Source organism: Talpa occidentalis, unplaced genomic scaffold (assembly GCF_014898055.3).
Source record: "Talpa occidentalis isolate TD23 unplaced genomic scaffold, MPIMG_talOcc4v2.1 talOcc4.7, whole genome shotgun sequence".
Taxonomy (NCBI): Eukaryota; Metazoa; Chordata; class Mammalia; order Eulipotyphla; family Talpidae; genus Talpa; species Talpa occidentalis.
The window spans coordinates 618,255-725,436 of record NW_023605083.1 but is presented as its reverse complement, the minus strand read 5'-3'; the positions used below and the strand labels follow the sequence as shown (position 1 = coordinate 725,436).

The 107,182-nt window shown below is 71.6% G+C and overlaps 7 protein-coding genes across 7 annotated transcripts; 4 read left to right on the top strand and 3 right to left on the bottom strand.

The window, feature by feature from the left end:
* The first annotated feature begins 4,852 nt into the window (after positions 1-4,852).
* On the top strand, positions 4,853-34,131 carry CAMSAP1 (calmodulin regulated spectrin associated protein 1). The gene is made up of 19 exons (XM_037495453.2): positions 4,853-5,037; positions 8,671-8,948; positions 15,083-15,345; positions 15,891-16,052; positions 17,804-17,884; positions 18,619-18,651; positions 20,447-20,588; positions 23,043-23,182; positions 23,266-23,362; positions 24,407-24,584; positions 25,730-25,821; positions 26,081-26,165; positions 26,591-28,934; positions 29,364-29,500; positions 29,642-29,850; positions 30,038-30,140; positions 30,510-30,625; positions 30,749-30,867; positions 32,734-34,131. Exons 1-19 carry the CDS (start codon positions 4,853-4,855, stop codon positions 33,034-33,036), a joined length of 5,067 nt encoding a protein of 1,688 aa, XP_037351350.1. The 3' UTR covers positions 33,037-34,131.
* Positions 34,132-36,089: 1,958 nt separating this feature from the next.
* Positions 36,090-54,775, bottom strand: KCNT1 (potassium sodium-activated channel subfamily T member 1). Its single transcript, XM_037492279.1, has 31 exons — positions 54,622-54,775; positions 52,319-52,361; positions 50,450-50,529; positions 50,139-50,238; positions 49,791-49,847; positions 49,271-49,319; positions 49,115-49,174; positions 48,910-48,984; positions 48,764-48,847; positions 48,281-48,375; positions 47,759-47,939; positions 47,326-47,490; positions 47,084-47,220; positions 46,446-46,509; positions 46,218-46,330; positions 45,881-46,006; positions 45,216-45,365; positions 44,795-45,024; positions 44,491-44,725; positions 43,972-44,077; positions 43,420-43,592; positions 42,962-43,033; positions 42,746-42,880; positions 42,553-42,664; positions 41,512-41,613; positions 41,294-41,377; positions 40,632-40,760; positions 39,576-39,891; positions 38,325-38,387; positions 36,300-36,384; positions 36,090-36,207 (listed from the first exon to the last, which is right to left on the bottom strand). The coding sequence occupies exons 1-31, from the start codon at positions 54,773-54,775 to the stop codon at positions 36,090-36,092; spliced, it is 3,693 nt and encodes a 1,230-aa protein (XP_037348176.1).
* A 10,673-nt stretch (positions 54,776-65,448) lies between these two features.
* SOHLH1 (spermatogenesis and oogenesis specific basic helix-loop-helix 1) lies at positions 65,449-70,531 on the top strand. Its single transcript, XM_054689529.1, has 8 exons — positions 65,449-65,541; positions 68,608-68,738; positions 68,867-69,011; positions 69,137-69,225; positions 69,410-69,507; positions 69,811-69,940; positions 70,194-70,309; positions 70,374-70,531. Exons 1-8 carry the CDS (start codon positions 65,449-65,451, stop codon positions 70,529-70,531), a joined length of 960 nt encoding a protein of 319 aa, XP_054545504.1.
* A 9,564-nt stretch (positions 70,532-80,095) lies between these two features.
* On the bottom strand, positions 80,096-81,679 carry LCN9 (lipocalin 9). The gene is made up of 6 exons (XM_054689525.1): positions 81,566-81,679; positions 81,189-81,325; positions 80,990-81,063; positions 80,748-80,858; positions 80,358-80,422; positions 80,096-80,269 (listed from the first exon to the last, which is right to left on the bottom strand). Exons 1-6 carry the CDS (start codon positions 81,677-81,679, stop codon positions 80,096-80,098), a joined length of 675 nt encoding a protein of 224 aa, XP_054545500.1.
* Positions 81,680-83,250: 1,571 nt separating this feature from the next.
* Positions 83,251-88,598, top strand: GLT6D1 (glycosyltransferase 6 domain containing 1). The gene is made up of 5 exons (XM_037495444.1): positions 83,251-83,277; positions 83,720-83,797; positions 84,231-84,272; positions 87,057-87,194; positions 87,914-88,598. Exons 2-5 carry the CDS (start codon positions 83,724-83,726, stop codon positions 88,596-88,598), a joined length of 939 nt encoding a protein of 312 aa, XP_037351341.1. The 5' UTR covers positions 83,251-83,277; positions 83,720-83,723.
* A 3,417-nt stretch (positions 88,599-92,015) lies between these two features.
* PAEP (progestagen associated endometrial protein) lies at positions 92,016-93,046 on the bottom strand (the record flags this gene model as incomplete). The annotated part of the gene is made up of 4 exons (XM_054689513.1): positions 92,957-93,046; positions 92,541-92,680; positions 92,358-92,431; positions 92,016-92,095 (listed from the first exon to the last, which is right to left on the bottom strand). Coding segments are annotated over exons 1-4 (384 nt in total), but the record flags the coding sequence as incomplete, so codon positions are not given.
* Positions 93,045-103,095, top strand: LOC129144903 (pseudouridylate synthase TRUB2, mitochondrial-like). The gene is made up of 5 exons (XM_054689512.1): positions 93,045-93,254; positions 100,119-100,198; positions 101,230-101,289; positions 101,820-101,967; positions 102,691-103,095. Exons 1-5 carry the CDS (start codon positions 93,045-93,047, stop codon positions 103,093-103,095), a joined length of 903 nt encoding a protein of 300 aa, XP_054545487.1.
* Positions 103,096-107,182: the final 4,087 nt, after the last annotated feature.

The window sequence follows — 107,182 nt, the reverse complement described above, 5'->3', positions numbered from 1 at the left end:
GGCTCCTGCATGCTCCGTCCGCAGGGACCTGAGGTGGAAAGGGGGAGCACGGGGTGCAGAACGGGCCCGAGGGAGACTCGACAGCTCATCCAGGAGGATCCGGGAGAGGCGAGGCTGCTCTCACGGGGGGCTCGTGCGACGTTCTGGCCCCCGCCCCGGGCTGCAGGCTTCCCGCCGGCCTCTGCCCCAGCCTCTGCTCCCTGCAGGGCCCAGAGTTGTTGCCCAGACACCCACTGGGTTTTCCTGGCCTGCGGAACCTCCCAAACCCCTGCCCTTCCCAGCACCTCCTCACCCTGCCCCGCCTGGCCATCTGGGAGGGGCTCGGTCTTCAGAGCGCCTGGGGAGGGGCTCTGGGCTCAGCGAGGGCCGAGAGCAGCCCCCTGGGGGAGACAGACAACCTGAACTCAGTGACCAGACGCCCCCCAGAGAGAAGCCCAGCCTGGGGGCCCCCCCGCCAGTGTTTCGCATGTTAGAAGTGTCATCAGGCTGGTGTCATCCCAACGCCTCGCCAGAGACAGACAGACAGCAGGGCCGGAGTCGGGGGCACTTAGGGGATTACACAGGTGAGTGAGGCCTGCAGGGTGGCCGACTTAGGACAAGACTCAGAGAGCCCCCTCCCCCACCCCCGTGGATGCAGCGCTTTGGGGAGCAGCAGGGGCCAGCCACCCGTGCCTCCCAAACTGGGTCCACCGCCCTCGGTCTCGGCTGTGGGCTCGCAGCCGCCCAGGACTCCATTCCAGCCCTTCCTGGCCCAGGTCCAGGGGCAGCGCTGCCCACCCAGGGCACCCTCCGGTGACCCGGCGGGATCCACACCTGTCTGCACTGGTAACTGGCCCACTGTCAACGGCAGGGCCTCAAGGAAACCCATGTTCTGGAGCCAGCCTGTCGCTCAAGGTCCAAGGGGCAGCCCCGTCTCCAGAGACCTGACCAGCCCTCAGTGACCAGCCCGCCGAGCGCAGACCCGGCAGCGCCTTGCAAGCTGTTCCCTGACAGCCTGACAGCAGGTCCAGAGCTGACCCTGCCGTGCTGGGAAGACTGAAGAGGGGTCTGCCCTGTGCATGCGCAGATGCCGAGGTAAACTCATGCAGATGCCACAGAACCAGGCCGCGGCACCCCCAAGAGACTGACAAAGCTCCAGCGACTGAGCCCCGAGAATGGAGATCACCTGATGGCAAAGTCAGAGTCATCGTCCTAAAGAAACGGTGAAATGCAAGAGAGCGCAGGCCACCGAGGGGAACCAGAGAAAGTGCACGAGCAAAACCGGGAGCTTGAAAAGGAAACAGAAACCAAAAACAGGAGCCAAACCGAAGTCCTAGGCCTGAAAAACACGAGGCCGGAACAGAAAACGCAATAGGGAGCTTCGGCAACAGATTCGGCCCTGCAGGGGGTCGGTAAACTCAGCACTGGGTCATTTGTGAGGAGCCAGTTAAAGGAACAAACAGGAGAGGAAGGCTGAAAAGAGAACGGGACGTGGATTGAGAGACCGTGGAGACAGCGGCATCTGGGCCTCCCTGGGGGCGCAGGGGTTAAAGTCTCAGCGCTGTTGGGCTGTCGCTGGCCACTGCGGCCTGCGTCCATCTGCGCGCCCCAGCTCGCGTGCGCAGAAATAAATACAGCTTTAAAATAAAAAAGAAAGATCGACTGAAGGAAGATGACCCTGAAACATACCCTTGTCAAATGCTAGACGTCAAGGACAGGACCAAGTCAGAAAGCAGCAAGAAGAAAATGACTCGTCACCTATGAGGAACCCCGCAGGGCTGTGGATTGCTCTGTGGAAGCCTTGTGGGCCTGGAGGGGTGGGGGGACTCCTTCAAAATGCTGAGAGGGAAAAACTGCCAGCCAACAACCCTGCACGCAGCGAGATGGGTCTTCAGAATGATGGACGGATGAAGACCAAGTGTTTTTTTTTAAAGATTTATTTATGCACACAGGAGCTGGGGTACGGGCCAGCCGTGCGGGGGTGACAGGACTCACCAGAGACAGTGCGGAGCAGAACGGGAGGATTGACTGAGAATCACTGCTGAGGGGAGCAGCGGGCGAGTCAGGAGAGTCTGCTGCGCCGCGTGGGTAGCTCCCTGGCCGGGAACGAACATGTGCTGCAGAGGCGGCCACAGCTCCACAGCGCCGCGCTCAACCCCCTGCGCCACCAGGGAGGCCCTGAAGACCGACTGTGACACCCGCGGAGGGCGGGCGTCTCCATGAGCCCTGCTTCCACGCTGCTGCGGGGAGACGGTCGAGGGCAATGGGAAGAGACACGAAAGCCTGCCCTGGCGCGCGGCGGGGAGAGGCGAGGACGCAGTCCAGAGGAGACCCCCGGGACGGCTCACGGGAGCTCGCGCGGGCGGCCGCCCCAGGGGCCGCGCTGCCGCGCTGTGAAGAGCCGCGCCCGCGCCGGGTGTCCGTGGGGGCGGCCTGCGAGCAGGTGAGCGCGTGCGGCGGCGTGAAGTACAGCGGAGAAGTAAAATCGCGGAGCTCTTGTGTGGAGGCTCAGCTGGAGCGAGACGGTGATGCGCACGTCTCTGCGGAGAGAGGAGCCGGCCCCGCCGCTGCAAAGTGAACCAAAAACCCACAGAGGAAGGCAGCGAGGGCGGGGAACGGAGCAAAGAAACACGACACAACAAGCCGTCCACAAGACGGCCTCCTCGGCCTCCTCGCCGGCACCTCAGCCCCGGGCGGCGCCGTCCTCCCTTCAGACGCGGGGTGGCCGCGCACACGCAGCCCGGCGAGGACGCCCCGACAGCACATTGCCGGCCGGCGGCTGCCGGGCTGTGGACACGCCGCGGCGGGACACGGGAGGGCGGGGAAGGCCTCGCGCGTGGTGAGCACAGGGAGAGGGAGAGGCACCCCTCATGCGGGGGGAAATAAACGCGGGGTCAGCACTGGTCACAAAGGGCCTCCCTGGTGGCACAAGGGGTTAAAGGCGCAACCTATGAAGCCATCCGCAGCTTCTGCAGCACGAGTTCCATTCCCGGCCAGGGAGTCACCCACAGGGCGCAGCAGACTCTCCTGTCTCCCCGCTGCTCCCCTCAGCAGTGCACTTCGGTCCGTCTGCCTGTTCTGCTCCCCACTCTGGCTCTGGTGAGTCCTCTCACCCCCCGCACCTCTGGCCTGCACCCCAGCTCTTGTGTGCATAAAGAAATACATCTTTTTTTTTTTTTTTTAAATAGGATTGGTCACATGAAAGGGCCGATGTAGTAATGAGCGCGTCGGTTGACCGAGAGGACGTGGCGGGAAGCAGGCCCTCGGCGCAGCACACCCGAGGAGCTGAGACAAGTGCTGACAGAACCACAAGAGGAAAACAGGCCCCCGTGATAGTGGGGGCTTCGCTACCCGCCCTCAGCTCGTGGCCGGGTCGCCCAGAGAGGACCCTGCAGACCCAGGACGCCGAAGACAGGCGGGAACATCCTGCCCGACGGGGTTTCCCGGGAGGTTAGCAGCTGGGCCACAAGCCTGAACACGTTCAGGAAGATTTCAGTCATGTCGAGTGTTTGTTCTGCCTGTAATGCCGGGAGACGAAATCAGTATCGGGGGAAACTAGACAATTCACAAATACGTGGAAATGAAACCCTCCCTCCTCCCCTCCGTCCTGTGCGCGGTGCGCCACGCAAGCGTCGTGAGCCCCTGCCACTGCCACCGGGAGCGGAGCCGCCGCCCAGCTCTGCGCGGGAGGCTTAAGTTTTTTTTTTTAAAAAAGATTTATTTATGGGGCCTCCCCGGTGGCGCAGCGGTTGAGCGCTGGTTTGCGAAGCTGCCCACAGCTTCTGCAGCGCCGGTTCGATCCCCGGCTGCTCCCCGGCCACCGGAGGAGGGTCCCACATGGCCCGCAGACCTCTCCTGCCGCCCGCTGCTCCCCTCAGCAGTGTCCTTCGGTTCTTCTGCCTGCTCTGCTCCCCGCTCTGGCTCTGGTGAATTCTCTCGCCCTCCTGCGCTTCTGACTGTGCCCAGTGCTTGGATAAATAAATCTTTAAAAAAAAAAAAAGATTTATTTCTGCATACAAGAGCTGGGGTGCAGGCCAGAGGTGGGTGTGTGTGTTTAGAGGAGCCACCAGAGACAGAGCGGGGAGCAGAACAGGTGCATCCACTGAGATCCACTGCTGAGGGGAGCGGCGGGGAGACAGGAGAGGTCTGCCGCGTCATGGGGGTCACTCCCTGCCCGGGGATTGAACTTGTGCTGCGGAGGCGGATAGCTTGATAGCACCGTCTTTAATCCCTGCTCCCCCAGGGAGGCCCGGGAGGCTTAAGCCTTGACAGCACCAATGAGAATCTAGGAAGCCGCTTTGAGCTTGGGGCGCTCGCGGCTGCGGCGGTGGTAGCCAAATGCCAGGGGCGCGAGGCTTTGGGTTTGCCACACCACGGGGGTGCACCTGTGAGCTCAGGCCACACGAGGCAGATGGAGCGCTGGGGGCCTAAGAGCGCTGTATCAAGAGCAGATTCCCCAAGGCCCGGTGCCCACTTAGCTCTGAGGAAGGTTCTTATCCGTGGCATTAAAGAAGATGCTGAAGAGTATCTGGAAGACGATTTTGCGCCGTGGGCAACGCTGGAGTGATTGAAATGGCGGCGGCGGGAAGAGGGCTTTGCTTCCATAACCTGTGAGGTCCACAGCTCTGTGGACAAGAGCGCTGCGAATGGCCACAATGGTGAAGTAAGGCAAGCCCCCTGAGCAGGGGGTGCCACCGCTTCACCCAGCAGAGGTCGGCGTGGTCTTGGAAACACTGGTGGTGAGCGTGGAGGTGGTTCTGGTGGCGAGGACAGCTCTGGTCACGGAGGAAACCCCGGCGGTTGAGCTGGCTTTGGTGGCAGCCGTGGTGGGGGTGGACATGGCCGCAGTGGGGGTGGCCGCAGCGGGTCGGTGATGATGGTGGTCGTGGAGGAGGCGGCGCTGGTTGCTGTGGCAGGAGCAGAGGCCGTGGCAGTGCCGGGCAGGGTTCCGGAAGCCCTGGCTGTCCAGCTACAACATGGGGGCGGCAGCGTGGGCAGTTGTAGTGGAGGCAATTTTGTTGCTGGTGGACTCTGCGATGATTTTGGCAGTTACAAGAAGCAATCTTCAGCTTCGGGACCCATGAAAGGAGGAAACTTTATTTATTTATTTATTTTTAAATGAGAGGTTTTTTTTTTTTTTTAAAGATTTCTTTATTTATTTATGTATACAAGCACTGGGCACAGTCAGAAGCGCGGGAGGGTGAGAGAATTCACCAGAGCCAGAGCGGGGAGCAGAGCAGGCAGAAGGACCGAAGGACACTGCTGAGGGGAGCAGCGGGCGGCAGGAGAGGTCTGCGCGCCTTGTGGGACCCTCACCTGGTGGCCGGGGAGCAGCCGGGGATCAAACCGGCGCTGCAGAGACCGCGGGCAGCTTTGCAACCCAGCGCTCAAAGGCTGCCACTGGGGAGGCCTGAAAGGAGGAAACTTTAGAGGCGCAAGCTCTGGCCCCTATGGTGGCGGAGGCCAGTACCCTGCCAAACCGTGGCACCAAGGTGGCTGTGGAGGCTCCAGCAGCAGCAGTAGTGAGGGCAGCAGCAGGTTTGAATTAATGCCAGGGAGCAGAGCTTAGCAGCCGAGGAGAGTCAGAAGTGAGGGGGAAGCTACAGGTCACAACAGATTTGCTAATGGAGCCGCGCAGGGGTGGCAGGGCCCACCTGCTACAGAGACATGTTGTAGACAATATTCGTGTGTGGGGGCAAAACACTCAAGGGCTGTATTTGTGGCTAATTATATAACAGGTTATTTTAGCTTCTGCCCTGTGGAAAGTGTAAAGCATCCCGACAGAGGGCTTTAATGTAGATCTTATTTTGCACCCATGCTGCTGATCGTTAAATTTAATAGTCTGATTGTGACGCTGAAAAAATGTGCCTTAAAGGAAAAATTTATACCTGAACAGTCTGGCCAAGAAGAAATCAAAAGGGAAATCAGAAAATATATTGAAACAAAGTAAAACAAATACAACAAAACAAAACTTGAGAAATGCAGCCAAAGCAGTTCTAAAAAGGAAGGTTATAGGGCCTCCCTGGTGGCACAGGGCTAGTTAAAGTCTCAGCACTACCAAGCTACGGCCGGCCACTGAGGCCTGGATTCCATCCCTGGCCAGAGAGCTGACCCAAAGGGAGCAACAGACCTCTGCTGTCTCCCTGCTGCTCCCCTCAACAGTGGGTTTCAGTGGATCCACCTGTCTCTGTCTCTGGGGAGTCCTCTCACCGCCCCCCATTACCTCTGGCCACACCCAGTTCTTGTATGCATAAATAACAAATCTTTTTTTTTTTTTTTTTATAGAGGCATGGTTATTTATTTGTTTGTTTGTTTGTTTGTTCTGTTTATACATGCACTGGGTACAGTCTGAAGCGCGGGAGGGTGAGAGAATTCACCAGAGCCAGAGCGGGGAGCAGAGCAGGCAGAAGGACCGAAGGACACTGCTGAGGGGAGCAGCGGGCGGCAGGAGAGGTCTGCGCGCCATGCGGGACCCTCCTCCGGCGGCCGGGGAGCAGCCGGGGATCGAACTGGCGCCGCAGAGGCCGTGGGGAGCTTCGCAACCCAGCGCTCAACCACTGCGCCCCCGGGGAGGCCCATAACAAATCTTTTTGAAAAAGAGTGGGAAGGTTATAGAGAAAAACAGCTAATTAAGGGAAAAAAACTCAATCTAGCTTACTATCTGAAAAAAATAGAAAAGAACAAAAAATTCTAAAGCTAGCAGAAGGAAGATTATGTAAAAAAGAGGAAAATAAATGAAACAGGATAAAAAAACAATAGAAAAATTTTAACAAAGCTACGATTTGTATTTTTAGAGATAAACTAAATTGAAAAGTCTTTTTGCTATACTTCCCTAGGAGAAAACGAGAAAAAAAAAGAAATTAATATTTTGGATGAGAGAGGAGGTAATACAACAGATACCACGGAAACAAAACAGATGCTAAGAAACTATTTCCCAACAAACAGACCAACCTGGAAGAAGTCGATTGAATTCCTAGAAATACACGGCACACCAGGACAGGCTCATGGAGAAAAAGAAAAACTTGAAGAGGCCAGTGATGACTAAGGGAACCAAGGGGGGCATCAAAAACTCTTCCCATGTAGGAAAGCCCAGTACCAGACGGTTTCCCAGGAACTTCCCAAACACCCAAGGGAGAAGCACGCCAGGCCTTCTCAAGCGCATCCGAGGAACGGACGGGGGAGGGGACGCCGAGACATTCGATGGGGCAAGGGCAGCGCAGGGAGGGCAACTGCAATTCAGGGCCTTGGTGAGCGCAGGGGCCGGGGTGCCCGCCAACCCGGCAAGCTGACTCCCACAGCACCTGAGGACCACGGACCCCGGCCACGCGGGACGGACCTCGGGGTGCAAGGATGATGCCACAGATACGTACTTTACTTTATGACTATTTTTAACGGTTTATGGGCGCATAGGAGAACCGGGGTGCAGGCCAGAGGCGTGGGGGTGAGAGGACTCCCCAGAGACAGAGAGGGGGCGGAACAGGCAGCCTGACTGAAACCCACGGCTGAGGGGAGGGGGGAGTCAGGCGCGGCCCGCCGCGCCCCGTGGGTGTCCCCCGGCCGCCGAGGCCCGGCAAGAGCAGCTCCTCATGTGCGCCACGCACAGGCGCGCGGGCGCGGGCGGCGGGCGCGGAAACCCACCTCACCGCGGCAGCCGCCGCACGACACGCCTGCGCGCGCTGCCGGCCCCGGCGGGCGCGGAATCACGTCACGGGGCCGCCACCCTGCGCGAGGGCTGCAGGCAGGAGGCCCCGCACGCGACCGCGGGCCGCCCCGGGACAGGCCCGCCCCACCGGGCGCCTCCGGGACGCGCGCCCCGACCCCCTCCGGACCCCCCCCCACCCCCTCAGGATGACACGCCCTCCGCCCGAAGCGGGGCCTCCGCGGGGCCCCCGGCCCGCGCCCGCGCCCCGCGCGGCTCCTCGGGCTGGCCGGGGCGGGCGGGCGGCGCCGGGCGGGGACCCCGGGGTGTCCCCGGGCCCTCAGCGCGCTCCGGGGCCCGCGCCCCGGCGGGGCGGCCCGCCCCTCCCTCGCCCCGAGTCTCGCCGGGGCCAGCGCGGGGGTCCCCGCGGCCGGGGGGCCGGGCTGGCCCCGGGGGGGCGGCGCCGGCGCTGCCCTCCGCGGCCGGAGCGCGAGCGCCCCCCGGGCCCGTCTCCCCGCGGGCGCCGAGCGAGGCCGGGGCGCCCCGACCCTGCGGCGCCAGCCCCGCCCCCGGCCGCCCCGCTCGGCTCCCCGGGCCCGGGGGCGGCCCCGCGGCTCGGGTGGGGTCGCGGGCCCTCGGGGGCGCCGCGTCTCGGGGCGGGCGGCGCGGCCGGCGCGGGGTGAGGCCGCCGCAGACAAAGGGCCGCGCGGGAGCCGCCGGGACGCGCGCCCGGGGCCGCGGAAAGGGGCGGGGCGGCGGCCCGCGCGCACGGCGCCTGCGCGAGGGGGCGGGGCCGGCGCGGGCGGGGCGGCGGCCCGGCGCACTGCGCCTGCGGACGGGGCGGGGCGGGCGCGGCGCGGGGCGGGGCGAGCGCGGCGCGGGGCGGGGCGGCGGCCTCGGCGCAGTGCGCCTGCGCGGGGCCCGGCCGTGCGCGCGCTCCCGCCGTTGGCCGAGCCTCGCCGCCGCCGCCCCCTCGCCGCCGCCCGGGCCCGCCGCCCCCGCCCCGCCCCGCCCCCGCCCCGCCGCCGCCGCCGCCGCCGCCCGGGATGCAGCAGCCGCCGGCGCGGCCCCGGCGGCGGCTCTGAGGAGAGGCCGGCGCGAGCGCGGCCGGGCGGGGCGGCCTCCGCGGGGCCTCGCGCCCGGGCCTCGCCCGCCGGGACCCGCCGGCGCCGGAGGTGGTCGCGGCCCCCGCGCGGGCGGCCCGGGCCGCGGAGGATGGAGGCCGCGCCCGACGGCGCCGCGGACGTCGCGCCCCCGGCCCGCTACGACCCGGCCCGCGCCAAGATCGCCGCCAACCTGCAGTGGCTGTGCGCCAAGGCCTACGGCAGAGGTGCGCGGGCCGGGCCGGGCGGGGCCGGGGGCGCGGGGGGCCGGGGGCGCGGGGGTCCGGGGCGCGGGGGTCCGGGGCGGGGGGCGGCCGGGGGCGCGGGGGCGCGGGGGTCCGGGGACGCGGGGTCCGGGGGCGCGGGGGTCCGGGGCCGGGGGGCGGCCGGGGGCGTGGGGGTCCGGGGTCCGGGGCGCGGGAGTCCGGGGGCGCGGGGGTCCGGGGGCGCGGGGTCCGGGGCGGGGGGACGGCCGGGGGCGCGGGGGTCCGGGGCGGGGGGCGGCCGGGGCGCGCGGGGTCCGGGGGTCCGGGGCGGGGGGCGCGGGGGGCCGGCGCCGGGCCGGCCTTTGTGCGCGCCCGGCGCTGGGGCCCGGCTCCCCGGACGTCGCCCGCCCGCGCCCGGCCGCGGGGTCAGCCCAGGCCCGGGGACCCCGGGGCGCCGGGGCTGCTCCGAGCGCGGGCGGCGGCCGCGGCTCTCCCGGCGGCCCGCCCCTCCGCGCCTCCTGTGCTGCGGGCGGCGGCGCCGAGGGGGTCGCCCGCCGGCGAGGCCGGTGCCCGGGAGGCGGCCGGGGCGCCCCGTGGACGGGGCCGGCAGCCGCGGGGACGGGTGCAGCCTCGGCGCGCGCGGCGGGGCGCTCGGGGTCTGTCCGTGCACCGGCGGCATTGGGGGCCCGCGGGAGCGGCCTCGCCCCGGGACGGGCGGCGGCGGCCCCGCGGCCTCGGGCTCCGGGTGCTCGACCGCTGTCCCGCCCCGGCGGCCTGGCGCGCCTCCAGCCCCTGCCGGGCGCCTGCCCCTGGGCACAGGCCGCGCCGCGCCGCGGCGGCTGCAGGAGCTCGGGCCGGAGCGCCTGGGCCCGGAGACGCCGCGGTTCCCAGGGCCGCTCGCCGGAGCCGCCCCGGCCTCCCCGGCCGGCAGCAGAGCGCGAGTCCGCTCCGGCGCGGCTGCTGGTGCCGGCCAGCCCCCGCTTGCAGCGCCGGGTCGCCCCCAGCGCGGGTGACTCATCCCGTAGTGAGCCAGAAGCTGGCGGAGGCCCGAGCCGCTGAGGGCCCTGCCCGGCGCCCGCCGCCCCGCGCTTGGGTGCGCCCTGGAGGCCGACCCCGGCTGGAGGGCTGCGCCTCTCGACCCGTTGGCCTGGGGTGTCGTCTCCCCTGACTGCTACGGGCTGCGCGAGCCGATTCGATTCGGATGCCGGGAGGGCAGCGCCTGTGCGCCCGCCTGGGTCACTGCGTGGCGGGGAGAGTCCCGAGCGCGCGTGGTCCGGAGGCCCAGCTCCCCCAGCGCTCTGCTTCTCTCTGGGGCATCGCCGGGGCCTCCCAGGGAGCGGTCAGTGCAGGAGCCCCACCCTGGCCGCCGGGGGCTTGTCCTGGAAGTCCACTCCAGGGTGTGGTGGCCGAGGTCCCTCCAGTAACTGGTCACCCGTCAGACGGTTGTTCAGGAGGCTGAGTCCAGCCTCCCGGCGCCGCTCCCTTCTGTCTGGAAAAGGAAACCTGCAGGTCCCCAGCTAGTGCTCGGGGAGCCTTCTTGTTTCGTGTTTGCCTGTGGGGACGGCTGGTCCCCCGGGCCGTGGTCTGCAGTCTCGGGGAGGCGGGAGGCCGGGCCTGCAGCGCTGGAGGCTGCCCCGACTTTCTCTCTGGAGCCGCAGCCGAGAACTGTGGACCGACTTGTGCTGTATCTTTAGATTTTGCCCCCTCTTTTGGGTAAGTCTTGGTCATCTGAATTGGGGCCTCCCTAATTTGTGCCCTAAAGAGGTGCTTGGTTAGGGGAGGTGGCACCTCTTGTTTTCCGGGCAGCTCCGAGACCATCTTCTCGAGGGGCGCGTGGGCGGCACAGAGCCCCGTCCTCCCAAGTGTCCCCGGGAGGAGCACGCTGGCTTGGCTGGAACGGCCCCTGACGACCAGAGGGTGGGGGGGCTGAGGGCGCCGACCCCAGCTCCCTTACGGCTGGGGCTTGGGGCCGCAGACAGCGTTGGAGGGTGCAGGCGCGTAGCTGTGTGGCTCTGCTGGTGGTCTCTCCGCGAGGACCCTGGACGCCAAGTCGGGGCCCGCCGTGGAGTGGCGTTGCCCAAGATGGGCGGAGCGCGGGCCCCCAAGGTCAGCACAGGCTGGACGGACAGCGACAGGCCTGTCCCGCCGCCGCCGTCCCGTGCGCCCCGCAGGGTGACGGGTTGCTGGTCTGGAAGCGGTGCTGGGGAGCACCTGGGGGCGGGGGGCCCGTTGGCGCAGAGGCCCTTCCCCAGGCCGCGAGGCCTCCTTGTCTTCTCGCCGTCTCGTGTGGCGTTTCCTGCTGCGGGAGCAGCCCTGCGCCCCCCCAGGTGTTAACGGGGTGTTCTCCACTGGAGCTGCCTGTCAGGTCCCTGTAATGGCCCTGCTTGGGCGGCGGGTGTGGTCTAGGGGGCCTCTCCGCAGTGCGGGGGGTGGTGCTGGCAAGGCGGAGGGCGTCCTGCTGGTCCCTGGAGCCTGGCCTTGCCTCTGCGCGGGGCCCTGCTCCTCCGTCGGCCGCTCTGCTCACCGCTTGCAGGGGGGACGCGCCTTTGGGGAGGCGGGTGGCTCGGGCTTCCCGCCTGCTCCGGGCACTCGCAGGCGTGTTCCCCGCTGCAGGTGCTCAGCTTGCTGTGCGCGCGGCCGCCGTGCCCCTCAGAGGGCAGCCCCTTCCTGGGGTGGCCTCTTTCCCGCCCTGGGCTCGGGCTTCTCCTGCCGCTGGGCCTCGGCTCGGCTGGTCAGTGCCTCGCCCCCAGCAGTGAGGCCGGCGGCGTCTGGCCCCACCCCGGAGGTGGACCCCGGCCTGCCCCGGCTCCATCAGAACCACCTGGGGCTGTGGGCCGGCCGGGCGGGCTGGAGGGCTGGGCTGTGGGTCACCCCTGGGAGGGGTGCGTGTCGGCCCCTTGGGGCAACAGGCTTTGAAGAAGCCCCAACAGCAGAAAGGGGGTGTCTGCCTGGATCCCTCTGCCGGGTGGCGGAGGCTGTTTCAGCGCCGGGTGGCCAGTGTGGAAGGGGGTCTCGGGGTCGGCCGCCTCGGTGCATCCAGCCAACCCGGATGCGCTTCCTGATGGGCCTGCGAGGTTTTGAGGGGGGCTGGTGTGGGATAGAGGCTGTGGTCAGCCGGAAGGGGGGTGCATGGGGTGGCTGTGACGAGAGCACCCGCCTGGTGGCTGGCAGGCGGCGGAAATGGGTTTATTCCCTGCTCCAAGTGCAGGTCCTGGCGGCGGTCAGCGGCGTCCCGGAAGCAGGCGGCGGGGCTGGGCGGGAGCCGCAGGGCGGCACCCTCGCTGGCGTGTCGGTGTCGCTGTCCGCACGGCTCTCTCCTGGGCCTCCCTCCCTGCTCCTGCCTGTCGGCTGCTCTGTTGTCAGGTGGGAGGCGCTGGGTCCCCAGAGCACCCGCCTGTGCGGCCCAGCGGGTACGGGGAGCAGCCCCCAGGGAGTCTGGGGTGCCCTGTTCCAGAGCGAGGGGGTGAGGTGGTGGTTTGGTAGGGTGGGGGCGCTAGGCAAGAAAGGATGCTGAGTGCTGCCTCTTGGGGTACCTTCAGTGGCCGATTGGCAAATTGGGGTTCTGTGTGTGGGAAGCGGGGAGCCATTAAAGGTTTCCGAGGTGGAGGAGCGGCCTCTAACCCAGAGGAGCGTGGCTGGCGGCCGGTGGTGCGGCCGGTGGTGCTGGCAGCGCCGCCCCTCACCCCCGCGCCACCTCAGGCCCCTCAGGCTGCGGCTCTTTCTGCGTGGCGGGCCCTGGAGCGCGCCCGTCGGGTGCGAGCCATGAGCTGATCGGTGCTGAAAGGCCCCGCCAGCCGCAGGGTTGAAAAGCAATCCAGTCGGGCTTGGGGTGGGGCTCCCCGGGAGAGGACGTGAGCCAGGGTCAGCGCGCCGGGAGGAAAGAGGGGGTCGCCCTTTCCTGGTGGAGAAGCGTCCAGCTGCCGCCTCCCCCCAGGATGCCCCCCTGCGAGGGGCCCCAGAGGCCCGGCCTGGCACCTCCAAGACCTGTTGTTGTCGCCCAGCCTCACGCGGAGCCGTGAACGCTGGGTGTCCCTGCCACCGCCTCTGGGGACCAGTGGGGACCGTCCCTGCTGGCCGGCGCGGTCCGGACTCCGGGTGAGATCCGTCGCCGACGCGATCCGCGTGAGGCAGCCGCCGCCTGTGGCCCCAGTGAGCCCCCCGCCCCCGTGTCAGCCCCAGCGTGGCTGTTCCGGGCCCGAGGCCTCCCGCGGGGGGCGGGGGGGGGGAGGAGAGCCACGGAGGGCGCCCTGTGCCGCCGGGCCCGGCCTTCACCCGCGCAGCCCGTGGCCCTGGGTTTGGCCTTTAGCGGTCGGCTCTCAGCTGCCGTCCCGCGCGGCGGCCCTCCCGTGGGGCTTCCCCGCCCCGCCTGCCGTCCGCCCGCCGCGGGGACCGGTTGGCACGCAGCGCAGGCTGCTGAGGTGCGCCTCGCTCCCCAGTGGTCCCCGCGGGTCGCTGGTCCGGGGAGGTTCCCAGCACGTGCCCGCCGGCAGCGGGGCTGGAGGCGCCTTCTCGGGCCGGCTGCGTGGGCCTGGGCCGCGTGCTTCCCGCGGGGCAGGCATGCGGGCTCGCTGGTCCCCGCCACCCCAGGCGGCTGCCGGGCTCCCGTTGTTGCCTCCGAGCCGCGGAGAGGCCAGCTGTCCACGGGCGGCCGGCGCCTCTGGACTTGAGGTGTTCTTCAGCCCTCTGGCCCACGGAAAGGCCAGGGCATCATTTTGAGAGAAAGGGGTGTTGACACGGAGTTGGGGGAGCCCTCCAGCTGGCGGGGGCGCCACCACCTGGCAGAGCCATTGGTGACGGGGGGGGGGCAGATGTGGGTCCTGGCGCCCCAAGGCCCTGTGCCCTGCACCCCCCTCCTGCAGTGTGTCTTTGGCTCTCGCTCCCCGGCGGGCCCCTCCGCGGTGACTGCCAAGCCGCGGCTTCCTCTCCCGGTCATTCCCGGCGTGGCGCCTGCGGGCGGGGCACCCTGGCCTGCCTGCCCCTGCGGCTCGCCTGGGCCCGGGCTGGCGCACGTGCTGCTGCTGGCAGATGGGGTGCGCCTTCCGCTGGCGCGCGGACCCCACTCTCCGTGAGCCAGGTGCTGGGGGTCCCCGCGGGGACCCGGCTCCTCGTCCCTCTTGCGGCTCTTCAGGCCCCGTCGGGCCTCCGCGCCGCTGTGCTGGCCCTTCCCTCAGCCTCCAGGCGCCGGCGGTGATGGGTTCTGGTGGGTTCCGGCCCATGCCCGGCCCTGTGGGGCGCGGTCTCCCCCCTGGTTTCTCTGCCCGCCCCCGTGGGCCCGGCTCCCGGGCTCTCGGCTGCCCTGGGCCTCGTGGCGCTCGCACGGCCCCACCGCCACCGTGGAGGCGCCGCCGTTGGCTGCCGGGTCTGGAGGAGCCTCAGACCCCCCGGGCTCGGCCTGCCCTCGTCGGTGCCGGTGCCCAGTGGATGCCTGGCAGGGCCCCCTCCACCTGCGCCCGCCGCCCACCTCCCCCACCCCTCCCCGTCCAGCCCTGCCCAGGCGGCTGGTCCTGCCTCCCCCACCCCCGCCACCCTGCATCGCCTGTGCGGCCTCCCCGACAGCAGAGGGGCTCCCGTCGCCTCGCTGCACTCGCTCTCCGTGCTCGCTGCCTCCCGACCCCCCCCCCCCGCCCCCGCTCAGCCGTGACCGCGCCCCTTTCCTGCTCTGGACCCTCGGAGCCCAGCGCGCCCCGTGCCGCCCCCACTTTCTTTCTGCCTTCTCTTCCCACTCACGGCACCGGCGCTATATCTGGGTGACAGATGCCGGGCTCCCGTCCCACCCCCTCCCGTGCGCTGGGGCTCCTGTCCCCACTTCCCTCCTGTCCCCACCCCTCCCGCACGCGGGGGCTCCCATCCCACCCCCCACCCCGGTGCCCTGGGGCTCCCGTCCCACCCCCTCCCGTGCGCTGGCCTCGCGACCTGGCTTGTGTGCACCCGAGGCCCCAGGCGCGTCAGGGCGGCCCAGTGTGGCTGCCTCGTCTGTGGGGCCTGGTGCTGGGTCCTTGTCGTCTTCCACCTGGCGCGCTCGCCCCGGAGCCAGTGCCAGGGGCATCGCCGTCCCCATGGGCTCGCCCGGCGGGTGGCGACCTGCTCCTGTGGCCTGGCGGTTGTGTGCCTCAGCTGGGCCGGCCTGCCCTGCTCACGCCATCTCCCTGGTGCAGATAACATCCCCGAGGACCTCCGGGACCCCTTCTACGTGGACCAGTATGAGCAGGAGCACATCAAGCCGCCGGTCATCAAGCTGCTGCTGTCCGGGGAGCTGTACTGCCGCGTCTGCAGCCTCATCCTGAAGGGGGACCAGGCGGCTGCCCTGCAGGGCCACCAGTCCGTCATCCAGGCCCTGTCCCGGAAGGGCATCTACGTGATGGAGAGCGACGATACCCCCGTCACGGACCCCGACCTCAGCCAGGCGCCCATCAAGATGGTGAGTGCGCCCTGCCCTGCGGCAGGCTGCTCTCCGGGCACCGGCCCAGGGCGTCGGGAGTGCGGACGTGGGCTGGGTCCAACGACGCGGCGCCTGGCCTGCTCTGCCCTCGAGCAGGGCCGGGAGGTGTCGGCAAGGATGCCGAGGTTGTGCTGGTGGCCTGCGAGCCCCCCTCGGCGTGGCCCGTTGTGCTCTGTGGCCTGCAGGCCCTTCCCTCGTCTCTGGGCCGGCTCTGGCCCAAGCCCTTCGGCGCCCCCCTCGGGCTGTTCGCTGGCTCTGGGGCTCGTGTAGGGTGGGGGCTGGGCGCTCCTGGGGCTCCAGTGAGTGGGCGCGAGGTGCAGACCTGTGGGTGTGCTTGGCCTTGGGCTATCTGTGTCCCTTCCTTTCCCACTGCTGCGGGGGGCACCCCCAGAATCTCAGGGTCACAGAAGGAGGAGGTAGAGGCCTCCCTGTTAGCACTGGGTCAGGGTCACCTCAGCTGGGATGACGGCAGTGGCGGAGCCTGTGGGGGCGCGTTGGCCATGCTGACCAGACTCCGTCCGCAGAGCGCCCACATGGCGATGGTGGACGCCCTCATGATGGCCTACACCGTGGAGATGATCAGCATCGAGAAGGTGGTGGCCAGCGTCAAGCGCTTCTCCACCTTCAGCGCCTCCAAGGAGCTCCCCTATGACCTGGAGGACGCCATGGTGTTCTGGGTCAACAAGGTGGGTCTGGGCCCGCCTGCGGCCGTGGTGCTCTGGGTCAGCGAGGTGGGGGGGCCTACCCGATGGGTTGAGCCGGCCCGCGGGCCTCAGGGGGCCTGACGCCAAGGGGGAAGTGCTCGATGCCGTGCGGTGTGTGGAGACGGCTCTTCTAGGTGGCGTGTGACCGTGTGTGGGGTTACCTCGGCAAGACCTTGTTGCTAAGCCTCCTCGTTTGCAAAAAAGGAGCTCAGTTCAGGAGACGTTGCTCAAGCGGCATAGGAAGCCGGGCACGCAGCGGCTCCAGGCGACCCTGTACTCGCAGGCAGGACTCCATACCCTCGCGGCGCGCGCCTGCGTCCTCAGGGGCGGAGGAGGGGAGGCTGCGGGGTGGGGCGGGCTGGACCAGTCAGGGGCCTCCTCGGGGCTCACCCTGTGGTGTGTGGTGCCTCCAGGTGCAGTGTGCGAGCGCCCATCTCCACCTGCAGCCGGGTGGGGGCGCCCAGGACCCGGGGACCTCGGGTCCGGCGCCCAGCTGCCCGCCCCCGGGGCCGTTCTTGCCTGCACTCCTCGGTGTGGCTCCTCCGGGCAGCGTGGCTTCCGACACCCCGCGTCTCCAGGCACTGCTGAGTGGGGGTGCAGCGCAGGAGCCCCTCGCCCGCACGGTTTCCCTGAAGGATTTTCCACCTGGTTTCCTGCTCTGACTTCCGGGGGCTGGAGGGTGACTGGCCCGGGGCCAGGGTGCGCTTCTGTCTGAGTCCTCAGGTTCTGTCCCGGGTGGGGTCCTGCCCCTGCGGCCTGCAGTGCCTCCTGCAGGTGCTTCTGCCGGCTGGATCGCCGCCGGGGCCTGCCTTCCTGGGAAAGGCTCTGTCTTGCTTCCACTGCCGGGCCCGGCGGCAGCCTGGCTCTGGGCTGCTTTCTCCGTCTCGTGGGGCCTGCTGGCCAGTGGCCGGCCAGCCTGCCCTCCTCTCCCGCCCGGCATCCTCCTGGGGCTCCGCGCCCGTTCCCTTCAGTGTCTGCATCATCACACGCGCCACGTGAGCCCGTAGGCCTCTTTCCCTCAAGGCCGCTGGCCGCCTCAGGCGGGTGGGTACCTGGGGTGGCCTCCCGGGCACGCCACGAGTCTGGTTCCGGATTTACCTGCTCTTTCCCTGGGCTCTGAGCACTCCCGAGGCTCCTCGGGCCACAGGGGACGCCTGTGGGCTGCTCTGCTGTGCGGGGTCAGGCCTGGGGCCTCCCTCCGGGGGTTTGGCCTCAAGGGCGCATTTCTCTGGGGTGCTGTTCTGTAGCCCGTTACCTTCTTCCAGCTGAGTTGACGTTTCTGGGGAGAGCTCAGTGGCCGGCAGTCGTGTGGCTGATAGGGGCGTGCGGGCCTGTCGGGCTGGAGCCCCGTCAACGGTGCTCTCTGCGGTCAGCGCCGCAGCCCAGTCAGGCAGGCTCTGGACGGGCACTTCAGCCAGACCTTCTTGGGGCTGACTTTGCTGGTGGGGGGCAGGCCTGGTTAGGGAGCAGGCCTGTGGAGGGCGCAGTCCTGGCGAGGCCTCTGAGGCGGCCATGTGGGTGCTTGGACGCTCAGAGCGTGTCCTGGCGCGGTGGCCGACCGTGGTCTCGCATGTAATCCCGGCTGTGGGGGCCAGGCGTGTCTCGTGGGTGGTCGGAACACACAGGCCTGCTTCTGGGAGTCTCTGAGGAGGGGGCGCCCCGGGGCCAGGAGAGACGGCACCCACGCGGCGCCGGGGGAGCTGCCTTCCTAACGCACTTTTCTCCCGCTTCAGGTAAATCTAAAGATGAGAGAGATCACAGAGAAGGAAGCTAAGTTAAAACAGCAGTTGTGGGAAAGCCCCGCTCACCAAAAGGTAAAGGGCAAATCGAACCTCCCCGCGGTGCACCGAGTCAGCCCTGCCCGGCTCTGAGCCGCCGCGTCCGTGTCTGCTGCCCGGCTGCTCTGTGTGTTGTACTCACCGAAGAGCGTGAGCTGCGGGCCCCGGGCGGCGGGCCCGCGTGTCTGGGGCGCGCGTGGCGGCAGGTGGGGTGGCCTGTGCTGACCTGGAGTTGAGTGGGAGGCAGGGGGAGCTTGGTGCGAGGGGCCGTCCCCAGGAGTTGGCTTTCAGCAGCCACGTGAGGACGAGGCCCCGCTGCGGCCCGCGCGTCCCGGCCCGTGGGGACATGGGGGCGAAGGGCACGTGTGATGGGACGATGCGTCCAGCAGGGCTCTTCCTGCCCTCGTCTGGGGCTCCCTTCCCTTCAGCAAGCCGTGTCCGGGGACCCCGTCCCGATGCCTGGCCCGGCGAGGCGCCTTCCCGCTCGGGCTCGGGGGCTCTGTGTGCCGTGGGCCCCACCCTGCCCGCGCCGCCTGGTCCTCCGGCCGGCGGCCCCCCGTCCTCAGGCTTCCTCCGGGGCACGGAGGCCCCTGCCCCTTCCCGGGTCGTGGCTGCCGCCGCCTGGGGCGCCCCGCCCGCAGAGGCGAGCGCTGGGAGGGTCTGGCTTCTTGGGACCCCTCCGCGCACACGCTGTGTGGACGCGGCGGTGCGTGTCCGCCGGACCTGCCGTGCTGACTCCTCTCCTGCTTCCTTCCCTCGCTTCCGGGCAGTCTCCCTCCAAGTGGTACTGGAAGTTAGTGCCTGTAAGTGCGTGCGCCGGCCACCCTGCGCCCTCACCGCCCCTGGCACGTGCTCGCTCCCGTCCCCGCGCCCTCGGCCTGCCTGCCGGCCGCTCGCTCCTCCACGCGCGACAACCTGGCTCTGGCCGCGCAGCCCCGGGCGCCCCCTTCCCTGGCCACGCACGGCTGCGCCCTACCCCGTGGATGAGCCACAGGCGGGTCCCGTGGCCCCCTCCCGACGCCCACTGCTGTGTGAGGAGAGCGTCCGTGTGAGGGGCGGGTCCGTACCACCCTCTGCCTCACGCCTCCTGCCGTGAGCCCCCCTCTCGGGTGGTGACGCGGAAGCGTCGCCTGAGGACAGACTCGGGTGCAGGGTGGCCGGCCCCTGCGTGGCCCTGTGGGGAAGCGTCAGCCTTGGCGCGTCTCCCGGGCAGGCCGGAGGCCGCGGTCTGGCTCCAGGTCAGCCGCACACACCGGGGGCCGCCAGCGCCAGAGCCAGCTTGTCGCGCCCATCCCGCCACCTCATCCTGGCCCCGCGCCCCCAGCCGGTCTCTGGGGCACGCACTGGGCCAGGGCTCCCCGGGACGTGCCTGTCAGCAGTCGCTGGCTGAGCTGGCCAAGGGCCCTGCCCTGTCACGGGGAGGGCACAGGGCACATGTCTCCTTTGCCGTCTGGCTCGGGCACGCAGAGACCTGCGAGGGCGGGCTTAGCGACCGAGCGAGGCCGGGGGAGCAGCGGCCCATGACGCCCAGCCTCGGGAGAGGCGGACTTGGGACGCTGGCGGGAGCGCCTGTCCCCAGCCTGCCTGGAGCCTCCCCGCCCGGCACAGGCAGGAGTGGTCCTGGTGGGCCGGCCTGAGCGGAGGCTCAGAGGCTCCCCACCCTCGGCCTAGAGACTGGCGCCTGGACTGGGAGGACGGTCAGCCCCGGCCGGCGTCCAGGCGCTCAGCGTCTGCCGCAGCAGCTGCCCCGTGCTTCCCGCATGCCGCAGCGTCCCCGTGCTCGTGTCTGTGTGGCCTGGCCGCGCCGCCTGGGCCTGTGCATGCCGCCTGCAGCCGCCGGCGCCTCCCATGCCCGTCTGAGGAGTGAGGGGCGTTCTGTGCTGGACACCGGCCGCCCACCTGTGGCCGCCAGAGGTGCTGCGTCGGGGGGTCCTCTCCGCTCACTCTTAGCCGTCTGCAGCCGTCCGCCTCGGTGCGCTCGCTCCCAGCAGCCTGGCTCCTGGACGCCTCCGCGTCCCGGTGGTGCTGCGAGCTTGCTGCAGCACTGACCTTCTGCACTACTGACCTCCGTACCTGTGTCCGCGCTGCCCGCGTGGGTCCGTTCGGAGATCTGCTGCACTTGGGAGGGCCCAGGCCCTGCCCTCCTCGCGGCCTGTGCTTGGGACATGGGCAGGTGCTGCAGACCAGCCCTCGTCCAGCTCAGCCCTGGAGCTTCTTACGCCGCCTCTTCACACTCTCACACTTCTGGCCACGGTTGATGGCCGCATAGTGGACATGGCGGCCCCTCAGGCCTACCATGTGCCTAGCAGCCACGGGTTGGCTTGTTTCTCCCTGTGGGGGGCTGCCTCTCTCCCCTTCCTTGTGCCAGTAGAGTGGGGAGGCCTGGGATCCCTGCAGCTGAGCGCTGTTCCCAGGGTACCTGTGAGTGCCAGCATCCTTGGTCTTCACCTACACGTGCCAGACGTGTGTGCGGGTGCTCGGAGCTTTTCCGCGCGGCTGCCGTTGCTCACAACTGTCCGGCGGGCAGGAGCCAGCCTGGGTGACAGCCTGCCGGTGCCACCACACGTGAGGGTTCAGAGGCCTCTTCTTGTCTCCCAGGTGCGCTACCGCCGGGAGCACCTGTCTGCCCGGCAGCCGCCCCACTTCCCGCTGCTGGAGGACCTCATGCGGGACGGCAGCGATGGGGCCGCGCTCCTGGCCGTGGTCCACTACTACTGCCCGGAGCAGATGAAGCTGGACGGTGAGTGCAACACGGCGCAGAGGCCTCAATCTCTGGGTATTGGCAGGGGAGGGTGCTAGGGCGGGAGTGGGCACTCGGCCTGCAGAGGCCCGATGAGGAGGCTGGACGGCAAGTGTCTGGGGGACACGATCACGCAGCGGTGACTTAGCTGCAGCGATGAGGCCCCGGGCTGCAGCTGATGGGGCCTCCAGAGCGGGCTTGGGGTGTGGAAACCACCTGGGCATGCCCCACTCCTGCCCTCAGCCCTTAGCGGCTCCTTTGCATTTGGTGTGGCGGCCTGGTGCCCAGGTCCCGAACTCACGGCCCAAGGCTGGAGCTGCCGGGTCTGGGGGCCGCCACAGAGCCCCACCGAGTGTGCTGCAGAGCCACCGCTCAGGCACATGGGCCAGCAGGTGGCGCTGCACCAGAAGCCCACCTGGTGGGCGCTCCCTTGGCACTCCTGGGCTTGGCGTGGGGTGGGACAGGGCTGACTGGGCCCGGGGGAGCAGCCGGGTGTGTGGGCGCAGTTGTGGGCTTGGCCCACAGGCACGGAGGCCTGGGTTGTGTGGGCGCCCACTGGGGAGGCCGAGGTAGACGTGCAAGCCTAGTGAGGACGGGGCCAGGGCCTTGGGGCTTTGCAGGGTGGGGCAAAGGCCTCACCCCAAGGTGGGCACCAATGGCCCCAGAGGCTGTGGAGGACCCACCTCCCAGGGCTGGCACCACGAGGCCATGACAGGCAGGGCCGGAGCACATGCGGCGCGGTGGGGGCACGAGAGGGGCTGGGAGACCAGGCATGGCCCCTGCTCGGCGGTCTTTTGCGCCCCCAGCCTCTGTCTGTCTGCATCCTCTGCGTCCCGCTGTCTGCTTCTTGGCCTCCCAGTCATGGGCCGGGTCAGCACCTCCTTTCGTCGTGTCCAGCCTCCTCGCCTGTCCTGGGGCTGGAGGCGGGAAGCACTGGGGTAGGGTGTCGTGGGTTGCGGGCACTCGGGCCCCGGTGGCTGGCCGGTACGGCTCTGGAGGCTGTGGCGCCAGCGTGGACACACCCCAGCCGGGAGGGCGAGCAGCCCGTGGCTTCTGGGGATGCTGGTGGGCAGGGGGTGGGGAGGGGGACCGAGCAGAGCAGGTGCTGGCAGCAGGTGCAGATAAGCCCCCTGAAGCTGGGAGCCCCGGCCGGAGCCCCAGAGGCCTGGGGCCAGAGACACGCTTTAAGTGACTCACAGCAGACGCGTAGCTTGTCCCGCTTCCCGTGTGTGCCCTGCCAGGGCGGGGACTCTGTGGCTCTGTCCACGGGCATCTCCCGCCTCCGGAGCACTGGGGCAGGCTGGGGTCCGCAGGTGCTGCTCTGGGCAGGGCGAGCATGGTAGCGTGGCCACACACTAGGCTGGGCGGGCGAGGCTTGGGCCTCCAGTGCCTCTGGCGTGGCCAGAGGGTGGTGCTGGGGCCTCCTGCCTCTTCCTCCAGCCGGTGCCTGCCCAGGTCAGGGGACCTGGCCACAGATTCCCCTGGGGTGATCAGGTGCTCTGGACCCTGAGCAGCAGCCCTCCCACCCCTCCAGGAACCGTGAGCAGGAGAGCGATGGCGGCCCAGCCAGAGAAACAGGTCGGTCCGTTCCCAGGGCCTCAGGAGGCACTGGAGGGGACGAGCAGGTCTGCGGAGCAGCGGTGCCTCCCCACCCCTCAGGGGATGCTGAGCCTGGCACTGTGGCCTCAGGCCTGGAGGGCCGGGGGAGACGCCCCCCCCCCACCCCCGCGACCATGAGACTGGCACCCCCGCTCCTGGCTGCACGGAGCTGACGTGCCCCGCTCGCAGCAGGGAAGGTCGCTTTCTGCAGAAGCCGGCCAGGTTCACCGTCCTCCGTGAGACGGGGCTCCTTGCCCTGCTGCACGCTCAACTCCCGGCACCCTCCTGAGATTGGGCAGCCCCCAGGAGGCCGAGAAGCCAGGACAGTGTGCAGGTGTGGGGGGCGGGCGCGCTGGGGCGGGCGAGGACGGGATGTCCGCTGAGAGAGCCCCTCGGCAGAGACCCAGGGTCAAAGCGCCCACGGCAAGGCGGGGCCAGCGCCTGGGAACAGAGCACCGGGCGTTGACACCTGAGAACTTCCCGAGCCCTCCGGGACGGGACACAAGCCCCAGGGGCGACGCCCGCCTCTGCCAGCGGTGGGTCCGCGGGGACAGGCGAGGGAGGAGGTCCTCTCCGCCTGCTCCCCACCAGGCTCTGGTTCCGGCTGGCACCCCTGGGCTCAGTGGCTGCGACCACACAGCCGCCGGTGCTTGGAGCCGCTTCCCACCTGCCCTCCCACCCTCCGCCGGTCTGAGTTGGCAGCCTGACGAGGACAGGCCGTCACAGGACGTCCCGTGCCGCCGCCTCGAGAGCTTCCTTTCTATATTTAAATGGCGCTTGTGACACGTCGCACTCGGCCCTGCTGCGCCCGCGGGCCCGGAGGCGGCGGCCCGTAACCGGCCGGTCTGTCCACAGACATCTGCTTGAAGGAGGCCATGTCCACGGCCGAGCGCCTGTGCAACATCCGGCTGCTGCGGGAGTTCTCAGACGAGTACCTGAACAGGTGCTTCTACCTCGCCTTGGAAGACGTGCTGTACGCCCCCCTCGTCCTGAAGGTAACAGGGTGCGGCCAGCCCCCCTGCTCGCCGCCCCGCGGGGTCAGCCCCTCACCTGCGCCCTCGGTTTCCTTTCCTCGTAGCCGAACATCATGGTTTTCATTGCCGAGCTGTTCTGGTGGTTTGAGAACATCAAGCCAGATTTTGTCCAACCCAGGGATGTCCAGGAGCTGAAAGACGGTGAGTGCGCCCCCCGGCCTCCCGGCAGCACACAGCCCGTCCAGGCCTGGCCGGTGTCCGGCTGCAGCTCTGCCAGGGCGGCTCCCCCACTCCAGGCCACCCGTCCTGTGGTCAGCGTCTGGGACCAGCAGGTGTCACTTGGAGGGCCGGCCCCCCCAGTGGGTCTGTGGCCCTCTCCCGCCTTCCCTGCGCAGGGTGGGTCCCGGCCAGCAGGCACGGCTTGGGGGCCCCTGGTGCCCCTGTGTGCTCTGCCGGCCTTTAGCTGGGCCTGAGGGCAGGCGGCGGTACTGCTGAGCAGAGTTGGCCTCTGGGGCCCACAGAGCGGCCTGGTCTCCTGCAGCAGAGGCTTCCCTGTGTCCCAGCCCCGGAGGGCGCCCTCTGCCGCCGAGTCCCGGGAGCTCGGGGACTGGAGGCCAGGACGCGGCAGTGCCCAGCACGCGCACCAGCCCCTCCCCGCCCTCGTCGCTGGCTCTCAGAGAAGCCTGGGTGTGGGCCGCCTCCTGTCTGCAGCTGCCTGTTGCCCTTCACGCTCTCGCAGCCGCTGCGTCCCCTGCCATCACCCTGTGCCCGGCCTGCGTGGGCTTCGCTGCCCTGCTACTGTGTCCTGTGGCCAGCTGGTCAGCGAGGGGCCAGCTCTGGCACTTGCTGTCCCCAGTGCCTCCCGTCACAGACCAGTGCAGGGAAGGGCCGCCTCGCAGATAGGCCTCTCCTTGTCTAAACCTGCCCCACGGGCTGCACCTGGGGCCCACGACCAGACCTGCCTGCAGCTGAGGCCCTGCCTCCTGGGGGGACGTCCCCTTGTTTGCCTCGAGATCCCTTGACAGTCCCAGCCTGGCTCAGGCGGGGCCCGTGTGAGCCTTGGGGCTCGTGCGGTGTAGACTGTCTCTGGTGGGGTGTGTTTGTGCTTCTTGAAATCATTTTTTGGGGGAAGTTTCGTTCTGGGTGAATGTGGTGTTATTCGTGCCGGGGAACGCCCTTTTTTTGTGAAGACGCCGCTTGGTGACGTGTAAACGCTCACACGCTGCGCCGCCGCCCTTCCTGCAGCTAAAGTCGCGCCGCACCCGAGGGGTAGCCGGCCTCCCGTGCCCATCTCCAACGCCACCAAGCGCAGCTTCCTGGGGGTGCCCGCTGCGCCGAGCCCTACCGACGTGCCGTCCCCCGCCCCGCTGCAGCCCGATGGGGGGCCCCGGCACCCCCTGCACCCCGAGGAGCCTGAGCATCTGTGAGTCAGGGGCGGGCGGCCAGGGGCAGAGGAGCAGGAGCGCGTGTCTTAAAACGGGTTTTCGTTGTCTGGGCCTGCTCCAGGTGGCCGTCTCGGGGTTGGTGGCTCCCAGAATTTGGGGAGAGGAGGAAGGAGCTCTCCCCGGGGTGGGGGCGGGGAGCCCCACGCTCTGGCAGGCACAGGCATGTGAGCCAGGCCAGCTCCGCCCGCATGCGCCAGCTGCTGTGAGCCGGGGGCGTCGGGCGGGACCCTCGCTCCAGTTTGACGCTGAGGGGCGCGCAGACACAGGGTGGTGCTGAGGGATGCGTCCACAGGAGGCAGTGAGATCTGGGCAGTGCCCAGCAGGGGCCGGCATGTCCCGGGCTCGAGCTGACGGGGAGGCCAGCGCGGGCTGGCTGAGGGCGTGGGAGCCGGTGCCTGCCCTCTGCCTGCAGACCAGCTGTGTGGGGACGTGCAGGTCGGGGCGTGCCCCCCACTGCCATGACAGTGCCCCTCAGCCTTAACGCAGGAGCACCTGCCCGGCACCTCCCACTTTGGGCCACCAGCACCAGCCTGACCGCTCCCACGCGGGGCTGGACGCTGGGCTCATTGCCTTGTTGCATGGTCCTCTCTCTCCCGGGCCGGCCCAGGGCTCCTGGCGCCCTGCCCTCACGCCGCGCTCCTGCCCGGCTGCCTTCCCTCCCACCTGGCCTCTGTCGGTGTCCTTTGCCCCCTCGGGGCTGGCTCTGGGAGCCCCTGGCTCTGGGTCCCCGAGGCCTGCGGTGCGAGTGGCCGCCCCGCGAGCTGTCTGTGGGGTCTCCCCACGGCTGGACTGCGCAGCACCAGCCAGTAGGATGCTCTGCTGTCTGTAGGCCCGGCGAGGTGCTGACCACACCGCCAAGGCCTGGCGCAGGCGGGGGCAGCTCTGGAGGTCGGACTGCTGCTGCCGGCACTGCTCGTGCATCTGGCTGTGGGCTGACGGGTCAGCGTGTGCCCAGTGGCAGGTTGGGGATGCTTTGGGCACGTTTGATGTTCTTTGTGCCGGCTCCCAAGGCCTCCATGGACCTCGCGTGGCGGGTGTGGGGCCACAGGGGCCTCTGGTTTCCTCTGTGTCTGCTTCTGGCCTCGGAGGTGGTGACTGAGCTCTCCCTCTCTCTTGCGTGCAGCGGGAAAGCGGCGTCTGCCTTCAGCGCCTCGCACCCCTTGCTCCCGCTGCGGCAGAAGCAGCAGAAGGTGGTGCAGGCGGAGGAGCCCCCAGGTGAGATGGCCCTGCCCTTGCGTGGCCCTGAGGCCCTTCCGAGCCCGGCCTGGCTGCGCGGGCACTGGGCGGGATGAGAGTGCGGGGGTTTCGACCTCCCGGCTCGCAGGCGAGAGCGGCCTGGGAAGTTGTGGGTGAGGTGCCGCTGGCTGTGGCATCTCCACGCTCAGCTCTGGCTGACACCCCAGAGCTGTTCGCTGCTCCTCCCTGCGGGCCGTGTCACACCAGCCACGTGCTGAGCCCCCCGCTCCCACTGCAGACCAGCGGCTCCGCTCCAGCTCCTTGACCCGCGTCGACGGCCAGCCTCGAGGGGCCGTGGCTGCGTGGCCAGAGAAGAGGGGCAGGTGAGTGTCGGTCTCGGTGTCCCCGGCCTGCCCTCCCCACGCCCTTCACAGCAGCGCAGCACAGCCTGGGGGGCGTGTCTCCCGTGGGCTGGGAGCTCGGGCGGGGGGAGGCCTCACGTTGGGCAGTGAGCGGCTCTGCCGTGGGGACTGGAGCCACTTTCACGCAGTGAGTTTCTGGCTGCAACTTTTAATTAGTTTTTAAAAAGTTTCAGCTTGGACTCTGGCCTGGTGGTGGTCACAAATCAAATGACTTTGGGGACCCAAGTGACTTACAGGGACCATAAGGGGGCCCTGGGCCCATGGTATCTGGGCCTGCTTGCCCGAGGCCCTCCTGGCCCTCCTACCCGGGCTGTGTCCTCCCGTTCCCCTGTGCGGGCAGGCGGGTCCCGTGAGCTGCGCCCCAGCGGGCCTCTCCCGTGTCGCAGGCCCGTGTCTCAGCCGGCGCCGTTTGCCCTCCATCACGCCGCCAGCTGCGACATGGACCCCGGCTCTGGCGACAGCGTCAGCTTGGCCCGCTCCATCAGCAAGGACAGCCTGGCATCCAGCGTCGTGACTCTGACCCCTCAGAACCAGCCGCATCCCCCGGCCCAGAAGGTCGACGGCCGGAGCCTCCTGAACAACGTGGACATCGAGGACGAGGACGAGGAGCTGGTGGCATTCGTCGGGGCAGACGGGTCACCCCCTAGTGGTGACCCGGGCCTGGCACCAGGGGCCAGGGTGCCCCCGAGGCTGGCCGACACTCTCGACAGGAAGCCTGACAGTTTCTTTCTGGAGCCACTGATGCCAGCCGTGCTGCGGCCGGCCAAGGAGAAGCAGGCCGTCTCCAAGGAGGACGAGCGCGGGGAGGGGAGGCCGAGGGGCTTCGCGTCCAGGAGGCCCAGCGAGGGCCCCCAGTCGCTGGTGCGGAAGCGGGTGCCCAGCAGCCAGGGCAGCCGCGACCCCAGCAGGACTTGCGCCCCTGTCGGCGGTGCGGAGCCGCCCGTGGTCTCCAGCCCCACGCCTGCCGCGGTGGGGGATGCCTGCCTGGGGCCTCTGGCCGGCGGTGGTTCCGACCCGCTGTCTCAGGGACCGTCTGCTGACGGCTTCTTTCTGCACGTCGCCGGGACCGGTGAGGATGCGGGGGGCCAGTTCCAGGGAGGCTGCGTCAGGAGCCCCCGCCCCCGCGACCTGGGGCCCTGGGCCGGCCTGCAGCTGTGCCCCACAGCGGAGGAGGTGGGCATTGAGGAGGTGGGGCCCGGCCTCACGGGAGAGGACCACGCCGCAGTGGTCGCCCGGTACCTGGGCGAGGAGGAGTCAGCCAAGCTGCAGGAGGACATGAAGGTGAGGGAGCATGAGGACAAGGACGACGCCAGCGGCCGCTCCAGCCCCTGCCTGAGCTCGCTCTCCCAGGTCAGCAGCATCTCCATGGCCAGCGGCAGCGTGAAGATGACCAGCTTCGCGGAGAGGAAGCTGCAGCGGCTCAACAGCTGCGAGACTAAGTCCAGCAGCAGCAGCTCCCAGAAGACCACGCCCGACGCCTCGGAAAGCTGCCCTGCCCCCCTGACCACGTGGAAGCAGCGGCGGGAGCAGAGCCCGGGCCGGCAGGGCAGGGAGCACGCCAGCCTGCTGGCCTCGGAGCTGGCGCAGCTGCACATGCAGCTGGAGGAGAAGCGGCGCGCCATCGAGGCGCAGAAGAAGAAGGTGGAGGCGCTGTCTGCCCGGCAGCGGCTGCAGCTGGGGAAGGCGGCCTTCTTGCACGTGGTCAAGAAGGGGCGGGCCGACGTGGTCCCCCAGCCGCTCCGGCCTGAGCACCTGGCCCGGGAGTACTCCCAGCACAACGGGGAGGACCGGGAGGGGCCCCTGTCCAAGATGGAGGGCTTTCTCGTCAAGGAGGAGGGGCGGGCAGCCCTGGGGGAGGCCGAGCCTGGGGACCGGGAGGGCCCGGCCCTGGGGCAGCAGCACAGGCCGAGAGACCCCAGCCTGCACGAGCTGGAGAAGAGCAAAGCGCTGTCAGCGGTGCTGCTGGAGGACGGTGTGGGCGAGGGCCTGGGCGTGGGCGAGTGCGACCTGTCCATCGAGAAGCTGAACGAGACCATCAGCACGCTGCAGCAGGCCATCCTGCGTATCTCCCAGCAGCAGGAGCAGCTGCTCATGACGTCCCCCTCGGGCCCCGTGCCTGGCCCCAAGGGCGGCCCCCAGGACCAGAGAGCCAAGGCACCCGCTCACTTTGCTGAGCCGCTGTCCCCCACGGGGGTGACTGGTCCCCGCAAGGCCCCACGCCCGGCTCAGGGCAGGAATTCCCGGTCGGGCAGGCCGGCCGAGCTGAAGGTCCCCAAGGACAGGCAGCAGGGCTCCCCCCGCAGCAAGACCCCGACCCCCAGTATTGAGGGCTCCCCCCATGGGCGGCCTCTGCTCCCTGGCACCCACCCTCGCACACCCTCCGAGCTGGGCGGCGGGCCGGCCCCTGGGGATGACCCCCCCGAGAAGCGCTTCCTGGAGAGCTGCAGGCTCCGCGACGAGAACAACCAGCGGGCGCCGCCCCCCAGCAGGGACACCAACATCCTGTCTGAGCAGGCAGGCCTCAGGGATGTGCTGGGTGGTGGCCAGAGCGAGGTGGGGATGGAGGGCGCCCCCACGGACGGGCCCCCGAGGAGCAAGGCCAGCCTCATCGAAGTGGACCTCTCGGACCTGAAGGCCCCGGACGAGGATGTGGGGCCTGGGGGCCGGGACAGCGTGGCGGAGCTGGCGAGCGAGGGCGAGCAGAAGCCGGGCGTTGGCTTCTTCTTCAAGGTAGGCCCACACTATGGCTGCCGGGGTGCTGCCGGGCCTGCCCACAGCGCTGGCGCCCCTGGGGGACCCCCACCCCATCCTGCTCCACGTGAGGACACCAGATCATGGCGCCTCCTGCCCCCTCCCAGTGGCCCCTGCCCAGCCCCACGGCATCTGGGTGGAGAGAGAGACTCGAAGACAGACTGTGTCTTCTGGGGGTACGGGGACGCCTCATTTCCTTCAGAGGGTCCAGGGCAGACGCGAGAAGATGGTCACTCGGGGGGGCGAGGGCATCGTTGGGGGCACGCGGACAGGAGGGGCTGGGGGGAGCCATCTGTACTTCAGTTTCCATAGGGACACGTTTACCCGTGGGTTACAAGCACGTCCGATGGCGGTGCGGGCCTTGGAGGGCGCCGCGCCCCGTAACGGCTCCTTCCATCTGCTTTGTAGGACGAGCAGAAAGCAGAAGACGAGCTGGCCAAGAAGCGGGCGGCCTTCCTGCTCAAGCAGCAGCGCAAGGCCGAGGAGGCCCGCCTGCGCAAGCAGCAGCTGGAGGCGGAGGTGGAGCTCAAGAGGGACGAGGCCCGGTACGTGGCACTGCCCCCATGGGGACGGCCGGCACTGCCCATGTCTGTGCTGGGCTCTGCCCACGCCCTGGGCGGGCGCCTCCCCGCAACCCCGGCACCTGTGGGGCCACGGGCCGAGGCGCTGACCTGCCGCCATCGCAGGCGCAAGGCGGAGGAAGACCGGATCCGGAAGGAGGAGGAGAAGGCGCGGCGGGAGCTCATCAAGCAGGAGTACCTGCGCCGGAAGCAGCAGCAGATCCTGGAGGAGCAGGGGCTGGGGAAGCCCAAGGCCAAGCCCAGGAAGCCGCGCCCCAAGTCCGTGCACCGGGAGGAGTCCTGCAGCGACTCGGGCACCAAGTGCTCCTCCACCCGTGAGCACCGCCCGTGCCCTGGCAGCTGTGGGCTGGCCTGGGCAGCACCGGCCCTGTCTAACGGCGGGCTCTGGGGTTGTTCCCTGGGGGTCCTGTGTCCCCATGGCGGGGCGGGAGGAGGCAGAGGCCGCGCCGTGGAGGCCCCAGCTGAGGCGCACACGCCTGACAGGCTCCTCTTGCCTTGCAGCTGATAACCTGAGCCGTGCCCAGTCTGGCTCCAGCCTGTCCTTGGCCTCCGCGGGTACCACAGAGCCCGAGAGCGTCCACTCGGGGGGCACGCCTTCCCAGCGGTGAGGAGCGGGCGCTTGTGGGGAGGACGGGCCTTTCAGGTTAAGAGCCGGGATAAAGCGGGTTCACACCCAGCCCTCTTGCTGCTGGTGGGGGCCCCACTGCTGTGTCCAGCCCGTGCCCGCGGGACCAGAGAGCTGCTCCCGGGGGCTCCTCGTCTGGGCCGCCCTAGTGTGGGCTGTGGCAGGCAGGCCTCGCCGGTCTGTCCCCACCCGGGGCCGAGGCTGTCCTGTGGGGAGCAGGCCCCACGCCCCCGCACCGCTGGCGCCTGTTCTGTGTGGGTCCTGCTGGCCGTGGCCAGTGGGGTCCAGGCCGCCTGCGTGCCCATCCACCGCCTGCGTGCCCATCCACCACCCGCCTCTGCCGCGCAGGGTGGAGTCCCTGGAGGCCCTGCCTGCGCTGAGCCGCAACCCCAGCAGGAGCACCGACCGGGACTGGGAGACGGCATCCGCCGCGTCCTCGCTCGCCTCGGTGGCCGAGTACACAGGTGACGGCTCTCTCGAGGCCGCAGGCGCGTGTCCGCGTGGGGGGACGTGCGCCTGCGCGCCCAGCCCCGGGGCCCGGGGTCTCTTGACTGGGTTTTCATAGCTGGTCGCCGGCCCGCCCGCAGGCCCCCGGCTCTTCAAGGAGCCCAGCAGCAAGTCCAACAAGCCCATCATCCACAACGCCATCGCCCACTGCTGCCTGGCCGGGAAGGTGAACGAGCCCCACAAGAACTCCATCCTGGAGGCAGGTGGCAGCGCGGGCGGGCGGGGCGCAGGTTGGGCTGGGGCGGTGGGCTGCCGCGGGGAGCGGGGAGGAGATGGAGCCCGCAGTAGCTGAGGGCAGTGTGCCCACGCGGAGGGGACAGCAGGGCCGGGCAGGCCGGGCTTGGCAGGGGCTGAGGGTCGGCGCGAGGGGGGCCAGGGGCCAGGAAGGTCTGGGCAGTGCCGGTGGTCTAGCTTTGGTCACTTGGAGGGGGTGGGATGGTGGCCTCTGTGGTAGGGGACTGGTGGCAGCTGGGCGTGAGCGAAGGTTGGGACGGCAGCCTCACCACACTCTGGGGGGCGCTGGGGACGGGGGCGGCTGCCGGCGGCATCTGAGCGAGAGGCGAGGTCCGGCTGCGAGGGGCAGGGCTTCCAGCTCTCGGCCGCACTGATGCGGCTGCTCCGTCTGGCCGCGGGTGGAGAGCTGCCTGGTCCCCCCAGAGCCAGGTCACCAGGGCAGGCAGTGGCCCCTTTTGCCGGCCTCCTGGCTGGGGGTCACGCGCACTCAGGGCGAGGGGAAGGGGCGGGTGGGTGTCGGGTCTGCAGGGCCAGAGTCTGTCCCTGGCTGGTCAGGAGGGGCTTCGCGAAGGGTCGAAGCACAGCTCTGGATGCGGGACGGGGAAGGCTTGGACTGGGGAAGGAGGTGCGCCCGGGGGGAGCCGGGCGTGACAAGGGGGGGGCCCGTGAATTTGAGCTGGGGGGGGGGAACGGCGCATGGGAGCCCCTATCCCAGAGCGGGGCAGGCGGCTGGGCTCCATGCGAGGCTGGTGTCGGCTGAGCCGGGTGGAGATGAGGGGGAGGAAGGCCTTGGAGGAGCTGGGGCCCAGGGCCGAGCTGCAGGCGCGGGAGCGGGGTTGTCTGAGGAGGGGCGCGGGCCCGGAAAGGCTTCTGCATGGCGGGGCGGGCCCTGGTGTCGCGGGCCAGGTCTGGGGAGGAGGGCGGTACCAGCGTGCCCACCCGGGCCATCTGCCCTGGGTCCGGGGCCCCTCCCCAGGAGGGGACCTTTTAAAGCCCACGTGGGGCTCAGTGCCACAGGCGGGACCTGGGGCGGTGGCCACGGGGACAGGCAGAGACCAGCGCCTGGGCTCTTGTTGGGTGCTGGTCACGTAGTGGCCCCGTGGCGGTGGCCCCTGGTGTGGGGACAGCGGAGCCAGGTGCTTGGGCTGACGCAGCAGCAGCCGTGCCCCCGCTGTCACGCGGGCCCTGCAGCCCGGGCTGCCCAGGCCGGTGTCCTGCCCGGGCTCCGCGCTGTCCACGTGACCTTTTAAAGCAAACGTGCTTGCGCCTGCTCGAGGGCCAGGAGCAGCATGCGCTTACACTCGCAAGACAACCAGGGGATGGCCGCGGGAGCGGTGTCACTTCTGCCCTTACGGCGTCTTCCCTGCCCGGAGAAGCAGCTGGGGCCTCGGCCTGCACGGCCCACCCCGGGAGAGCTGCGGGCCAGAGAGTGGGGCGGTGTTCGCCACTCGAGGGGCCCTGCCGTGAAGCCGCCGCCAGCCCTGGCCGCCCTCCTTGCTCGGGGAGGCGGCCCCAGGCCCAGCCGCGCCAGCTCCCGCTGCCGGGTGCTGAGTCTGCCCATCTGGTGGGCGTGACGCCGTCCCTGGGCCCCCGATGGGCATTTAGCTGCTGTGTCACGCCGGCACGTGGTTTCGCTGAGCTTTACCAGCTCTTCCCCTAGCACCTCGGGGCCTCTCGGGTGCCCGGTGGCACCTGAAGCTCCACAGCCCCGGGGACCAGCCACACCGGCCAGTCCTCTCCTCGGTGGGTGGTGCTGGCCGCAGCACCTGGCAGGTGGCAGCTGGCATGGCGGCCGCCGCGCCCCTCACCCGCCCCTCTGCCGCCCGTGCAGGAGCTGGAGCGCTGCGACGCCAACCACTACATCATCCTGTTCCGGGACGCCGGCTGCCAGTTCCGCGCCCTCTACTGCTACTACCCCGACGCGGAGGAGATCCACAAGCTGACGGGCACCGGGCCCAGGAGCATCACCAAGAAGATGATGGACAAGCTGTACAAGTACAGCTCGGACCGGAAGCAGTTCAGCCTGATCCCCGCCAAGACCATGTCCGTCAGCGTGGACGCGCTGACCATTCACAACCACCTGTGGCAGCCCAAGCGGCCCGCGGTGCCAAAGAAGACCCAGACTCGCAAGTGACCCTCCGTATTTATTACTCACCCACTTGGTACGAAGCGCGAGACGCAGCCTTGGTCAGAGGCACAGACCACGGCACTCGGGCCCGCCGCGGCCCCCCGCTCTGGGGCGAGACCTCTGACCGGGGCCCCTCTTACTTGAAGCTCTCCTCAGTGTAAGCCCCGCACGGCCGCCGCGCCTGCGCCCAGACCCGCCCCCGCCGGGCGCGCGTGTCCGCGGGCGCTGTCACGTGGGAGTCTGTTTCGTGTGCGGAACTGTGTATTTATTGATTGTGTCTACTGCCAACATTCACACTCGACTGAGATTTCTGAAGAAGTGATAGTTCCTTTGCTGCTCTGAAAACGTTTACTGAAAACGAGAGTTCGCCGAAAGCACTGAAGCCTGCGCTCCGTCTCTGCCGGGGTGACGTTGGCAGCCGCGACGCCGCCTCCGTGGCTGCGGGGACGGTGAGCACCTGCGGGCGTCGAGTTCGGGCCGCTGATGAGTGTCCGCTTCAATGAAGATGGATTTTGGTGAAGCAGAACCTGTTTTCACCGAGTGTGTTTCTCCGAGCGGCACAGCCCTGCGTGGGCAGGTGCGTGTGGCCGCTGGGACCCCCCGCGTAGGGCCTCTGCCTCGCCTGTGGGACACCACCGCATGCGCTCGGGCCGCGGCAGGATCCCGAGTGGGGCAGCGGCGGCCCTCCCAGTGGGCGCCTGGCCGCGCTCCACCCCCGGCCGACTGCACCCGCGTTTCCTCGAGGCGTCACTGGGCAGCCTCAGACTGCAGGAGAACCGCAGACTGGCACAGGAGACACTGGGGGAGCGTCCTGCCCTGGCGAGGGGTGCGGGCGGTGCTGAGGGTGCGGCCGGGCCCCGTGCTGGACGCGTGGCCGGTATGCCTGCGGCGGCTGCCCTGCCTCCGTCACGCGTGCTGTTCCTCACTGTATGTTTGATGTCGTCATATTTATTTTAAGAAAGCACTAAAATGTAATAAAGTAACTGACTAATTTGCTTTATAGGAACCGCCTGTGTGAGGGCGTCCTGGCCCATCTTGTCAGTTGGTGTCGCCCCAGCCTGGCCTTTGAGGGGCTTCGCGCTGTTTGGTGAACGGCCAGCCCTTGCGGTGGCGGGCGGGGCATCTGCGCTGCCTCCTGCCCTGGAACCGCGCAGCTACTTGTCTGCCATGGGGCGCCCTTGGGGGGAGTGGACTGGACTGGACGGCGGCGGTGTTAAGGGTGATTTGGAGGTAGTGCTGGCAGAGCTGGAAAACTGCCTCAACTCCGGGTCTTCTCGCTGTGTGGCCTGCACTGCTGGGGTGGCTGTGCCTCTACTGGGCTTTGGGCCAAGTCCCTGTCCTTGTGGTGGCCCGTGGAGGCCCTTCCTCAGGGCGGGACACAGGGCTCTCCTGAGGCGAGGTCTTGGCCCCTCGGCCTGGGTGCTGGTGGCCGTCTGTTTCTCGGTTTGTGGGATCGTCTCTGGACGTCTGCCGTCCACGTGCGGGCCACCTCTGGCCGTGCCTGTCTGCCCAGACAGGGCCTCGCTGCAAACACAGTGCCCCAGGGTGGGCTTTGTGTGGGCTCCTGGGTGGCGGGCTGGGCCCCAGGAGGGTGTTGAGGTCAGCGAGGCGGGGGCAGTCGGCCATGTCCAGGGACAACAGGGCCACCCTCTTGCTTGAGCCCCACGGGCAGCTGAAAGGCAGAGCGGTTTGGACTCCCTGCCGGGCACGCGGGTTCCTCGAGGCTGCGCTGTCCGGTAGCACAGCGGGGTCAGCCCGGCATGTCGGCGCCTGGGCCCTGGCCACCTGCCCCGCAGCCCCGGGGTCTCGCTGGTCTCCCGGCGGCGGCCGTCGCGTGGCCGGGCAGCGAGGGAGGCGCAGGGTCAAGCAGCCGCGCCGCAGCCCCCTCGCCCGCGCCAGGTGCCCCGCGCCGTGTCCGCCGGCCGGGCAGAGGCCGCGGGGCGTGGACGCGCGCCCGCCGGTGCTGTCCGGCCCGCCGGCCCGGCTCGCCACGAGGCTGGGGCTCCGCGGAGGCGGGAGACGCCGGGAGGCGCCGGCCGGGCAGGTGGCAGGGGACCCGCAGGGCTGGCGGGGCTCGCGGGCCCCCGCAGGGGCGGCCTCGCCCTACCCCCCCCACCCCCCCCCTCCGCGCCTCGAAGCCCGGGCGGGGGCTGCGGGGCTTCCGCGCGGGAGGCGGCGCGGGCGACGCTCGGCGCCCGGGCCGGCCCTCCGGCTTCCCGCGCGCACAGCCGCGCACGCGCACGCAAGGCACGCACACAGCCGCGCGCGCGCACGCATGGCACGCACGCTCCTGGTGGCCCCGGCAGACTCCCGCGCGGGGTGGGGCCGCCCCTGTGGGCTCAGCCCCGGGGCGCCCCCGAAGAGGCGTGACGCCCGGTGGTTCCCGCCGGCCCCGCCCGACGACGCCCACGGCGAGGCTCGAGCTTGCGCCGGCCCGGCCCGGCGGGGCGCACTGGACCGGGCCCGGAGCGCGGGCTCTGACCGGCCGTCCCGTCCGCCGGCCGCGAGGCCTGAGGCGCGCGGAGGCCTGAGGCGCGCGGAGGCCTGAGGCGCGCCCGCCCTGCCCTCCTGCCCGCCCCGGGGCCTCAGCGCAGCTCCCGGGCCGCGGCCTCCCGGGGCCCTGCCCGGCCCAGCGGCCACCCCGCGGGGCACAGCGGCGGCTCCTCCGGGCCGGCTCTGGGGTCCGGCGGGTCAGGAGGGGCCGAGCTGGGGGTGCGTCGGGGCGCCCGCCCTCCCCGCCCGGGGCGCCTCCGCGCACGGCCCCGCTGCGCCAGGCGCCGCCCAGGCCCCGGCCCCGCCGCAGCAGCGCGGGAGCAGCGCGGGCGCATCGTCCCTTTCCTGGGCGCGGGCCGGGGCCGCCTCCCCGCCCGCCCGACGCCCGGCGGGACCCGCCCTTGCTGCTCCCTCGGAGGGGCTCCCCGCGCTCCGGCGGTCCGGGCCCCACGGCCGGCCGGGCCCGAGGCGGGGGGAGGCGGGGGGGCAGTGCCGGCCCCGCGCGGCGCGAGCCCGGGGCGTCCGGAGGCGGCGTGTGGCTGCGGGCGCCTCCCGGCCCGCCGGGCTCAGAGCTGCGTCTCGTCGCGCGTCTGGGGGGCGCAGCCCAGCGCGGGGCCGCAGCTGCTCCTCCGGCTCTGCGAGCTGCTGGCCACGTGGGCCAGGGGGTCCGAGCGGATGAGGTACCTGCGGGGCACGGGCCGTGGGTCCCTGCGCGGGCCCCCCCCGCGCCCCCCCCCGCCCCCCGCCCCCGCCCCCGCCGCGCCCGCCGCGCTTACACGATGTCGTTGGGCTCCAGCCGCGTGTCGGGCGGGGGGTTGATGAGCACGTAGGACAGCGTGTTCTGGTGGTCGTTCATCTCGTCTGCGGGACAGGCGGGCAGTCGGCGCCGGCCCCCACACTGCCCCCGCCGCGCCCGCCCCGCGCCGCCCCAGGAAGCCCCCCGTGGCCCGCTCCGGGGTGGGCCCGGCCCGCACGCTGACGCCGGGGTCTGGACAAGTCCTCTCACGGGTCACCAGGCCGGCACGGGCCCGGGTGGCCACTGGCCTGAGGCCGCAGCAGGCAGGGACACAGCTGGCTCGCAGCCTCGGCCTGCCCACCTGAGGTCTCCAGGCAACTGCCGACCGGGGCAGGGGTCTCCGCCACCTGCTCCATTTCCTTCCCTCTGCCCCTCCCGTGGAGCCCAGGGGGGCCCGGGAAGACCCGGCCCCTGCAGGCCGGGCGCAGGCTGCGGCCTGGGGGCCACGGGACATGGACAGACCCCCCGGAGGCCGCCGTGTGTCCTTGCCAGGCCACCTGCCCCTCCACAGTCCGCCAAAGCCCACGACTGTTTGCTCCTCCTGGCGGGAGTGGCCCAGCCCTTCGGGGGAAGCCCTGGGTGCCCAGCACGCGCTCCCGCACGGGGAGGGGCATGTGGAGAAGCAGGTGCCAGGGGTCCTGCTGTGGGGGGACCCCGTGCCCTCACCACAGCACCCAGCCGGCCCTTGACGACGGGGTGGCCGTTAGGCAGACTGCCAGGGCACTTCCCACCCGCGTGGGCCGCCCTGAGCGCAGTGGGACCGGGTCCCGCTGCTCCCACACCGCAGGCGCCCTGGCCCAGCGAGGCCTGCTTTGTACTGCTGGGGCGCTGGGCTGAGGTGGGGGGGCCGGGCTCCAGTGTCAGAGCTGGGTTGGGTCGGCCAAGGGGCGCCCCTGTGTCCCCCAGTGGGCGGGGCCGGTGAGGGCCCTCGCGGCACATGACTGAGGGAGGCACCGTCTCCCCTCCGCCCCATCCTGCACCCCACCGCAGCCAGGGTCTCCTCCCCGCTCGCCCGACCCCAGGCCCACGGCACTGGGTCCACACTCCCTCCCCAGCCGTGGCTCCTCCAGCGTCCGCCTTGAGAAGGGGTGAAGCCTCGGGCCTCCCCAGGAAGGGGTTACCTCCCCCCAAGATCACACCCTCCCTGGGTTTTACATCCGGCCACAGAGGGGAGCTCGGTGAAAACCCCCCCAGAGGGTCTTGGGGGCTCCGCCTGGGGCAGAGGGCAGGCGACGCAGCTTCATTCTTGGACACGCCAGGGCCCGCGCAGGGCGCCGAGGCCGGGTCCGCACAGACGCTGCCGTGGCGGAGGGTTAGGAAACGCACAAGAACAGAAAACAGGGCTCCGCCCGCGTGGGCGCCATGGGCCAGGTGTGCGGGGGCGCACGGCGCTGCGGGGCCGCAGCCACCACACTCGAGCCCGCCTGCGCTCTGGCCTGCCTGGGCAGGAGGCCCGTCACCTCCAGGGTCACCCTGCGTGGAGGGCGGGCCCCAGGGAAGGAGGGGGCCAGACTCTGCTCTGGCCTCTGTCAGCATCTTGGGGAGCTCTGGAGGCCATGGGGTGACTTCTTCAGGTAGCTAGGAAGCACCTGAGTCCCCAGATGAGAAATGGGGTACATGTGAGGCTTCGCCCCAGGGAGGAGGGAGTGCACCCTTGAGGGCCCTACTGGGCCGGTGGTGGCCACCACGGCCGGGGCTCTGGCGGCCGAGAGCTCGCCTGCTGGGAGCAGAGTGGGCGCCAGACCCGGGACACCCATCTGAACGCTTGGCGGGGCCGGGGCCCTGGCCTGTCGGTCAGCCCACCAGACGGCAGGCCTTCAGCAAGGGCTGAGGAGTCAGCCCTCGGCACAGACCTGGGGGCGTCCGAGTCCTGAGCTGGGCATCCCGGGGGCATGCGCGGCCCTTCCTGTGGGGTCCACCACCCCGCCGGTGCAGGCACCTGGCGCCCACGGGCAGAGAGCTGGCCTGCCCCGAGGCAGCGGCCAGCCTGCCGGGGCAGAATTACCTTGCAAATATCCCAGGTTTACCCGATTCATGACATCACTGGCTGTTAAATTTGCTACATCCTCTACGGAGCACGCAGGAGAGGGACAGACAGAGACAGAGAGAGAGAGGTCAGAAGCAGGCCGGGCAGCGAGCGGGGCGCACAGTGGCCAGCGCATGCAGAGGCGTCCGCGCCGCGGCCCCCCGGAGCGCGCGGCCCCGACAAGGTGGGCCCGCTGAGTGGGCGGGCGCAGGGCCGGGGCGGCAATTTGCCCTTAACCTGCCAGCCTCAGCGGCACGAGGCCCCGAGGGGCGAGCACCTGCCAGGGAGGGACAGTGAGGGACACCTCGGGCGTGGCAGGCACGGGCAGGTGTGGCCCTTGGGGGTCGCCTGTCCCACAGATGCTGGCCTCTGGGTCTCCCTCAGGCCCAGGAGTGCATGGCGGGGGGTATTTGGCCCAGCTGAGCCTGGGGCTGCTCCCAGGGAGCCCTCCGCTGCCTGATCCCACTTGGAGGGGCTCAAGGGCCAGTGACCCAGGTGACAGGCGGCGGAAGCAGGGTGGGGAGGCGGGAGCCTGCTGCACGGGCAGAGTCCCCGAGATGGACCCAGCAGAGTGTGGACACGGCCAGGTGCTGGTGTGCAGAGCGGCATTAGGGAGGTTGGGTCCCATCAACAGAGGCAGCACGTCTAGAGCAAGAGAGGGGATGAGCTTCTCTCTCAGCCAGCCAGAGCACCCCAATCCTATTCTCGGTCAAGGTCACAAACTTCTCCCCAGAACAAGCCACAGAGAAAAGAGGGCCATGGGACTCCGCAGGTGAACACCACCGAGTCACCGTGAAGCCGCAGCGATATGGGGTGGTCCCCCCGCAGGGACTACAGGGGGCCCCACCAGAGAACGGGGTGGTCCTGGCACCTGGCCGTCCACCCAGGGGACCCCACATGCTCTCCACATTGTGCTGATGGGCGGGCAGGGGTGGCCTGGGGCTCGCCCCGCCCCGGAACCCCACGAGCACAGCCTGTTTCCGTGCGGGCAGCCGAGGTGGCCAGCCAGCCCTGGGCTTTTGGGGAGCCCGCTGGGGCCCCCTGGGCCCCACAGCCGCCACCTCTGGCCTGCTGGGCTCGGATGGCTCCCGACCCGCGCCGGGAGCCGCGGCGCCTCGTCGCGGGGCTCAGCGCAGCTCTGGGCGCGCGGCCCCCCGGGCTCGGGGGCGCGCCTGGGGCGGGGGGGGGGGCGGCCGCCGGCGGGGGCGCCCGAGGGCCCGCGGGCCTTACCGTAGCCCGTGGTGGGCAGCCCCAGGTGCTTCATGCGGTTCTTGACCAGCTCGGACAGCTCCTGCCGCTCCGAGCGCCGGCACAGGCTGAGCCGCTGCTGGCTCCACTCGGCGGCCGCGCGGCCCGCGGGCTTGGGGCCCTTGCGGCTCAGCCGCCGCGCCCACTGCAGGCTCTTGCGCCGCAGCAGCGGGTGCTCGGCCGGGTCGCCGGCCGCCTGGCGTCCCTGGGCGCCGCCGCCGGCCCCCGCCCGCGCGCCCCAGGGGCCCTTGGCTTCCTGCGCGTCCTCGCCGTCCTCCACGCGCACCGCGACCTGCGGCTGCGGGCGGGAGCCGTGAGGGCGGGGCGGGGCTGGCGAGGGCGTGGCCGGTGGGCGTGGCCTGGAGGGGCGGGGCGGGGCCCGGGGCGTAGCGTGCGGGGGGGCGGGGCCCGGGGAGGGCGGGGCCCGGGCGGGGCGGGGCCCGGGCGGGGCGGGGGGGGCGGAGGGGCTGGGGCGCCCCCACAGCGGCGTCCTCCTCTGGGTGGCTTCTCCGCGGTCCTGTCCCGGCCCCGGCGCGTCCGGCCGCACAGGACAGCGCCCCCCGGGTGCCCCGGCGCGGGCAGGGAGAGGGCGGCGGCGGCTGCGGGAGCCGGGCCTCGGGTGCGTGCACGCGCTGCGGGCGCACCCAAGAGGTTGGGGGGCGGCGCGGCCGGCGCGGAGGCGGCCCCCGGGAGGGGCGCGGCGGGACGCGGGGGGCCGGGGCTTCCCTCCCAGGGCCTCGGTGTCCCCTCTGCGCGGGAGGGCCCGGTGGGGCTCCCCCGGCCGGCTCTGCGGGTCTCGCTCCTGCCGGGCCCCGCAGCACCCCGAGTCCCGGGCCGGCCGGCCCGGCGCCCGGGCACGTGCGCGGCGGCGGAGCCGGCGGGCTGGAGGGACTCACCGGGACTCTGAGCTCCGGGGCCTGCGGGAGACACGGCCGGTCGCTGCGCGCCCCCGCCGCGCCCGACGCCGGCCTCCCGCCGGGGCACCGCGGACACAGACGGGCGGCTCGGAGCCCCACCCCCACGGCGGCGCCCGCGAACCTCCGCGCCGGAGAAGACGTGGCTCTCGGTCCGGTAGATGCCGATGGGGATCTCGGCGCTGGAGGAGCAGAGCTTCTGGAACAGGCGGCCGTAGGTGCGGATCCACAGGTCGGCCTCGGTGACCTTCATCTGCGCGGGCGGGGGGGCGGGGCCTGAGCCGCGGCCCCGCCCCGCGCTGACCCCGCCCCGGCCCGTGCTGGCCCCGCCCCCGGCCCGTGCCCGGCCCCGCCCCGCCGCGCCCCCGCCCCGCCCCACGCCGGCCCGCCCCCGGCCCGTGCTGGCCCCGCCCCGCCGCGCCCCCGCCCCGCCCCACGCCGCCCCGCCCCGCCTCCTGCCCCGCCCGCCCCACCTCCTGGCCCACCCCACGCCGCCCCCCACCGCCCCCAGCCCCGCCTCCTGGCCTGCCCCGCCCCGGTCCCGCCTCCTGGCCAGACCCCGCCCCAGCACGCGCTGACCCCGCCTCCTGGCCCGCCCCGCCCCACTCCGCCCCGCCCCCGCCCACCTCCTGGCCCGCCCCTGACCCCGCCTCCTGGCCCGCCCCACACCGCCCCTAGCCCCGCCTTCCGGTCCGCCCCTGACCCCGCCTCCTGGCCCGCCCCTCCTGGCCCGGCCCCGCCCCCAGGCCCGCCCTGCTCCCGCCCCGCCCCGCCCACGCCGCTTACCGCGCAGAGGTATCCCGAGCCCGGGGTGGTGTCCAGGCCCAGCAGCAGCCGCGTGATGGAGATCATGTAGTCCTTCACGAAGGACTGGCCGGGAGGGGCGCAGGGAGTCTGCCTTTGCCCCCCAGCCAGGCGCGCGTCACCCCGCCCTTCCGGCCCACGCAGCCCGCCCGCAGGCCCGTGGGGACAGGTGGGGACGCGCCGGCCGCCGGGCCCCCCACCTGGTAGAGCAGCGTGTCCAGCATGCTGATGCTGAAGACGCGGCCGGCGGCGAAGGGCAGGCGGAACATGAAGGCCAGGTTGGAGCCGTTCTCCCGCTCCCGCTGCGGGAAAGGGGGTGAGCCGGCGCCCTGCGGAGCCCGGCCGGCCTGGGCCGCCGCCCGAGACGGGCCCACGGAGACCCGCAGACGCCTGCCGCCCGGCGGGCACCTCCTCGGCCCCTGCACGGTCCCGCCCTGCCGCGGCGGGGTCAGTGGGACCCACGGGCCACGGCTGCAGCCCCCCGCACACCCCCCGCCTGTGCGGCCAGGACACCTGGACACCCGTGGGGCTGGCTGCACCCAGGGTGCCCGCATCTGCGTCCAGGGCCGGACACCCCCAAGGGAAGCCGCTCCCTTCCCCCTCAGCAGGAAGCGGCCGGACAGGTCCTGAGCACAGGTCTGGGCAGCCGGGACCCTGAGGGCCAGCACTGGGCTTCAGCCCCAGCTCCCGCCCGGGCGGTGCGGCCTCATGTGGGCTCCCTGTCCCGCCCAGCCAGGGGACAGTCTGCGCCCCCGACATGCACCCGCCCTCTCTGGGCTCTTGGGGCCCTGGGAAGGTCAGCAAGCACGCAGGGGACACCCCCTCAGCCGGGCCACCCCTGCCTGAGGCTCCCGGGCCCTTCCCCAGCCCCGAGCAGCAGAGACTGGACCCTGACGCAGCTCTGCCCCCGCCCTCCAGTGCCCAGGCCAGCTCTGCGCCCTCTCCCCGCCTCGGCTGCTGTCGCCTGACTACTCGCCGGCGGGGGCTGTCCCCCCTGCCCTGCACAGGGCCTGGGGGCGCGCTGCGCACCACACACAGCCCCACCCCAGACAGGCCCCCAAAGCTCGGGGCTGCACAGGAGCCTCTCACAGGCGCTCCCTGCAGAGCTCAGGGGGCTGGCAACCCGTGACCCCCCACCCGCTCCTCCAGGCTCGGGGAGTGGCCGCAGGTCTCTGAAGCCCCCCAGCTCAGCAAATTGGGGAGCCCGAGGGGGAAGGTCAGAGGGGGTTGGGGCCGCTCACCTTTTCCAGTTTGGAGAGGGCGAGCGAGTAGCTGTCCTTGGCCCGGAACTGCATGAAGCGCATGTTGGACGGGTGGGTGAGCTCCGTGGTGATGCTGAGGCTGGGGAAGAGCCTGGGGGAGGGGCTCCGGTGGGCGCGGGCCGGGCCGGGGCGGCGGCGCGGGGGCGGGCGGGCCGCGGGGGCGCCGGCTCACCGGAACATGGTCTGCACGTTGACGATGGTCTTGGCGTCCGCCATGTAGTCTTCCTCGGCGCTCATGGTGCTCTCCTTGTCCACCACCACCAGGTTGTCGGCGTAGATGATGCCGCACTGCAGCAGGCTGTCCAGGCTGGGGAGACGCGCGGTCCTGGGCCCCTGCGGGCACGCGGGCGCCCCCTGCCCCCCGCCCCCCGCGGAGGCCGGCGCTCACTTGTCCACAGAGCCCTCCATGTAGTACACCATGGGGAAGCAGCAGATGGCCTCCAGGAAGTGGTGGTCGGGCCTGCGGGCACAGCGGGGCCTGGGGGGGCTGCCGCCTGCCTGGCCCTGGGGGGGCGACCCTGCCCCGGCACATCCACCAGGGGCCTTTACGGGCCTCTATCTTACCCAAGGGGAAACCGAGCCCGGGGTGCGCCCTGCCGAGGTGGCCAGCCAGGGGCCCCGGGCCCGGGCTCACACCCGGGGGTCCTAGGGTCGAGAGAACCACGAGGGGGGCAGATGGGCCCCATCAGGGACAAGAGGGTGCGGGAAGCGGAGGTGAGGCCCGAGGCCGGAGCTGCAGGCGGACAGCTGGGGTCCGGCAACGTCCGCCCCCGCCCCCCAGGCCCTCGCTTGCAGAAGAGGGACGCTGGGCCGGGGGTGGGGCGGGGTCCCGGCCCTGGGCCTCACTTGTTGTCCAGCAGCAGCACGATGGGGTTGAGCTCCCTGCGCGGGCGGTAGTAGGCGCGCAGCGGCACGATGAAGTTGTACAGCCCGTTGCCCGCCGTCTCGGCCGACACGATGATCAGCTTGTTCTTGAAGCCGTAGGCCTTGGCGTCCTCATAGCTGTTGTGCTTGCAGCCCTGGGGGTGCCGGTCGAGGGCAGGGGTCTCCCGGGAACACCCGCCGGCCAGTCCCACGGCCCCATCCTCTCACCGCCGCCCGCGCCCGGCCGCCCCGCCATGGCCCGGCGGGCACCAGCGGAGGGGCGAGGGGGGCGCCCGGGCTCCAGGGGGAGCACGGAGCCGGGTCCTGGCAAGTGCGGGCTGACCGTGGCGGCCAGCGCGCTGGAGGCCGGGGCCTGGGTTTCTAAACGCCCTGGTGTCCCGGGAGGAAGGACCGCTGGAGCGCCGGGTGAGGCCGGGTGAGGCCGGGTGAGGCCGGCCAGGCCAGGGCTGCCCCGCGAGGTCACAGCCAGGCGGAGACGCGGAGGTGGGGGTGGGGCGAGAGGGCGGCGCCTACCTTGTCCAGCCGCAGGCAGCAGAACGGGGCTTTCACGGGCAGCAGGTGGCACAGGGTGGGGGAGCTGCCGATGTACGGCGAGTTGGGGGGGTAGCCCTTCACGTACCTGGGTGGAGACGGGCCCTCAGCCGCCAGCCTGCTTGGCCTGGTCTTGGGTGGCCCCTAGGCACTTGCGCCTGCCCAGGGTCCCCGCGGCAGCCCCGCCCCCGGCCCAGGAAGGCCTCCGACCCCTGCGGTCAGCTCCTCCCCTGGCCGTGCCGGGTGGGGCCGGGAGGACATTCCCCGGGGGCCCGGGGGGATCGCCCGCAACGCAAAACCCAGCACCGGGACACGCGTGGACACACACAAACCTGGAGCAGGGGACGCAGCCGTGGCGCCTGCCCGCTGCACACCCACACGTGCCCGCCCACCCACAGGGCCCCCGGTGCAGACAGCCTGGGAGCCGCGGGGGCAGCGCTGAGAGGCGCGGGGGCGGGGGCCAGGCCCGTCCCTCCCGGGAGCCGTGCGCCGCCCACTCACTCCACCGCCGACAGCCCCTCGTCCTCCGAGGCCGTCATCTCGTCCTCGGAGGGGTCGCTCAGCAGGTCGCAGGGCAGCAGGGCCGAGCTGTCGGCCAGCTCCAGGACGGGCGCGATGCTGGGCCGCCGGCTGCCCGAGCCGTTCTCCGTGGGCAGCGCCAGCTTGCCGCCCGGGCCGTCCCCGCCGCCCGGGGCCGGCCGGCACTCGGCGTTCTGCAGGTCCATGGCCACCGTCCCTGCGGCAGAGGCGGGCTTGGCCGGCGGCCCTCCCCGCGCGCAGAGGGGCCGGGCGTCCCGGGACTCACCCACGGAGGCGATGGCGCTGTGCACCGGCAGGCGCGCCGAGCCCTGGCGCCGCTGGCGGCCCTTCTGCTGCTGCTGCTCCTCCTGCTTGAAGATGAAGGCCGAGTTCTCCTCCTTGGTGATGTTGATGTAGAAGCAGGTGTCCGAGGCGCCCAGCGTGTGCCGCGGCCCGGGGTTGAGCAGGATGCTCTTGTTCTCCTCCCGCTTCAGCCCGATGAGGCACACGCCGTACCTGGGGGGGCGGCCCGTCTGCCCCAAGCCGCCCCGCGGCCTCGCGGCTGGCGCCCGGGACACCCCGCCTGCGGTCAGGCTCTGGGCCCGGCCCGCCCCCCCCCAGCCCGGAGGTCAGCGTCACCCGAGCCTCTAAAGGGGGGCCGGTGGGGGGGCAGCCTGGGCCCGGCCCGCCCCCCCGCAGCCGCGTACTTCTTGTGCGCGTGGAAGGCGGCGTAGGTGAAGCTCTTGCCCTGGTACTCGCGGAAGAACTTGCTGTCGCCCATGCGCACGTGGTACACCTCGTTCCCCGAGCAGCGCCCGTACATGCGCTGCCACTGCTCCGGCGACTCCTGGCCCTCCCTGCGGGCGGGGGGCCCTGCCAGCCGCCATGCCGCGCCGCCCGGCCCGACCCCCGCCTCCGGCCGAGACTTGGGCGCGCCGCGGCGCAGCTCTGGGTTCCCAGAGGCCGCGAGCACGGCTGTCTGAGCTCCCCGGGGCCACACTGGCCTTGGCCGCCGCTGGGGCCGGGCGGACCCCTCCCCGGCCTCGTGCTGCCCCAGGCGCCCCCGGCCCCGCAGGAGCGAGGACCCACGTCCGGGTCTCCGGGCGAGAGGACAGCGGCCCTTCCCGTGCCAGCACCCCCTGCCTCGGGCCGGGCCCACACGCCGGGCGACAAACGCGCCCCCCCAACCGTCGGGCGCCCGTCCCCGTGCTGGCCTCAGCCGGGGGCTCCGGCCCCGCCCCACCCCCCGCTCTCCGGGAGCCCCGCGCCCGGCCCGCCGGCCCCTGGGTGCGGTCCCCGCCCCCCCACCGTCCTCTCCCCGTCGGGTTTCCCGGGCCCCCCCCAGCGCCCACCCGGCGCCCACCGCACTCACTGGCCGCGGGACGTGTGCACCAGCAGCGTGACGAGCGTGGACGTGGCGGGGCAGATGCAGTTGAGGGCCAGCATGGCGAACTTGCACTCCTCCTCGCACCACGGCGGGAGGGACGTGGGAGGGAGGCTGCCGCGCGCGCGCCCGCGCCCCCCCAGGCTGCGCCCGCGCCCGCGCCCCCCAGCCCCGCCGGCGCCCGCGCCCCCACCCGCCCCCCGGGGCCCAGGGACGTCCACGGGCCTAGCGGAGGGGCTCCAGCCGCCCATGCCCCCGCCGGCCCGGGGCCGAGGCTGCCCCCGGCCGCGCCCAGCGCTCCAAGTGCCCGCGCGTGCCCCAAGGCGCACCCGCAAACTTGACGTGAAACTTGTTCTCCGGCTTGAGGATCTGCACGTACAGCGGGCAGTTGGGGGCAAAGTCCTTCACGGCCCAGGCCCGCAGAATGGTCTGGTGGTCCTGGGGGGGGGGAGGGCGGTCAGTGGGCACCGGCCGGCCGGCGGGGGGCCCTGCCCGGGGCCCGGGTGAGCGGGCAGCGGCCGCGGCGGGCTCTGCCGGGGCGGGGCACACTCACCGCCGCCGTGCGGTCCACCTCGTTGCGGCTGCTGAGGATAAAGCAGGCCTCCCCGTTGTCCATCCTGCAGAGGGGACACCAGCCAGGGCGACCGCATGTCCACGCTCCCCACCCGTTGTCTGGGGCCCACTGCAGAGGATGGAGGACGGGCCGTGCGGAGACCCCCTCTCGGGGCACCTTCCACCCCGGTGCCCCATGGAGGGCGGCCGTGTGGGCAGGAGGGCCATTCTTGGTGGCGGACATGCCGGACACCCCTGCTGTCCTGCCCCCTCCCAGGCAGGGCTGCCCAGCCGCCAGTGGACCTGGATGACAGGAGCACGAGCAGCTTCGTGCCGGTCACCCCTGCCTCAGGGCGGGGCTTGATTCCTTCCCCAACTGGGGTGAGGCCGTGAGGCCCTGGGCCGGGAGGTGGGGACCCGGCGCCCAGCCTCTGCCCCCCCAGCGCCACGCCCCTAGGTCTCAGCGAGAAGGGGAGTCAACGCCCCTGCAGTGAGAACGTGCCCCCCACATTCTGGAAAGTTCCACCAACAACAGTCTCGGCACCTCCAGGCGCCGCACCCGCCTGTCTGGAAGAGAAACCCGCCGCCCCCACCGCTGCCCGGGCCCGCCCGCGCCCGGCGGCTCGCAGGGGCGCTCACTTGGCCCGCATGAGGTCCTGGTCCTTGAGGGCGGAGCCCTGGAGGTAGATGACCCGCTGGGACCACAGGGGGATCTGCAGGACCCTGCGGACCTGGACGTCCATCTCGGTGGGGCACAGGATGACCACGTAGTAGTCCTGCGGAGGGGCCGGTCAGCACGCCGGGCCAGGGCGGGCGGGGGCCAGGGCGGGGGCCAGGGCGGGCGGCGGGGGGCCAGGGCGCGGGCAGCGGCGGGCGGGCACCTGCAGCCGGGGGTGGGCGTAGAACTCGTTGAGGAAGTCCATGAGCAGGTCGATCTTGAGGGAGCTGACGCACAGGACCACGTGCTTCTCCGTCTGCGCGCGGTGGCGGCTGTAGTTGCCCCCCGACTTCTGCCGCTCCATCCACAGGTAGACGAGCTCCTCAAACTGCGGGACGGCGACCGTCGGGGCCCTTCCCCGGTGGGGCCGCGGCAGGACCGTGTGCCGGGGCAGGGCCCGGCCCGCCGGGGGCAGCGGGAGCCGGTCGGGCGCCTCCCCCGCTGTGAGGTCCCCTTGGCGCCCCCGCCCTCTGCCCACCGGCTCCTGGGCCCGCCCGTCTCAGGGCCCTGCCACAGGCCCCTCCAGGCCCCGCCTCCTCCCGAAGGAGCCTCCCAGGCCTCCCCGGTCCTGGCGTCCCCCGAGCCCCGCCGCCCACCTGCAGGGGCAGCACCACGAGGGCCACGCAGATCATGACGACCACCAGCAGCTGCGACGGCCAGATCTTGGGCGTCACGTCGCCGTAGCCCACGGTGGAGAAGGTGACGATGCAGAAGTAGAAGGACGTCAGGAGGGACAGGTTCTCGCCCGCGCGCTCCAGGTGCTGCACGCCGCAGGTCCTGCGGGCCGGGGGCGCAGGCTGGGCAGGGCTGCCCTGGGCGGAGCCCGCCTGCCCGGGGGGCCTCGGCACCCAAGGGCCAGCCAGGCACCCCGAGGGGTCGGGGGGGCCTCCACGGCCGGTCTGGGCCTCTGACAGGGCCCCGGGGGCGGCTCTGAGGCGGGGGCGTGGGGGTGGCCAGGGAGCGGGCGGCGAGAGGTGGGGGCACCTCAGCTGAGAGGCGCCGGCTCCTGCGTGTCCAGCGCGGCCACTAAGGGTCGGGTGCCAGCCCCGCCGGGTCCTGGGGAGGCCCGGACCGCCTCCCGCGCCCCCGCCCCGCAGCAGCGCCCGCCGCGGGCTCACCCCGTGAAGACCAGGCACAGCAGCGTGCAGAAGAGCAGCAGCACCTGGTTGAACATGGCCGACTGCGTGCGCAGGATGGCGCGGTGGAAGTCGTTCTGCGGAGCGTGAGCGTCAGCCCGGCCCCGAGGGCCCAGGCCGCCCACCGCCCGCCCGGGACACCCACCCACGGGTGGGGCCAGGCCAGGACGAAGCCAGAGCCAGGGGCCACGGCGTGGCCCTGCCGCACAGCTGGGGAGGGGCTGGCGGCTGCCCCAGGTCCACTCACCGCAGGAGCTGCCCTCTCTGAGACACAGGCCTGTGTGTGCGGCCGGGCCCCTGGCCCCCCCCGGCCCCCCCACCACCACGGGACCAGGCTGCCTCGAGGCCACCTGGCCTGGAAAGCCCCTTCCCCGGTCTGGAGACGCGGGGCCATCCTGCCCGCCGGGCTGCGCGGTGGGGCCCGGGGCGGGGGCCGGGGCGGGCCGGGGCGCAGGGCCAGCTCACGATCATGTTCTCCAGCGCGTGCTTGGCCAGCCAGCAGTTCAGGAACACCGGGATGAAGAGGTTCCGGAGCGGCGCCCAGAATATCTGTGGAGGAGTCCGGTCAGGGGCTGCGGGCTCGGGGCGCCCCCCGCAGGCGGCTCACCCACCGTGAGGATGAAGGGCAGCGTGGTGGTCATCTCCAGCACGAAGGACACGCGGAAGATCTGCTCCCAGATGTTGCCCTGGGGGCCGAGCGAGCCTTCAGAGCGGGCCGGGCGGGGCGGAGTCCCCGGGGGCAGAGGGCAGGAGGGGTGGGGGTCCGGGAGGGTGGGGAGGCCGGGGGTCCGGGGGGGTTCCCCGGGGGGGACTGGCCTTGTAGCTGAGGTAGATGAGGAGCATGGTCTCCAGGAAGCTGATGATGGCCACGATGACCTGGGGGAGGAGCCTCTGAGCAGGGCTGGGGGCAGCGGCGGAGTCTGGCCTCACCGTCCCCCCCGAGCCCCCCCCCGAGCCGGAGCCCCCACTCACCTGAATGGCCCAAAGGGCCATCTTCCTCTCCACCCACAAGATGGGGGCCCTGGAGAGAGCGCTGAGCCTCAGCCATGGTGGGCCCCCCGGCGCCCCCAGAGGGGCCAAAGCACAGGACGGGGAGGTCCCCCAGGAAAGAGGGGACCAGCCCTCATCTGATGAACTCGGGCTCTGGGCACTGGGGAGCCCGCGAGGCTGCGGGGAGCTTTGCCGCCCCGGACATGCGCCGAGACCCGGGATGCGCCCTAACTGACCGGGCGGCGGGGCATAGGCCGCAGCCCCGGCCCTGCCCGCCCGCCCTCCCTGCGTGCAGCGCGATGGCGGGGGGCCATGGGAGGGGGCGAAGGGGAGGGGGTGACCCGCCCCACGGCAGGGCGGCCCCGCGGCTGTCCCTGCGGCGGCTGGTGACGGCGGGCGCAGCCGGCCTCCTCGAGCACCGGGGGCTCGCGGGCTGGCCTGGGCGTGGTCCCGAGGGGCCGGGCTGAGCGCCCCCCGCCCGCCCGCCCAGCCCACGGCTCACCAGCTGATTTCCGACGACGACTCGTTGAAGGTGTAGTTCTGCTTCGGGCAGCCCCAGCTGCGGAGACACACAGCTGGCCCACGGTGCCCGCCCCGGACCCGCCCCGGTGCTGTGGCTCCGGGCGGCGGGGTGCCCCTCCCCCTCCCAAGGCATCTGGACCAGGCGGCGCTGACACCGGGGACACCGGGGACCAGGCGGCAGGCCCCGCCAACCCCCAGGGGCCTCCGCGCGCCAAGGCCTGAGGCCGGGCCCCGCCTGCAGGGGACAGACGGGGGACGGGCCTCGTCAGGGCAGGGAGGGCTCCCGAGGTCAGAGCCAGGGCGGGGCGGCTGCCCACAGGCCACGCACCAGCCGATGCCCTGGGTGGGGTCGTCCAGCAGGACGCGGACGATGTACAGCAGGCAGCTGAGCAGCTTCAGCGAGAAGTTGAACAGCCGGATCCTCAGGCCTGCGGGCGGCTGGCGTCAGGCTCCGCAGCGCCGCTGGACTCGGACGCTCAGCCGACCCGGCAGACCCGCGGGGGGTGGAGGGGGGCGCTGGCTGGTTGGGGCGGGGCCCCAAGGCCCAGGTCTCGCTGCCCGGGGAAGGCACGAGAGCTGGGCCTCCCCAGGTGCTGCTGGACCCTTCGCCCCCGCCAGCCCCCCGCCGGCCACACTCACTGGATCTTTGGTTTTTGATGAAGAACAGCTTGAGCCGCTCCTTGAAGGTGTTCTCGTTGACGTAGAACTCCACCTGGACCCTGCGGGCCGAGAGGGGCACGGGGGCGTGACAGGAGGCCCAGGTGAGGCGGGCTGGCACCCGCGGTCCATGCCGCGGCGGTCCTGGGACAGGAGGCAACGGCCTCGGAGCACCCGAAGGCACCGTCGTGCTGGCGGGGATCTGGGGGGCTGCCTGGAGGAGGGGGTGGTGCGGACGGACCCAGGGCAGCCGCCCACAGCCAGGGGCAGGCAGGGGCGCTTGCCCAGCCCAGTCTCCCAGTCCCCCCGCGCCCCCCACCCCGTCATCACCCTGCAGGCGGGGGGGAGGGGTGGGCGTCTGGGCCTTGAAGTCAGCGCACTGCGGCCGGGGTCGCCCCACCCCAAGTCTGCGAGGCACCGTTCCTGGGCCTGCTCCTCGCGGAGGGGCCTGGACACAGCCCTCTGCCACCCCCACCAGGCCCCCCCACAGCTCAGGAGGGGCCCTGACCGCCCAGCTCCTGCTGGGGGGCTCTGGCCACACGGCGGGCTCCTGGGATTGGCGGCAGGATGGGCCTCCCCCAGGCCGGGGGCAGAGACCGGGGGTGGCCAGACCGGGGCCGAGCCTCGGTCATGGTCAGTGCACCCCAACACACAATTACTGCACCCCAGCATCTCAGCACACCCCACTGCACCCCAGCATACAGCACTGTACCCCAATACACTCCACTGCACCCCAGTATACCTACTGCACCCAGCATCTCAGCACATCCCACTGTATCCAATGCACCCCATAGTACTCAGCACACCCCACTGCACCCAACACCTCAGCATACCCCACTAAACCCAAGCACACCCCCTTGCACCCCAGCATACCTCACGGTCCCAGAGCACCCTACCCCACCCCAGCAAGGCTCCTTTCCTCGCCCCCCTGCCCTCCCAGTTCAGGTTGAGCCCGAGCCCCACCCTGCTCTGTGGGTTCCGCCTGGGGCGGGTCTGGGGGGAGGGGCGCTCGGACAGGGGGTCAAGCCTGGCCGGGGCTGGCGGGGCAGGCAGATGCCCCTCGAGAGCCTCGGCTCCTGCAGAAGCTGGGTGTCCTGGAGAGACCCCAGTGTTCCCGAGGCACCTGCTTGGAAACGCCTCCTCCTGCTCCTTCCCACAAAGCCCCAAAGGAGGGTCTCCCCTCTGCTCAGCACCCCAGGGGGTGGGACCCGCTGCCCCAGGGCTAGGGCCTTGCCAGCCGCTTCCTCCCAGACCTCACCCCCCCGCCCCAGCCTCCCCACGTGGAGCCCGAGACCCCGGCAGTGAGTGGCCAGCCGGCCCCCCGGCCTCAACCACAGCATCAGCCTGGCGAGGCGCTGACCGCAGCAGCCCCGCTCCCAGCCCCGCCCTCCTGCCCCGCGGGCTTGGCGGCCGCTCCCTCCTGCGGCCACAGAAGTGGTCCCTGGCCTGTGTCCCTGCCCACAGGCACGGGAGGGCTGGCGGCGCCCAGGGCGGCCTCCTCCCGCACCGCGACACTGGGTGGCAGGTGCCTGGCAAGGGTGTGGGCCTCCCCCGCCCCCTGCCCCGTACCATAAGGCGGGCGCAAGCTCTCAGGCGGCCGCAGCCGGGCCTGCCCGCCCTCTGGCCACTGCCGTCCAGCGCGCAGACACCGCCAGGGCCGCACAGAGGTGCCCCCCGGGGCGTCCCAAGGGCCAGGCTGAGCGCCCAGCCACCTCCGCCGAGGCGCGGGCAGGAGCGCCGGCCGCCGCGTCGGTCACTCGCACGTGACGCGTGCTGGGCCCTGCTGCCCGCCCCGGCCGCCGAGTCCGGGGCAGCTGCCCTTGCGGCTCCAGGCAGCCCCGCGGCACTCACTGGGACGGGGAGGCGTCGAGGCTGAAATCCCCGACGCGGAGCCCGGGGCCAGGGAGCGGGCGGGTGGCGGGCAGCCGCGGACAGGCGGCAGGAGGCCCGCGGGCGGGGGCAGTTTGGACCCAGGGAGGGCCGGGGCTAGGGGCAGGCGGGGTGGGGGCCCCCCGGCGCGGTGCAGGGCGGACAAGCTCGCTGGCAGAGCTGGCAGGGGGGCAGGCACCAGGGGGGCCTCACTGCCCTTCACAGCCCCCCCCAGTCCACAGGCACTCCCGGGAGCCTCCCCCACAGCGGCGTCCGCCCCGCCCCCACCCTCACGGACAGATGCGGGCGGAGCCAGGCCCTGAGTTAGAGCCTGGGGTGCCTGGTCCCCTCCCACCGGCCTCTCCCCATCCTCCCCACCAGGCCCACCAGCTGGGTTCCCCCTTCTCCCCAAACCCACTCTGGGTGAGCTCCTCCTCCCCAGCCAAGGTCACGGGCACCCCGGAATGCTGTGGAGGGTGCCCCATACCCAGATTCAGCAGCTCACAGAGCTGCCTGCGCCCCGCCTGCCACCCCTCCTCCCAGCCCCCTCAGCAGCGCCCCCTCGGGCACCGTGAGGCAGAACCCCGAGCAGCGGCCGGGCCCGCCTCTCCTGCCACCTGCCGGGCCAGCGCACCTGGCTGGGCCCGAGCCACATCTGGGCGCCCCTGCCCGCCACCCCACCAGCCTGGGAGGGCTTCGCCGGACCCCTCGATGGGCACCGGAGGGTGGGGAGGGCTTCATGCTGGCCCACGACCCCGCCAGCAGGGCGCCCTGCATGGCTGGGAGCAGGTGCGTCCGTGATGCGGCCCCTCTGCCCAGCAGTGGCCGGGCCTCCGGGAGGCCCAGAGCTGGGGGGCACGGCCCAGCCCAGGGAGCGGCCCTGGCTGGCTCGGTGTGGTGGGCACTGGCCGGCGCTCTGGCGGAGGGCACCGCGTCCCACTCAGGTGGTGCTGGGCCCTGCCGGGCCGGGTTCCTGGAGAGCAGGCCCGGGAGTCCTCGGCTGGCAGCCTCCGCGGGCCTGCTGCTCCTGTGCCTGAGGTGGGGGGCCGGTGCCAGGGCGCGGGGCTCCGAGCTGAGGCTGCGGGCAGCCTTAGAGCCCTTGCTCGGTGGGGGCTGCAGGGCCCAGCGCAGGCGTGGCGGGGGGACCTCCTGGGGGAAGCAGCTGCGGCTCCCGGGCGGCACGAGAGCTGGGGGCAGCTGGAGCAGGACCCACCGTGCCCGCGCCCATGGGGCCGGGCGGGGCCGGGCTGGCTGTCAGCAGTGTCTGGGTCGCTGCCCCCGCAGCATCCAGGAAGAGGCTGGAGTGTCAGGAATGGGGCCCCTGGTCCTTGGCCAGCTCTCGCCTCCCTCCTGCCCGTGGACAGTCCATTAGCTGTTCGAGGACTAAGAAGGCCTGTTAGTGGCACTTATCTCCAGCCTTAACTATCCCCTCTGGCAAGTGGGCATCGCCCTGGGCAGCACTCCCAGGGGTTTGGAGGAGCAGGAAATGTGGGGGGGAGGGGGGCAGGAGGGCACCCCAGGTTCCGAGGTCCTGCCATCTGCCAGGCTGCATCTCTGCCAACCAGTCCCAACCCTAGCGCGGCACCCCCTCCGAGGCTCTGCCCCCCGACCATGCTGCTGGGGGGGCCCTGCTCACGTCCTGGCCCCTCCCTGAAGGGCCAGTGCCCCAGGCACCCCCTCGCGCCGGGCCCTCCCCACCTGCGCCTCCTGCGCAGCTTCCCGCCCACATGTGCCCACTCGCGGGCTGACTCATCTGTCCCCGCAGCACCTAAGGGCTCCGTGGGGCAGGTGCCCGCGGGCGAGCGCCACAGGCCGAGACTCAACGTGCTCATCCAGGAGGTGGGGTGCTTGGCTCCGGGGGCTGGAGGGGGGTGCACTGTGGCCCTCCCTGGGGCTCCCTCCCTAGGGAGCCGGACCCCGGCTGCCATGGCTGGGGCCTGTGCCCCCACTCTGCTGTGCTCCCGCCTCTGTGCCCGCCCGGCCGGCCCACGACCCCCGACCCCGGCCCCGCTGCTGCCCTCTGGCCGGGACACGCCGCCCGCCGCCCCGCGGAGCGGGACAGAGCCCGCTCGGGACGGGGCTTCCCTCTCCCTCCAGTCCCACGCCGCCCGCTGGGCTCAGCCTCGGGGCGGGATGCCGCGGGCCCCACAGGCTCCCCAGGCTGGTTGGAGCCGGCGGGGGCGGGTGCTCGGGTGGGGGTTCTGGGGGCGGGCCCGGCCCCCCTCCTCCCAGGGCTGCCGGCGGGCGGCAGGTGCAGCGGGATGCAAGCCCCTCCCGGCCCTACCTCTGGCCCACGTCGCTGCCCATGGAGCCCCCGCCGCGGGCCGGCAGCAGCGGGCTGAGCCCGTGCGGCTCCTCGGGGGCCGAGCCTCCTGCCAGGGCGCCCCCAGGGCCCGCCTTGCCCTCAGAGGGCGAGCGCTGCAGCTTGGCCCGCGCCATCCTGCGGGAGCGCTCGCGGCGCGCGGGCGCGGGGAGGCCGGGCCCTACCATCTCGCCCGCCCCGGCTCCCGCTCCGCTCCCCGCGCCGCCGCAGTGGAACGGCCGAGGGCGGGGGACACAGAGCCGCGCGGGAGCCTCCGCGGGCCCTGCAGGCGCCCCCCGCTGGCCCCTGGGCCCGCGCGCGAGCGGGAGCCTGAGACCCGGAGGAGCGTCGCGGGCAGGCGGGGTCTGTCTGCTGGAGGAGGGCGGGCTGCGGGCCGGGGGCTTCCCGCCGAGGCGCAGGGCCCCGCGACTCCTGCCTGGGTCTGCCTGGAGCCCCGCCGCCGACCCGCTCCTCCCCCTGCGCCCACCAGGCCCCGGCCCTGGAAGGGTTGCCCAGGTGACGGCGGGTGGCCACCAGCAGGCGTGGGCGGGGGGGGGGGGGGGGGGGGCGCCGGGCGCAAGGCGGGGTCCACGCGGTTCCGCACCTGCAGCTGCTCTGGGAGCGGGGTCCCCGCCTGGTGCCCGACTGCACCCCCCTCCCCCGCCTGCTCCCCCACGCGACCCGGTGGGTGAGCCTCGGGGCTGGCATCGCCCCAGGCTGTGCAGGAAGGCGCCTCGGTGCACCCGGCCCCCGCGGCACTGAGTCAGGGGAGCCCCGTGTGCACCTACACCTGCGCCCTGCCGGGGACAAAGGAGGGTCTGCATCAGAGGCCCCAGACACCCCACCTGCCCCGGGGGGCTTCAGGCCCCAGGTCCCGGGAGCCCGCGGTTCCGTGCACCCAAGGGTGGACTCATGGCCGCCGGCTCCGGCTGCGCGTGGACGGCAGTGGGGGGGCAGGACACCCCTGCAGGGCCTGCCCTGGGGACCAGGGTGGGGGGGCTGCATGTCTGGGGGAGGCGTCTGGGGCAGGAGGGGCCCTGGGGGGCAGCCACGCCAGAAAGCAGTTGGGCGGCGTGGGGCGGGGTGGCGAGCACCTCACCACGGCCCGCACAGGCGAGGGCTTCGGGACGGAGGAAGACGGGGCGGGGGGCGGGCAGGTGCTGGGAGGAGGGGAGGAGGGGCGGGCAGGTGCCCGTAGGAGAGCGGGCAGGTGCCCGTAGGAGAGCGGGCAGGTGCTGAGAGGAGGGCGGGCAGGTGCCGGCCCCTCGAGCAGAAGAACCCTCGAGAGCTTCGCGTAGACGCAGGGGGCGGGGAGGTCGGTCAGTCGGTGTCTCACAGCGGGCGGCAGAGAGGGCAGGCCCGCCCTGGTCAGCGGGGGCCCGGCTGCACCAGGAGGCTGCTGGCCGACCCAGGCCCCCAGCCGTGGGGGAGAGGGCCGCGAGCACGGGGCCGCCATGTGCGGGGGAGGACGCAGAGCACCAGAGCCCCAGGCACTCACGCGTGTTCGGGGCGCCCGGAGCCGCCGAGAATGCCCGCTCCGGGCGCCAGGGGAGCGGGGGGCGGGCCTCACTGCCGGGCGGCCTCTGCTTACACAGCGGGGCCTGCAGGGACAGACAGGACGCTCGGGGCGGCGGGGCGGCGGGGGCCGTTTTCGGCAGCGACTCCTGCGTGGGAGAGGACATCCGCCCCAGGACGCCGGACGCCGGGCCGGTGAGGGGCATCGGCCCAGAGATGCAGAGACCGGCCAGGGCCCCGAGCCAGGGCAGCCGCCACGCGGGACGTGGGACACGGGCGTGAGGGTGGGCGAGGCGGCGGGCTGGGCCGGGGCCCGGGGGGCCCGGTGGCGATGCGTGACCTGGTCGCACGACAGACCCGGAGCGAACGTCGCCGGAGCAAGGTGTGAGCGTGATGGAGACCTGCAGGTGAGGAAGGGGCAGAAGCAGGTGCTGCCCCATTCACAGTGGGGTGTCATGACCCCGGATGAAGATGCTCTGCCTCTCGGCGGAGCCCAGGTCATTCCCCAGGACGCGCCCCTGGGGCCGAGAGCCTTTAGGGCGGAGAAGGTATGAGAAGTTCCACAAGAATTTTTCACGATAAAGAGCTCACCGGGGGCCTCCCTGGAGGCACAGGGCTTAGTCTCCGCCTGAGCTCGACCCCGGCCAGGGAGTGACCCACAGGGCGCGGCAGACCCTCCCGTGTCCCCGCTGCCCCTCAGCAGTGTGTCTCGGTGGGGCCGCCTGTTCTGCTCCCCGCTCAGCCTCTGGGGAGTCTGGGACTCTGGGGAGTCCTCTCACCACCACGCCCCCCAACTCTGGCCTGCACCCCGGCTCTTCTACATAAAAATAAAAATTTAAAAAAAAAACAACGAGTTCTCCGAGGCAGCCGCAGCGGGGCCGGGCCGCACCGTCATAGACCTGGAAAGCCGGGAGCGCCGCGCCCAGCCGCGAGGCCAAGGCTTTTCCTGGCCCGCGGCGCCGGCGCCCAGCGGCCAGGAGGAGGAGAGGCCCGGCCCCGCGGGCGGCCTGCGCACGGGGTCTGCTGCGGGCCGGCACCAAGGCCGGGGCCGCGGACGCCCCCCGCACCAGTGCCACGGCCAGGGGAACGACTGAGCTGTCACGGGCCCTAGGAGGTCACCCTGGAGGGGGCCTAGAGCAGTGGGCCAGACAGACAGACAGACAGAGGGCGGAGCCAGGCCTAGGCGAGAGCGGCAGCTGGGCAGGGCGGGGCACCCTGCAGCGTGGGGTCTGGGGCAGGCGAGCAGGAGGCCGCTCCTGGGGTGACCTCACTTTGCCCTCTCCATGCCCCTGAGTGGCACCTGCTGTGGGCAGGGGCTGGGGGCATTGGAGGGGGCCTGGGGGCCAGGCACAGCCGGTCTAGCTATAAGAAGGGACCTCCTGACGGCCCCTGCACCTCTGCACCTGCAGACCCCTTCCCACGCCCCTCCTCCCGCCTGCACCCCCCTTGCTGCCCTTGGGGGTCCATGTGCCATGACCGCCGGGGCTATGTTCCTTGTCTGGCCGCTGGCCAGGGTCCTGCACCCGCTGGGGGGGGCCAGCTCAGGCTCCCAAGGCCGGGAGGGAGGCGCCTCTTTTCCGGCATTTCCGAGTATTTTCAGCCACTTAGGGACCCACCCTGGAAAGCAGCTCAGCGGGGCCCGGCACGGCCATGCTGACCCTGGGAACCTCGGCCTCCTGGCCACGGCTGCCCCCCGGGCCAGGCTGCTTCCGACTGCACATTCCTCGTGACCAGAGAAGGGGCAGCCACTGGATTCCGCACCCCTAGACTACTGGGGCCTCCCCCAAACCACACTCGCACCTCACTGGGGTCGGGGTCCTGGGTTGCCCGAGCAAAGTGCCACAAGCCGGGGCTTTAAGACTACAGGCGCCCCCACTCCGGCTCTGGCTGCGCTCCCCGGGCGGGGGGTCCAGCCTCCCCTGGCCCCGGCCCGGGTGTCCCTCGCTCGTGGCCTCTCGCCCTGGTCTCTGCACGTCCCACATGGCCCTCTTGGAGGGAGCCCTCACCTGGGGTCATCTCCCCCGAGACCCTCCACCACAGACCCTACCTGCAAAGGAGGGCCGGTCTCGTCCCAGGTGGCCCTCCCCTGGGGCGGACGCCGCTCAGTGCGCGGCTGGGATCTTGAGGACCCGTCTCCACCCATTGCCAGGCCCACCCCCGGCCAAGGCCCTCAGGGGTCCGAGCCAGGAGCACCCGCCGGCCGCAGGGCCTCTGTGGACCAAGCCTGACCCGCGGGGCGGCCAGGGGAGCCTGGGAGGGGGCGGCAGAGGGCACAGGCAGGGGGCACGTCCTCCCTCCTCTGTCCCCACGCCAGCCCCAGCCCTGGTGAGGACAGAGCGAGGACGCATCTGTGCGCGAGGGTGGGACAGCCTGGGCCCGGGGGCAGGGGGCGGGGGGCGGGGGGCGGGGGCAGCTCTGGCCTGGGCCGGGCCAGGGAGGGGCCCGGGGGCACCGGCCAACTCTGCCCCACTGGCCCAGGACAGCGGTGACCTCCTCGTCGCCCGGCCCCACCCGCCTGGACCACGTGCCCTCCCGCCGAGGCCTTGGGTTTTCTGCGGCTCAGGGCCCGTGAGGGCGGTGGGGGGCCAGCAGGGGCCCGCGCAGCCCAGGCCTCAGGGAGGCGGTGGGGCGGGGGGCGGCCGCTGCGCTTCCTTGCCTGCCCTCTCCCAGCCCTGGCCTGGGGCGCCCGCCCCGCCTAGTGTCAGCTACGCCCCCCCCCTGCCCGTCCCCCCCCCCCAGGCTCTCCCCCCGGGGCTTGGGCTTCTGCAGTCCCAGGCCCGGCTGCGGGTCCCCTTCAGGGCCGCCCCTCCCTCGGGCTGCCTCAGAGCCCCGCCCCCTGGGCCCAGGGGGGCCCCGCCGCCTGCGCGGGGCCTGGCTGGCCACGGGGCCTGTCCGAGGCTCCCCAGGCTCCTGGCGCGGGCCCTGCCTGTCTCGCGCTCCTCGGCTTGTTGTGTGAGGAAACACTGGGCCGGGCTCGCCGGGCCGGTCCCGGCCACGCTCTGGCGCAGGAGCTGAGGGCGCAGCGCAGGGGCCCTGCGGGGCCCCGTGACCTGCCCTTCCTGCTGGACCCAGCCTGGGGCGGGGAGGCCCATCTGCAGCCTCGGGGCCTCTGCTGGCCCGCGGCCGGGGTGGTGGACAGCCGCTGGGCAGGCCGTCCCCCGCCTTTCGGGGATTCACCGGGGTGAGGGCCGGCCGGAGCCCCTGGGGGCCTCGGCGCCCCGCTGCCCACACGCCCTCCTCCAGAGCCTGGGCCCCAGGTCGGGGCGGGGCTGGGCCGGGGCAGGCACCGAGCCGCGGGGGGCAGAGGCCGGCCAGCCAGCAGCCGCCTCCACCGGGCCACGGTGCGCGCGGCCGTGACTCACTGCTGGGGCTTCGTTCCCCGGGAACAGGAAGCGCGCGGCTCTGCCCACCAGCTCTGCCTGCCGGGGCCGCGGCCCCCGGGCCCCCGCGCCGTGAGCGCGCAGAGAGGGTGCGCAGCGGAAGCGGAGGCCGGGGGACAGTCCCCCGAGACCCTCCCGGCACCGCTCTGCACGGCGCTCCGCGCGCCCCACCCCCAGCTCGTCCCCCCAGCTCCACGCGCCGACCCGGTCACCCGCGCAGCCCCTGCGCCTGCCCGGTCCTGCTCGCGGCACCGTCCCCGCATGGGGCAGCCCGGGAGCCAGGCCGGAGCATCGCCCCCGGAGAGCAGCGGGGTCAGTGGGGCCGGTGTCCTCGCCCAGCCCTCCGCCCCCCGCTGCCCCCGGCAGCACAGGAGAGCGCTCTCGCTCCCCCGGAAAACAGCCTCCTGCACGGCCAGTGGGGGGGGCGCCCGCCCTTCCTGGCGTCGGGAATCAGGCCCAGCCAGGGCGGGGCGGGGGGGGTGCAGAGGCTCCAGGCGCCCAGGAGAGCCCCCAACAGTCACGCTCCCCGGGCCCTCCTAAGAGCCTGCTCAGAGGCTCAGTGACCCCCTGGCCCCCCCCCCCGCCCCGTCCTGGCCCCGCACTGACCCTAGGGCGACATTCCAGAGTCTGGGGTCAGGAGAGGGTCCCCCCCAGGCCCTGCCACAGACACACAGCAGCTGCCTTTTGGCAAAAGAGGTTGGAGCAGGAGCTCGCTTGATGCTTGCTGTGGTGGCACTGGGTGGGGGAGAGCCGCCCGCAGCTCCCTAGGCCTCCTGGGGTCCTCAGGGGAGCAGGGTAAGACCAGGGCCGGCTGGAGAGCTCCTCCCTGCCTGTGACCTGCGCCCTGTCCAGGCCCGGTGCTCCCTCCCCCCTCATGGGCATCTCCCTGGGCTGCCCGTCCTGGGACAGCAGCAGCCCACCCCGGGCCCCAGGGCGCCCCCTCCTCTCGTGCTGGCACATGGACACCCACGGGCATGTCCAGTGAACACCATGAGCCGCGTCGATGAGGCCTGGGGCCCGGCCGGGGGGGCGTGTGCCCCAAAACCAGGCGCGGCGGCCAGGGCTGGGGGTGGGTGGCGAGCGCTGCGGGTCCAGGCTCCGGTGGGGAAGAAGGCGCGGGATCGAGGGGGTGATGGTGGCGCTGCGGGCATCTCCCCCAAGCACAGGCCTGGACTCCTGAGGACACAGGGCCGTGGGGGCCTCCCAGGCAGCCACGCCGCCCAGCTGACTCGGCGCCCGCCAGGCACAGCCAAGGGTGGGGACGTGCGGTCCAGGGCGTCACCCAGTCACCGGCCACACAAGGCACTGGGGCTCCACCAAGCGTGACCCCCAGGAGGTTGGGGGAGCCCCACAGTGTGCCCTCCGGGCCGGCCTGTCTGACCCCTCCCCTGGGCACGGGGCTTGATCCTGGGGGGCTCTGCTTCCCCTCCTGGAGGGGGGCCCGGCCCGCAGGCTCAGGCTGGCCGCCAGCAGTGGGATCTTAAATCCCCCTCCCAGGAGCGCCAGCAGCTCCCGGCCTGGTGCCCGCGCTGCCCCACCAAGTGTTTTCCCAGCTGCAGCCTCGCAGCCGGGGCGCTGGGCCGCGGTGTTCGGCCAGCGCTGGCCTCGGGCGCTCAGAGCCAAGGGAGCTGCACGGCGCTGGGCGGGGCGAGGCGGGATGGGGCAGCGGACCCTGCAGACCCCCAGGCCCCGCGCCCCGCCCCTCCCCGCGCCGAGCCCGGCTCCCCGGCTGGCAGGCGCTGGGCTCCTCCCCTGGGGCTGAGCAGCAGAGTGCTGGGTGTTTACCCGAGACAGCTATTTGGGGGAAGAGAGAGAAAAGCCTCATTTCCGCAGCTCCCTGCCAGCCTCCTCCGCGCCGCCCTCCCCAGGGCCCACTGCCGGGGCCTCCCCCGGGGCTCGGGGCTCGAGTTCGCGCGGTCCCCCCGGGATGGCGCGAGGGGCGCGGGGCCCGGCGTGGAGGACGCGGCTCCCCGGGAGCGCACGGAGGGCGCGTCCTCGGCCGGCTGCGCGTCCGCCCGAGCCCCCCAAGCCGCGGACCGCCCGCGGGGCGCCCCCGCCGCGCCGGCCCCTCCCGGGACGGCCCCGCCCCCCCAGCTCTGGGTCCGAGGCGCAAAGTTGCGCGGGGCTTCAGCACCGCGGACAGCGGCCCTACCTGTCCTCGGGCGCGGCCGGGTCGCCCAGCAGCAGGTCCCGGAACCGGTACCGCGGCGGCAGGGGCAGCGCCTCGGCGTCCGGCTCGCTCATCTCGGGGCCGGCGGTGTCCGGTGTCCGGGCGCGCGCCGTCCCCGCGGCCCGTCCCCGGCGCCCGGCCGCCCGCGGGCACCCGCCCGCGCCCTCCCCGCGCGCCCGCGCCCCGCCCGCGCCGCCCGCAGGGGCTGCGCCCCCGCGCGCTCCAGCTCCGGCCGCCTGCCCGCTGCCCGGGGGCGCGGGGGGCGGGGAGGGCGCGCGGGGGGCGGCGCGCGGGGAGGGGCGCGGGGAGGGCGCGGGGAGGGGCGGGCTCTCGCCACCCGGGACCGCGCGGGCCTCCGCGGACCCAGCTCCCCCGCCACGCAGCCCGGGGCGCCGCCCGCCCAGGGCCCCTGACTTTCTTGCACTTGGGGGGAGGGGCGGCCGGACAGAGCCGGGGTGGGGCCGGGCCAAGGGGCCAGGGGTAGGGGCCTGCGGCTCTTTGGGACCCAAGTGCTGACCCCCAGCTCCCCCCTTTCCTGACCAGATCCCCACGTCCAAGTGAGCTTTGGCTGTGGTTACCCACAAATAGCGAGAGGGGGCAGAGCCAGGCGAGCCCCCCAGCTCCCAGCTCCCGGCCTCCTGGGGCAGCGGCCCCCACAGTCCCCAGCACACTAGGGTCTCGCTGGCCTCCAAACCAGAGGGCCCCCCTCACCCCAGCCCTGGCTGGGCGGCAGCTGGCAGGGGCAGCCATACACATGAATCCACAGGGGCCCCGGGACAGATGGACACGTGGAGGCGCCACCACAGGTACGGGGGCATTGAGGTCAGACCGGGGCTCCTGGCCCCCAGCGTCACCCATGGGTCCCAGTGAGTCTGGCCCCAGGACACAGCTTGGTGGTCCTGGGCCTGCTCGGCCGCTCTGGGGCTCCCCGCTCAGGCAGGCGCAGCAGGAGGACACAGCTCACTCGGTCACTCACCTGGAGCCGAGGTCCTCGCGGACGGTGGCGGCGCTGGCGACCCCCCTCTCAGGCCGGGAAGGACAGGCACGTTCCCAGAAACCCGCGGAGGAACCGGCCCAGGCCCCCCGCCCCCCAGATGGGCAGCAGGCCGGCGCGGGCGCCCCCATGCCCGCCCCCCAGGGGCCGCTCGCGACCGGCCGGTGGAGGCTGCAGGTGGCAGGCGCAGCCCGCGCCCGCGCCCGGTCAGAGGTTCAGCCTCGGGCTTGGCAGGGTTTGAGAAACAACATTTTCCTAAGCGCAGCAGAGAAGCCGCGTGTTTTCCTAGTCACAGCTGCCGCCGGGCGCAGGCAGGGGCCCGCGTCTTCCTGGGCTGTCCCTTCTCGCCGAGAGTCCCCTCCAAGGGCAGAGCCCCAGGCGGCCACGGCCCTGCCCGGCTCCCTGCTTGGGGCAGCGGGGGGTTTTCTCTCTGCTGTGCAGTCGGGGGTGGGGCTGGGGCCCGTTTGCCTCGGGGACCCGGGGAAGGAGGGGACAGGGCCGGAGGCCGGGCCGCGGCCACTGTGCGGCCAGGGAGGGTGACGGGGTCGGCCGCGCCTCCTCCTCCCGGGGACCAGCCCCTCCACCCGGAATAGGCACCCCCCCGGGACCCCCGGCGTCCCGCCTCGTCCAGGCCGGGCTGCAGCCACAGGCCCTGACTGTGCTGGCGGCGCCGGGCCCAGGGCTCCGGGAAGGGGCCACCGTCACGGGCCCGCGGCGCTGAGACCCGTCCCGAGCCTGAAGGCCCGAATCACTGGGAGCGAGGAGCACGCGGGAGTGGGGGGTCCAGTCCCCCAGAAGTCAAGGCGGCCCAGGCAGGCGAGGGCACACCCCGGCCCTGGTGCCTGGACACAAGGGCCCCCGCCGTGCGCACCTCCCAGAGCCCCTCCGCAGCCCCTCCGCGAGGCCCGAGGCCCCCGGCCCCCGCCGTCCTGCTGCCCGCGTGCCAGCTGCCCCAGAGAAGCGCCATCTCACGGGAACTGCTGGCCCGGGGAGCAGAGGCGTGTGCAGAAGCTGCGCTGGCTTCTCGGTCCCGGGCGGGCTGGAGCAGACACGGGGAGACCGGGGGAGGGGTCGGGGCGGCTCTCATCTTGGGTTTGGTTTTGCTCTTTGCCCCCTGGGGCGGCTCTCGGGCCTGGCTCTGGGCGATCCCGTTGGGGTGGACGCTTACCCGCGAGGGGACGAGCGACGTGGGGGGCTTGTTTAGAAACAACTGTCTTCCTCATCTCTGAAGCGCACACGACTGCCTTACGGTTCCTTGCTGGCCCCCCGGGGGCGCAGGGGTGAAGCACAGCGCTGTGAAGCCGCTGCGGCCTGAGTGCAATCCCCGGCCAGGGAGTGACCCGCGGGGCGCAGCAGGCCTCTCCGCTGCTCCCCTCGGCAGTGTGTTTCAGTGGATCCACCTGTTCTGCTCCCCGCTCTGTCTCTGGGGAGACCTCTCACCCCCACCTCTGGCCTGCACCCCAGCTCCTTTATGCATAAATAAATCCTTTTAAAAAGTTCCTTTCTAGTGCTCGCTTCGGCAGCACATATACTAAAAAAAAGTTCCTTTCTAATAAAATTCTGCATGTTTTATCTTGACGAGGTGGACAGCAGATTTGGGGGCCCTAGGGTGCCCCTCTGTAACAGATGGTGCTCCCATGTGGGTGTGCACACACGCAGGAGCACACGCGAGCCCTCGTGGACAGACACGCGCACCGCCTGGGGTGTGGGCAGCCGAGCGCGCGGTGGTGGGAGCGGGGCGCATGCGGTGGGGCCAGGGCCAGGGCGGGCGGGCGGCCGGGCAGGGGTGTGTGCCTTCTGGGGGGGCTTCCAGTCAGGCCCGGGTGGTGCGCCCCATCTCCACCACGCGGCCGCCGAGCTGAATGCAAACTGCAATCACAAGGCCTCCCTGGCCTGGGCCAGCCCCTCTGAGGTGCCCAGTGCCCAGTGCCAGGGGCATGTCCCGCTGGGTCGCAGGGCCCAGCCCTGACCCGCGTGCCCAGGACGCTTGTCCGGCCCCGCCCCACCGGCACGGCTGTCCTGGCAGACGCTGTCCAGCTGCGGACCCAGCTGGCCGCAGAGAGGGTGGGGCCTGTGGCTGCGCTGGCCCGGGGAGGAGGGGTCGGCTGAAAGCGGAGACCAGGCGGCTTCCCACACGTGAGGGCCACGGTTTCTGGAGCCCCCTCCCTTGGACGGGCCCCACTTTACCAGGCCTCTGGCTTAGCCAAGGCCTCGGTGGCAGGCACCGCCCCACCTCCCCGAGGCCCCAGGGTCCCGCGGGGCTGCCCGCTCTCCAGGGCCGGCCCCACTCTGGCCAGGCGTCTCCCTGGGCGGCGAGGAGCAGAGGAGGCACCGGCTGGGCCACGGGTGGGGCGTCTGCGGCCGACTGGGAGGCCCCCAGCCCTCGCCACTGACTCCGACCAATCCGGGAGCCGCGACTACAAATAGGGCGGCCGGCACCAGCCCTCAGGAGCAGATGCGCCAAGCCCCACTGTGCTGCCCACTTCCTGCCTGGCCCCAGGGGCCCGCGATGAGCAGCCAGTCAGGGCGGAATGGCCAGGAGGGACGGGGCACACGCGCCTGCCAGGCTCACCCCACCCCACTGGGTCCGCACCTCCCTGGACCCCCAGGGGTGAGTACCCTTCCCGGGCAGCAGAGACCAGTGCTTGCCAATGCCCGGCAAGATCTGGCACATGTCTCTGCTAACTGGGGCCTCCCGGGTCTGGCCGACCAAGCAAAGTGACTGCCCTGGGGTCCCCGAGATGGCCCCTGATGGCTGCACCACTGCACGGGGGTCACCTCGTCAGGTGGACGCCCCTGGAGCCGCCCGCTGCCCTCCTGGGCGCCCTCGCGGTGGCCCTGCCAGTGAGCGGCCTCTCCTGGCCCCCCCCCACAGAGCTATCCGCGTCCTGCCTCCAAACCCATCACCCTCGCCAGCGTCCTGGCCCTGCCCATGTCCCGGGGAAGAGGGGGCTCCCCAGCGGCCTGTCCACCTCACAGTCTGAACAGCCCCTGGCTCTCTTGGGCAGAGAGGCCGCCTCCTGGGCGCGCTCCGAAGGTGCATCACAGCCCCCTCCCGGGACGGGATAAGAAACCCCAGAGAAGAGTCTGGGGTCACAGCTCCACCCCCAGGAGCAGTGGCAGCAGCGCAGCAGCAGGGCCTCCTTGTCCCAAGTGGGGGTGGGGGTGGGGGGCAGACCGGCACTCTCAGGGCTGGGCCCTGGAGCTGCCCCTGCCCCAGGCTCACCTTGTCCAGATCTGCTGCGTGGTGGCACAGGGCGCCTGCCCCTCCCATGGCTGCCGGGCCGGGCTGCACAGGGCCCTGGCGAGCCGTCCCCTGGGGCCTGGTCACTTCCTGCTGCCCTGCAGGTCTCGCTCCCTAATATGGGCCTGGAGGGCTGGCCAGAGCTTCAGGCCAGGCATGTACCCTGGCTGGATGCCAGTCCAGCTCTGTGCCCAGCCACCAGCCCAAGGGTCCCCCGCGGGGGGCAGGGCTGCGGGGCAGGGCAGCGGGGCAGGGGCAAGGCGGGGCTCTCAGTGGGCAGCACCGGCAGGAGGCCGGCTCAGGGTCTGGGGCAGCCGCGCCCACAGCAGCGGCCCTGTCTGGCGGAGGCTCCCCACCCTTCCCTGCGGCCGCCAGGGTGGCTGGACCCCACACACAGCCTCGCTGTGGGAGTGGGGGTTCCCACTCCAGCCTGAAATGGGGGTTCCCGGGGGCCAGCACCCCCGTACTGAGACGAATATGGGCCCGCACTTTCCAGGACCGAGTCACTTAGGGTCCAGGGAAGGGAGAGTGGAGAGCCGGGACCCTGGGAGGCAGGAGCAGGCCCCGCCTACCGGCGCCCCAGGCCCTTCCCAGCAGACGTCACCTCCAGGCTCAGCCTCACTGCCCGCCCCGGGCAGGCCTACCTGGCCACCTGACTGGCTGTGCCCGCCCAGCCTCGTCTTTCCTGGGGGTCTTTACCCAGACCGACCTGCCCCGGGGGGAAGGTCATGCGGCCTGACCCGCCCCGGTCCTCACGCTACATGACAGCGACTTGGCGGGGTGAGAGGTCAGGCAGGACAGTGGGGGGCGCTGCCTGGGGCAAGGCCCGGGGCAGGTGGAGGCGTGTGGCGTGTCTGGCCCAGGCGGGGGTCTGGGGACCCAGCCCACCTGGCCTGGGAGAGCCCCGTCTTGGACGCGCAGGTACCGGTGGAGGAAGGTGGGGCCGCTGGCCCCACACGATGGGAAAGGGTGTCCTCTGCCCTCTGCCCGGCGTTCAGTGCCAGCTGACCCTTGAGGGCAGCCCTAGGGAGGTGCCGCTGCGCCCACAGCGCAGAGCCGGTGCCCACTGCTTCCAGGGGCGACCTTGCTCCCCCACCCGGACTGGCGGGACGCGTCCCCTCTGGACCCAGGCGCCCCTCAGCGCAGGCCTGGGACCACCCACTCCGCCCCTCGCTGAACACACCCCGAAAGTGAGCCCCCCTCCCTGCAGTCGGCAGGAGCACCTCGCCCGCACCCCAGGCCCCCGCCTTCCAGGTAACCCGCCACCCCTTCTCTGGCCTCAGCATGGCGACCACAGGACCCAGGGGACGGCGGGCGCGGGTGGGGGCGCACACCCGGCTGGGAGGCGACTCCTGCCCAGGGGAGGGTCAGAGGGGGCGCGGGGCCTGGGGGCGCGGCGCGGGGCGGGCGGGCCGGGCCGGAGGGCAGGATCCCCAGGGGGAGGGGTTCCTGGACCGAGCCCCTGGCCCGGGCGAGCTGGGGGCGCCGGCCACGAGGCTGGAAGGAAAGTCCCAGCTGCGCCCCCGCCCCGCGCCCGCCCCGGGGCCCCGCCCGCTCCGCAGCCGCGTCCCGGGGGCCCAGGGGCGAGGGGCCGGGCACCCGGCCTGCCTGTCCGCCGCCGGGGGTGTCAGCGGCCGGGGGGGCCCGCGGGGCCCCGTGACCCCCGAGGTGACCCCGCCACGGAGGGGCCCAACCCGGCGCCAGCTGCTCTGGGCTCGGCCCCTCTCCCCGCAGGGGGCCGGCCCCCCACGACCAGGGCCCGCGGGCGCCCCACGTCTGCAGGGCTGGCCGGCCGGCAGCCCCCACCCCTGCCGGCCCCGCGGCCTCAGGCTCGGCCCCGGCCGCTCGGTGACCTCTGTCCCCTCATGGCCGCTTAGCCCAGGCTCGCCCCGGCCCGTGCTGCAGGCCAGGGGTGGGGCCCCGCCCCGGCGCCGGGTGGGGGAGCGCGAGGCCGGGCGTGCGGGGGCGGGGCTGCGGGGCGTGCGGGGCGGGGCGTCCAGGAGCTGGAGGGAGGCACGCGGCGCGGGCACGTGCTCGGGGGCGGGGCGTCCAGGAGTGGGAGGGAAGCACGAGGCACCGGCACGTGTGCGGGGGCGGGGCCGGCGAGCGCTGGGGGCGGGGCACAGGAGCTGGAGGGAAGTGGGAGGCGCGGGCGTGCAGGACGCGGGGCCGGCGTGTGCTGGGGGCGGGGCTGAGGGGCGGGGCGTCCAGGAGCGGGAGGGAAGCACAAGGCGCGGGCACGTGCGTGGGGCGGCGTGCGCTGGGGGCGGGGCGTCCAGGTGCCGGAGGGAGGCACGAGGCGCGGGCACGTGCTGGGGGCGGGGCGTCCAGGAGGGGGAGGGAAGCACGAGGCACGGGCACGTGTGCGGGGGCGGGGTGTCCAGGAGCGGAGGCGGCGGCTGCCTCCTGCGTGCTCATGGCTTCCCGGGGCCCCCGGCCCGGGGCTGTGGCTGGCCGAGGCCCCCCGCCGCGGGGCGCAGGTGAGGGCGGGGCGCAGGTGGGCGCGGGCGCAGGTGGGCGCGGGGCGCAGGTGAGGGCGGGGCGCAGGTGGGCGCGGGGCGCAGGTGGGCGCGGGGCGCAGGTGGGCGCGGGCGGGGGTTGCGGGGCGCCCGGGGCCGGCGGCTCGCGCTCTGCTGGGCCCGGAACGCGCCTCGCCTCTCCCGCAGCGGCCGTTCCGCGCCCGGCGCGCCGCCCCGCGAGGCCCCGGGCCGGGCCGGGGCGGGGCGCAGCCCCCGGGGGGCGCCGAGGGTCCGGGCGGCCGGCCGCGGCGCAGCGTGCTGGGCGAGCGGGAGCGCAGGTGAGGCCGGGGCGCGGCGGGCGCGGCCGTTGGGGGGGGCTCGCCGCGGGGCGGGGGGCGGGGGGGGCCCGGGGCGGGGGCGGCGGGGGGCGCGGGGCCTCGGCGCCGGCTCAGGCCCTGCCCGGCAGGCGGCGGATCGCGGCGAGCTGCGAGCGCCTGCGGGGCCTGCTGCCCGGCTTCGCGGGCCGGCGCGAGGACATGGCGGCGGTGCTGGAGATGGCCGTGCGCTTCCTGCAGCTGGCGGGCGCCCGCGCGGAGCCGGAGCCGCAGCCCGTGAGCGGGGCCCCTGGGTGGGCGCCCCCCGCCCGGTCCCCTCCCCGCCCCCCGCCCCGCCCCCCACCCCGGCCCCCCACGGCCCGCCCGGTCCCCGCGGCCACGGCGCCTGTCGGTGTCCGCAGGCCCTGCCGCCCCCCGAGCCGCGGCGCCCGTGGACCCAGGACGCCGAGCAGAGCCCCGCCGGGGCCCGGGGCCGCGGGCCGGCGACCGCGTCAGTGAGGCCGGGTCCCCGGGGCGGGGCGGCCGGGGCGGGGCGGCGGGGGCCGGCGGGGGGCGGCCTCTCCCAGCGCGGCCCGCGGGCGCGGACAGCGGGGGCACCCGCGGGCGGGGCCTGCTGAGCCGGGCGGGCGCGGCTGCTCCCCGGCCCCCACGTGCCTCCTGTCCGGCGGGTTCAGGCCGCGGGGCGCCCTCAGCTGCGTGGCCGCCAGCGTGGACCAGGGCAGGGCCCTGCCGGGCACGGATGAGGAGCCGGACGGGCCGGCGGCCGCCCTGGGTGAGTGTTGGGGCCCGTGGGGTGTCCGGGCGAGGCAGGCAGGGCCCGATGTGGCCGGGCCCTCCCTGCGCAGCTTCTCTTCTCTCTGCCGTGTCAGCGCGGGAGCGGGGTGCGTCCTCCGTGGGCCCGCGCGCAGCTGGCACCAGGACGCCAGGATCCTCTGCTGCTCGCACCCGTGCTTGCATGAGTTGGGGTGCTTGCGGGGGTCATGGGGGCTGGCCGACCCCTCGGGAGGCGCTGGACACGCAGGCGGAGCCCAGCCTGGGGCAGCGGGAAGGCCCACCCTCCTGGCTTCTCCCACAGGGGCTCCCAGCCCTGTGCCCTGGCCCCCCGTCTGGAGTCCCCCGGGGCTGCCGAGGCCCCCCCCACCTCGGCCCCCCTTGGGGAGCGAAGCTGCTGGGAGCTGCCAGGCCCGGTTGCTGCCAGATGCCAGGTGGGTGAGCCCCGCTGGGCCGCGTCCACCTTCCGTGGGGTGCCCGGCAGTCAGGCCGGCCGCAGCCAGACCGCACGCGTTTTGCAGACGCCGTCCCCAGCTGCAGCAAGTGGCCTGCGTCTCGGCTGCTCCGGCTGGCAGTGGGGCGCGTGGGGGCGGAGAGGGACGGCCAGGGCCGGGTCTCGACCGTGCTGGCTGCCCAGGGCTCCCGGGAGAGCCTCTCTGGCACGCCATCCCTTCCGTGCCCGCCCAGCCGGGGTCTCCGCTCCAGGTGCGCGTTGGGCGGTGGCGTGGACGACAAGATGTCCCTCCCGCTGGCGGCTAGCCCCGACTGTGGCCGGGTGAGTGGGGCGTGTGGCAGGGCGCCAGGTGGGCGGGGACGGGCGGGGTGGGCATGGGGCCTCCGGGCGGGCTCCTGACGCTCTGCTTCCAGGGGCACCCCCGGCCAGGAGCAGTCTGCTGGACAGGGTGGAGTTCGGCTTCCCGGGGGACCCTGCGCCCCTGGAGCCATCGGGCTCGGATGTGGGCTGCCCGGGCCTGGCCCTGGGGGACGAGGTGGACGGCATCTTCCCCAACTTCCTGACGTACTAGGCGGGGGCGGCGCCCACCGGTCACCTTGGGTCGGGGCTGCAGCTGTGCCTGGGGCGGCTATTAAAGAGCAGGTGGCTTTATGCGCCGTGGCCGGCTGAGCCGTGTGCGCGTGCGTCTCTCGAAACCTCGTCCGGGCGGGTCCGGGCCCAGGGCGTCCAAGCTGCCCTCTACCCTCTGGTGCCATGAGGTCTCACGCCCCAGGGCCAGCGGGGGAGGCCTGTGTTGCGCCTGTCCAGGGTGGCGGCCTCCACACTCCCACAGGGCCCCGGGCGGCCGAGGCAGGCAGGCTGCAGTTGGGACACGGCTCTGGGCTCCGGGCCCCCGGCCCTGCAGGGGCCAGAGGGAGTCTTTGCTCTCAGGGGAGCGCTGTCGGGGCTGAGCCCCACCCACTGGGCATGCCTCAGCCGGCAGCCCCGGGGCTCTGTGTTCTCTGGCTGGGTCACTGCGGGGCGCAGCCCTGGGGTGGGCTGGAGGTGGGGCAGGTGCACCCTGGGCTGGTACCCCTGCCAGGGTCCTGCCGGCCGCCTGCAGTTGCCGAGGGGGGTGTCAGGTGTAGCACCCCCACAGCCCCTTCCCCGGGAGCCTGAGTGCCTCTTTCCAGAAACACCTGCACCTCAAGTGTAAGGGGGAGGCTGTCCTGGCCCTGGATCCCCCGCCAGACATCTCTGGGGACAGGGCGCCTGTGTTGCTGCCTCAGTCTGCTGAGCTCAGCGCCGGGCGGGTGTTTACGGGGCTGCGGTGTCGTCTCCGGTGAGGGCTGCTTTGCAGCTTTGGGGGCTGCAGCGGGAGGGCCGGGTTGCTCCCCTCAAGGGCCTGGGCACTGGGCCTTTGCGCAGCCGGGTTGGTGCCAGGACAGTGGGAGGGGCGCGTCCCCACGGGGAGGAAGCTCATCCCCTCGGCGGGCTGGGCCCTCCTGGCGTGTCTCCCAAAGGCTCCACCGGTGCGTTACCAGTCGGCACCCGGCGGGCTGGGGGGAGCCTGTCTGGAGAGTACTGTCTGGGGGGCCTGGGAGTGGGGCGGCTGTGGCTCTACCTGCCCCAGGGTGCCCCTCCCCAACCCTGGGCCTGAGCACCGAGACTGGGCTCTGGGTCAGCCCCCGGGAGGGCTGAGGGGGTTTGGGGATCGAGGTGCAGCCCCCGGGGGGTGTCTGACAGGTGCATGTCACCCCCAGCCATCCGGCGCCCAGCTCTGCTGACCCCACGTCTGGGAAACACCCCGTGCCTCTTCCATGTGGGCTTTGGACGAAGCTGACCTCGCCCCCGAGGAGAGGTGGCTCAGGTCTGCCACCTCAGAGACCGGGCAAGCGTCATCTCCCTGGCCGGCGAGGCAGCAGGGACCCTCCTGGGTCTTTGGGAGGAGCCTGAAACCCGCACCCCCCCCCCACCCGCACTCGCGGAGGCAGCCGGGCTCGGGCTGGCAGCCAGCGCCGCGCCCCCCGGAGAGGAGAGCGGCGAGGCTGCGGCGTGTGCCCCTGGATGCAGCCGCGCCTGCAGGCCGCGCCCTGCTCCTTTCGCAGGCGGGGGCGGGCCTCCCTGTGCGCTCGCGGCGTGTGCGTGTCCTCCCCGGCCCGCAGAGCCCCGGCGGAGCTGCGTGCGCGCGTCTGCAAGGGCGGAGGTCGGGCCCCGCGCTTCGTGACAGATGCAGCCGCGTCACCGAGCTGTGTGGGGCCAGCAGGCGCCTCCTGTGGGCACGCTGGTGGCCAGGGTGTGCCGGGCTTTCTCTGGCCGCGCCCACGGCTGAGCGGAAGGACCCGACGAGCACGCGCTGGCCTTCTGCAGGGGGTGTCTTTATTGCAGGGGGACGTCCGAGGGGCGGGTGGGGCCCGGCGTCCGGGGCTGCCCCTCCCAGGCGTGGGGCAGAGCTCGGGTGGGGCGGAGGCCCGTGGCGGGGCAGGCAGTGAGCGGGGTGGGCTTCCTGGAGGGTTTGGGGGAGGTGAGCGGGGAGCCGGGCAGAGGGCCTCGGCTGGTCCCCACACCACGCGCGGAGGCCCCTCCTCTGGGCTCGCTGTCCTGGGGGGCGGAGACGGGCGGGGAGGCGGGCGGCGTCCCGGGCCCCCGCCGAGTAGCGCCTCACGCGTCTGTGGGCGGAGGTGCCCTCTGGGGCCGCGGCTGCCTAGTCCCTGAACTGCTGGCACCGATCTGAAGGGCAGAGGGTCCCCGTGAGCCCCGCCCAGCACCCTCCCATGCCCCACCGTGGAGGCCGCTGGCCCGGGACTGCGGAGGGACTGGGGGTGCTGGGGAGGGCTTGGGGGTGCTGGGAGGGATTTGGGGGCAACTGGAGGCCCGGGAGGGCTGAGGTGTCCAGGAGGGCATGGGGGAGGGTTTGGGGGCCCAGGAAAGGCTGGGGGGCTTAGGGAGGGCTGGGGAGACCTGGCGGCGGGCCCTGGAGGGACTCACCGGTGGTGTCCACGACGGCTATCTGCTCCCCCCGGAGGCCGAGAGCCTCACACTTGGCCTTGAACTCGTCCAGGACGGCCTGCTCCGCCTTGGGCGCCCGGGCTGCACAGGAACAGGGGGTCATGTGCCTGCGGGGGGCGGGAGGCTCGCGGGTGGTGGGGTCGGGTCAGGCTGCTGTGCTCCCTGGGGCTGAAGCGAATCTGGCCAAGAGACTTGGGACCGGGGCGGGCGTGGGGGGGCAGCGCCTTCCCCTGGCAGCCGGCGGAGCCTGCGCTGGCCGAGCCGAGTGCGGGGCAGGCGGCGCGGGGTGGGGTCCCCTGGGGCAGGGCGGGGCGGGGCGGGGCTCGTACTCAACAGCGTGACCACCATGTTGGTCTCCTGGTCTCTGTTGAGGGTGTAGACGGTCAGGTGCTCCTGCGACGCCGCCGCTTCCAGGAAGAGGTGGTTCTGTCCCCAGACTGCGGGGGAGCGCGGGGTGAGGGGGCAGCTGGGCGCGGGGTGGTGCACCTTGTCCTGCCGGCCTCTTGGGATTGCGCCGGGGGTGGTGTCTGCCCCGCAAAAATGGCTGCCAGCCCCAGGCAGACCATTGCCCTGGGACAGAGCTGCGGGCCCGGGGTCCCGATCCCCAGTGACCCCGGGGGACCCCACACTTACAGTCCAGGGAGAACTGGTTGGGGGCGCCAGCACCATAAGCGATGAGGTCGACCTTCTGGCACCCGTTTTCCTGCCTGCGGACCAGACCGAGGGGGCGGGTGAGCGCCCACTGCGCACTCCCGGGCTAAATTGGGGTGCTCTGCACCCTAAAGTCTCCCCTTTGGTGCTGGGTTCTCGGCATCTGATTAGCTTGAGCCCCTGCAAGGTGACCTCGCTCTCCAGCTGTGCCCACCCCACGTCCAGGTCCCAGCCCGCCTGGGGCCCTGGCCAGCTGCCGCTGAAGGAGGCACCTGCCCCCGCACGCCCACCCGCCCGCCCCACCGCGCCCCACCCACGGTATGAGGATCTCCCCGTGCAGGTCGGCGCCCTCCATGTCCAGGGAGTTGATGAAAACCCGGAAGTGCCCGCCTGGCCGGATCAGGTCGGGGTTGCTGGAGGCGATGGCGGCTGTGTACCAGGCCCCGGAAACCTGGGCGAGGAGAGGCCGAGTGAGGGGCTGGGCCGCCCGCTCACACTGCCCCCCAGCACCCCGAGGGGGGGCAGATCCGCGGCCCCCTCCGTGCAGCACCTGCCCCTCTGCACGACGCACAGGACGGGGCCGGGGAGCAAGGCGTCCAGGTCTCCAGTCCCCCCCGACCCTGCCCAGCGCCTGCCTCTCCCACTGGGGACCCCACCTTTCCTCAGGATAGGCTCAGGGTCCTGCCCCCCAGACCACGGCTCCAACCCCTGAGGCTGCCCCTGCACGCCCCGGGGACTGGCCATGGTCACCGCGCGGGTCTCCCGTGGACCCCAGGGGCCCGCCCGTGAGGACTGTGGCCCGGCTGTGCTGCAGGGGCCTTGCCCTGCTCCCCTCTGGCCGGCCCAGGTCCGCCGGGGGACCCGAGTCTTGGTCCCGGGAGGAGCGGGGGCCAGGAGGCGTAGCCCCAGCCCTGACCTGGGCCCCGGCCGCTGGGGCCGCGCTCACTCGGGTGACCCAGCCAGTCCCCAGCCCCGGCGGTCACCTCCGACTCCTGGGAGGTGGACTCTGGCGACTCGAGGCTCTCGTCTTCAGCCCGGAGGCTGCCGAGCAGCGCCAGGCCCACGGTCAGCAGAAGCAGCTGCATCTCCACGCGCCGCGGGTGGGGTGGCGGTGAGGGACTCCCAGGATCTGGGGTGCGGGGGCGGCGGCCGCCTATGTAGCCGGGCGGCGGGTCACGTGGAGGCGCGCGCCTGCTGCGGAAGGTCGGCGGGGACGCCTAATCCCCGGAGCGCGGCCAGCGCTTGTCTGTTCTCTGTGCTCCGGGCGTGAAAGGCCGCGTCCACCTCTGGCTTCCAGAATCAACAGCCTCTGGTGGGCGAGCCAGCTCCCTGCCTGGTGCCCAGGGGTGACCTTGGCGCGGCCTTGGTGCTGAGCAGGACCAGCCCCTGGGGGTGCCGGGCAGCGGGCAGGAGCCTGGCCTGCAGTCACACCGTGGAGCCCCCGGTCCCCCCTGGGCAGCTGGCCCCGGCCAGTGCGGGGGCTGTGACGGCAGCCCTGGTCCAGCCCTGCCCCTTAAACCTGGGGATTGGGTCAGACGCTGCGGGGACGAGGGATGCGGCTGGGTGCTTGGACCCGCAGGGCGTGGGCCGATGCCCCCTGTCCCTGCCGCGGGGGCCGTGACCCCCCGTCTGGCGCTTCGGGTCTCCTGAGCGGGTGGAGCCCCGGCCCGGACAAGGTCACCAGCCAGTGGAGGGGCAGGACCCGGCTGACCGCTGACCCTGCCTGTGCCCTCGCCGCAGCTGAATAAAGGGCTCCGGAGCTGGCGAGGGGTGCTGCCAGGGTGCCGGGGCAGGGAGGGAGCCCCCGTTTGGGCTACTCTGAGAGGTGGTTCCACCAGGAGGAGCGCGAGCCCAGCGGCGGCAGCATGGCGGCCGGGGAGCCGCAGAGGGCCGGGCTGCGCTGGGGTGTGGGGCGGCCGGGGCTGGGCCGGGCGGGCGCCGGGGAGGCCCCCGCAATGGCGGGCGGCCGGGCCCTGGCTCCTGGCGTGGAGGGCGGCCGGCGGGCTTTCTCGCGCGGGCACCTGGGCCCCGCGCCCCGGCCGCCCCCGCGCGGCTTGTGGGCTCACTCTGCTCGCGGCTGGGTGCGGCTCCCTTGGCTTTCACGCCAAATTTGGCGGCTTTGTCGATTATTTAATCCCCCAAGTCCTCCCTTGGACGCCTGATTCGGCGGCCTCCGCGTCCGCCTCGGTGGACGCCGGCTGAAGCGCCTCCCACCGGGCTCCGGAGGCCGGGGGCTCGCCGGGCCCTGCGCTGTCCTGCTGGCGCATCCCGTCCCTTCCCATGGCGGGAGCCGGGTGGGCTGCTCCTCCCAGCTGTCCCGGAGCCCTTAGGGCCGCCTGCCACCTGCCGCGGGGCTGGGGGCGCCTTGGGTCTCGCTGGGCCGGGGTAGCTCCCCCGGGGAGGCAGGCCCCCCTGGGCCTGAGCGCAAGAATGAGGGTGGTGCTGGGGGAGGATGAGGCGGACTCGGGAGGCCTCCCCGGAGCCCCTGGGGCTGCGGCCCGCGTGCAGGGAGCCCGGGCCAGCCAGGTCGTCCTAGACGCTCCAGCGCAGGGCTCCGAGGACAGCAGAGGCAGGTGCGGGCGAGCAAATGGCCCTGGGTGGGGCGCAGGGGGACAGAGGGACCCGCCAGACCGTGTGAGGCTGGAAGGTCTCGGGCTGAGTGTGGAGAGCGTGACGTCACCGCCGCCCCTGGGTGCTGCGTGATCGGCGCCGAGTCTCGGGAGGTGTGTCGAGCCCTTTGCCCTCCCTGAGGCTCCAAGAACCCACCCGCTGACCTCGGCCCAGCGGGCCCCAGGTGAGGCCACGCATCAGAGCCTGCGACCGAGCCGGGGCCCCGCGGCCTTCCCGCGTGGTGGGGAGACGCTCGGGGAACCCAGCCACCCCGGGGCTCGGGGGTCCGCTGCTGGGCTGACACCCGCATCCCCTGCTCCTGGCAGTCTGGGCCCCGAGTTCAGCCTGCATCTGAGAAGGCCCCGGGTTCCCTGGACGTCCAGGCACTCCAGGGGCCGCAGCACCCCCACCCGCCCCAGAGCCGCTCCAGACGGCACCGACCCGTGGCGGGCGCCTGGGAGAGGCCGCAGGAGTGTTGACTTTGAAAATGTCACCGGGGCCCAGGAAGCCCAGCTGCCGGGCAGGCGCTGTGGCTGGGCGGGGCAGCCCTCCGGCAAGTGGGGCGGCGGCCAGGCCCGCTCAGTGGGGGAGGGCTGTTCCCCGGGCTGGGGTGAGACAGGCTGCGTGTGGCTGGACCCCGGTTCTGGGCCCACGATGGGGGTGCCGGCAGCTCAACCCTTCTGGGGCCTTCCAGGTGGGGCTGCCAGAGAGGGGCTGGGCACCCACGGGAGTTGAGCTGCAGTCCCCTCCAGGCGGGCCCCTGCTCCTCTCTGCTTATGTGGCCGCCCCCTCCTCCCTGGCACCCCACGTGCTGTCAGCTGCCCCCGACCTGAGGGAGGGCCCCGTGTCCTTCCGCCAGGGCCTCTCCGCATGGCCTCATGGTGGCTGCCCCCGCTGCCCTCCAGGGCGGCTCAGCTGGAGCTCAAAGCTCCCCCCCCACGCTGTGCCCCAGGTTGGGGGGCTCTGCACGCACGCTTGCACACGCACATGCACACAGGCGCTTGCACGCACACCCCGGTGCATGCACACTCACACGCAGGTGCTTGCACGCGCCCTGAGTCCCAGCAGCTGGACCCCAGCGGCAGCTACCCTGGGCATTACTGGCCCGGCGCTTGGCCTGGTGTCCGACGGCCGGTCGGGGACGCTGTGCCCTCCCCGGGCAGAGGGCAATGTCGGGCTGCTATGGAGACGCCAGCCCAGGTGGCCTTGGGGAGGGCAGGTCAGCAGCGCACGACCTCCCAGGCCACTCCCTGGAGACTGGGAACCCACGACCTGTGGGCTGGAGGGGGTCATGGGGGGCACTTGGCTTCCTGCCTGGGAGGAGAGGTCCCCGCTGTGCTGTGAGGGTCCCCAGGCTCAGTCCATCCCACAGGAGCAGGAGCCCCAGGTCCCGCGGACACGGGGTGGGGCTGCGGTCCGGATCTGGGGTCTGGCCAGAGTCCAGGTGGGAGGCGGCTCCTTGCATCTCGTCCCGGTCTTGGCCTCGGGGGACGGCAGGAGGGTCCCTGCGGTTTCTCCGGGACGCCAGGGCCATAGTGGGGACCTGCAGCTTCCTGTCCTTCCCTGGGCTGGGGCGGGCGTGGGGGCGCGGGAGCCCATCCGGCCCTGGGAGCAGATGAAGGCAAGTGGCCGCTGGCCAAAGGCCCACTCCCTCCCTTGCAGGCACGGAGCCCGCAGGGTGTGCGGGGAGATCCAGGGCCGCCCTCGGCGCAGGGAACAGCAGAGAGAGGGCACCGGACTCTCTGCTGCCGCCCAGGCTGGGCAGGCGCTGCTGCCCGCGAGAGAGGAGCAGGCCCGGCGAGCAGGGCCCGGCGGACAGCCGGCTCAGGAGCCAGGGCGCAGGGACAGGCAGCAGCGAGGCCCCAAAGCCCGGCGCCCTGAAAGGCCCTGGCCTGCAGTCCAGCTGCAAGGCGGCTCGCGGGGCGCCCCGGGACTCCTGTGCCAGCCAGCGTCCCCGGGCCGGTCCTGCCACGGTGGGAGCCCTGGCCGCCCCGCCCCGCCCGGCGCCCCGCTTCCACAGTCCCGCTGCCGTGATGTTCATCCCCAGGAAACGTGGCTGGGGTCCCATCCTCGCGGGGCCCAGGGCTCCAGAAAGTCTGGGCCCCCAAGGGGCTCGCGGGGCCCTCACACCCGGCAGATGCTGGAGCCCTGCGGGGGCTGGGCAGGCGGGCGGGCAAGGAGCTGTCTGCGTGAAGGGGTTTGCCCTCCCGCCCCGGTCTCTGCGGGAACTGCCCGCGAGGGCGCAGCAGCTCTGGGGCCCGGCCCCTGTGTCCCGGGCCTGCCCTCCCGCCGATGCGACCCGGGGCGGGCTATCGGGGCTGGGCTCTGGGGCACCGCTGCCAGACCAGGCTTCTGTGCCCCAGGGCTCCCCGAGGGGCCCCAGCAGGTCCTCACTATGGCCCTGGCATCCCGAGAAACCGCAGGGACCCTCCCTCCGTCCCCCGAGGCCAAGACTGGGACAAGATGCAAGAAGCCGCCTCCCACCTGGGCTCTGGCCAGACCCCAGATCCAGCGACCGCAGCCCCGCCCCATGTCCGCGGGGGTGCCCGCTCCTGTGGGTCGGACTGAGCCTGGGGGCCCTCACTGCAGCGGGGACCCCTCCCCCTGGGCAGGAGATGCTGGAAGCCAAGTGCCCCCACGGGCTGCAGAGCCCATACCCTGGCGGGCATGGTGCCCACGGGCTTGCTGAGCAGCCTGGCCGGGCCGTGGGAGGACCCGGCAGTCCCTCGGCCCGGCGGAGGCTGTGCTGGGGCGGCCAGGACTCCCCGGGGTCCTTCCACACCCACAGCAAAGCCAGCTTCATCCCGGCAGGCGAGCGAGGTGCCCGGCGGGAAGAGCCCCCGCGTGGGGCCGCCCCTCCCCGCCGCTGACCGCAGGGACCGCATCAGCCGCCTCCCAGCCCCTGGGGGCCGCGGCCTGCTCCCCACACAGGTTGTCCACGTCGCAGGCCGCCTGGGGAGCTCCACCCGCTGGGGCCCCGCAGGGCGCGGACCCTAGGGCTGAGGGAGTGTTGGGCACCCACAGGGCACCCTGGAGCTGCCCTCTGCTCTGGAAGGGGCCCGAGGCTCCCTGCCCCGTGCCCGGAGTCCCCGCAGGCGCCCCGTGTCCTGCCTTTGAAAGCAGCCCCGGGCTGCGACCCCTGAGCGGACCCTGGGCCTCGGGGCTGGGCCTCTGAGTTCCCCCGTGACCCCGGCCGTCTGGGGGCTTCTGGGCCACGGCCCTGGGGGGTCTCTGGCAGCGCCGACCTGCAGAGGGAGGGGCAGGCCGCTGCTGCAGCCCGGCCTGGGGGTGCCTGGGCCGGGAGGGGCACCGGGGACCGGAGGCGGGTGCTGATGGCGGGGCCCCGCGAGGCGGCAGGGCCCGCGGGCAGCGCGGTGAGACGGGGCAGCGGGCACGGGGGCAGACGTGCCTCCTCCTGACCTTTTATTCTGAGAGAACCGCACTTGGGTCGGGCTGAGGGGGGCACGGCGAGGCCTGGGGAGCCCGGGAGGACCTTGCTCACGGGGGGCCAGTGCCGTCCCCCCAGGCCCGCCGTCCTCCTCCGGCTCCCAGGTGAGGGCCGCTGAGGCCGCGGACGTGACCCCTGTACCCCGCTAGCCCGAGCTGCCCCAGCGGTCTCAGAAGGGGGGTCAGGGTGCTCTTCGGGGCGCCTGGACGGGCCTTGTGCCGCTGTGCTCTGGGCGGGCCTGGGGTCTCCCGGGCGGCGGGGGCTCCTGGCGGGAGGAGAGGCTGAAGCCGGGGCGCCTGGAGCCCTGGGGCGGGAAGGGCAGGAGGGCCCTCCCTGGAGCCTCGGGGCGCAGTGACCCCTGCCCCTGCCTGACACCACCTGGCTTTTGGGGTCTGGAACTGGGCGAGGAGACCCATCGGGGTCATCTCTGCGGGGGTCTCAGGGCGCTAACTCAGGCCCCCTCCCGTGGCCCCCACTGTGGCAGGTGAGGCCTGCAGTGCGGCGAGGCCAGGCCGCCTTGGGGGGCAGGTCCCTGATGCCCCCCGTGCCCCCCCCCAGCAAGGGCCTCACGAACCTGCGGCCTGGCGGGCATCTACTTCCTGGCACACGCGTCTGGGGACAGAGTGGCCGTTAGCCTGCGCCGCCTCCCCTCCCCCCGCCGGGGTCTCCCCTGGGGCTGCTGGTGGGCGCGGGGACTCACCGTCGCGGGTGAGGGTGACAATGTTCCGGGGCCCCAGCCCGTGCCTGCGGCACACGGCCGCAAACCTGTCCAGGAAGCCGGCGCTCAGCTCTGGGATCCGCCCTGCGGACACAGGAGCCTCGGCCTCAGGGTGGTTTGGGTGCTGTCGGGGTGTCCGGGGCTCGGCAGTAGGGGGTGTGTAAGGCGGGGGGCAGACCTGCCTGGGCAACCTAGATCACATCACCTCCCCCCAGGATGTACTGGGGAGTGGGGGGGACCTGAGGGGGTCCTGTGGGAGTTCTGGGGGTCCTGTGGGGTCCTGCGGGGGTCCTGTGGGGGTCCTGTGGGGTCCTGCGGGGACCTGTGGGGGAAGCCTGGGCCCGCTGTGACCGCGCTGGGCCCACGGGGTACCGTAGAGGGCCAGCACTTGTGTGGCCGAGCCGTTCCTGACGTTGTGCAGGTGGAAGGTGACGTACAGGTGGTAGTCCGTCTCTGCCACCAGCACCCTGTTATCCCCACCATCTGCGAGAACACCTGGCTCAGAGCCGCCCACGCCTGCGCAGCCGGGAGCCTCCCCTGCACCCCACTCCGGGCGTCCACCCCAGGGCCCCCGCGGCCCCGAGGAGGCTCCGCCGTCGGTCGGCTGCACTCACAGGCCAGCGTGTACACCCCGACCTTGTCCGTCTTCTCGCAGACGATGTCCACTGGCTCGCAGCCCCCCTGCACCCTGCGCAGGGGCGAGGTGTGGGCCAAGCTGGCCTCGCGGCCAGTGTCCTTCCCTCCCGGCCGCCCCATGGGGCAGTGAGCCGGTGTGGGGGCCACAGTCACCCCGTCCCCCCGGGCGACACTCACGAGAAGAAGAACCGGAACTTCAGGCCCCCATTGTCCAGGTTGTGGATGTCCCGGATGTAGACCCGCAGGTCCCCGTCTCTGCCGATCCTCTTCATGTCGTCCGAGGCCATGGAGATCGTGTACCAGGTCCCCGACACCTGTGGGCGGCCAGGGCATGGGGCGCCCTGAGCCTGCTGTAGGACCCCATCCTCCTAGGGCACCCCCATCCTCCCAGCAGCCCTCCTGGCCACCCATACTCCCAGCACCCCTCTTTCTCCCCAGGCTGCCGTGACTGCTGGACAGGAGAGGGGGGCTCCCCAGCAGTGGTGTCCCTGTCACGGGGCGTGGACCCAGGCTCGGGGCGCCGGTTCCCCGCAGCGCGGACCGGGCCAGCCCACCTTGGCCATGTCGTAGTTCCCGCGCACGACGTCCCGGAGCCGGAACTCCTGGGCGGAGGCCGGGCCCAGCCCCGCACCCAGCAGCAGCATCCGCAGCAGCAGCAGCAGCGCCATCCCCCGCGGACACGGCCGCCCCCTGCCCTTTATGGGCCTCTGAGCTGCGCCTTCCGGCCGGCCCCACACACGCCCCCGCGTCCGGAACACAGCCAGGTCCCGCTTCCGCCGCCCTGGCCCCCACGGACATCCTGGTGCCAGTGATGGGCCCCAGCGCCCTCAGTGCCCTGGGCCAGCCCCTGGGTCGCTGCAGGGGTCGCGAGGCTGCAGGCACCCGCCGGTGAGGCTCGTGGTGGGGGGAGTGCCCAGAGGGGCGGAGAAGGGGGCCATCGGGGTCTGGCCCAGGAGCCTTTAGCGCCCCGTAAACCCTCAGGCAGGTGCACCTGGAGCTTCAAGGGCATGACTGAATTGGGAGGGATGGGGCCGAGGGAGGCCCCCAGCACGGGGTGGGGGTGGGTGGAGGCCGCCTGCAGCCACCCACGGGCGTGAGCCCCACTGGGCATTGGCAGCTCCAGGCCTGCGGGAAAGTGGCTTGGCCACGGTGGGTGCAGAGGGCAGAGCCAGTCGCGAACTCCCTGCTGATTCCCCGGGAGGCCCGGCAGGGGCTGGGGCTGAACAGCAGCCCCTGGGGCAGGGCTGGCTGTGGGTAGAGTGGGGGGGTCTCCCCTCACTGCCGAGGGGCTTTCCCCAGCCCAGGTGTCCAGCCAGGTCTGGGCAGGGCAGAGCCCATGGACCAGCTTGCGCCAGGCCCCCCGCTCGGCTCCCTCCTGCTGAGACCCCAGGACTGCGGGGGTGGGAACTGGGGCACGGACAGGCTGCACGGCCGTGGGACTGGGAGATGCGGGGGCCTGGGGGGCACAACCCAAGGTCCCACTCCGCCCCGGGGCCTCCAGCCCAGAGGGGAGCAGCCCCAAGGGCCCAGAGCTGCGGGGGTGAGGGAGTGGGGTGTTCTCCAGCGTCCACTGGACCTCCTCGCAGTTGCTGGTGCTTCAGCCCGTCTGCTTGTGGCCGCCTGTGGCGGCTGCCCAGGAAGCCCATGGGTGCCCCAAAGACGCCGCAACTTCTCGAGAATGGAGAGGGATTTACTTCCCAAGGGCAGGGCTGGTGCGAGGAGGGGGAGCCACGTCCTTGGGCACCGCTGCCCTGTCCCGCCCCCGCCAGCCCGTCTACTCGGTGCCGCAGCCAGCTCTCCGGAGCCGCGGAGGACGCCTGCCCCGCCCGCTGGCCCGAGGCCGCCCGGGCCACCACGAGGGGCCCTGCGGGGCGCCATCCCTGTGACTGTCCCACTGTGACGTCACCGCGGGGCCTGCTGACGTCAGCGAGTCAGCCCGGGGGGCAGCATCTGGCTCTGACTTCACAGGGAGGCCCGTCTGTCCTGGGGGCTCCCCTGTTCCTGGAGCGGCCACGTAGAGGGCCCTGGGGCCGGGGGCAAGGTGGGGAGTCACGCCCCAGTGCGGGGGTGGAGAGACCCTGCTGCGTCCCCCCGTGGCTGGCCACGCCTGAGCCGGAGCCCCAGGGCCTCCACTTCACCTCGAGGGCCAGGAAGTGCGTGGGCTGGACCCCAAGCTGCCCGCGGCCAGTCTGGCAGAAGCACTGGCCGGCACCTCTGTGGACCCACCTCCCCGGTGGTCACTTGGCCCAGCCGGGACGCCAGGAGGGTGGGCACCAGCGTGGACAGCCCAGCGGCTGGGACGCGCCGGTGGCTGCGCGGGGTCTGCCCCACACAGGCTCTGCCCCCGCCCCGGGCGGCGCCCAGCCTCCTGCTCCCTTGCTGCAGGCGGCGCGGGCCGAGTGTCCGCTCACCGGGCGTCGGCTTCCACAAGCCTGGGGGGGCCCTCGGCTGCGAGGAGAGGCGGGGGACACCCTGCCCGCCACAGCCCTGCCCCCGACAGGGCTCTTAACCCGCCGCCCGCTGCTGCTCCCGAGGCCCTCAGGCCCGGCGGCCCGGGCCGCATCTGCCTCCGGGCTCCCAGCCTGCGCGAAGCCGCCTGGGGGTCCCCGGCTGGGGAGGAGGGTGGGGGCGCCCCTCGGCCAGCAGGGCCCAGCGCCCCGGAGGTGCCCCCCTGGAGCCACACTTAACAGCCGCCTGCTTCCTCCCAGGGCCATGAGCAGGAGGAGGACGGCGCTGCTGCTGGCTGCGCTGGCCCTGCTGCTCCTGGGCGCCCAGCGCCGCCTCAGGTACCGGCCGCCGGGCGTCCCGAGGGGCTGGGGCCGCCTGGACGCGGTGCCCGGGGCACAGCACAGCCCCCGCGCTCCGCCGGGGAGGGGCTTCGTGATCCCCCCAAGCCACCCACAGCTGCGAGTCTCCCAGCTGGGGGGTCCCGAGCGCAGGCTGGAGAGATCCGGGGGCTCTCCGCTGCTGCGGGGGTGGGGGCTGCTGCGGGGGTGGGCGCCCGCCTCGCGTTCCTCTGGGGGGCCAGGACCAAGGGGATGCAGGGACAGCGGGGTTGCCCGGCCTAGGCTGTCGACCTGACCCCTCCTGTCAGCGCCCAGCGGAGCCCTGCGGCCCTCAGGCCTGCTCTCTCGTGGGGGGACAGCCCGTAGGCAGGGGCTCCCCTGGCGGCGCCGTCCACAGGGGGCTCGGGCGACCCGGCTCTCCCGTCGCACGCAGGCACCCGGGAGAACTGCGGCTCTCAGACTGGTTCGACCCCAGGTAAGGACGGGCGCCTCTGGGCATGGGCAGCGCGGGGCCCTGGGTGGCGATGTCCCCCCTCAAGACCGGCCGTGGCCCTCGCCGGCCGCCCGGGAGCCGAGGGTCCTCGTGGCCAGGCGCCGGGGGCTTCGTGCCTCTGAACGGTCTGGCCGGGAGCCATGTGGCCGGACCCCGCCCCCTGCGCGCCTCCCCTGCGTTCCGGGCCCAGGCCCGTCCGAGACGCACCCCGGGCGCGGCGCCTGCGTCCCGAGGGGGCCGTCCCTGGCGCCGGCTGTTCCGCCGCGGACGCACTAAGCGCCTTTCGTTCTCGGCCACACCGCTTGTGAAACATCCCGGTTGACCCTGCACCTGGCCGCCCCTGCCCACGGCGACGTGCCCGTGGCTCTGCGCGTGGCCTGTGGCTTCCCTCACGTCTTACGCTTGGGTCCTCCAGTCCGCCGCCCAGCCAGGGCCCGCGCAGCCCTGGGCCGCCCGCTCGCCTGGGGGCTGGCTCTGGCCGCCGTGGCCTGCGGCTGTGGAGGGAGGCTGTCGCGCCGACGGGCCCTCACGACCTGCGCGTCCTGGGCCTATTCACTAGGGCCGCCCCGGGCACCCGCCGCTCTGACATCCGGACGGCCCGGCCTGGGGAGTCCCGGGCCACGACCCCCGGCACTGAGCCATCGGCTTCGGCCCTGAGCAGCCTGGTCCTCCGCGTCCTGCTGCGCGGCCCCCCGGCCGTCCTGGCGCCCCGTCCAGCCGGGGGAGACGCCACGTCGTCCTCGAGGGCTGTTTCCCAGGAGAGCCGCGGGGCCCACTCGGTGCCGCCGACGAGGCGGGCGTGTGGCCCTCGTGCTCGCCTCGCCTGGACGGTGCCGCTTTCCTTCCACGCTTCTCCACAAAACCCTGAGGACGCAGAGCTCTGGGAGTTCATCGAGGGCTGCGCACGTCCGGGACATTCTCGGGAGAATGAGCTGAAGCGTAAGCTTGGCCGGGAAGCCTGGCCCGAGCGAGTGGCCCTGCAGCCCCACAGCCGGAGCCCCAGGGGCGCCACGGACGCTGGAAAGGCGGTGTCAGCGCGCAGAGGAGACAGGTCGGTGTGCGGCTGCCCCCGCCTTGCCTCAGCACGGCGCAGGGGCCACAGCTCCAGCTCCAGCTCCAGCTCCAGCTCCATGCCGGCGGCCGCGCGTGGGGCGGCACAGCCTAGTGAAACCAAATTGGTGTGAGTTGATTTAGATTTTTATAAATTAAAGTGTTCATTGTAACACCCGAGACCCCTCTAAGAAGACAGCACATAGGAACAGAAGCAGCGAGTTAGGATACTATAGAAATGCATAAGTAAATCTTTTAAAAAATACGATAGAAAAAACACAGGGCCTCCCTGGGGGTGCGCGGGGCTGCGCGCAGCGCTGTGAGGCTGTCGGCAGCCGCTGCGGCACGAGTTCCACCCCCATCTGGCCAGGGAGTGACCCCTGGGGTGCGGCAGACCCTCCTGTCTCCCCGCTGCTCCCCTCAGCATGGATCTCAGTGGATCCCCCTGTTCTGCTCCCCGCTCTGTCTCTGGGGCATCGTCTTGCCCCCCGCAGCTCTGGCCTGCTCCCCAGCTCTTGTGTGCAGAAATAAATAAACCTTAAAAAGAAGCTAGACCAAGGGGCCCACCCAGTGGCGCAGCGGTTGAGCGCTGGGTTGCGAAGCTGCCCGCGGCCTCTGCGGTGCCAGTTCGATCCCCGGCTGCTCCCCGGCCACCGGAGGAGGGTCCCACATGGCGCGCAGACCTCTCCTGCCGCCCGCTGCTCCCCTCAGCAGTGTCCTTCGGTCCTTCTGCCTGCTCTGCTCCCCGCTCTGGCTCTGGTGAATTCTCTCACCCTCCCGCGCTTCTGACTGTGCCCAGTGCCTGTATAAATAAATAAATCTTTAAAAAAATAAAATAAAATGAAAAAAGCTAGACCAAGCAGAGGGGAAGCGGCGGAAAGGCAGAGCATACAAATGAGTGGAAAAGCGGAGCCCGTCAGTGACACCGAGGTGGGGCTGTGAAGCGGCGACGTCGTGACAGACCTTGGGCCGACGAGTGAGGCCTGAGAGACGCCACAAGTGCGGGGCGGGGCCCCCAGCAGCCTTCAGATCACAAGGGACTCACATGGGCGAGGACGGCGCGACAGTGAGGTGACCTGCAGGACACGGAGCCGTTCCTGGAAGCTCCTTGAGGGAGTCCGGAGACGGGACATCTGGCCTGCTCTGGGCCGAGGGGCTGAGCCGTCAGCAGTGACGGTCACTGAGGAGCCGGCTCCCCTCCGTGTCCGGGAGGACCGTAAGGGTGGGCACACGGGCCGGCCCCTCCGGGCGACAACGTGCTAGTCTGCCCTCCCCGTGAGGGCCCCGTGGGGTCTGTGGCTCCTTATCAGGGCGAGGGCCGCGCCCCGGCGCCCCTGCAGGTGCTCTGCTGGGCCTCCCCCACCCTGCGCCCCCCTCCAAGGGGACCCCGCCTGCGCTTGCGCCCCTTGTCACTGCAGGCGCAGCCGGGCCCTCCCGTTGGGCCTCACTTTCCTTTCCCTCCGAGCCCGTGGGGGCTGGGCTGTTGGGGGGGACGCCGCCCCTGGACATAACTGCGACGGGGAGGGGCAGGGCCTGCACGTTGGCTGGACCGGGGCGCCCCTGCCGCGGTGGGGTGTCCAGCGCAGGCAGAAACCGGCCGGCACGGACGTGTGACCCCGCGGGCAGGATGGCAAGGGCTCGCGGGCAGGCCTGGCCACCCCGCCCGGCCCCCTGGACAGGGGCACCCGCTTCCCAGGCGTCTCCTCGGTTCAACAGAAGCCGCCCTGACGTGGTGACCATGACGGCCTGGCGGGCGCCCGTCATCTGGGAGGGCACCTTCGACAGAGACGCGCTGCGCAGGCACTACGGCGCCTGCAACCTCACCGTCGGCCTGGCTGTCCTCGCGGCCGGCAGGTAAGGCCCCCCGCGGCGGGGAGCTTCAAGCGCTGGGTCTTTCCCTGGGCTCTGAATTCGTTTGGCGGCGGCAGTGTTGCTGGATGGGGTCCGGCACCCCTTCCCACCCCGGGCCCACCCGTCTCGCGTCCAGTGCCCACGAAGGGCGAGGGCAGCGTGTCCCCCCGGCCCCTTCAGACTCGCCCTGCCCGTGGCGCCCCTGCAGCTCCGTCGGGTGGTTGCGAGCGGCAGGACTTGGAACAGCTGAGCAGCATCCCACGCGAGAGCGGCCGAGCCCCGCCTCCTGGAACTGGCCGCACAGCACGCGGGAGCGGGGTGGCCACCCTGTTCTCTGGGTGGACGCCCGGGACTGGGGTTGGCCCTGCGGTGAACCCACCCCTCAGGTGCTGCCCACCGTGTGTTTGGGGAAGACGTGCAAGCTCCATGGCCTCCCGCCCCTCGGTGCCCTCGGCAGTGCCCCTGGCCATCCGGCCACAGCGGGCTGCTGCTTCTCCCCGCTCAGCTGGGCCCTGGCGCCTGCGCTGCCCTCCCGCCCTCCCCGCGCCCAGCAGTCCCGCCGAGCCTGGGCTCGCCTGCCGGCCGGCTGCCACCCCCTCCACCAGCCAGCAAGGCCAGAGCGAAGCCGGAGCCCAGCCTCACCTGCCCGGCCTGCAGCCGTCCCGGCGGGGATCGAGGAGGCGTCCTCAGGTGCCTGGGGTCACCCCGTGGGCTCTTCGCAGGACGGCGGAGAAGCACCTGGAGCCCTTCCTGACATCCGCCAACAAGCACTTCATGGTGGGCTCCCGGGTGGTCTTCTACGTCCTGGCGGACACCCACAAGGACGCCCCACACGTGGAGCTGCTGCCGCTCGACCCCGCGGCGCCCCGCAGGCTGCAGGTGCTCCCCATCCCCGAGGGCAGCTGGCCGCAGGACCCCGAGGCCGCGGGCATGCACAGCCTGGGGGCGCACATCGGCCCCCGCATCGCGGGCGAGGTGGACTTCCTGTTCTGCATGGCGGCCAGCCAGCGCTTCCAGAATGACGTCGGGGAGGAGGCCCTGGGCGCCGCCGTAGCCCAGCTGCACCCCTGGTGGTACTTCAGGGGTGCCGGCGACTTCCCCTACGAGCGGCGGCCCGCCTCTGCGGCCTGCATCCCCCGGGGCCAGGGGGACTTCTACTACGACGGCGCCCTGGTGGGGGGCACCCCGTGGCGGCTGCTGGGCCTCATCGAGCAGTGCCTGCGGGGCCTGGCGCACGACGCCGCGCTGGGGCTGCGCAGCACCTTCGAGAGCCACCTCAACAGGCACTTCCTCCTGCACAAGCCCAGCAGGCTGCTGTCGCCCGAGTACGGCTGGGACGCCGCGCTCGCCCCGCCCGCGCAGGTGCGCTACGTGAAGGTGGCCCGGCTGTCGCGGCGCGGGCAGTGAGGGCGTCCAGGCGGCCGTCCCGCGCCCCCTAGGTCCACCCAGCGCCCCCCCCGCACGTGGCCACGCCGGCAGGGGTTGGGGTCGGGGCGCTGCCCCTGGGTGTGTCGCAATGGGTGGTTTTCTAATTAAAGACCCTTCCGGGGAAGCGCGTTTGCACGTGGAGCGCGCGGCGGCCCCTCGGCCCGGCCCCCAAGCCTTGCTGTCCCCTGAAGGGGCCGAGACCCCGCGGGAAGGGAAGGGGCGGCCTCCTCTCGCCGCCCGGGAGGCCACGCTGCTGGCGGGTTGGGGCCCAGGTGGCCCCGATGGCCCCGGCTCCCCGCATGGCCCAGGGCTTCCCCCCACGCCCCTGCCCCTCCTCTTCCCCGCCGTCCGCAAACCCAGAGCAGCCTCCAGGCGGAAACATGTCGGCGCAGCGCCGCAGCCGGACCTGAGGCTGAGAGCGAGGCCGGGCGCAGCGAGAACCAGCCCGGCTTCCTGCCCACGGTGGCAGCCGGGCGGGCGGGCGAGGCCAGGGTGGTCTCCAGCCAGGTCACGGCTCCACCGAGCGATCCCTTCCCGGGGGAGCCGAGAGCGCGGGGCAGGCAGCTTCTGCTGCTGAGTTTCCAGCCCCGGAGCCGCCAGGCCGGGCGGACGCCCCGTCCCTCCGGCCACAGATTTTTAAAAAGTTAGTTTTGTGGATTTGATGAGCCAGCCCCGCGTCGCCCGGTCTGGGCAGGGCCCGTGTGGTCGCTGCCCGCTCCGCCCCCGGCGGCCGTGGCCTTCCCGGCACCCCTCCCGGTGCCGCCGCGGGGGCCTGGCTGTGCTGACGCGTGGCTCGGGTCGTCCCGGGGAAGCCTCGGGGGGACGCAGCTGCACGTTTTCGAGGTGCCCCCCCCGCCCCCCGCCGCCCCTCGCATCCCAGCCCCAGGGAGGCGCCCCGTGTCCGAGCCTCGATCTTCCAGAGCCTCCAAAGACGTTTCTCTCATTCCCAGCTCGCGGGGCTGACGGCGAGGTCGTCCGCAGCGTCCGTGTGCGGCAGGCGGCCCGGGGCCGGGTTTCTAAGATCCGGGGGGACCGGAGAGGAGAGTCCTGGAGCCCTCGGTGCCTTCCTCGGGCTTTTATTGAGCTCGCACCTGTAGAGCAGCACCAGGGCGGCCGGCGGGGGCCGAGGCCGGGGCGGGGGCCGGAGGCCGGCGTGTCCAAGCCCCCGGCCAGTCTCCACCCTGGGCTTCTCCGGGCTCCTCTCCCCTTCTCGCTCCCGCCCCTGCGGCTCTCCCACGAGCGTCTCACGCCGAGCGAGGCCCCCACGAGTGGACACCATGGCTTCCGCCGGGTGACGGCTGCGGGCGCCCCTCAGGCAGGGCCGGCCCGGGGCGGCAGAGACGCCTGAGAACCTTTCCCCGCAGTGAGGCCTCAGGCCTCGGTTTCCCATCTGACACCCCCTGGGCAGGGCCCGCCCACCGGCCGCTCAGGACCAGCCGCTACAGGTGGGGGTGAGACCACCCACCCCTCCGTGCCCCCCACCCTCCTCCCACGGCACCCCGCCCCCTGCAGGCCCCGCTTGCTGCAGCCCTGCTGCCCCTCCCTCTTCTCCCTTCCTCTCCCCCCTCCCCTCCCTCCCCGCCCCCCCTCCCCTCCCTCCACCTGGTCTCCAGCTCTGGCTCCTGGCCGCGCCCACCCTGGGCCTCCCTGCCTAGCATCACCCCTGCTTGGCTGGTCAGTCCTGTCCAAGGGCGAGGGCCTTCCCCCGCTCTCCAAGCCTGGGATTTGTGACCCTTCACCCGCCTTTGGCATCTGCGCTGTGGTTTGGGGCACCCCAGCACAGGGACGGGGTGACGCGGAGGCCGAGCCAAGGTCAGCAAATGTTGACACGTGGAGGGGCGGGGACGCCGCTGGGTCGCCAGCCTGCTCTGTCCCCACCCCAGCGCGAGCCCGCAGGGCCCACGGCGGCGTCCAGGCCTGGCCAGGGAGGGCAGGCGGCGGCAGCGTCCACCTCCGCCCCGGGCTGTCCGGCCTGGGGCCTGGCTCCCGCCTCCACCCCTTTCCCTCGGGGTCCGGCGGGATGTGGCCAGCGGGCCACCAGGCCACTGTGCGGGGAGGGGCGGCCAGACATGGGAACGGCAGGTGTGCAGCTTGTGGCCAGCTCTGCGGGCAGCCTGTGCCGGGGCCCCCCGTCACCGGTCAGGGGAGAACGCGCTGGGGTCCAGAACCGCCCCCCGGAAGGTGACAGGGAATGGGAGGGGCGGCCCGTCCCTGGCAGCGCGGCAGCCGAGCGGGGTCCCGAGTGCTCCTGGGGCTCCAGCTGCGTTTCCAGCGGCTCCGACTTGGAGCTTTCCAGGCCCTGGGGTGGGGCCTCGGCGTCCCCAGACCCGGCGCCCCCTCCCAGCAGCCGGCGTGTGCCGGACACGGGTTGCCGGGAGGTGACCTGCGCGCGTGTTGGTGCTGACCAGAGTGAACTTACTGGACGATCGCCCCTCGAGTCTGGGGCCTCTGGAGCTCTCAGCCGCCTTCCCGTCCTCGCTGCCCGCCCCCCCGCCCCCCCAACACCCCGCCCGCCTGCCCCCCGCCCGCCCGGCTTCATCTGCCGCGTCACCCTGCCCCGGAGGGGGAGCAGAGCACGTGGTGCCGATCCCAACCCAGGCCTCACGCCCAGCTGTGACCCCCGAATCGCCCGCACCCCGACGCGGCCAGGAAAGACGAGGAGAGGGTGTCTCTGGGAGTCACTTTATTGCTAACTGGGGGAGGGCTCAGAGCGGAGGGTGCGGGGCGTCCGCGGGGCGTCCAGCACGGCCTCGGTGTCCGTCCTCGGGGCAGCTCTGAGGGGTCCGGCACAGCTCACTAGACCCAGCAGTGCTCTGCGGGGAGGGGGCGGTCAGCCTCGGCCCGAGGGCCCCCGGGGCGCCGCACCCCAGACCCCGGGGCGGGCCGTGGGGGCGCCCGGCTCACCCTGCGCCTGGGCGGGGCTGAAGTACATCCACACGCTCATGGGCAGGCCCTTGAGGCTGCTGAAAAGCTTCTCCATGACCGGCTCCTGCTTGGCGTCGGGCTTCCTGGCTGTGGGGGCGGCCGGTCAGCCCGGGCCTCGGGGCCGTGCACGGAGCCGGGGCGCGGCGGGGCTGGCCGGCAGGGTCCCTGCGCCCCAGGCCGGCCGATTCTGGCAGGGGCAGCCGGGGGGCAGGGCAGGGCCGGGACCGTGCCCGGGGCCCGGGGCGTCCCCAGCCCTAGAGCTCAGAGGCCCCGGCCTGGCCGCCAGCAGGGACGGGCCTCGCCGCAGAGGCTGGCCCCAGCTCCGGCCACACAGGGCTGCGCCCGCCCTCCCGTGCCACCCCCCCGGCCCCTCCCGGCCCCAGGCCCCAGCCCGCCCGGCCCACCGGGCCGACCGCGGCCCCAGGCAGCTGGGGTGCGCACCCAGGTACTGGCAGGCCACATCCTTCTGGGGGCCGCCTTGGTGGCCTCCATGCAGACGACCATGGTCTCGGGGGTGGCGTCCATCACGTAGAGCTTGGTCGCGTCCTGGTCTGCAAGGGCGCCAGGCGAAGTGAGGGCCGGCTCGGCTCCCCCGGGGCGGGGGGTTGGCCGCCCGGCCCCGCTCCCGCCGACCACCCGCCTCCGTCCCGGGCCGGCCCCTCGGCCCGCGGCCCTGGGCCGTGCCACCAGGTCAGGGGCCCTGCCCGCTCCGCGGCAGAGGGCCAGGGTCAGGCGGCTGGTGGGCAGGGCCGGTGCCCCGACCCGGCCGCCCCCTCGTCCCCGGCGAGCCCCCCGCCGCCCCGGGGCCCTCACTGTTGATCTGGAACTCGGCGGCGGCGGCGGTTTTCGTGGCCAGGACCTTCTTCTCCACGCACTTGCCGTTCTCCCTGGAAGCGGGGTCTCCGTGAGCGCGGGGCGGGCTCGGGGCGTCTGGGGAGCCGGGAGCTGCCCCCCAGCCCCCCCTGGGGGCGCGGGCCGCCGGGCCGGGACACCCACCATCTGCTCTGGGTGATCTCCAGGCTGCTCGGGGTGATGGGCCGCAGCTCCTTGACGAACACCCGCAGCGGGGCGTCCTTGGAGTCCAGGAGGGCGATGTCGCTGGCCGCCATGGCCGTGGAGTGCCAGGGGCCCGCCAGCTGCGGAGGGCCGCGCCTGAGCCACGCCGGAGGCCCCGCCCGCGCTCGCACCCCCGGCCCCGGCCAGTGAGCGCGGGGGCCTCCCTGCCGGCGGGCACCGGCCGCGGGGTCCCCATGGGACACAGCCCCCTTCCCCCGGGGGTGCGGGCCCAGCTCCCCTCACCGAGGACCCCCCGGGCTCGGGGACAGAGCGACGGGCCCCGAGGACGGGGAGCGCGGGTCCCTGACGGGGTCTCAGCAGCCCCGCCGGCCCCGCGGCCCCCACGCAGCGCCCACCTTCTGGATGTCCAGGTCCTTCGTGGCCTGGGGCACGGCGGTGGCCTGCACGGCGCACACGAGGGCCAGGGCGAGCAGGAGGCACTTCATGGCTGCGGCGGGTCTCGGGAGCTCCGGAGCTGGGGCCGAGCGGCCGGCCGGGCCTTATATAGGAGGCGGCCGGCGGGGGCCCGAGCCAGGCGCTTCCCCGAATCCGGCGACCCTTCCGGGGCCCTGGGGTGGCTTCCTCCACCGGACAAAAGGGACCTTCTTCCCCCGGGCCAACAGGAAGGACCCTGCGTCCCGGGGCCAGTTCCTGGTAGGCCCGGGGGGCGGCCTGGGGTGGGTCCAGGCCGGCCACGCAGGGAGCACCGGGGGCGGCTGGGGGGGGCCGGGCCAGAGCCAGCACAGGCGCACCTGGCCCCGGGGAGGGGGCGGGGTGCCGGGATCCGGGCTCAGCCTCGTGCGGAGAGGCCCTGCCAGCCCTGGGCCCAGCACAGCCTTTGCAGTCCCCCCGCCATGCCCTTCCTGCTCCTCGCACCCCACTTGCTGCAAAGCCCCTTCCTGGTCTCCTGCAAAGTATGGTGCGAGGACTTGGGGGCTCCCCTCTGGGGTGGTACCCACTGTGAACTGGGGTCAGGATGGTTGGATCAGGCAGAGCCGCAGGGGGCCTGCCTAGGGCCCCTAAGGCCTTTGTAGCTCAGGGGCCCTCATGGGGAGGACGGGGTGAGGCAGGTGGTCCTCCACCCCCGGGAGCCAGCCGGCCTCGGGTCTCAGCAGCTGTGGGGGCTGTGTGGGTGGGGGAGGGGGAGGGGGGAGCTGGAGGGTCTGGGGAAGGGGTGGAGCCATAGGGGAGGGGCACGGGGCCTTGTGCCGTGGGGGCCCCCCATCCCGCAGGGCCGTGGGGCAGGGGCGCTGGGGGCTGGCGGGCACGGCTGTCGTTTGGCCCAAGCGTCCACAGCGCAGAATCTGAAACTGTCCGGGTCTTCATGCCGCCTCTCCTGGCTCCCGCGGGGCTGCAGCGGGAGAACCTGGCACGTGGGGGCCAGCCCATGGGGAGGCAGCCCCAGGCTGGCACCGCTCCCCCCACGCAGAGCGAGGTCCCTCCATGCCCCAGCCGGTGGGGGTGCAAAGCCGGGCCCTCCACGCCACCTGCCGGGTCTGGGGGGCGCTGCTGGCCGGGGCTGGGCAGGGCGGCTTCCCGGCAGCCGAGCCAGGGCCGCTGCAATCCCCCATGCCAGGCCCTCTGGGCCTCACCGGTCGGCAGCGCCAGGTGCCCTCAGGCCTCTGGCTCCTCTCCCCAGGCTCCTTCCTTGCCCAGGTCCCCGAGGCAGCGAGGAGGGGAGGAGCCCGGGGGAGCGGCCCGCACAGAACTGGGGACTCTCAGCCTGGAGGCCGGGGCATTGCGAGGCGCCCCTGGGGGCAAGCCCAGGCGTCACCAGCCAGGGTGGTCAGCAGCCGGGCAGAGGAAGCCACCGGGCAGCCCCGCTGGACTTCAGGACGGGGTGGGCAGAGGGAGGTTGGCCCGGACAACCCCGGCCGTGTCGTGCTCCGGGCAGAGGCGCCACCCGAAGGCCTGCCACAGGGCCCCTGGGATGGCGCGGCCCGCGGCCGGGAAGGCCCTGGCAGGGCGGCTGCCCCCGCGGGGAGCCCCTGGGGCTAAGCCCACCCGCCGGCCCCGCGGCCCGCCTGGCCCTCACCGTGAGGGTCGGGGACGCCTGCGGACGCCGCGGACCCAGCGTTCAGGCGCGCCCGAGTCTCCGGCCGGCCGGGCCCTCGCGTTCCAGGGACGGAGAGGCCACCGGGCAGCGCGCTCGGGCTTATTGGGGAGACCCTGGCTGCAGGAGGGGTCCACGGCCTCGGGGTGGGGGTGGTCCGCGTTCTGGCGCGTCTCCGCCAGCCTCCTCGGCCTCGCTGCCCTCTCTGCCACCGGACGTGTGCGCCACCAGCTGCCGGAGCCTCGTGCCCCGTGGCCAGCGCCGCCGCCCGCCGGCTTCCCGCTCCCACGCAGCCTCGGCTGCCCCCCTAGAGCCGCCTCAGCCAGGCCGCCCCCCCCCCCCCCCCCCCCCCGCAGCCACGTCTGTCCTCCCCGGGGCACGGCCGCCAGCCCCTGGCCCCGGGCCGTCAGGGGCAGGGCCCACCCCACGCCAGGCACCCCCCGGCCTCCTGCGGCCCGGGCAGCTCCTCCGCAGCCTGGACCTGGGCAGGGGGAGAGGCCGGGGGTGGGGCCCGCCCTGGAGGGCAGACGTCCGCGAGCTCCAGGCCTCCAGGAGCGTCTGCGTGGAGGCGCCCAGGGGCGCCCTGGCGGGGTCGGCCAGAGGGCTCTGCCTGCGAGGAAGCCGCGGGGCTCCCCTGGGGTCGGAGGCCACGCACCCCGTGCCCAGCGGCCTGGGCTGGCCGCACCCCGGGCCCCGGCCCTTCGCTGGGCGCCCACCCGGGACGCCGCCGTGGGGGCAGGAGCACAGCCCCCCACCCGCGTGGGCCTGGCCCTCCCGAGGAGGCCCGGCCGGGACGCCGCCTCCCTGGGCAGTGGTCAGCGCTCACCGGACCCTTTGGCCCGCTGCGGGCGCTGCGTGTGCCCGGCGCCTCGGGTGCCGCCTGCAGGTCCCCACGCTCGCCTCCCCTCACCCCACACCCCCCCACACACACACCACACACCACACACCCCACACAACACACCCCCCCACACACCCCCCCAAACCCCCCCCTCCACACACACCACACACACACCACCACACACACCACACACACCACACACACCACACACACCCCACACACACCACACACACACACACACCACACACACACACACCACACACACCACACACACCACACACACACCCACACACCACACACACACCCACACACCCACACACACCACACACACCACACACATCCCCATTCACACACACCACACGCCCCCACACACACACCCCACACACACACCACACACATCCCCATTCACACACACCACACACACACACACCACACACACACACCACACGCCCCCCCACACACATCCCCATTCACACACACCCCACACACACCCCCACACACCCCCCACACACACACCCCACACACACCCCACACACCCCCACACACACCACACACCACACACCCCACACATACACCACACCACACACCCCACACACCCCCCACCACCCCCCCACACACCCCCACACACACCACACACACACCCCCCACACACACCCCACACACACCCCCCACACACACACCCCACACACCCCACACACACACCACACACACACCACACACCCCACACCACGCACCCCACACACCCCCACACACACACCCCACACATACCACACACACCCCCATTCACACACACCCCACACACACACCACACACCCCACACACACACCACACACCACACACCCCACATACACACCACACACACACCACACACACCCCCCACACACACACCCACACACCACACACCCCACACACACTCCCCACACACACACCCCACACACACACCACACCACACACACCCCCACACCACACACACACCACCACCACACCCCACACCCCACACACACACACACCACACCCCACACACCACACCCCACACCACACACACACCTCACCACACACACACCACACCCCACACACCCCACACACGACACACCCACACACCCCACACACCCCACACACCACACCACACACACCCCCACACACCACACACACCCCACACCCACACACCCACACACCACACACATACTCCACACCACACACACCCCCACACCACACACACACCACACACCACACCCCACACACACACACACCACACCCCACACACCACACCCCACACCACACACACACCTCACACACCACACACACCACACCCCACACACGACACACCCCACACACCCCACACACCCCACACACCACACACACCACACACACACACACACACCCCACACACCACACACACACCCCACACCCCACACACCCACACACCACACACATACTCCACACCACACACACCCTACACCACACCACACACACACCATACACACCACACACACCCCCCACACACATACCACACACACACACTCCACACACACCACACCCCCACTCGGGGGTGCAGGCCCGGGGTCAGGGGAGGGCAGCCCTGCGATGACAGAGCGCTGGAGGCACCAAAAGTGCCAGCGCTTACTCCGGGGGCGGGCTCCTCGGCGGTGTGGGCCTGCGTCGGGCGACCCCACCCCCCTCCCCCACCCTCCCCACCCCTCCCTCCACCCCCTCCCCCCACCCCACCCCTCCCCCCTCCCCCACCGCCCATCTGCCCGTTGACTGACGTCCTCGCGTTGCCCGCCCGCCCGGAGGCTCCAAAGGGGCCTGTGAGCGCCGCTTACGGTGGGGCTCCTTGCGGACCCCACGTCCTTCCCCGGGGTGTTCCCCCCCAGGGCAATAACACGGGGGAGCGAGGCGGGCCCCTTTGAGGCGCCCCTTCGGCCTCCGTCCAGGCCCCTCCTCGGGCTGGGGGGCCGCGACCCGCCAGCCCCGGGATCCAGCGGGGCGCCTGCGGGGTGCCAGGAGCCTCGGCTTCGGGGCGGGCGCCTCGCACCCGGCGCGCCCGCTCCGCCGCCGCCTGAGGAGCAAAGGCGCGTGGCCGGGTCGCGGGGCGGACGCGGCCGTCGGGCAGGTCTCCGCGCCCAGCGCTCAGCCGCCCGCGTCTGTCGCGGAGCCCCGCGGGCCCCGCGTCCCTCAGCCCCGCGTCCCTCAGCCCCGCGTCCCTCAGACCCGCGTCCCTCAGACCCGCGTCCGGGCGGGGCGCGATCCTCCGCGGCAGCCGCCGGCCCCTCGGAGCGTGTGCGTGTTTTGCTGGGCCCCGTGGACGGCGGCGAAGGGGGGGCGCCGCCCTCATAGCGCCAGCCCGCCCGCCCGGCCCCCGTGCCAAGGCGGGCACTTGGGGGGTCCCGAGGTCGCAGGAATGAGGTCCCCGCACAGCCCCGAGCGTCCTGGCGCCGGCTCTGTCGAGGCAGGAGCCCTGTCTCTTGCCAGCGCGCGGACCAGCATCGCCCGCCTGCTGGGGACACCCGCTGGATGCCGGGCTTCAGGGGTGCTTGTGGGTGATGGGGTGCGCCTGGGGAGGGGCAGAGAGGGGCTTGGGGGAAGATTGGGCAACTCCCAGGAGCCCAGACCCCCGGAGCTGACCCTGCGTCACACCAGCGTCCTGCTCCCCGGGGCCGGGCCCAGGTCTGAGGTGCCTGGCGGGTGCCACCTGCTGCCAGAGAGTCGTGCGTCTCCCAGCTGGGCAGGCCCGGGCGCCCACCCCCGCGGCCTCTCCCCGGGGGCGATGCTGCTGTTATGGGCGAGGGAAACAAGGCTCGGGAGCCTGGAGGACGGGTCCTGGGTCCCGTGGCTGGTGACGCCCCGGGGCCGAGAGGGGAAGCTCATCCCCGCGGGGGTAACCAGCTGCGCGACTCTGGCCCCGTTAGCCAGGGTCTGGCTGTCGCTAGGGCTGGACACGCAAAGCCCCGAGTCGTGAGCCGTCTGTGTCCCGGGGCCAGGGCCGAGGTCACATCCCGCCCGTGCGACACGCGGTCCTCTTGTCTCGTTCCGGGGACACACGGCCGCCGGACGCGAGCTCCTGCCTCCTCGCCACTCCCCTCCCTGCGCGCGTGGGCGCGGGGTAAGGGCAGGCAGGGCCCTGTCTGGGGTCCCCGCCTTTGTGCTGGCTGCTTCCTGGGCACGCGCTCAGCCTCAGCCACACCCACGGGGTCAGACAGGCCTTGTCTCCCACTGTGCTGACGGGGCACCTGAGGCCCGAGGAGGTTGTAGGACATACTTGGTGCCACCCGGCACAGACAAAAGGCTCTGACTGGCATGTTTCAGTGTCCCGGGGGGCTTGCTAAGGACCCCAGCCCCCCCCAGCTGTGGGTGGGCCCAGCCGCCTGTGCTCCCGCAGAAGAGGCCGACCTGTCCTCCCGTCCTGTGCTCCCGTCCTGTGCTCCTGTCCTGTCCTCCTGTGCTCCCGTCCTGTCCTCCCGTCCTGTGCTCCCGTCCTGTGCTCCTGTCCTGTCCTCCTGTCCTCCCATCCTGTCCTCCCGTCCTGTGCTCCCGCCTCTCCGCAGTGCCGGGGATGGGGGAGGGGAGCCAGGTGTGAGCCGAGGCCGGTGCCTTTCAGGGCTCGCCGTGGGCCGGGACGCGGCTCCTCACCGACACGTAGAGCGCGCACTCACCAGGGTACGCGGCCGGGGGGCCGGCTGCCTGTCCTTTGGGTCCCCCTGGGGTCACCGCAGGTTCTGAAGCGGGTCACCCGCCAGCCCCTGTGCCGGCCGCGCGCTGGAGGAGCCTGAGGGTCACGGACTCGCGACTGTCAGCGTTTTTGCCTTCGGACCCTTGCGGAGGCCGCACAGCGCCCCCGTGGGTGGGGCCGGCCCCGGTCATGGTGCGGACCGGCTCCCCGAGGCGCAGACGAGGGGTCGCTTGCTGAGGGGCAGGGCTGGGATTTGATCCTGGATCTGTCCAGCAGCAGAGCCTGGTCAGGACATTATTCTCTCCCGAGACTGGGTGGGGACGGCAGCCCGGGGTCAGGGAGCTGCCCCGGCCGGGCCCTGGAGCCTGCCCCGCGCGCGCGGGAGCCTCTGCCGAGGCCCGTGTTCTGAGAGGCACAGGTGCAAGGCCAGGCGGCTTCCACTCGGAGCCCAGCTTCTGCCGTCGGGCCCTGGGTGGCTTCCTCACCACGTCTGCGCCTACGTTCCTGCCTTCAAACGGGCGTGGCGAGGGGCCTCCTCCGGAGGGTCACTGGAGAATAAATTTGCGGCCCCGCGTGAGACACGAGCACAGTCGCCGGCAGGCGGTCAAGGCCCAGCGTGGCTGTCCTCGGCTCGCTGTCGTCGCTGTCCCGGCTAGGGCAGAGCAGTTAGTGGCCCCGCGGGTGCGTTTGGCGGACGGGCAGCGTACCAGGAGGGCCCGGCACGGGGGGGCTCGTGGCGCTGGAGGCAGAGGGGGCCGGGGGTGGCCGTCAGCACTGCGGCCGGCTGCCGGGGGTTATTCCTGGGACGGTCTAGGGCCCTTCCCCAGGGGCGGCGGGACAGGGCTGAGCCCTGAGCTCCCCGGGAGAGACCCTACAGCCCTCACCCCGGCAGCAGCATAGCACCTCACGGGTGTGAGGCTTGGGGGGCCCTGACCACCTCTCCCCCTGTCCTGGCAGGACTACACGGTGCGCGGCCTCCTGGCAAAGCCACTGATGCCTTCTGTGAGGACGGCGGCTGCTGGAGGAGCCGGCCTTCGGTGCGCGTGCGTGGGCCGGGCCCGGCGCCGTCCCGTGATGCTTTGCCCCTTGGCCACGCTCCGCCACGCCGCGCTCAGGCTGGCCACGGGGGCTGTCCTCCAGGAACACTCTGGGCTCCCCCAGTGCCTTCTCACGTGGCTAACATGTCTCTGCCCCGGGAAAGCTTTTCCACCCCCTACTTGGACTGACGGGCTCTCAGAAAGCAATGAACGAGCGATGATGTAAACGGGTCCCCCGGCCCGTCACCCCCGAGGGCAGCACTGCGCGGCTCCACTCCTGTGGTCACACGGCACAGGGTCCTGGAGGTGGAGGTGCTTGTGGGCATGGATGGGTGGGGGGCAGATGGGAGATGGGCCGTTGGGGGGTGGGGGTGGATAGCGGGATGCAGGGGGGATGGAGTGAATGGGCGGGCGGGTGGCGGGGCAGGGGAGGGATGGATGGGGGAGATGGATGGGGGTGAGTGGCGAGAGGATGCGCAGGTGATGGATGGTGGGCTTCCCCCATGTTCTGTGGGACCCCGTAGGATCTACCGCATTTACTTGGTTGACACTTGTTTTTTGAGTACCGGCCAAGTGCCAGGCCCTGGGGACGGCACACAGCGAGTCAGGTGGGGTGTCGGTGAGCTCACAGCTGAGTGGTACCCGGCGCGGGCGTGTAAGCGCCACGGCCTCTGCAAGCGTGCTTCTGTCGATGGGCACTTGCGTTGTCTTCATGCCTTGGCCTTTGTGAGTGGACGTGAGGGGACCTGTGTCTTCTGAGCTTAGTGTCCTCATATTCCAGAAGAGGCTCTTGGCCTGGAGTCTGTGCCCCTTGAAAATGTCCTCAGGATGTTGAGTTTCTGGGTATCGTGTGAGAAGAGACGCCAGTGTCTTAACAGTAGTCGACCCCATGACGGGAAGCCTAGGGCCTGGGGGTGCTCTGCAGCCCCTTCCAGGTGCCCAGGATGAGGCTGGCTCGGGGGAAGGGAGTTTGTCAGGTTGTCACTCATCCTCAGCGGGCACCCCTGTGCCTCCCCTCCCCTGCTCTCCAGAGAGACGCTGCATCGAATCCTGGCCCTGATCCAAGGCTCCCATCAGGAGGCCGTGGTGATGTAAGTGGGGCCTGACCTACGCCTCCCGAAAGGGGCCCTCGAGTTGGTGCCAGAAGCGGAAGAAGTGCCCGCAGGCTCCTGTGGCTCTGCCCACCTGGATAATTCCACGGGTCCTCGGAGCTGGGGACCAGACTTGAGCCAGGCGCCCCTGCCACAGCCTGCAGAGGAGTTTCTGTATGTGGGTCTTAGGCCAGCGCCTGGGGAGGCCGAGGGGAACCAGAGACCCCGGCTGCCCTAAGGGGCCTGGGAGCCAGCGGGGGCTCTGAGCCAGGGTCTGGCACCTCAGAGCACACCGAGCCGGGAGTAGTCAGCACGTGTGGGACTGTTGAAAGCAGGAAAGGGCAGAGGAGGGCAGAGCCTGCCTTCGGGGCAGGCGGGCGCAGGGGAGAAGGCTGCTGCAGTGGGGGCTGGAGGGGCAGGAAGATGGAACGCGAATGATGAGCTTTAGGAGTAGGGGCAGGGCCAGGGCGGGCAGTCAGCCGAGCTCCCCGCCTGCACCAGCCTCGCACCTCACCCCTCCCGATCCCCAGGTTCTCCAGCCTCGACTTGCAGACCCAGGAGGCCTGGGAGATGGCCGTGAGGGGCCTGATCCGGCCCATGAGCCCGTCCCCGATGCTGGTCACCGGCATCCGCTGCCTCCACTTTGCGCCTCCAGAATTCCTGGGGGAAGGAGGGACTGTGCGGTGGGTCCCAGGGTTTGGGGAGTTGCAGCGCAAAGCCCAGGCAGAGGCTGGCACCTGTCAGTGCTGTGCTGTCCGCCACAGCCCTGCGGCCTCTGCCTTCCCAGCCCGGGACCAGCCCGGCTGCCAGGAGCCCACTGAGCAGATGTCACGCCTGCCGCCAGGTCGCCCGTCGAAGCCGGACCCCGACGAGGTTATACGTGGCGGCTCGCTTCCAGGCCTGCCCCGTTTCCAGCTGTCATGGCCCTCGGGCACCAACCACTCGCGCTCCTGGTCCTGCCCGGTGCAGCCCCCGCTAGCTCTGTCCTTTTGTCTGCCCCCCACACTGCATTCGTCCCCGCTGGTTCTCTGCAAGGGCGAGGGCTCCTCTTCTGGAGCCTTCCGACGCCGAGCACCTGGCGCAGATCCTTTGTAACCGCTCACGAGCGCCCAATTCACAGATGAGTAAGCCGAGTCTTAGAACTGGGCTTCCCAATTTTTAACTCGCCCACAAAGCAGGTTCTGACTCAGCAGGTCTGGTGGCACCGAGCCGGCATGTCTGACCAGCTTTCGGGGGGTGCCCGCGGGCTGGCCTTGGGCTGCACTTTGATCAGCAAGCCCTGAGCACGCAGGCTCCTTGCTATGGCTCTTTCGGCCCAGCCATGTCGGCGAAATGGGGACAGCCTCTAGCCCCCCGGGCCCATGGTGGGCGCCCAGCGCCGTCTGTGCTGCGTCCACAGAGGTGCAGCGCGTGCACGAGACGCAGAAGCAGCTGCGGAGGCTGGAGCATGAGGTTGGCCTGGAGCTGAAGAGCAGCGCCGTGTGCACCCAGGGGCGGTGCACACGCGATGGCTTCTTCACGCCGGACGACGCCTTGCAGAGGACGCAGCGGGACGGGCACGGCATCCAGGATGTCATCCGGGCTGCAGCCCCCCGGGTGGCAGCAGGGCTGGAGAAGAGCTTGAAGCCGGGGCTGGCTGCCCAGCGGCTCCCCAGGCCAGGCCAGCCCCGGGGCTCTGAGAGGACCAGCTCAGCCCCGGGCGGGACAGCTCTCCCAGGCCAGGCCGGGCCGGGTGACTGTGCAGGACAGCAGGGGAAGCGTTCCTGCTCGGGGCGTAAAACTAAAGCAGAAAGACTGACGGCTTGACCCAATCGAAAAGGAAGACCTTCCGGGTGGAAGAAAGGACGCTCAACAAGGGACAGACTGATAAAAGCACCCGCAGCGTCTCAGGCCCCTCAGGCAGGCCCAGCTCGTGAGACCGCAGGGGCAGCTGACAAAGTCAGGCAGAGGACCCGGATCGCGGGTACCATCGTGTGTATTTCACACGTCACATGGCCGGGAGACCAGGAGTGTCCATGCTCAGCCCCTCCAGTAACCAGGCATCCGGGTGAAGTGCCTCTGCCTCTCAGCACAGGGGTTGGCACGTCCGGGGGCGGATGAGCCTCACCCTTCGTGATGTTGGCATCTCCCCGGCCAGGTTGGCTTGCTGCTGCATTTATGTGACAACATAGGTCAGTTTCTCCTCCTCTGTCCACCAGGTGAGGGTGCCCCTTCCTCCAGGCCCCATGGGGGTGACCAGAGATCCAGGGCTCCCTTGAGAAAGGTGCTGACCTCTTCTCCCCTTGGGCACCGGGCATCAGTGCGTTGGGCAATTTGCCGCTAGGATGGGGCAGCTTTTCCTTGTGCCTGGGTTCCTGCCAGTGTATTCAGCATTCACTCGACAAACATTTATTTAGTGCCAGCTATTTGCCAGATCCCGTTGTAAGCGCTCGTCATACCTCAGTCAGAGGACTGTGCACCCGCCCGCGGGGGCGCCAGCTTGCAGAGGGCATTCTGAGGAGGATGGCGTGAGTGGGAGGCGGGCCTCCAGCCAGGAGGTTGTCTGGAGGAAGAAGCCTTCAAGGTCAAGGGAAGAGCCGGCTCCGCTCAAAGGGCGGCTGACTTCCCGGGGAGGGGCCAGTGTTCCGCGTCGCTGGCTGGCCCGCGCCCGTCCGGGAGGCGCCCCTGAGGGCTTTTCTACCTGAGGCGCCCCCCGTTCTCGGGAAGCCGGACCGCGGGCCCGGGCAGCGGCTGTCTTTCCTCCTCTGTACTGCTTTTTCTCGCTGACTTGCCCCGGCGAGGCCGTCTGGCGAACCAGGCCCCTTGGGAAAACCACGCCGCTTCCCTCTTCTTGTCCAGTTCGGGTGCCTTGTCTCTGACTCGGAAGCCAGCGGGGCGGGACCCTGGGCAGGTCTGAACCCCGCTTCTACCACGTGTGAGCTTCTCCCCCTGGGCAGGCGAAGGTCAGCACGACGGCGCGTTCCTTCGGAGGGGCTGCTTGTCTCGGGCTCGGGCGCGCCGACCTCCGTGGAGGTGGGGATTGGCTGCTGCGCTGTTGCCCTGAGAGACCGCGCGAAGCCACCCCTGTCGGTTGTTCCCAGGGCCGGCCTCGGCGGTCGGCCTCCAGGCGGCCGACGGAAGAGGACGGTGGCGCAGCGGCCGTTTACTGAAGGCTTCTGCCGGGCCTCCCGTTCACCATCCCCGCTGCCTCGGCTGTCAGCGCTGTGCAGGTGTCATGCCAGCCCCCTGCTCCTCGAGGGGTAGGTTCCCGACCCCCCTGATCCTGACCTGCCGGGAGCATGAGCACGCTTGCTGCTTTTCTCTTGTGCGCACGTGCCCACGACAGAGTGGAGTTTGTACCTTAGAGGCGGGGAGAGAGTCACGCCTGCTGATGCAATAGAACAAATGGGAAAATACGCTGTCAGGAGAGCTACGTGCAAGTGTCTGTCTCCCAAATACCTCACTGTGCGCCATATTTTCAGACCGCAGTTAACATGGAAGCAGAAGCCTCAGAAAGCGAAACTGTGGCTAAGCGGGGCGGGGTTGGGGGGGGTGGCCGTACCTCCCCCGTGCGGGTGAGGAAAGCCGCCCGGGAGAGACACCCCGCCTCCCAGCGAGCACACGCATTGCAGGAGGACCCTCCCCTCTGCTTTCCCGGCGGGCGGCGGCTCCAGAAGTCCCTTTGAACTCAGGCCTCCCGCATCTCTGCCCTGGGCACAACACAGACCTCAGGACCCGCTGCCGGTCGGGCCGAGCCCACACCGCCCACCTGTGCTTCCTCGAGCGCGGCCACTGCCCAGGGCAGCCACCTCGTCTTGTTTAGCAGCGCTCAGCCTCTGCCTGTCACCCCCTCACACCACCCCTCCCTCACACCTAAATTCCCAGGGAATTTCATCCCCATTTCACAGATGGGGAAACTGAGGCACTATTTGCCTGGGCTTTGCAGCCAGTCGAAGGTAGACTCAAGATTCGAACTCGGTAGTCTGGCTTCGAACACCTGCTCTTACTCTCTCTGCCCATGACCTCTCTACCTGGACACTGACCTGAACTCTGCCCAACCCAGCTCCGCCCTGGGTGTGTCCCCAGCCAGACCTGCCGAGACCTTGCTGGCGGGGGAGATGATGGTAGGCCAGCCCCGTCTTAGCTGGGCCTCCGGGAAGCGCACACCCAGGAGCCCTCCCCTATCACAGGCGCTTCTGGGACACGGCGACTTTCAGAGAAAGGCGACAGCGAAGCCAGGTTCCTTGCAGGCCTCCCAGGTCTCTTTGCCATTGCCACATCTCTGCATGCGGGACGTTCAGAACAGTCAGCAACACTAGAACCCCCGGATCCAGACCAGAGATGAGGAAGCCTGGGTGGGGGCAGAGGATGTTTGCAAATCTCAGTGCCTTGGAAAAATGAGGTAACCGGAACTCAGGGTACACAGGCTGGCACACCATCCCACCTGGGTCCTAATGGCAAAGAGATGATGAAAGAGGGCTCAGTGTGGCTGGTCATGATCTCCTGATTGCCCTAGGGGGACGGGGGGGTGGTGGTGAGGGGGACCCTGAGTCATAGCCAAAATATTTAGTCAACACGCAGCCTCTCTGCTGAGAAAACCACCCTAAATCCCTTGGGATCAAACTTAGTAGGTATTTTAACCCCCAAAGAACTAATGATTGTTAAGTTATACCCAATGTATGATAAGCCACGTGAGATTTATAGTTTGAATTGAGCTTTAAAATTTAAATTCAGCTATTAAGTTAATCATTTTAAGACATATTTCTAGGGCCTTACCTGGCAGCGCAAGGGGTTAAGTCTCAGCACTAGGAAGCTATTAGCAGCCACTGCAACATGAGTTTGATCCCCGACCAGGCAGCTACCCCCCGGGCGCGGCAGACCTCTCCTGTCTCCCCCTCCCCGCTGCTCCCCTCGGTAGTGTGTGTCAGCAGATCCGCCTGTTCTGCTCCCCACTCTGTGTCTGGTGAGTCCTCTCACCCCGCTGCACCTCTGGCCTACCCTCCAGCTCTTGTGTGCATAAATAAATGAATCTTAAAAAAACAAGCCGGAAACTATACCCGCTACCTATAAACATTTAATTTCCTCGACATCTTTCCCTCGGAGCCCCTTAGCACGAGGCGTGGGGCACAGGCAGAGATGGGCTGGATAGGAGGACTGATGCTAGTGACCCCAAAGAGGTTCTTGTCTGGATGAGGCTGGATCGGGGTGCTGCTGGGGCGGCAGAGGGTGACTCAGAGAGACAAGCAGCAAGTGGGTGGTGGGTGTGATTGCTGGGGACACGGCTGTCCTGGGCCTTCTAGCCCCCCTGTGGTCTGCAGAGCAGCCTCCCCTCAAGGTCGCCCCCAGCCCAGCACTCTTCTCTGTGTGGTTCCCCACCCCAATCCCTCTAGGTACTTCCTCAGCCCCTCGTAAGGCAGAAGGAAAGAGGACAGAACAGGCTGTGTTCTTCCCTGGTAAACCAGCCCGGCGGGTCTGCGGTGCCAGGGTAGAGGGTGGAGCAGCAGGTTAACTCTGCCAAGGAACAGCTAACAAATGCCAGAGCTCTAGGGAGAAGCCAACTTCAATCCCACCTGGGTCTGATTTCGAGCAGGTGCTTTGGGCCCTGTGGCCCCGCAGGGGGAGTGGGGGTGCTTGGGGCCAGGATTTGGTGGCACCATGGTTAGAACAACCCCGTCAGCCCCCAAGAACTCTCATCTGAGAGGCCAGCCACCGAGCACACCTGGCAGCTTGTTAAGAAATGCTGGCCTGCCCCACGCCTGCCGAACAGAATCCCAAGGGATGGGATGGGGCCCCAGATCTTTATTTTCAAAGTCACTGTAATACCTGGTCATTTGGAAATCCTGTCCTGTCTTGTTTTTTTTTTTTTTTAAGAATTATTTATTTTTGCATACAAGAGCTGGGGTGTAGGCCAGTG

Coding starts and splice junctions, on each gene's coding strand:
- CAMSAP1 (XM_037495453.2), top strand. CDS start 4,853: ATGATGGTGGTCGTGGAGGAGGCGGCGCTGGTTGCTGTGGCAGGAGCA. Junction 16,053..17,803: donor TGGTGTTCTGGGTCAACAAG/GTGGGTCTGGGC, acceptor CTCCCGCTTCAG/GTAAATCTAAAGATGAGAGA. Junction 30,868..32,733: donor ACAAGAACTCCATCCTGGAG/GCAGGTGGCAGC, acceptor CCGCCCGTGCAG/GAGCTGGAGCGCTGCGACGC.
- KCNT1 (XM_037492279.1), bottom strand. CDS start 54,775: ATGGCGCGGGCCAAGCTGCAGCGCTCGCCCTCTGAGGGCAAGGCGGGC. Junction 48,985..49,114: donor TCATCTACCTCAGCTACAAG/GCCAGTCCCCCC, acceptor CTCGGCCCCCAG/GGCAACATCTGGGAGCAGAT. Junction 38,388..39,575: donor GCTGCCCACCACGGGCTACG/GTAAGGCCCGCG, acceptor CGTGCTCCGTAG/AGGATGTAGCAAATTTAACA.
- SOHLH1 (XM_054689529.1), top strand. CDS start 65,449: ATGGCTGCACCACTGCACGGGGGTCACCTCGTCAGGTGGACGCCCCTG. Junction 65,542..68,607: donor CCCTCGCGGTGGCCCTGCCA/GTGAGCGGCCTC, acceptor CCTCTCCCGCAG/CGGCCGTTCCGCGCCCGGCG. Junction 70,310..70,373: donor GGCGTGTGGCAGGGCGCCAG/GTGGGCGGGGAC, acceptor CTCTGCTTCCAG/GGGCACCCCCGGCCAGGAGC.
- LCN9 (XM_054689525.1), bottom strand. CDS start 81,679: ATGGCGCTGCTGCTGCTGCTGCGGATGCTGCTGCTGGGTGCGGGGCTG. Junction 80,859..80,989: donor CGGGGTGTACACGCTGGCCT/GTGAGTGCAGCC, acceptor GTGTTCTCGCAG/ATGGTGGGGATAACAGGGTG. Junction 80,423..80,747: donor ACAAGTGCTGGCCCTCTACG/GTACCCCGTGGG, acceptor CTTCCTGGACAG/GTTTGCGGCCGTGTGCCGCA.
- GLT6D1 (XM_037495444.1), top strand. CDS start 83,724: ATGAGCAGGAGGAGGACGGCGCTGCTGCTGGCTGCGCTGGCCCTGCTG. Junction 83,798..84,230: donor GGCGCCCAGCGCCGCCTCAG/GTACCGGCCGCC, acceptor CGTCGCACGCAG/GCACCCGGGAGAACTGCGGC. Junction 84,273..87,056: donor TCAGACTGGTTCGACCCCAG/GTAAGGACGGGC, acceptor TCGGTTCAACAG/AAGCCGCCCTGACGTGGTGA.
- LOC129144903 (XM_054689512.1), top strand. CDS start 93,045: ATGGCTGCGGCGGGTCTCGGGAGCTCCGGAGCTGGGGCCGAGCGGCCG. Junction 93,255..100,118: donor CGTCCCGGGGCCAGTTCCTG/GTAGGCCCGGGG, acceptor CTGTCCTGGCAG/GACTACACGGTGCGCGGCCT. Junction 100,199..101,229: donor GCTGGAGGAGCCGGCCTTCG/GTGCGCGTGCGT, acceptor CCTGCTCTCCAG/AGAGACGCTGCATCGAATCC.